General features: G+C 35.9%; 3 protein-coding genes across 4 annotated transcripts; 2 read left to right on the top strand and 1 right to left on the bottom strand.

The window, feature by feature from the left end:
- Window positions 1–4,326: 4,326 nt before the first annotated feature.
- On the top strand, window positions 4,327–33,400 carry LOC144434512 (lysine-specific demethylase 5A-like). Its single transcript, XM_078122976.1, has 29 exons — window positions 4,327–4,585; window positions 6,760–6,837; window positions 7,960–8,019; window positions 8,479–8,541; window positions 9,035–9,103; window positions 10,621–10,731; window positions 11,281–11,415; window positions 11,954–12,062; window positions 12,308–12,492; window positions 13,185–13,343; window positions 13,911–14,030; window positions 14,558–14,713; window positions 15,049–15,230; window positions 15,967–16,129; window positions 16,459–16,578; window positions 19,737–19,931; window positions 21,653–21,834; window positions 22,871–22,995; window positions 23,968–24,118; window positions 24,571–24,694; window positions 25,109–25,255; window positions 25,680–25,888; window positions 26,205–26,343; window positions 27,384–27,563; window positions 27,871–28,020; window positions 28,914–30,023; window positions 30,433–30,573; window positions 30,604–30,706; window positions 31,652–33,400. Exons 1-29 carry the CDS (start codon window positions 4,436–4,438, stop codon window positions 32,266–32,268), a joined length of 5,433 nt encoding a protein of 1,810 aa, XP_077979102.1. The 5' UTR covers window positions 4,327–4,435; the 3' UTR covers window positions 32,269–33,400.
- An 8,286-nt stretch (window positions 33,401–41,686) lies between these two features.
- Window positions 41,687–115,288, bottom strand: LOC144432754 (uncharacterized). Of its 2 annotated transcripts, XM_078121029.1 has the most exons (12): window positions 115,084–115,288; window positions 114,889–114,972; window positions 113,873–113,977; window positions 52,449–52,741; window positions 51,745–52,057; window positions 51,224–51,306; window positions 50,384–50,658; window positions 49,630–49,819; window positions 48,688–48,809; window positions 47,286–48,270; window positions 45,790–46,029; window positions 41,687–45,249 (listed from the first exon to the last, which is right to left on the bottom strand). In XM_078121029.1, the coding sequence occupies exons 1-12, from the start codon at window positions 115,169–115,171 to the stop codon at window positions 44,917–44,919; spliced, it is 3,111 nt and encodes a 1,036-aa protein (XP_077977155.1). In that variant the 5' UTR covers window positions 115,172–115,288; the 3' UTR covers window positions 41,687–44,916. The 2 variants fall into 2 exon arrangements, with proteins under 2 accessions (XP_077977155.1, XP_077977163.1); XM_078121037.1 differs by lacking the exons at window positions 113,873–113,977; window positions 114,889–114,972; window positions 115,084–115,288 and adding an exon at window positions 56,471–56,557 and having other exon boundaries at window positions 41,687–45,254; window positions 45,801–46,029.
- Window positions 77,552–80,101, top strand: LOC144442642 (uncharacterized). Its single transcript, XM_078132024.1, has 2 exons — window positions 77,552–77,824; window positions 78,819–80,101. Exons 1-2 carry the CDS (start codon window positions 77,650–77,652, stop codon window positions 80,099–80,101), a joined length of 1,458 nt encoding a protein of 485 aa, XP_077988150.1. The 5' UTR covers window positions 77,552–77,649.
- Window positions 115,289–125,850: the final 10,562 nt, after the last annotated feature.

Raw genomic sequence — 125,850 nt, 5'->3', positions numbered from 1 at the left:
AGTGCCAAAACATATGGAAACGATTTTTGAGAAATCTGGAAAGAATTTAATACGATTTCTCAACCTCCAAATTCGAATGAAACAAATATTTATGATGCCTCCATGATTGTACTTGTAGTCTTGTCAGTTCGCGTTACGTTCATCTCCACAACATGCACAGAGCTAGAGATCGTAGAGAACAGTCGACAGGTATAGGAACTAGATTAGGCAGTGATGTATGATCTATGTGTACAACATATACAGTTGTCCTTGAAATTTGATGATCATTACAGAAATAAAAGAGTTGCCAACGTTAGATTTGTTTATGAATTATATCACTCGTTTATCAGTATCAAATGTCGCACTAAATGTTTCAAACATGTCTTGCTTCGGGGTCATCAGAAAATTTAACTGAAAGTATGGGAATTCTTGATCGAAATATATTCAGTCATAAAATCCTCAGGTTTCTGACAATTTCCAATACTTGTTACAAGAAAGGCTGCATTCCAAGAATATTTGGTTAGCTACATGTATTACATCTGATGTCATATACGTGCCACGCACGATCATTGTCCAGTTTGCACCACATGGTGTGCCTCGCCTCCTGTACACGTACCGTACGTCTATCTTGTCTGTCAGTGCTACATTTTGCTTCCTCTCTTCATTTTTCTCAGATGTTTTAAGAATTTGAAAATAGTCAGTGTCCGATCGACAAAATTTCTTTCCGCTGAAGTTTAGAAAACATTTAGTTCTACTCTACGTAAACGTCGTGTTGTTGTATCATACATCATGAGACGTCACATATTGACCTCACACTTCGCTTTGCCCTTCCTTCAACGTCCGGTCCCTATGAAACTAGTTCGAAGCCTACGAAGGCTTTCGCTAGCGATAGCGTGGCCAGTCTTGTTTTACTGCGTAATCCTCAAATGTTTTCCAAATAATTATGAATTTATTTCTGTCTTTTTTTTTACACTTTGGGTATTTTACTTGCTATTAGTACTTCTGGGAAACTCATATTTAATTTTCCGACCTTAGATTTGTTTACAATGGTCGTCAGGTTTTAGTAATTTCCTTAGCCGGTCCCACAACTAAACTGTTGTACGTGGTTATACTTATAAGCACAGGGGCGTGTAATATTGCATAGATTGTTGTTTTCCAGGTCTACAGACTAAATATAACAACCTTTTGAATATATATTCCTACCTGTATATTCCTACCTGTATATTTATAGTATACGTAGTACTATAGATCGATACATTTGTAGCAGCAAGATTCGTATGATATTTTCCTAAGAAAACGGAAATCTAAGCAATAATACACGCCCCTGTGCTTATAAGTTATGGCTGGGCGTTGTGACCGGTAGGTAACCGGCTATTATCTACATCACTGCCTACTAGGTATAGGTACGTCAACGACACAACTACTTCACAGAAAACACTTGTCGCGCGCACAAAAAGTTATATGAAATTGTGATTTTACTAAGGAGTGTAGCAACCCAGAACGTACGTCGATCAAACTGAGAAACATTTTGGTTTCATTTTATGTCATTCTATTTCAGTAACAATGTATCATTTTCACGTACCGTTCGCACATGTGAGCTTGATTTTAGGCAAAATATCGGACTAACAGAGTGCACACAGACTCTTTTGTTCGCTTGTATTGTTTGCATTCGGTATTTGGCATTTCACACGTTGTTTATTTGCACCATTCACAGTGTCTTATCATGCTTTGTGTAACTTGTAAGCCTAATTGACAACTGGCCAACGGTTTTTACTAGACAAATTTGAAACAAATTTTGGGTCAGTTTGACGGTAAACCTGCTATACTGTCTACCAAACTTAGTTAACGTCAGTTATTTCTACTCATGTTGCATCACTATATATTTACAAACAGTATATATGAAATATGAGAGCCATGTGAAACTTTTTCAGTGCAAAATGGGATGAAGACACGAGGGCAAAGTCAGTGCTCCTTACAGCAGTTTGAATTTCCCGCATATGCATACATTACCCATAATCCTCTTTATATAGTGGACCTTGGCCTTTAACACTTCCATCCTCCTATCTTTTATTGCTTTTAGCTTGCCCAAGCTTATCTTAAAGCAAGCGTGTCCGAAAAGCTGAAGCCAAAGTCACAAGTCACAGACAGTTACTTGTCTGTGGTCAAGTCTATAGTCCTCCCAGCCATAGACAGTCTAAGGTTGCCTTGTATATCTCCACTGTCTACACTCATATTCATACTGTCATCTTTGCAGGGCGCGACGACAGGAATGTGTAAACTACTTCAAATTGTTAACTACTCGTAAATGAGAATCTTACTCGTCATTGCTCTGAAAGATACTTACTTGCTTGGTTGGTTGTGGTTGGTTGGTTGGTTGGAAGTTTTTGATGAATTTATAAATCTGCATACTTGTCATAAATAAACATGAAAATGAGCATGCATTGCAGCACAGACAAGTTCCTTGATTTTGTTTGTTTCAATATAAATTCTACCGTGCTTTGTTCTATTCAGTATGTAGATGTCAACAAAGAGGACGTTGGCATACTAGTATATAAGCACAGACACGGTTTGTTACTTGTATGTGATATAATTAACTATCTACTACCGGGATGCAAAACCATACCGGAGTTCTCTTTTGTTTCAAGAAAATGAATTGTTCTATTGAAAATGTTTCTATATAATTACGGTAACAGTTGTTCTCTTGTCATGTACCTGGCTAAATCACAATAGTCACGGTGACAATGGTTTGTAACAATATACCTTTGTTATACTTTGTGTAATATACGGAGGAACCATGGCGGAGTTTATCAAAAGGTGACAACTCACTTTTTTGAAAACAAATCTATTTGCAAAAGTTTTTGTACATATAAATTGACATTTGGCACCTCTTCTTCCTTACTTCACAACTTTTCCTATAGCGAATTTTTCTGAGTCACGTGCTTAGTAAACGTATTCTCGATCGCAAATTTTCATTCTGATAAAGCATATTGTTACTTTTCTTGGGGTATTAGTAGCCGCGTTCAGTAATCAAAATATAATTCTATCACAAATTACATTGTAATTGTAAATGATGGCCATCGTTTATGAGGTTTAGTATAGACGGATCTCGAAGTTGCGATTGGCAATATAGAAACGAGAGAGGGAGATAAACATTTGTACAGATCGATGCTATAAAGCGTAAGATAAATCGACCGTAGGGTATTGTGACTGTTTCCAAGGAAACAGTTGACTTACCCTGAATTCGCTGGTAAATACTGAAAACTACGGAAAATTATCCATTGCTAAACATTTCAACAAGGAGAATATTTTATAATATTTCATGAAATACATAGCGTTCAGATGGCTTTATTCATAATCTAGTGATGATGATGATGTTGTTGTTGTTGTTGTTGTTGTTGTTGTTGTTGTTGTTGTTTTCAAAATTAGTTGGGAGTGACGTCGACAAGACTAAAGACTTAGACGACTTCGTGTTTAAAAAGTCAAAGAAAAAACATTTATCGTAACTTTCTAAAATCAAAATCGTATATTGGCTTAAAATGAACCATGTGTTACTATTTAATAGGTAGTTTAGCATAACTACAAACGTTCCGGCATCGAAAAAAGAAAACAAGTGTAAACAGAAAACAAATGTCTGTTTTGAGGCATATAACTTCAGATGTGATAACAACGTGTGAAGTGTTTTATTAAATAACACAATGCATTTCGAGTTTTTGTGTGGTGACTCCAACTTTTCGGTATTTTTCAGGGTAAGTTACTGTTTTATTAGTGTATTTACTATTATAAAGCATTATATAAGAGTTTTACATAACATTAACAACAAAGCATATAATTTATTGATATGCACGTGCATGTTTGTATTTTTATATGCGTCATGTTGTGGGTCGCGAGACTGAAAGGTTAGACTTGGTTTATGGACGAACTCATACAGGGGGAGTCCTCCTTTACCGAAGAACTGCCGAGAGTTCCCGGAAATCTGCGCAAGTGTTACGACTGGTATGTTTGTTTTCTTTCCGGCTGCCATTGCCCACAATTCCTTGCAAATGTAAGGCAGTCGAATCACGTGACCGTACTTTAAAAATCTATCTGCAGTTGACCTTTGTCGACTCACAAATAGAGAGGGGAAAATATTCATTCGCAAAAGTATATTTTCATAGAATTTGTACAGAACATGGGACACTTTAACAATTTATGCCTGAATAATTTTACTAAATTAATAATATCTTAAGCAGGGGACGGAAACTCTGTAATATATATATCCTGCTAGACAAATTTAAGGTTCTATTTCTTTCAGCGATATTTCATTGTAGGAGGTGTGACCAGGCTGTACATGCAGACTGAGAATTACACAAAATGGCGTCGTTGTCTGCGGAAAGGATATGTAACGTCAGGTTTGTTGTGGGATTCTAGAAGTTTTTAATAGCAAGTGGCACGATATTGGATATTCAAGTCTGGGGACATGGCGGAATACTGCAATGATTTTCTACCCCCTCCAGAAGCGCCTGTTTTCGAGCCGACGGAAGAAGAGTTTGCGGACCCTTTGGGATACATCGCTAAAATCAGACCTGTCGCAGAGAAGGCCGGTATCTGCAAAATAATCCCACCTCCTGTAAGTAAAAGTTGGTTTCCTGAATCATGCAAGACATGTACATATATAGCAAAATGTCGTTTGGCATGTAAGAGCTGTTGTTTTCGAGACTGCTGTTACGGCACATGGTAGACGTGTCGTTAGGGTAAGACCATCATGGCGATCTATTGTCTATAGTTTAACTGTCTGTTTTGCATGGCCAGGTTACTTATCTGCAGAGCGCGTAGCCTTGAGACTCTTGACGAACTTTACTCAAACCATAACAAGAACGCCTTTGGTTCATTGAAGTCATTTCTCTCCTTATTTTTGTCCGTAAGTTGCGTAAAAATCAGTGACCAACGCCCAAAGGTAGTGTTAGCCTAGGTTGTCAGCTCGTACCCAGGAACTCTTCGGATGGATGACTAATATAATAAGATGCATGGATGCCACACGGTCAGTGCTCTGACGTTTCAGTCTATTTTCACAATCAAATCAACATTATGATGTGTTTCAAACCCAAGAGTAGACTCAGGTTTAGCATTTTCCAACCTGGATTTTCAACGCAAACATATGTCTATATTTTTTACATTGTGAATCCACGATAAAATACGATATAAAACGTTGGAAAAAATTTACATTCTAAACCTCGAATACCGAGGTAGGAATTTCGTTACGAAATATTTGAGTCCACAGATGCAGGGTGTATTTTAATCAATTGTCAATCTAAGATAAAATGTCGACATTTCACGACTTCCTAGTCGCACAGATTATGTAAAATTCAACCAGCCATTACTGTACAGTAAAACATAGACCACAAAAATATGGCATGGCAAACAACGATAGTGATTTGGGAAATTACTGAATACTCAAATTTACATTGTTTGAAACCGCCCAGGAAAAATGTGGAATTTTCAGCTTATAAATACTAAAAGCCATACAGTGTGGTTTATTGTTATTCTCAAATGTGAACTCTCTATATGGTGTTGTTTTCAGCCTTCATTGTCAGTTTGACTTTTTTTGGAAAAATTCTTATCTAAATTTTACCCTAGCTTCTTCCTAAGCACAGAGACCCCTTTTATGTTTCAAAAGCAAGTTCGAAATGTTCTTGTTTTTTCCTGATTATTTAGTGTACATAATTTAACAAACTGAAATATTTTTTTGGATCTAGTATAAATGAGATAAGAACACAGACCTAGTGTGAAGTGTGTTGTACAAAACTTGACTAAAAATCAAGTCAAAAGTGGAAAAGGATCCAACCATAAGATATTTTTAAAAAAACTGATTAAATGCACCATCTGTTTTCTATTTTTTTGAAACTCCTTGATCCTTCTCATCTCATTTAAGCTCACTGCTAAATTTAAGTATTTGCAATATCTCATGATTATTATTTTTAACATGTAAGTTGTTTATTTTTATGAAATGAAAATGTGAGTGAAAGCCTTTTTTTTTTGAAGTGGTACTAGTTTACCTTGGGAAATTAGTTTTGCTGGCAAATGAATGCTATCCAGAATATTTTTATGACGTAAGATTAACATCAAGAAGATTACATTGGTCCATTATTTTTTAACAGAAAGTGCCTCCAATGTCTTACTAATTGACCATAACTGTTTGGCCAGAGACAGAACTAATTATACATTATGAATGAATTTTAACTGTGATAATGCTGTTTTGTCTTTTGCTTTGGTGATTTATATTTATGCTCTCCCCTTGCAGATATATTTGATTAGTTTGTCTGACAATTCATTACATTATTGCCAGAGCCTTCCTGACTAGCTTTAGACCCAAATTGTTGCATACTGTGTTACTCCTAATCTGTGTGTGGTTCATTGAGCCCATTGCCCTTGAGATGGAGGGGCAGATACTGTTCAGACCTGATGAAATATGGCAGCCATTTTGATTGTAGGCAATATTATGGGATGCATTTCCTGGCTGTAGCTAGCAAGCCAGCAATGTCTGGAATGATCAGAATATTAGATAAATGGCTGTATTCATGAAATATCGAAACCTTTGTGTTGTTTATAATAATAATGTACAGTGCTTTTTCATTTGGTTGATATTTGATCATCAGATTTATCCATGTAAGGAACTCATTCTCAGTGTTTTGGAACCAATATTTCATTCTTATTTCCTTTGGTGGCAAATGTAGACAATAGAAATAGAGTAGGGTGTCATAAAAAAATGAAATGAATTGTTTTGATGTCTTACCTTTTCAATAGGATTGGCAACCTCCATTTGCTGTAGATGTCGAAAGCTTTAAATTTACCCCAAGAATCCAAAGATTGAATGAATTAGAGGTGAGTCATTGTGGTTTTATTTCCCTGTACATTGTATGGATAATGTTCATGAATGTATTGTTTTATGAATAATGAGAAAAAAAGGGAACATTTATTTAGCTATACTGTAACTACATGTACTCTAAATAGTACAGAATTATATACCACGAATGACCCAGTTCAAGTGAATCTCAATTTTGCCGTCTTTTTCATAGAGGTATTTTTGTGTGAATGAATTACCAAACTGTATGTCCTATAAATAGGTTGTAACCGTTCTTCAACTTCAAGTGTCCGTTACATTGAAATGGCCATTTGTTGTTTTAACTGCAAGAGCGAATAGAAAATAGGCAACTGTTGAAAGTGGATATGTCAGTTTACATTTATGTTTTGGGGTTTCCTAGAGTGATATTAGCATACAGCTGGTTAGTCATAACAAAGTAGAGGTTAACATGGTATGACCTTTGACATAAATACCCAAGTACTCGTGCAATTGTGCACGTTGACAGTGCAATATTATGTGTGCTGTGGTGTGTTCTATGGGTTACCATGATACTGGAAAGCCGGGTTGCCCACAGCATGTATCTGGTTAAAACAAATTGGATTTTTGTTTGTACACAGTGTACAGGTGCCTTCACAGCCAATTGTGATGCGCCAGTGTCTCAAAACTTGGTGTCCATCTTTTCTTAATATGTGGTAACTTGCAAGAAATTGTAGTTTTTAACACAACTGAATTTGTGATGAAAACAAGTTGCTTTTCGTCAGAGGGCACACTAATAATGTGTACGCGTCAAGTATTTTATTGACACCTCACTGACATATTTGTGAAGTTTTTTACCCATGAATAATATTTAGCTGTTTGGGGAAATTCATTTAAAGTTTGGAGGATGTAATTTTCAAGATGAACTGTACGGTCTGTGTTGAAACACAGCAGCAGTGTCAGAATTGTAGGTAAATAAATGACACTCAGCATTTAAGGGTCTTCAGACAGTTAATTGTTTGGTTCAGACATATGGATTCTGAATGTAATCAGGCCTAGGGGACATACTTACTTAAAATAGCCGTTGACACTTTTATGCTGTTTTTCATGTTATGTAAAAGAGTGACACAACTAGTGACTACATATATTATGATGTTTACTTACAGGCTAAAACTAGGATTAAGTTCAACTTTCTGGACCAGATAGCCAAGTTCTGGGAATTACAGGTAAATCATATTGATGTATTTTATTAAAAACAAAAGCATTTAAACAGCAACTTGTTTTATTCTTTATGAAACCAAATGTCCATGTTAGTTTTATTGTTAAAGCAGAATCTCAAAGATTCGCAAGGAGCAATGTTTAATGTCATCCTGTGTGTTTGTTTTGTATGTGTGTGTGTGTGTGTGTGTGTGTGTGTGTGTGTGTGTGTGTGTCTGACAGACAGAATTTGGTCTGTCTTTCTATTGTGATTCTTTTTGTTCAATTTGTCACCCATATTTGTTCCACATGTGTCAACCCCCTACCCCAAAACAGTTTGACCTCGTGTATTATTATTCGTGTGAATGGAATAGGGTGGAAGCTGTTACTATGAGGTTGGTCATAATATTATAATTTGAAATTCATGAAAGGTACATGTAACAAGAAGGATGTAAGTTTCTAAAAATGTATGTTTCATTTGATTCCAGGGATACAAGTTGAAAATACCAACAGTAGAACGAAAGGCCTTAGATCTGTATATGCTGAGTAAGGTACGTAAGCCATAGCTAATTAACTCTGTATGCAGACTCACTTCTACTAGAGCATTTTGTATACATGGTTCTGTTGTTATATGTTTAGTGTAATATACAACTGTAGACATCAGACCATAGAGACTTGTATCAAATTTGTGGTTTGATAAGAACAGTTTTATGGCCTCTTTGCATGTACATGAATTGTCAGGGGAACTTCAGATTTGTTTGTGAACATGAACTTTCATGTAAAGTGGCCATACAACTGTTCTTGTAATACTTGTCTCTCTGTATTCCAACATGCTATGGCAAGAGTTGTTATTCCATTTTACTTGTCCTGTTTGTAACAGGCTCTGTTTGTCAAAGGTCTGATGTCAGTGATTGTATTATGGTATGCAAATTGCACAAAAACTAAGAACAACTGAAATTTACACTACTTGATTCCCCGTTTGTTCATGCTATCTCAGTACATGTAGGGTTTGTGAAATGATAAATGTGTTTGTCTCGTACACAGACTGTTAATGAAGAAGGTGGCTTTGAAGTAATCACTAAAGAAAGGAGATGGTCTAAAGTGGCACATAGAGTAAGTATAAAAACTAACAAATCTTATTCAAATGAATGTTTTGTGAACTTTATGTTGGGGATAACATCACATTATGTTGTCAAGTTTTGACGTCCAATCAGCTATTATCGTAGTCAAGTATTCTGTGCAGTCTCAGTACTATGGGTTACTGGAGATCTTGTTCCCCAGCCTGTTGTATGTGACCAAGTCCAAGTCTCATTATTTTATGAGAACATAAAACAATGGAATTTCATTATCTTATCATAACATACCTTTATTGCCTTTCAAAAACATAAGTTCATTCATTCAACATAACTGATCATAAATATGTCACATTTTAATGTACTTTTATGGAATGATAAACGATATTTGCAGAACAGTTGCTACAATTTGTATTTGTATTCATTTATATGCATATTGAGTTGGATTCACTGATAGTGAAATGCATGATAATGTATCCATGGATATCCACTGAGTCGCCAATTTGTCAGTTCAAAGTTGTCAAAATGAAACAGGATTGAATCTGTATGCATCACATCATACCTAAAGTGGAACTGTCAATTTCTCACAGTACAATTGAATTTATATGTCTATACCATTAATGTATGCCACCAAGTATGTCTCTACATGTCGTTTAGATTTTGTTACAAATTGCTGAATGCAGTCAGCATCTGTAATGTTTGCTAGTCGGTAGATTTTAATCTTCAGCATGGTAAAAAAAAATATGCTGATGTTAGAATATACAGTCATTTGACCTTTGTCTATTACGTTACTTCCATGTATCTTCCATTACTATGCAAATGCCAAAGGCTTTTTTACTACTTTGTATTTTTTTAAATGCTCGTCCATCAACCTATATTAAGCGATATTGATATTACAAGCGATAAAGTCAGAAATTCAATACATCATTTTATAACATGGTTCCAAGTGAGTGGTACAGATACCCTAGCTAGTTTAGTGGGATTCATGTTACAGTGATAGATAGAAGGCAGATAGGTAACCGTAATGATTCTGACAATTTCAATATTTTCACAGCATTATGAGAGAGAATTTCTGAAAAGGTCACATAGAATTGGTTTCATTGGATTCACAGACAGTATTACATTGTAAATTGTAGGCATGTATGATAGGTGAATGAATATTCATAGAACAACTCTAGGTAGTAGTAGTGTAAAACAATGGCCCCAACTATACATGTACTCTCTGTGTTCATTTAAACTGAAGCTAGGGGGTTTAGAGGAGGGATAGCAATATGGGTTAAACTCCCTAGTTTATTTAAACATGATTTGTATTGTCCACAGTGAGCAGAGTGACTGATGTTTAGCTCCAGCTAATTCCCTGATTGTACTTTTTCTCCGATTTACCACTCATAACCATATTTCAGTAACAGCTTTCATCTATATGTCTGGCACTTTCATTGTCCAGGCAATGCCTCACTTATTTATCTGTCTGTCTCTTATACTAAGAACATTCCACAATGTTGATTGCCAGGCACTGCTTTTTTACTGAGGCCTAAATTGTTGTTTTATATTCCACAGCTTGGATATCCTCCAGGTAAAGGAGCTGGGTCATTGATCCGTGGCCACTATGAACGGATACTCTATCCTTATGATATATTCCAGTCAGGAGCACCTTTGGAAGCACCTCCTGTAAGTTTTGTAATGCAGTTATTAATTTCAAAACACAGATAATAAGTCCTGTTCCAAACTGTCTACAAAGAGTGTGGGGGTGAATTTGAAATGACAGTTACCATGTGGGATGAATGTTTCATTCCAAACATATGCTATGGTTAAATCAATCAACAAAATCAAACTTGAGCACATTGTACTCGATACCAGCAACTTGTGGACAAAGTATATTTTACATCGGGTTCTGCCCTTGCATGCATGTGTCCACCTTCACATCTCTGGCATGCACCAACCGATTTCAACCAAACCTAGCACAAAGGTAACATGCTACATGTATGCGAGACATGTGCACCTCACTTTGTTTTACTGCATCAAATATCACTGGATGGTGGCCATATTTGTTGGTAAATTTCACAATATGCATCATAACTTTGGCAATGTAATATGATTGAAGGCCTGTTTTACTTTAGTGTACATACCTTTCGATATCCACTGATTAGTACTACCAAGGTGTGAACATAAGAATAGTAATGTCTGACTCTCTACATCGTATCTACCCATTCCATCTAGCCTCCCATGGAAACCATGGAAGGGGAGACCAAAGGAAAGGACTATGTTCCTCACGGAATTGTGTCAAGACAAGCCATCAAACCAAGTAGTAATGTTGGTTATGGTCGAAGGGCTAAAAGACAGCAGCCTGCAGAGGCAAGTCAATAATTTGTAGTTAAATTTTGCATGTACTTTTAACAAAAATACCTTTGATCAAAGCCATCTGGAGAAAGTTTCCAGTGGAAATTTGTGTTAAACCCCAATGTTTGATTACCACAGTCTGGGATTACTGCTATCTATTCAATGGAACCATAGGAATCAAAGAGAATCATTCTTTAATTCAGGACTAAGTTTTGCTAGAGTTCTGCCTGGCAACTGTGTTGCAAATCCAAATTTTTGAATCTTAATCTCACATTGGCCTTACAAAGATGTCATGGATGTGATATGAATGTTGAAGATGATGATGATGAAGATGGTATAATTCATAGTTTATTTGCTAATGTATATTTAAAAAACACATCAGAAATCCTGTTGGCTCTTATGCTAAAAAAATAGCAGTTAAATACAACATCCAACAACAGTTACCAGTCAAATACAAACACTCACAAATTTAGCAATATTGATAGATTATCAGTCATCAGAGACAATATTGTGATAGTTAATGTTTATCATTATTTCAACTTTTTTCCCACAGGACATGAATATTGATATCAGCTCTAATCCAGAACTGAAGAAACTGCAACTGTATGGTGCTGGTCCAAAATTCCAAGGACTGGGATTGGTTGCAAATCAGAAAAGAGAAGGTGATGATATGTTACACTTTGTGTTAATAGTAATGGTAGGCCGACAGTTAGCTCTTTGCATATCAGGAGTAATTATAGATTATGCAAATATTGTTGTTCTGTTGAGACGCAATATGGAAAATTTAACAAAATCAACTCTGACTTTTTCGACGTAGTGTTGAGATATTGGACAGATTTGTATATGTATCATGTATATATATAGCTATCTCTTCTTTCTCATTGACTTACTTTCTGTCTGTGTTCAGGGGAAGATATACCCGATATAAAGATGGAAGAGAAACCCAAGATCAAGCAAGAGAGAGATATTGATCCGGATTATGTAGAACCCAAATTTAAAGGCAAGTCACCAAGAAAGGATGATACGGCAGGAACCAAAATGAAGATGAGAGACAGAACTGGCGCTCTTAGTTCCCAGTTTGTAAGTATTGTTGTAAGTATTGCAGTCAAAACCCACCCTGTCTATTCTAGTTGTGGTCATGTTGAGAGTGTGAGATGTTTGTGGTTGGACCTTTGGTATACATGAAAAATTGTCATGGTTGCGTAGAGACAAAATAGAAATTGAACTCACAGCTACCAAACACGGCGCTCGGTCATCATAATAGTTTTGACACCTGGAGACGTGTATGTATGTGCACTCTGATGGAATGAAAGTCAGAATGATGAGGATCCACACTATTATGTAGAAGATGATTTAGGCTATTTGGCTTGAATACAAAACTATTTCACTGTATACAAGTTGAACCTTATGAAAGTTACAGTTCAGATTCAGATACTTTATTGCCTTAGGGTCTTATGTATAAAAAAAAATTGGAATGTGACTATTCCGGAGCATTCCTAAATACAGGGTAAAAAAAAAAAGAAGATAAAAGTGAAAATCAAGACTCGTTTAAAAATTGAATTGCAGACAGGTAAAAGCCTTTCCTAAGATGTTCAGTGGATGACTTTATACTATGATAATTCCGACCAGACTGTAAAAGATTTAAGTGTCACTGGAATATTTTTTCCGTGAGGAAGCAAACTGACTAAAGCCCAAATTGTTTGAATACTCTGTTTGGACTTCAGCTGAATTAATTTACAATTTGTTTATGATTAATAGTTGTATCTTTGTTGTGACTTTTACAGATTGATATGTATGTATGTCATACCTGTGGTAAAGGAGATGCAGAGGATTCATTACTGCTATGTGATGGCTGTGATGATAGCTATCATACATTCTGTCTTATTCCACCATTGTCAGCAGTACCGAGAGGAGATTGGAGATGTCCAAGATGTGTAGCAGAGGTGAGTTATACACAAGTTGTTATTCTGTTTACCAAAGTGCACATCTCCAAGTTTTTGTCCATCCACTCGTTGACAGCATGACGTCGAGTATGAAAATGATGTTGGCGGCTGTACCTTTCATATTTGATATGGTACCTTGATTGTGATCAAACTTTACCCTCCCTGCCCCCTCAATAAGGGAATGTATACTTTGTATGACTGTATACTTCAAGACCATGGCATTTGAAATAGGCCAATGTAAAAAAAAAAGACGATACATACTGAATCAGATGTTAATCGATTATGAAGAGATATGCAAAAAAACAAGAAGCTCAATGAAATTGAAGTGTGTGTGTGTGTGTGTGTGTGTGTGTGTGTGTGTGTGTGTGTGTGTGTGTGTGTGTGTGTGTGTGTGTGTGTGTGTGTACCTGCATATCTTCCAATGTTTGTGTCTGTATAAACAAGTTTATACAAAGGCTGGAGAGTAATTTGTATAGCAGTTTAGGATGCCAGTAAAATGCTAAGAATAGCGATACAGAAGTGTATGTTGTTACCATTCAACTTACTGTCTTTTATTTTATTTTACAGGAATGTAGCAAACCCCAGGATCCATTTGGATTTGAACAAGCCACCAAGGAATATACTTTGCAGTCATTTGGTGAGATGGCAGACATGTTTAAAGCTAATTACTTCAACATGCCAGTACATGTAAGTATACATATACGACTTCAGTCATGTCGCACTAAAAAGCAAAAATTATAATTTCTTCAGGTTGTTAATGAATATGATTCACCTGTGGAGCATTGACAAAACATTCATTCTTGCAGCATGTCAAGATATCAGTTTTAGTAATGATGACAAAAAACCTGAAAAAAATATGAAAATATCGTTTTCAAAAAAGGGACTTTGGATAAACGTTCGGCATGTCATAGCTGAGCTTTATTACTAATATTAGTCAGTGTGGCATAGGGATAGGTTTACACAGTTTGCTCAGAGTACCGATAATCTGATCTAAATTCATAAATTTAACTTCAGTTTGCACCAAGAAACACTAGTAGCTTACCATATCTTCATTGGGTATCCACCATAGCTTTGTCATTGTTTTCTGAAGTCCTGATGATTGCGTGACTTCAGATAATTAGGCTGGTTGTGTTTTTATATTGGAATGTCCTCATTATCTCGTTGATGACTTGATGTCACACGTCTGATGGATTTACAATTTCTTAATGTTTTAGATGGTTCCGTGTGAAACTGTTGAGAAGGAGTTTTGGCGTTTGGTGAGTTCTCTGGAAGAAGATGTAGCAGTGGAGTATGGTGCTGATATTCATTCCATGGAGTATGGCAGTGGTTTCCCAATGAAAAAGACGGCATCGGCAACGGGTGAAGATGATGTAAGGAAACACCATATCTTGACCGTTTCATTTTGTGTTCTAGGAATATAACTTGTATCATAGCAAGAATATTGTCGACACCATCTTAGTGATGAAAATGAACCTTGCCTTAAAAAATCCTCTTCATGTAAAGTCCATGTAATAAGACGGTGGTCATGGCAGGATTAGGGTTTTAATCCACTCACATGATTTGCAAAAGCTACCTTATCAGCTAAGCTGAGTTTATATACTTTGCATATGTTTGTTGTATTACACCAAAACCCCCAAAAAGTTTTGCTAATCTATCTTGACACACAGAGCTTTAATTTGAATATTCATAATTTTTTTATTCTCAGGCGTATGTGAACTCGGGTTGGAATTTAAACAACCTACCAGTGTTGGAGAAGTCTGTACTGTGTCATATTAGTGCAGATATATCAGGAATGAAGATACCATGGTGTTATGTCGGCATGTGTTTCTCCGCTTTCTGTTGGCACAATGAAGATCACTGGAGTTATTCCATTAACTATATGCATTGGTAAGTGTCCCCTTTCTTGTTTTGTCCATTCCAAACCTTGCGCCACAGACCCTTCTATCCAGTTTAAATGAAATCAGTAAAGCTAAAAGGGAGTAGCCAAGTGATAACCACGTTTACCATTAACCTTTGTGGTTGATATTGCCTGAATCATCATACTGGGAACATGTTTATTCTATGTCAGATTTTGGCATTGGGTTGGCATAGTCATGCAACCGTGAAATCTCAAACGAAACCTGCATACGGTAACAGTAGACTCAGTCTAGGGCTATCTGTGGCATTGAATCTTAAGATCTCTCTGTATATCTAACTCAATGAAGTCCTGAGATGAAATTTCAAAAACAACGAAGCCACCCATGCAGTCATTAACATCATCATTGTTAATCAATCAAAGAATTCTGCCCAATGAATAATGAACCCAAAGTTGACTTCGCCATGAATTGGATGGAGTGAAGAGATACCATAGGTAGCATCTCTAGACTACAGCAGACTCGCATCTCTAATGATAGCATATATGGATAAAACATTTGCTCACTTTATAATTGTGCTTTCAAAATAGCTGAATGCTTTCAAACTAACATAAATTGAACCTCAGTGTGAGAAATAGAGTTTGTGGCTCTTAGGTCTCCTTGCATTAATTGCAATGATAGAGTATGCCTGACACGTCCTAAAACATGCCCTCCTCCCACCCCAAAATAAAAAATGTTCACAGTAAATGATTGTTGTGTTATTTTTACAGGGGAGAACCAAAGACCTGGTATGGTGTACCGGGACCAAAAGCAGAAGAGTTTGAAGAAGTAATGAAAAGAGCTGCACCGGAATTATTCCATGCTCAGCCAGACTTGCTGCATCAGTTGGTTACTATTATAAACCCCAATGTCCTGATGAACGCAGGCGTACCAGTAAGTCACAGTGTTGAAAAGGCAGATTGTTTCATTCTCTAAACATGTATGAAATCATGAAGTGCAATGAAAGGGTTACAGTACAGTAGTAGAACAGTACACCCGTGTCTTGTTTTCATTCCTAATTTTCAGTCAGTTTGCTGTAAACAGTGTCTAGATATTTATGTAATGTGTATTATTTTCAATCCCTTTTTTGCTGGCCGCATACACATTTACATTTTTGGGGGGATGATCATTTACGTAATGTATGTCATTGATACTGGTGAGAATATCCCTGTAATACCACAGGTTACATTGACCTAATATATTACAAATGTATGTTTATATAGATTGTGAGAACTAACCAGTGTGCTGGTGAGTTTGTCATCACCTTTCCACGGTCCTACCATGCTGGATTTAATCAGGGATATAACTTTGCCGAAGCTGTCAACTTTTGTCCAGTTGACTGGGTAAGTACACCTTGTATAAGTCTAGTTACAGCAATAAGAACACAACTAGATGAATTTGGATTGTTTGCCGCATTCACCCATTTCTCAGTGTGTCATTTATAAGGAGATATTATGTGGTGTGTAAGTAGTTTTGTTAAATCAGGTTTCTCGATAAAAAACTCAGATTATACACTCATAAAGGAACCAATGTGGTCATTTAAAACAAGAGCAAAGCCACCAATTTACAAATATCCAGATATTATTGATTTCAAATTGAGAATCACAGAAAGTGTATGAAAGAATTTGTGCCATGCCAGCTTAATTCTTCCATGAAAAGAGATGTTCTATCCTCGCCACCCGGGGTCCCCTCTCCCAAATATTCAAATTTTTACTTTGCAATCCATAAACACCATCAATAAAACAAAAATCAAAAATCATCTCTGTCATTTGTGGACGAACTTGTGAATATGAATAGAGTCTGTGTGCAACTGACATCAAACCATGGACAAACGGAATCTGTTACAAACAGAGAAAGTAAACAAATTGATTGGATTTAATAACACTTGGCATAGCATATTAGGAGTACTGAGATTTATTACATTCCAACAGTTTTGTGTCCACTTTACTATTATAATAGGTCACGTTTCACAAACAAATTTCCAGTTCCCCTGGCATTTCAAGTACATATTCATCCACTGTCTAATGTCAGCAGTTGTATGTCCTCAGCTCAGTTGAGTTTATTCAGTTACTCTAGTCTGTTTACTGTAAACGCACTAATTAAGGGCGGGTATTTAATTTAGCGGATTACGCGGACAAGAAGAAGTCGCGAAATTAAACCCCCGTTAAAAATAAAACCTAGACGTCAGAACATCCGGTCACATTGCATCACCTCTACACTCATCCCATCCACACGTAGTACACACATGCAAACGGGAAAATATACGCAACGAACACAATCAACTCAGTGGACATGACGAGTTTATCTTTGCACTGTACAACGTTTTAATCAACCATCAATAAAAAAAACCTACATTTCTTTCAGGAAAATAATCTCAATTCTTGTTAAATCAAATCAAATCTCGCCAAAAAGCCACGGGAATAAATTCAAAAACAAAGTGTAGAGTTCATCAAAAGTGACATGGTAAATAAAACAACGTACTGCACTACTGATAACGTTCTGTGTGAGTTTATTATCAAATACTAGTAACAGCCAGCTTACGTGAAACAGGACAGTATACCGGCCTCCCTAAATCCACTACACAATTGTTCATTATGATGAGACAGTTCTTGAACTGCTGACACTAACCACTTCGCATGGATTGGCTTCAGGTACGAGAGTTTCATATCAAAAGTTGGGTCGCCACTTTCCTCTGTCAAAGACGCACACACTTTGTCGGCATACCACTTCTGAAACTCGCTCTTCAGTAGGTCCTTGAACACTTTGTTTACTGACAAATCTAGAGGCTGGAGTCTATCTGTACATGATGCAGGAACAAAAACGGGAGAAATGTTCAGATCGCGAAGTTTCTGAAGCAATGAGTCCGTACGATGAGCTTTGTATACGTCGAATATTGCCACTGCTTGTTGATCGGCGGGAAGCTCGAGGCTTGCTCGTGTCTCTTCTATGTAGGGGGCGATGACCTTTTCAACGTACCGTAGCATTGATGCTTCCGTTGACCAATGACTCTCGGTGTGGTGGATGTCCCAACTAGCGGGAAATGTGTATGACGGGTGACAACGATCTGTTTTGCCTTGATAAAGCAGTTGTGGTGGAAGGAAGTGGCCATCGGATGAACATGCGAAGACAGCGGTGATCTGGCGTTTGTCATCGAGACCCGAGATCGGAACTTGATGTGACCCCTCTAACTCCATCGTCCATTCACCAGCAGGAATTATGGAAACGCCCGTTTGATCCCAGTTGACGACGAGGGGTGGTGGAATGTTGTATTCTGCAACTGCCGTCTCAATTCTCGTAAGAAATCCTGCTTTGAGTTCATCGAAGTCATCGCCAACGATTTTCTTACATGCTTTGGTGCCTTTACGTTTGACGTACCCCATACGACGTAGCAACGATCGCGCCCACTCTGTATTCAGCGTGATATGACCACCAAATTCAGACAGCAGACTTCGTTTTTCACTGAGAATCAGGCCTTTAGCAATACCAAGGACAATCGATGTGTTGACTACACCACCCTTTAGACGTAGTTGCTTGATGTAGGACTGTACTTTAGAATCGAGTTCTCTACCAAGTAAAAGAGGGCGGCCACGGGTGGTTGGAGTGGTGTTTTCAGTGTTATTGACGATGTTTTTTGTGTACCATTTCTTCATTCCACGGATCGTACTTTCATTGATAGGTTTTTCGAGTTGCTTGTTGAAATGTCGTACTGCATTAGCGTAACCATTTAGGATAGCGTATCTGGCAATTTTCGTTTTATGTTCATCATCGTAGTGTTGGTAGGTACCACGCTTTCGTTTTCTAGTTGTAGCAGTCACTTCATCGTTGATGATAACCATCGCCTCTGGGGAAATGCCACAGCTATCTACGTCATCTTGGTTGTTTGGATCAGGCTGAAACGGTTCTGATGGCGGCTGATAACTTTTCTGTACGAAGTAACGTCTGATACCGAAGGAAGACATGCTTACACTTCACTAGTAATCAGGAGTAATGATAGAAATGACTAAAACACAGACTGTATTTATAGAAGAATATCTTTTAATGTTCCGGCTGTGAAATAGGTATTCCTTTTCGGCATCATGTCGGTTTATGTTTGTTTACAGAAAAATATTCTTTCAACATGCGGCTGTGAAAATATTTAATTGTTACAAGGTAACACTCTCATACATACAATAATGATCAGTTACAGAGGTGTTAACGCAGTTTTTATTCAAAGGTGATCGCGGCGTGTCACACACAGCATACAACAATGAGCTTTACAATTCATACTCTTTGTACTCTCTTTTGAGAATCCGCCTATTTAAATCCCGCCTATTGTTTCAAGAGAGTGAAACCGCGAAAAAAAATACGCGCCCTAATAAGTGCGTTTACAGTATATTGTGAAGAGCCTGACATAAACTACAGACAAGGTTATATAGAGAAGTCAGACTGGTACGTGGATGTCTTCTAAGTTGCTACTGCGTGGGCTATAAATCCACTATTCTTGTGTTTACCTCCCTAACAGCTTCCATTGGGTCGAGACTGCATTGATCACTACAGATACCTACATAGATTCTGTGTGTTCTCACATGAAGAACTGGTGTGTAAGATGGCAGCAGACCCAGATAGCTTAGATCTACAGATGGCTGCTGCAGTGCACAAAGAAATGTTAGCCATGGTAGATCAAGAAAAGAAACTTAGAAAGATAATGCTTGAAAGGGTAAGGAAATGGTTTTTAGCACAACTGAACTGATAGCAATGTACTTGGTTGGATAGGCAACTGGATAGCCATTCAGCAAATGAACACCTATTGTTAGCATGGACTAGCATATGGATAAACATTTTTAAAAACTGTACAGTTGTGGTACAATGCCATTGGCAGTATTTTTGGTGCATGAAGTATGGTGTAGTGTATTAGGGGTCAGATGAGGGACGTCTATGCAGAGTATGATTGTTATGTTTATATGTACAGTATAATAGTTTCATCATATTGGGGTCAGGAGGTCCCAGGTAGTACATCATGAAATTAGCCATGTTTGAGGATAGTGTAGTGCTATCCTTCATCAAATCTCAAGATCTCTCTTTAGCAAGACAGGGTTAGAGATACTGCTGAGATCGATTGCTAATATTTGGGTACTGGGTATGTAATTCTTTTGTAATTGGTGCAAAAGCTGGTGCACTTGAAATAGGCTTGTTACATTGGTTTTCACAGGATGGTGTTAAGTGAAACTGTGTCGTCTATAAGCAGGACTAGGTTAGAGAGGATATGATACCACGTTGTCATCCAGAATAAGAAATGATTCGATACCACAGTGACATCCAGACTATGTTTGAGAGTGAATGGATGATAATAATAATCTTTAGTTATACTGGATAGTTCTTTAAGCATATAAAAACTTGTCTCCCAAGAAGTCCAGTGAGGGCCATCCCTGAAATCACCATTGCAATGTTTGTTACTTATTTGCTTATTATAAAAGACTATTACAATCTGTTTGATCAAATCAGTATCAGTAAAGTTTAATTAGAAGGCAGTTTCATCACGTGTGAAGAATCTGACATTCTATGTTCTGTGAACTCTTTAAGAAAAAAATGGTAAAAAAAAGCATACTCAATACTCTGGAAAAAGTACTATAAGCCAGGAAAATAATCAGTGATAATGATAATGATAAGTCATTTCCTAAGAAATACCATGGTGGACTATCAAACTCTATCCCTCATCACCACTATGCTCTTCCTGTTTACTTGCACCTTACACATTGCCATAAATTGACAGGCCTTGACCCAGTGTACACAGAACTCTTTGTCAACACTGGCATGACAGTAACAGTTTACAATCAAATGTTTATACAGATGGCTGGTAATTGTGTATTTGGCATTGATGCTGTTTATCCATGTCTAGCCTACATTGATTGTACTTCCTGGAATCGCTGTACTTGCACTGATAATTATTATTGTATGACCTACCCAGTTGTTTGAAATATGTAGGCAAGGAACTTTTGGTTAGACTGAGAGCATGGTGTACATGTTGTCCTTGAAATGCAAACAACTGAATCTTGATAGGGTATGATCCCAGGGTATGGCAATCTGACCTGACACTCGACATACTGGAGAATGACATTGTCAAGCTTAGATAGCCAAGTCTCTTGGGCTGATTTGGTCAAGTAGATGCCTACTATACAAACAGTATATCAGAGTGGCTTGGTGGAAAGGGAAATAAGTAAAAGCAACACAAGCTGAGTTAATACACCCTTTTTTTGCCAGGATGAAAAAAAAAATGATAGAAAACCTCGAACTATTGTAGAGTAATGTTTATGTGGATAGTAGCCTTGGGAGATACACCATTTCAAGACTCTAAATCTACAGACGAGGTTAGCCACAAAGCAATGTTAATACATGCCTTCAGCCCCCTTTATTCATGTATTTTGTTTTGTTGACATGCAGGGAACTTCTGAAGCTGAAAGAGAAGCGTTTGAATTACTGCCAGATGATGAGAGACAGTGTGACTTCTGTAAAACAACCTGTTTCCTGTCAGCAGTGACATGTCCTTGTAGTCCTAACAAGCTTGTATGTATTCATCATGTAGATTATCTCTGTGCTTGCCATCCGTCAAAACACTGCCTCAGGTGAGTGCACTTAATTGGAGTCTCGTCTCTTTATGTAAATCTTTTTATGGGTTCTTGCTATGGTTTGGGAACCACAGTAATATGGGGGAGGGAGGAGGGGGGGGGGAGGTGTTGCAGTCAGATAAAACTTGCATAGATTTCCATCCTGGTATCATCATTTTGGTTAAAACACTGCTTCGGGTAACATGATTTTCCAAAACACTTTGCATATAAAACTTGCATAGATTTTAACCAGTATCGTAATTTTGGTGCTAGACCCTGGTAAAACACTTTGGGAATCACAGGTAGAGTTTACCTACTTTATATTGTCCTTTAATTAATGAAAACTCACTGATTTCTTTATTAAATGAAAAATAGCTACTACCATTAATAGAAGCCTGTACTCTTAAAATCATCAAGCAGTGGAGGAAAGATATCACCAAGAATGAATGGTCTTATTAAAAATTGCAATGTTATTCACACATTCGTAGATATGATAGAAATGTTTTCTTGTCTATAACATTGAATACTCACATTGATTCACTGCCTAGGTGTAACCTATTCATGCAAGTTTTCTACTTTTCTGTGTTATGCTGAATGTCTTTGATTTTGAACTTGACTATTCATCTTGCAAACAATGAGAAGTGCAATGTTTATAAAACATGACTGATTCAATAAATTGAAGGTCATTTTACATGTCTTGGCACCATAATCAAATTGAGGTGTTATACATTCATTATATCCCAAAACACTGCCACTATGGAACTCACTACCTCAAGAAGCTCGCTGTGCACCTAACGTACAAGCCTTCAAAAACTGCACTGAATGCTATCAACACTAGGTCCTAGGGCTCCTTTAGTACTTTGATGGTATTGCCCCACATGTGTCCCTCGACTAGTACGGGACAACCAGTAGTGGTGCTTGTACGTCTATGATACAGATACAGTGACATGATGTGCATGCTTGAAGTGTCGATGTGCATTGCTATCTCCTGTTACATAAATCTCTGTAGGTATTAATGCATGATGTAACACGATATGTTGATTTATCATTGTAGGTATCGCTACACTCTTGATGAGCTTCCAGCTATGTTACATAGATTGAAGATCAGAGCCGAGTCATTTGATAATTGGGCAAATAGAGCCAGACACGCTTTAGAAGCATCACAAGACTCCAAACTGGGTAAGAATAGTTGTAATCTGATATTCTAAACTTCTCTACAAGCTATATTGATGTTATTTGCCATGATTTGTTAGAAAAAAGAGAGTGACACATAATTATGTAACAACGATATGATGTGATATGGTAGTCTAGAGGCTGTCCATTTTGTCTGAATCTGAAGATCTCTTTATCCAATGATGGGGTTAGAGATGATTCGATAACCACGTTGGTATCCAGACGAGTGATATGGATATTCAGTCTATAAAGTTGTCCAGAGAGTATTTAAAGTGTCAGGGTTGTACAAGTCTATAGCCAAGTTCCAAGTTTTGGGGAAATACATGATTAATTATAGTTTAGTCCATGAACTTTAACCTGCATGTATCTATATGTTTTGTGACCTAAAGATGTAGTTGCATTGAAATGATGCAGATTCTAGGTACAACTGCTGACATTAGACTGTTGATGACCAAAACCTGTTACAAACAAGGAAAGTAAACAAAAGAATTGGATCAATAACACTTAGCAGAACAGAGCAGGTTTGAACAGCAGAGGCTTGTATTACATTTCATGGTTTGATAAGAGCAGTGTTATGGCCTCTTTATATGTGTACATGAAATGCCAGGGGAACTAGACATCTGTTTGTGAATGTGAAGTATGTAAAGTGACCATAAAACTGTTCTTATCAAATGATTAAGTGTAATACTGTATAAGTCTGTGTACTTCCAATATGCTGTGCCAGGTGTTATTAATCCAATTCATTTGTTTACTTTCCCTGTTTGTAACAGGTTCTGTTCGTCAATGGTCTAATGTTGGCTGTTGTATTTTAGAATAATTGCTGTTTATTTAAAATGAGACGTGACAGTGACCAGTATGTAAACATTTCTTACCTGAAGTAAAGGGAATTATTGTTCTATGGTCCTTTGATTAAATAGCATTTGATGGACACTTGCATGGATTAAAAACATTGCAATGATATTTTTGTTTGATTTGTAGACGTGACAGATTTTAAGTTGATGATACAAGAGGCAGAAGAGAACAAGTTTCCTGACAATGATATGTCACAGAATCTTGTATCAGCTGTAGGAGAAGCAGAGAGGTGTGCTAGTGTAGCTGTACAGTTAGTCAGTAAAAAGGTCAAACCAAGGTGAGTGTTTTATTTGGTGTCTGTATCATAATATATGTATGCATGTATTCATTGTGTATGGTTTGATGAACAGAGATTGAACATTTGCTTTGTGTATCATGTCTAGGAAAGCCAAATTTGGTTTGAGTGAAGTACATTTGGAAATAATATACAACTGAACAAAATTACAGTACAAATTGTGTATGAATAAGTTTGTGTTTGGCATTTATTGTGCTTTTTCCCAAATATACAAATAAAAGTGTATTTGACAGTTTTGACCCTGTTTAGTGTGTTTTTCTCTAACTTGATATAATGTCAAAAAAACTGGTGGTGAGTCCTTGGAAGTATGCAACAAAGCTGTGTTTTGAGTTCTTGAGACATTTAACGTTAAAATCATTATAAAAATGTATTTGACCCCCTTGTGTGTATTTCTCTAACTTACTATATATATGTATCATTATTTTGATACTTAGTCGGACTAAACCTGCTGGTGAGGCCTCTAAGTATGCTGCAAAGCTGACATTAGAAGAATTGCAATGCTTCATGCAACAAGTGATGGACCTGCCATGTGAAATCAAGGAAGCTGAATTGATCAGGGTAAAGCTACATATCAAAGTTGTCTGTGTTGTGTAGTTTAGAGTTGATATCATGTCTGTTGTGGTATTGCTTCATAACAAGGTAGCTATTTTGAGGCATATTTCAAATCTGTGTTTTAGGTCGATAAGCTTTCATTTTAGGGTAATGTACTTGTCTGTTTGATGATGCTTTTAGTAGTTTTAGTTTCAGTAGTTTGAAAAATTCCAGGGAGAACACTACTTGTTTAGTTTTGCTAGAACGTAATGTTTGGTGTCCTAAATTTGGGTGAAAACACAGTTTTCAGGCACAAGTAATATGTAGAATGCAACTAAGAAACATTGTTTCCTTGTTCTGGAATCATATTTTGCAGTATTAGAACTCATAAGTTCTATGTATGATGTGTGTATTTAAACAATGGTATGTCTTTCTATATAGGATTTGTTGAACCGAGTGGAAAGTTTCCAAATGGATGCCAAAGATGCATTGGAGGATGCCACACCAGATTCTGAAAAACTGAAGAGACTGTTAGACATTGGTGTTAGCTTGGATGTAGAATTACCAGAGATACCTAAACTAAAACAGGTATGTAGGGGTCATTTTGAAAGTATCTCAACTGGCAGTGTTTATACAGATCCAGATAGATTATTGGTATAGGTTTCCATGTTTGTTTTCACATTTACTGAAACACAAATGGACAGTAACATTCTTAAAGTTATGCTATCATTTGATACAATAATTTCTACCTGTTAAAGAACGTATTTCAAAATGGTAATGACGGCCCAATACAATTTTTCTTTGAGCTGTTACAACATAGAGTCAACCTGAAATAATTTAAATAAGATGTCTGTTCGCCAAATTTGTTGTTGAATTTACTTATTAGTTTTGCTTTCTTTGGTAGCCTCTTGAAAGAAATTCCAAAGCGAGTATTGTAAAGTTTACAATTTACCCCTCTCATGAACTGTAGCTAAATAAAAAACTCAACACTTTCATAATTTCTCCATTTCAGGAACTGCAACAAGCGAGATGGTTGGATGAAGTGAGGAGTACTCTATCCATTCCCAACCAAGTGACACTAGATGCATTACGTAAACTGATAGATTCTGGTGTGAGTCTGGCACCTCATACTGCTGTAGAGAAAGCTATGGCCGAGTTACAGGAGTTGCTCACTGTCAGTGAGAAATGGGAAGAGAAAGCCAAGATATGTCTCCAAGCCAAGTAAGTTGTTACTTCATGTCTCTTACCAGTAGACTGTCCTGTACATGTCTGCAGTTGTCAGTCTTGAAGTATATAGTCTGTCTTATCTGATCTTCAAAAACCTGTTCTGATTTTGAAAAAAAAAAATTCTACATGTTGCTACGCATAGCCATAAGTAACAAAAAGTAGTAGTTGAAGTATCAACACTTTGATCACAGATAATAAAAAATATTAATATTGACAAATCTGAATTTGACAATAGTACTATTTGATTTTAAAAGAAGTGACTTCATATTTATGAAAGTATGTTAAAATTTGTTTTTTTGTTTAATAACAGGCCTCGCTATGTGATTGCTACTCTTGAAGCAATCATCCATGAAGCCAAGAGTATTCCTGCATATTTACCCAACACACTAGCTTTGAAAGAAGCCTTGAAGAAAGCTAAAGACTGGACGGCTAAGGTGGAAACTATCCAGGTTTGTACCATGTAGATCATGTATTTCACTGTTAGTTAGAATGATACCCGTAACTAGAATGAATCGCCACTTCGTTTGTATACGCCATTGCTAGTGAGAGCTATACACCCAACTAGAATGATTCAATGGATATTGAGAAAGGCCAATATAAACCTTCCTGTAGTAAAACAGATGAATTGCTATTGCCTTAAATAATGTATTGGCACTTATGGATAGATTATGGTGGCCATCTTGGAAAATGGTGGCCATCTTGGATTTCCAAATGTCCAATGAGATAGATGAAAGAAGAATAATCCATTTGAAATATTCAGGCAAAGTTTCATGCTTGCATCGTAATGTGAATGATTCCACCATAAATCTGTTATCTGCTCCACTGTTTTATCATCAACATGTTGATGTGAACTTTGAGAGCTTTATACATTTGGAACATTATTCTAGTGTGCATGCAAATGAATATGTTTCATATTCTGTGCTAGATGTGTTCATTTCATACAAGTATCACATACTAGAACATAGAAGTCACATGCTGAAGTTTAAGAGAAAGACCGTTCTGTGCTATGTAGCTCCACATTTTCACAAATCTATTGTGCTGATGTGTATTGAATAAATAGCTAGATGAAACCTAGAGCAACTAACATAAGCACGACCAGATTGTAGTTTTCATGACTGTCTGGTTCTCAACGGTTGCAACATTTATTAGCATAGTATAGTTGTTGAAATGACCTTTGACATAAAGATAAGTAATGGTGAACTGTTGATGTGAGATATTCAAATTGTTGTCGTTTAACCAGTATGGCTCTATCTACTATGGATTTAGCTGCACTTAGTCCATGAAAGTAAGTGGTTTTACAACTTTGTAATGTGTGTATCAATACACAGTCCTGCAGTGTTATTTCCTCAGATGAATTAATACAGAGGATAAAAGAGGCGGTGCAATGTGTATACACCATGAAAATTGTGGAACAAATGTAACCCATCTTGTCACCACATTAATTAAATATTGAATTTTGTAATGTATAATTTGTGTGCTTATCTTACAGAATGCTGAACACTACCCGTACCTAGATGTCTTGGAAAACTTGGTCATGAAAGGGAGGCCCATTCCTGTCAGACTTGAACAATTGCCACAGGTTGAGTCCCAGGTAGCAGCAGCAAGATCATGGAGAGAAAGAACTGCCAGGACTTTCCTAAAGAAGAACTCACAGTTCACTCTGCTAGAGGTGTGTAATCTTGTTTGTCTTTGATATAGTCTTGATTGTCTGCTTTGTGTCAAGTACAGTGTGTATGTATATATATATGTGTGTATGTGTGAATGTGTGTATGTTTCACCCACAGCCAATGTAAATAGCATTCAAATACGCATTCTACCTCTTGTAAAATTATAAATGAGAAATGATGGAAGTGACCCTGTTTCGATGAAAATCCTAACTTCAGTTTTGAGAGGAGACTGTGCTGTCACACATCCTCAGCAATTCTGTCGACTGGTATGATTATCACACCCACATTGTGTTTATACATTAACACTAGGTTCTGTCACCAAGGAGTGACATCGGTGTGTATGCTGCCAGTAAGAATAGAAGAAAGAAGATGAAAGAAACAGGTGACAGGGAAAAAGAAAAGGAAACTAGTAATGGAGTGGATGCAAAACCAGATGAATGTAGAGATCCTGCCGCCATAGTGAGTAGAAATGATGTTGTGTATCAGCATACAGACACAAGCTAACGTTCATATGTATTTGTGGGTATTTTTTGTTGCATGCACTAGCTGTAACTGATGACGTATTACATGTATATTTTTAGTCAGACACCCAACAATATATTGACTGGAAATTGGTACACATTGCACATGTCAATTAGAGGTCAGTTTTATCCATAAAGTAATACAATAACAGGTCAAAATCGTGATTCATTGGGGCACTGATCTGTTGGTGTGTACCCAAAAACCAGTTCGATTGGATATATTGGCCCATACTATATGTGTACTGCTGTACAAATACATTTACTTACAGGTGATTCATGTATGTACACAGTGTACAATATTATGATTACATCATTATATCTAACAAAACAGTTTCAGAACACGTTCCAGTTGTAGCTAATGTAGCACTCTACTCACTCTATACTTACCTTTGTCAGAGCTCAAATCTGATATTTAGGCATAATACACACCTAATTTGATGACAACATTTAGTATATATAATGAGACGTACAAAGTTGTTGAGGAGAAACACCTGTTATGCCATCGACCAATGCCAGAATTGTTAACATATCTCACCAATGTTAGCATTTGTATTAGAATAGTTTAATCAATGTTTTATGCAAGTATTTTCACTTGAGTGAATTTGTTGGTGCACGTACCTCAAAGCCTATTCTATTTGTGTCATTTTTAATCTTAGAAAAACATATTGTCACTGAACATAGACTACAGGGTGACGTCACCCACATATCAGTAGTTTCTATAAGAATTCGAATGATGTACAGTTCAATGGGTAAATTACAGCAAAAAAATGTTCTTTTGTCAAAGTTGTATGCCTTCAAGATATTTGATGTATGGATATTGTTCCTTTACAGGTGGCATCATTCAAGGAAGCTGAACGCAAGGAAATTGATGCAATGAGAATGCTGCGTGATAAAAACCTATCTAAACAACAACTTGAAGAGGAAGACGTTGAACAGGGCAAATATTGTATCTGTCGCAAAGGTATCTATACTCCCATGTTACAATGTGAACTGTGCAAAGACTGGTTCCACAGCACATGTGTGACATTACCTAAATCTAACAGCAGTAAAAACAAGAATGGCCAAGCTGGATCTATGCCAATGCAAACTGCTAGGGATCTCAAGTTCCTGTGTCCGTTGTGTTTGCGGTCACGTCGACCTAGACTCGAAACAATCTTATCTCTCCTTGTGTCGCTACAAAAGTTGCCAGTTAGGCTGCCAGAAGGGGAAGCACTTCAGTGTCTCACGGAGAGGGCCATGAGTTGGCAGGACAGGGCAAGGCAGGCTCTAGCAACCGATGAACTAGCATCAGCATTAGCGAAATTATCAGTGTTAAGTCAGAAAATGGTGGAACAAGCTGCACGCGAAAAGACTGAGAAAATTATCACTGCTGAGCTGAAAAAGGCAGCCAGTAACCCTGAGCTTCAGGAACACTTGCAGACTGTAACACACAATGCATTTAGCGGGGGTGACTCCCCAGTACATCCCTCATCCATATTACATGGCATGCCTCCAGTTCCTACAAACCCTGAAGCTCTGCAGAGTACAAACAACAGTGAAGAAAAAGCAGTAGTGAAAATGAGTAGCGTCGTCATAGAGAACACAGAGCAGCAGTCGCCACTCCAACAAACTATTGTCATCAAGCAAGAAGAACTTACAGGAGATATGTCGCAACAGTCGCCCATTGTATTCAGCTCAGAACATGCCTATAGCTCGGCATCCAAGACGCCGCAAAGTACCACCCCTCGTAAACAGTCACGTAAGACTCCCCACGTGCCCAAGTCGTTGGATCCACCAGTGTTAGAATTGTCAGAAATGGCAAAGGCACAGTTGGAAGATTTGATGATGGAAGGTGATTTGCTGGAAGTCTCACTGGATGAAACTCAGCACATCTGGCGAATATTACAAGCCTGTCAGCCTCAACATGATGAGAAGTTCTTGGAACAGTTTGCTACAGGAGAGGTAAGACAAATGAGGACAGTGTAATGGTTTGAAAATATGTGAAATTTAGTTTATCTCATAATTGCTAACAAACGCTAAAACTCTAGACAACACTTCAAAAGGTATACATGTTCTTTGCAAAGTGATTTAAGCTGTACATTTTTAGGATACACAAAGTTAAACCCAAAACATCAAGGAATAAGTTATCACCAATATCATATGTAAGTTGATTGTAGTAATCAATACAAGTGTACTAAAGTAAATGCTGAAATACAAGTGCCGACATCAGACTAGACGAATCAAACCTATTACAAACGGGGAAAGTAAACAAATGAACTGTAACAGGATTCGTTATGTAAAGGTTGCGTTGTTACCTGAAAGTAGAAAAGTGTTGATTTGAAGTGTAACACGTTTGTTTTGTCTACATCAGCCAACTGATGAAGGTGAATGCAAAGTACCGAGAGTGAAGACGAGTGAGAAGGAGAAGAAGAAAAAGAGAAAGAAGGAGAATGCAGGTGAAAGTGATAGTGGAGATACTGGCTCTGACAAGGGTAGTGGTAGTGGAGGAGGTGGTGGTGGTGGTGGTGGTGGTGGTGGTGGACCGGACAAGAAGAAAAAGAAGAAAATAAAAAAGGAGGACAAAGATAAGAAAGAAGTAGATGAGAAGAAGGATGTCAAGGAAAAGAAGAAAAAGAAGAAGAAAAGTAAGATATATTTATATTAAAAGATTGCTTGTCTGTTTGTTAGTTTGTTTTGCTTGTTTGTTTGTTTTGTTTGTTTGTAAAAGAATGTATGCTGACCAAAATACAAGGTTTTTATAGTGCCCAGAATATGAAACCATTTCCTGTTCAAGTTATGATGTTGTCTGTAATGGGCTTGTGCTGTCAGCTATGATACAGCATACATTGACCTTTGACATTGTTTTCAGTTGAGTAACCGTGACGCTGAGCACATAAAGTTCATCAATTGTATTTTCTAAATAGTGGTATTTTTTAAAGTTATCCTGCTTAAAGATGGTGTAAATTTAAAAATGACAACATTCTTGGCTGTAATTTTATAATATTGTTAGTAGATAAAGGTAAAAAAGAGAAGCGCAAGATTCGGGGGGGAAAAAAAGTTGTTAATCTAACCACGGTTATCAGTTACCCAGCACACCTACGCAATTAACAAACAATAATGACTGTGGACAAACAGAAGCTGTTACAAACAGGGAAAGTAAACAAAAGAATTGGATTATTATAGCACTTGAAACAGCAAGAGGGTTGTATTACATTTCATGGTTTGATATGAATAGTTGTATGACCTCTTTATGCATGCATGAAATGCCAGGGGAACTGGAACTTTGTGTGTGAATGTGAACTATTATATAACAAGGCGATATAGCTGTTCTTGTCGAATGATGAAATGTAATGCAAGTCTCTGTACTTCTGTGTGCCAAGTGTTGTTAATCCAATTCAATTGTTTACTTTTCCTGTTTGTAACACTACGTTCTGTTTGTCCACGGTCTGATGTCTGCAGTTAATTGTATTATGTCAGTTGTAATTTTGAAAGTATCTGTGTATTGTTATTGTTGTTATTTTGTTTGGAGTTTGTCTTAATGTAGATGGTATAAGCTAAATGTGTGTTAATTTCTGTTCTGTAACCAACAGTAATGCCATTAGATCAAGATAACAAAGAGAAGATAAAAACAGACAAAGAGAAGACGGTCAAAGAAGATGATGATGATGACGAAGAAGAAGATGAGAAATGTTCAGCTAAAACCTGTAAACAGCCTACCGGTGATGACATCAATTGGGTACAGTGTGATGATTGTGAACAGTGGTTTCATCTCCTGTGTATTGGCCTGTCTACTGAGTTAGCTGAAAACGAGGAATTCATCTGCTCAACATGTACTCGACGAAAAAGCAGACAAGTCGCTAGAGAAAAGGCCCGAGCCATGATTGCCGAGAAGAACGGTAAAGAAATGGAGGAGCACATGGAACATAGAGAAGAGGAGAAAGAAAACCAGAAAAAAGCTGAGAATATTCCACAGAAAGTTGACGTGGAAGAGATCATATCGGTGACATCCACACCAGTTGAAAACAATTCACCAGAACCTATGAACATTGATGACATTGCAAGCACAGTAAATACAGTTACAGTACAAGAGAAAACACTGAAGGAGACGTTGCTTGAACCAATGGAAGTAGTAGAAATTACTGACAAACCTGTTGAGCCGATGATGGTTACAGAGTCGGCTAAAGTGAACGGGCAGGTTCAGTCGTAACATTACACCACAGTGGATGATTTACTGAATGTGTGATGCTTCAGTTTTTTTTCTCCAATAGTTGTCTTTGATTCAATGTCACCGTATCAACTTTGTATTATAGTTCCATCTCTACTACTCTTTCTGTACATTTCATCCAGTGTCTAAGAATCCTATGGTCAAATGATAACACTTTCTTCACAATACCTCATCTTCATTTCCAAATGTACAGCTTTTTTTTCTTCTTTTTTTTGTGCCGCACAAAATACAGGATGGTGACATGAAAAGAAAAAACATGATTTTGATAGCATGTAGATGTACGAACAAAGATAAAGGGAGAAAAATTACAAAAAATAGTTGAAAAATAGCAAAATGAAAAAAAAAATGGAATGAAATGCAAATCGCAAAGAAAAAGGAAAAGATACAAAAACAAAAACAGTAGATGTTTAGACTAGTAATTTAAAGAGAATACTGGCGTAAAGTTTGAATAGTGTTTTTGTTAGTCGCTGGTTTTAGTTATTTGTGTTTTTTGGTCATTTTGTAGAAAGCGTATTTTCCAAAAAACAGAACGGACATACAGTTTGACATGCATGTCATAAGGAGAAGAGACGTTACTCCCATACCCTTAAATACTTCAGTCCTAGGCTAGGCATTATTGCATGAATGGGGAAAAGTTAATGTTTAAGGAGAGTTGTGAAATGAGAGAGAACAATGCTGCTAGAGTCTAGCGGGATACTGAAATCTGTGTGCACAGAGACAAGATTTGTGACTCGCACAATGGCAACAAAAACAAACCACTCCAAAAAAAAATATAAAGCAAACCTATTTATCATGGCTAAATGCAGCCTGTGCGTTATTGTACATTGCAAGTTGTGCAGTGTGTGACTTTGATAAGATGGTGTTATTTTTTCCACCTCAGTAAAAAAATGATTTGTTATCAGCTTACCATTTAGTTTTATGTATTGTTATTTTATTTCAACGTGTCATCGCTATACTTGGTGACATGATGTGTTTCGTGAAATTTAGTCTTTTTTTTTTCTTCTTGGAAGTCAACAAATCGTTGCAAGGATATCTACAAGGGGAGGTATCTATACAATATGTGTGCATCTTTCTGAGTATGTTCATTATTCTAAAAATAAATAAATACCCTTACATCACATTTATGATTGCATGTGTGTTTTAGTATCGTGTGTTTGAAGAATTCTGTGTCTGTTTGTATGGTATTAACTAGATATGAACATGTTAACTGGAATTTTTAACTCGGAGAGTATTCAGCATATATGGAATTGGTGTGGAGATCTGCATACTTGCAGTGTTTTTTCTTATTGGCAGAAAAATCAAAAGTAAAAAAAAAGAAGTTTACTCAACTGTTTAGGACACCTGTTTCCTGTTGGGTGTGAAAAGTAATTGACATTTGCTTTTCAATGTAGAGAATGGGTAGCCAATTCAGTTTATTGAAGAACCAGCTGAAGACCTTTATTCCAATGCTTTTGTTATTTGAACAGTTGCATTGCAGCGTGTTTGAAGACATGCCTCGTGTTTGGTCGTTTTTATATCATCGCAATCAAAACAAATAGCGCCCCCAGTGGCAGTATTTGTAAGGCCATTACACGACAGATTACACGATGATTCCATGATGATCGTAGCAGTCAATACCTATTAGCGCCCTCAAGTGATAGTACACCAGTTGCAAACAGTTGAAATATCTCACTGACAAAAATGGCAAATTTACGTGCTCAGTAAACCTGGTACGGATAAACACACCAACCTACAGAGCGTATATCATGTATATTGGAAAGTAGTTGAATTTCAACCAACACCTTAATATAAACTTAATAGGACCAGCGTGAAATATACTGGCAAGTCAGTGCTGATAATATATTAGTTATTTGGGCCATCATGTAATACATGTACAACAAGCTTCCCGTTATGACAGAGACTGTAGTCATTTCCATATATATGTTGAATGTCTTTTACCCTTTACATGTAAAAGCCAGTATTCATAAAGGATCACTAAACTATAGCTATTACTTTAACTGTCGCTACTTTATAAACTTATTGACACTATAGATAATTCACTTATCCTCATCATGGAAGTAGAACCATGGGGTTCTACTTCCATGTCCTCATATACAAAGAATTTTACAGTAAAACAAAAACACTTCTTACAAATGACTTCAAATTTCAATAAGTTTATTTTAAAAAAGAAAGAAAAGAGAACTAGCACTTCGTTACATGTAATTGGATTTAGGTAATACATATGGATACATCTTCTTGAGTTTCAGACGATTGGTTGCAATTGCATGTATTATGTTATCATTGTCATAACATTCCTTCAAGCTGAATTGTTCAAGTGAATGGGTCCTACTCTATGTCTTAATCTGTCTCTTCCGAATCCTCTTTCACTCTATCAGACGTAGTATGTCGCCATTTCTTACGTTCCTCCTCGATGCATCTGTGTGTCATCTTTGATTTCAAGCGTGTTGATGTCTTTGCAGTTTTCTGTTTTCTCATCTGGACTGCTCTCTTTTACAGCAATTATATCTCCTATACTATTTGTGTCAGTTTATCTGCCCTTAGCACTTTAGCATTTACTAGACATTTTCTTATATACACCTCTTTTTCCCTTCGCTAGATTTCGTCTTCTTTATTTACCAAAAACACTCTTTCATTAATGATTTGTCGTTCCTGTTCCATAATTTTTTTAAAATCAAATTCCTTGTCTAACTTCAATTTCTTGCTAAGATAATCGTACAGAAGTCCAGCTATAAGCTAACGCGTTCAACCGTCTCAACGATTTAAGTTATAATGGTCGAGTTGAAAATGGATTCGAGCTCGTTCTTTGTCCTCATAAGTTTCTTGCAGATACATGTATTGGGGTGTGTTTGAACTTGTGACCTTCCATATCACATCGACGAGAATGTGTACGTCATTGTCAAAAATTTGTTGTTCAGGTCACGTAGGCCCCTTTCCTGTACTGCAATATTCAGTCTAGTTCCTATACAGTATCGTTACCATTTACACCTCCACTCACATAGTCTAGTTCCTATACAGTGTCGTTACCATTTACACCTCCACTCACATAGTCTAGTTCCTATACAGTGTCGTTACCATTTACACCTCCACTCACATAGTCTAGTTCCTATACAGTGTCGTTACCATTTACACCTCCACTCACAGTCTAGTTCCTATACAGCGTCGTTACCATTTACACCTCCACTCACATAGTCTAGTTCCTATACAGCATCGTTACCATTTACACCTCCACTCACATAGTCTAGTTCCTATACAGCATCGTTACCATTTACACCTCCACTCACATAGTCTAGTTCCTATACAGCATCGTTACCATTTACACCTCCACGCACATAGTCTAGTTCCTATACAGCATCGTTACCATTTACACCTCCACTCACATAGTCTAGTTCCTATACAGCATCGTTACCATTTACACCTCCACTCACATAGTCTAGTTCCTATACAGTATCGTTACCATTTACACCTCCACTCACATAGTCTAGTTCCTATACAGTATCGTTACCATTTACACCTCCACTCACATAGTCTAGTTCCTATACAGTATCGTTACCATTTACACCTCCACTCACATAGTCTAGTTCCTATACAGTATCGTTACCATTTACACTTCCACTCACAGTCTAGTTCCTATACAGTATCGTTACCATTTACACCTCCACTCACATAGTCTAGTTCCTATACAGTATCGTTACCATTTACACCTCCACTCAGTCTAGTTCCTATACAGTATCGTTACCATTTACACCTCCACTCACAGTCTAGTTCCTATACAGTATCGTTACCATTTACACCTCCACTCACATAGTCTAGTTCCTATACAGTATCGTTACCATTCCCACCTCCACTCACAGTCGAGTTCCTATACAGTATCGTTACCATTTACACCTCCACTCACAGTCTAGTTCCTATACGGTATCATTACCATTTACACCTCCACTCACATAGTCTAGTTCCTATACAGTATCGTTACCATTTACACCTCCACTCACATAGTCTAGTTCCTATACAGTATCGTTACCATTTACACCTCCACTCACGTGGTTTAGTTAGACACCACGTTGGCATCCAGACTACGGTATCCACTTCTCTCATTAACAGTTCATGCTACATCTTTATTGCGATATTTTCTTTTGATGCAAAAGTTCCTTCTCACCGTCATCTCACTCATAGATTCCTTTTTTTTCTAATTCATTCTGTGTAACTATCGTAGTTCTTTTTTATGCTTAGCGAATAGTGTACCCCGTTTAGGACAATCTAGACTTGTATTACATGTGTTATTACATATTATAATAATTATTGTTCCTTTATAATAGACAGTATATAGTTCGTTTGGTGTCCAGAGGAGATTTATATCTTGTAGTTGTAATTTGTCAGGAAAGCATATACTTGTGACGTTCATGGTCATCATAATTACTAGTACACAATCATATTTACCCCCCATTTTTCTGGGGTACGACAATCACACAGTTTAATACAATCACTATACCTGAGACAGTGGTTCTTGGAACACCTTGAAAACGAGTTACATGACCTATTAGACGTAAATACAAAAACCTGTAATATTACCATATACAAACAAATCAGAATATTTGACATAGAGATCTATTGGCTATTTTGACATATTTTTGTGACTTCTTCTTTTTAATATTGCGTCATGATAATTGTCATCCATGACGAAAATAGTCCATGTTGTAAATCACAGACGTTAGAGAGAAACGTCTTAAAGATGGTTAAATGCATCTCCATGCAATGTTTCTCAAGAAAATGTCTGCAAAGTGGGTAGCTGTCATAAAGTGATGACGTCAGTCAAGCAGGAAGTGGCAACTGGAAAAAAACACGTACACAGGAAATACTAGTATATCTTACCTTTTAATATATAGTTTAGAGTACTATGACCTTGACAATGTCCTTCGTCCTAGACACCATTGATTTACCGTGGCCTTGTCGTTTAAACCTGCACTAGCTGCAACTGGTACATTTTTTTCATTAAATAACCAAAGATATTATTCACTAAAAATTGGTAACTTGCTTATAAAAAGACACTGTGTATGTTACTTTATATAATAGTGGTCAATATTATCTGTAGGTAGTGTAGTGTAGTATAGTGTAGTGTAGTGTAGTGTAGTGTAGTGTAGTGGCAAGTTTGGGTCTTGGGCGAGGGCTCGGTTTGATTGTCACTAAATATTACATTTGTAAACTGTTGTACTAGTTGTAACTGGAGTATCATTTTTCGATCAAACAACCACTAAAAATTTACTGAAAATCGTTAAAATACCAATAAGGGGAGAACCATTTGATTTCGGGGGGGGGGTAGGGGTATGGAGGAAGGTAGGTATGGGAGCAAATTTTTTTTCCAGTCAGAGTGACAGCAATTTTTTTTCTACTGTCAGTCCTGCATCAATTTTTTTTTTCAAATGGAGTAGCAGTGCAAATTTTTTTTTAATTAGTCATTAAGTTTGTAATGCGTTGTTCATACCTATACCACGTCACAATGGTTCACAACTGTACCTCTAAATAACTTGTTCTGTGCAAGTAGAAGAATTAGCAGTTAGTATGAAAGACGTCTGTCTACCAACCATACTTCTGCTACTTAAATTTGCATGTACAAAAGATGACTGGTAAAATATCCCTGAGGAGCTGACTGAACTGGGGAGTGCTGTACTCCTGACCCCTGTGAATTGCTTTCCTTTAAGCCATCATAGTAGTACCAGGAACCAGAAGAAAAATATATTGATTTTAACACTAGTTTATTGACTCCTGTCTTGTTTTTTAAATTGTCTTAATTTACAGAAGCCAAATAGTCCCCTTTAGATATTGACTGTGTCATTGAGATATTGCAACAAAAATCCTGAAATATGTTTTCTTGGGTCAGAAAAGGAAAGGAAAACTTTGTGTGCACTTGGGTTTAAAGCAGAGCTATATAGTACATGCTTTAATGATAAGTGCTGGAAAAAAACAGGAATTTATACTTGTATTAAAAACATTTGCACCGAATTTTTTTTCTCAAAATCCTCCATACCCCCCCCCGAAATCAAATGGTTCTCCCCTAATTAGACATTGTACATTGTTGATAATATCAACCAGTGTATCCATAATCCGTATAGTCTTGGTTAAACAGCCTCTTGCCGTTGAGGGCTACATCCCTTTGCTGGGGTTGTAACCCTCACAGAGGGGTGTAGCCCTCAACGGCAAGAGGCTATGCAACCAGGACTATAATCAGTACAGAAACAGATTGAAATAGTGATCGCCGTTGAGAGCGCTGAGTTTTGGAAAGTTTAAAACCAAAAGAACCCAAAAGAACCCACCATCACAGTCGCAGCTAGAATAGTTTTTAAGCTGAGATTATTTTCGATGCATATTAGAATGTAATTGTACCGTTCTTTATAAAAAAAAATACTGACACATCACATGCTGTTCGGTAGAACTCAAATCTGACATTAAAGCGTTAGGTATGTAATGACTTACTGATAAATATCGTATATGTTGAAAAGTATTGAATCACCTATGAGTATTTGTGTAGCTGTACACATAGTATGGTTATGGTGGTGTTATAAATCCCATTAAGTAGATTTTTGGTTCTACATCCTAAAATCATCTCTCTCAATGCGATCACGATTTCAAACTGTTGCTGTACTACACCTCTACATCAGCGTCCAATTATCGGTATTTGGACAATTTTCAGTGAACACATTGCTGGTTTATATCCGATCGTAAAAATTGTACTCAAGTTACGGCTAGTGTAGCTTTAAGGTCTAACATCTAAATGATTTAATGATGTAATTTAGTACATGTAGAATGTTTAACGAAACTCATTATGACATTACATCCAATTACGTTAACAATGTATGCCTGGAGACAATTTTTGATGCCATGGAAAGTATGCATCAACAGTGAAATTACACTAGATCATTTTTTTCATCATTGTACCGTGATTCTATTGTGGGAAATAAAGTTTTGTAAATCACTTGAAAATAAAATAAAATAAGTTAATAACTTAGCTTGTCACTTTAGTGTGAAGATATGAGTCAAATGATAACGGGTGGGATGGGGGGGGGGGGGGTGTTGGGGTGTTGGGGGGAGATGACCGGAATTGGGATTGACAACTGCAGTGTTTGCAATAGAAGTTTGGTAAACAGCATTACCAGTAATATCCCACATGTATTACAAACTTATAATTGCACACACGCACGCACACGCACACACACACACAACAATATATATCACAATTTTTTTGTATTAAAGTTGTATCGGAAATACTGAAACATTTACCTATAACAAACAAACAAACAAACAAACAAACATACAGAAAAACAAAGACACACCATTTCCTTTAAATGTATAAATTAATTACTTTATTTACAAGAGGCTTTTTTGGTTACAAAAAATGCCATTTTGTGTTAAAATACCTGCTGACATTGGACAAAAAGTGGTAATGAATTGTGGTGGCAGGAGAGATTGGAATCCATTTCCTTTTACATCCTAAAACCCATGGCACACTTGCACTATGTGTTCATGTCAGCTGTCTACACACACTGTCACAGCCTCAGTTTTAATCAATCAGTAATCACTTTGACTGTGACCATGGTGACTTTCTTTTTTTTAGCACAAATATCATTCTAACCGCGACCTTGACCTTATCAGTTCCACTATTCTACACTTTGATAACATCAGCTACCATCAAGGTGACAGACTTCACTGTCAGTGCCACCCAAGTAACCAATACTGACTACCAGGACCACTCAAGTCACTCAAAATTCAAAAAAAAAATGACACTCAGTACCCATTTTTAATAAGTCAGTTTACATCTGAACTTTACAAACAGTACCACCTAAGTCAATTCAAATTTAAACTTAAAACTCAGTACCACCTAAGTCGGGTTCAAATTTTGACTTGACAGGTGACTCCAGCACCCTTCTGAAAAAATAAAAAAAAATCTTGGCACCATGGAAAACAAAATGTTGACTTTACACATGACTAAAAAAAACCGAAGGGATACCATGGATTAGGATACTAAATGGGTTTGAAGACACAAACCAACCTAAACTGACACATGCTACAAATACCGACATAAAAATGGAGAAAATTACAGAATAGAGACAAAGTTACTATTTATACAATGCATCCAATATTTGATTATGACGTCGTGAAAGCCTCTCAACTGATTTGCATATTTGCTTTGCATGGTCACTGCTTCTTTGTATAATGTATTGTAGGAATCTACTAGTAGTATACGGTAAAAAATATCAAACAAGTAGTCGTCAGTATTAAAACTCGGACAAATTCCTAGGAAATGGAAACTTGGTTACTTTTTTAGGCAACGTATATATTTTGAAGGAAACTGTGTAAATGTTTGAATTAAAAAAGTAAAGAGAGAGTTGAGACACAGGACTGGGTGAGTTTTCACATGTATGTAAACAAATATATTCTGCATAGTTCTATTCTATTTTGTGTGTGTGTGTGTGTGTGTGTGTGTATTGGTCTGTAAGGCTATCTGGTGCTTTAGGGGTTTAAACTGCGGGTAATACACAGTCAAACAGTAAAAACCTGACATGGCATTACCTAGACTGTAAGATACATCACGTCATTCCACCCTCCTCTCACTCATGGGAGGGGTTGACCGATGTGTGAGAGTGCCCCGTCACGGTGTACCTCACAGACGAGGCCTTACAAATATCTCTACACTATCTTCATTACAACTTAACTCTCCATTATGTTACTTTTCTTGTAACAGGCCTGAAAACAAGTCTTCAATTTGTTCATTAAAATATGGTTCAGTACAGTGAACACTTTGATATTCTGGACTTAGCGCTATCCCTTGTCGGACTGTTCATTATACCACAGTAGCAGCATAGTTTAACCTGATACTCTTGGAATACAATGTTTCCACATGAATTATAAAACCAGCTGTTTTGTTGTATTAACATGCGACCTATAAATATCCTTAGCCTGGGAACGTCTAACACAATTTGATTTCATGACTAGTTAGCAACTGTATTAAATGTATATTTCAGGTTTGTTCAATGTTCAGTACTTTACGATTTGTTTGTACGACAAAACAAGAGAACATTTGATGAAACACAGAACAAACAATACTGTAATGTGAGATACAAATATATCACATTATTAACTTTTGTATATTTGACTGGTTCTGAGGGGCTTTATACCTCGGCAGTGTTATGGGGGGTACAAATAACTCCCTCCCATTGAGCCTCGTTTTTTCTAAACAAGTCCCGATGATATCCCCTCTGACTGGTAAATAAAGAATAATAGAAAAAGATATGTTAGTTAAGTCTGAACTAGGAGTTGTGTATGTGTGTGTGTGTGTGTGTGTGTGTGTGTGTGTGTGTGTGTGTACATGTGCCATGGGGTATTAACAAGTACTAACTTAGACAAATCGGTAGATGTTTTTTTTTGCACAGTCTGATTTCAGCACTTGGCATGACATACAACATTTTCAACTGCTCTGAGCATATACAAAGTAAACATTGGGAAGTATTGGTAGTCTGTTATCAAATCAGATCAATGAGTGAATTCACACAGAGTTGAGTACCTAGTCTGTCACCATATATTTTGTACAAAACCACAGCGTACCCCTGTCAACCAATGAGCAGCATCACCATTAGGTTGTTTTCCTATAAACATTTCAACAGTGATAACATTTCAAATAACTACCCTTCACAAGACTCAGATAGATGCAAAACATTGTTTTCAGTACATTAGTTTTTTGTGATTAAGAGTTATCAATAGAGCTACTCTGTATCTACAAGCCTCACATTCTCTGACCAATTGCAAGCCTTGATCTATAGAGATACCATTCTCTGACCAATCACTAGTCTTTATCTACATCCCTCCAATTCTTTGACCAATTACAAGCCTTGATATGAACACCATGAAATGTACGATCAACTGACCTGTAGGAAATTGCAGGAACTATTACAATGGGTCTAGCCTCCCTGGCCTCTCAGACTATCATTTCAAACATCACATTACACCGAAAGTATGGTGTATGCAGATTTTAAGTTTGAAACCTTGATTCACTCCTAAACAGATTTCACCCTTGTATTCACACCCTGATCTGATTTGACAACAGCCAATAAGATAAATCCTAATCCTGAAAGACGATGTCAAAGGTTATAGGTCAAAGAAAGGTCAATCCTGTCTCTCAAAACCATCACTGAAGCAGACCAACATGTCAATCAACACTTGTCATTTTTTTGAAATGTGTAAATTTTACAAAACAACCCAAAAAACAAATTCCAACCAGTTTGCAGTTTGGACATCAAAAAAAAATGTTTTAGTCTTTCTTGTCAATACTATTTAAGTCTCGGTCGGCACAGAATTTAGTAAAATATCTAGACATGTACGTAGGAAAATGTTGGTTTTTTGGTTAATATTTTCTTGTCACAATCAGGATATGAGATATCCTTCATTCTTCAGAGTTTAAGCATCTGAGTTTTAATTTCAAATATTTTTTTTTTTGGTGTCACTTTTCTGATAAAATCAAAGGGTGTCTTCCTGTCTCTCCTGGTAGTAATTATTGCATGCAGGCAATTTGGAAACTATTGGTTCTAAATATATGTGGTTTTTTTTGATATTGTAAACAGTGTACAGCTCTTTGTTTCAACTTCTAAAATAAATACAATAAACTTAAAAAGTTCACTCCAATAGTTTACCCAGCCACAATTTTGACAACAAAAACTTTTGTGTTTCCTGCAAAAAAAAATAATACATATGAGTATGTACATTATTGTTGACCTGAAAAGGGTCAAAGAAAAAAAAATAACAACAAAAATAAGACAAATATCCTCTTAGCTCAGCTACATATAATCTTGGAAAAGTTCCTTCAAAACACAATTGATTACATGAATATTCATGTTGAGAAGAAAATATAGAACATTTTTTGCCTTTTTTTTTTTGAACAACTTTTTTTTGTTTTGTAACAGTACAAGAGTTTTTGGTAAGAATGAGTTGTTGTAAGACTCACTGAATGTCACATTTTTAAGGCTGTTCTCTGCTTGCAAATATAAATACTATTGACTTGTATGTGTATACTTCTTGGTATAAAATTCTAAGGAAGCCATTGTGTTTGTATCTATCTATCTGTCTGTCTGTCGGTGTGCTGTTTTTGTCGGTCTGGCTGTCGGTGTGCAGTGGTACCTTTCTACATGGCATGCATATGTGCACAAATACAAAAAAAACTTGTGCATTCACACACGTCCAGAAATGTTTCATATATATATCATACAACAGTGGCAAGTTAAATTTTGTACAGCAGAAATCGTCAACAATTGAATTTTAAAAATCTGTAAAAAGTTGAGAGTCAGACAAGCAGTGGCTTGACTATAATCCATCAACAAATATCTGTGGCAGTCATGACCATATACACAGTTCAAATGATTGGTTCACAGTGGTCACATGATTATGACACAGTGACCAATAAAGTATAAACATGTAACCTTTGAACTGTCATTGATTGCAAACTCCATTGAACACACTGATCCTCTAACTTACTACATACACAATTTAGAATACTTTTTTAAACAGAAACTCTCTATCGCCATACATGAAAATTCTCAGTAAATATCCCCTTGTAAAGGAATATATCATTTTTTGCTTGATTTTTTTAATTTTTTTTTTTAATTTTTAGGAGACACAAAATAATAATATATTAGATTTTTTTTTTTAAGTGTCCCTTTTGAATAGTCTTGTAGCAGTACTCTACACAATGAAAACATGAATAAAGACATGAACATCTTGTGAAAAAAAAATTGTGTGTTTTTTTTTTTCAAGTGATAAAGCTTTAGGGTAAATAAGTACGACAAACGATCATTTGTAATGTTGTTGTTTTTTTGTGTCACTAAAAAAAATCCAAAATGATGCCAGTATTTTGATATTTGGAGTTCAAGTCCTTCAAGCAGTGTACGGAATTCCATACAGCAGCTGATGATCACTGCTGGCTTGTTCATTTCAGACACGTGGAAGTCAGCATTTCGACCCAATCTTTGTCTGCCATGGATTGGGAACATTACGTATATTTCAAAAAATGGCAAATATCTTGTGAAAACATGATAGCCGTTTAGCATATATGTTTTTTATTATTTTATATATATAAATTCACGTAGCCTCATCTTGATTTAACGTTGTTGCGCATCTTTCGTAGTTTTCCCTGAGATAGAAAAGCTTTCTATCAACATGAACATTGGCCCTGTGGGGGGAGATATACACTTTATCCCCCACTAGCCTCTATCTGATTGAGCATTGACAATAACAAGTCCTTCATCAGAGGTCAATAACATCTATTACATCACTACAATTTACATAATACTAGGTCAGAGGTCAATTACAACTATTACCTACTTTGATGTACAGATTACCTTATCAGAGGTCAATAACTTCTATGATTTCGCTCTAATTTACATAACATTAGGTCAGAAGTCAATAACATGTATGACATCACTCCAATTTACATAACACCAGGTCAATAAATAGGCATCTGAGGTATTATATTAAAATATATTCAATTCAAGCTTCTTCAGTTTTTTTAATATTCACAAAATGCAGCAAAAAAGTTAAACGATGTTATTTCATGGTAAAATAGATTATACTCCATAGAAGGCCTATAAAAAAAAGCTACATGGGTTCGTCAGTCTGTCCGAGTAATGTTTGTTTCTGTTCTAATGTCTTCTGTGGCGCTGTCTGTTGTTGAAGCGCCAAGGTTTGCTGGATTGGCAACCGTATTGTCTGCAGCGGTTGCATGTTGAACAGTTGTTGGCTGTTGGATATCAAAGCATTGTTGAGATGTAGTGGTTTGCCCGTAGTCACAATGTTTGCAGTGATCTGAGGTGACTGCTGCTGTAGCTGTACATGTTGTTGTATTGGGGAAGGCTGTGTTACTACTGACGACTGCTTCTGGACTTGTTTCTGGAAGTTGGTGTTGACCCTAGCTGCCGCTGCTGACATGGTCTTATCTAGAGGGGAGGGGAGGGTAAAGTACACCAAAGTTATAATGGTTACATATTGTGCAACAATACAAGTTTGATGTCTACTAGTAATTATCCACCTATTGACTTGTTTTGTCTGTTCCTGTCACAAAAATCATATAAATGGTGAGACGGTTCGACTATTTCTCCCTATAATTGGCTGTACATACATATGCTGCCCTGAGTGTGTTTACTAGCCCTTTGGTCTACACTGGGGTGTTAATTTTCAAGCTGAAGTTTAAAATGAGGTCCACTCTACACCACTTTTTATTTTGTTTGGTCTAAAATGAGGTCCCAGAAAGAGATTTAACATCCATACACAGCATTAATTCTTAGCTAAACCCCCCCCCCTCCCCCCAAAAAAAAATTAAGAAAAATGCTTGTTTTATGCATGTGCAGAACTGCAAGATCACTGTTGACATGGAAAGGCACAGACGGTATGGTCTAAAATGGGGTATTGGGGTATCTCAAATATCCCCCCCTCCCCAAGCAAACCCCCAAAACACTCTCATCATTATCATGCATATAACTTACTTGTAGCTGTGAACATATTTGAGGTGAACTGTCCACTATTGTTAGGTGACGCCTCTGTAGAACTGGTAATGGTAATGGGTGATGGAGTACTATTTCTACTTGGACTAATGCTATGAAAATGATTGATAGTTGATACTGGAAAACCTTTAAGATTGACTGCTGCCGATGGAGACGGTATAATACCATTGGGTAAGGGTGACTGCACTGGCATTTGTGGACTTATTGAACCCTGTATACAAACAAGACAATTCAGGGGTTAAAATCTTTACAAGTACACAGAGTAGTATGGTATTCTGTATCAATTGCCACAGTAAGTACTGGTCCACTTTTTCATACTATCTATTTGCATTCAATTTGACTATAATTTGTAACTTTTTTGGTTTTGGGTGATAACTTTTATTCCATGGTTATTATCCTTATTTTTATTCCTACTGCTAAACCATGTTGAACCAACCAGTGAAAGTATGACTGTATGACCGTCATTGCAATAGTGCTCGAGATTATTTTGTTTTGAAACACAGAATACAACCAATATATCTCTACATATGATAAGGTATGTATAAGTACTTTCACTAGATCATGTGCCACACGCTATTGCGAACACACCTGATTACAACAAAACAAAAGTGGATGCGATATACACAGAGTATGCGTGTATGTCTATGTGTCACCAGCGGCAAAACATTTTGAAATAACACCATTGGAAGAGCTTTCACTGTTTCATGTCACTTGGATATTAATTTACTCATTATCAGTTGTAATATGTAAATTCATGTTGTCAGTGACTTTAGCTGACAATGTTTTTAAATCAAAATTGTTCTTCCTCCCCTTTGACACTGTTACCAGTGTATATGAGGAGGGGGGGGGGGGAGCTTAGTAACTTGGAAATGAACTAACTAACACTATTTCACAGGTCACCAAGTTGCTGGCATTACATTGCTCAGTCAATGTGGCACAACATTACATTACATTACATTACATTACATTGCAATTCTCTGTCCACCTGGCACCAAAGGTAGTTAGTTAGTGCTATTATACTCAAGGAGTGTAACACAACACAGATAGAGACAAACATATGGAGATCAACATCTAATAATTTAAAATTGGAAGTACATGTACAAACATATCCTAAATTACATCCTGGTACTTTGAGTGCTTTTTTTTATCTTTCCAATGGAAATTGAATATAAACTGCTTGATACAAGTTGATGTTATGTTATAATCATGCCCACTAACAATTTCATTCTAAAGTCTAATCTAGTCTGGCGCCCTCTGGTGCCACATCTAATATCTTAATAGACAGGTGCCCTCAAGTTGTATGTCTTAATATTCTTTTCTTTTTTGTTCATCATAAATCCCACCACAATTTGCTTACTTTTTAGGGAAAGCAACAGAGGGGCTGGGGAGGTAACAACAAAACAAGTAAATACTATTTCTTGACAACCACACAAAAACTATTTGCTTGACTAATTTCATCCCACTTACCGGCCTAAAATGTGGACTTGGTGTTGTTGATATTGAGCTAGGGCTAGGCTGAGCTGATGATGGTCCATTACTATTTGCATCGTAAGATATAGTATTTTCAGTCCTAGACACATTAGCACTAGTTGTTGGACTTTGCCATACATTATGGACACGTGTCATGTTGCTTTGTTTATTGGTGGAGCTCTTACTCCGAGACTTTGCATTGCTTTTGCTGCTGACTTTGCCCGTGGCAACGTTTGTTAATTTTTTCTCTCCACTGACAGTGTTTATTACACTTCCTTGCATACTGGTGGCAATGTTGATATTAGTGATGGGGACGCCAGCTGGCAGTTGTTGTCCCGTTTGAGAAATCTGATAAGTTTGTCCCGCTGCCGTAAAGTGTGGATTAGCCACGGTGGCAAGATGTCCTGACATGTTAGAAGTGACCAGTTGACCTGTACTGGTAGTAAGCACTGGTGGATTTGTAGTGGTGCCGCCGCCAACACCGTTGATGACTTGTCCTGGCGTTAGACCACTGTTGACGTTTGCATCAATATTTGTCACAACAATACTTAGATCCTTGATTAGATTGCCTGTACTGGCTGACAGGATGTTCGGAGTCATATCCGTGTACGTGGCTGGATTAATACTAAATCCGGTAGCATTTCCAGCGGATAGTGGAATTGCAACTGGTCCTGCATTTAAACTAGGCATCACATTAGCCGGACAGATTCCACCGCCGCCGCTACCACCACCACTCTTTCTCCGTGCTTTGGATTTAGAAGTCGGATGAGTGTCTTTGGCCTTGGCTTGCTTATTACTCGGTTTACATTTCTTGCTATTGTTCTGTGACTTGTTCAGTGGTCCGTTTGCCATTGACGGCATTATTTTCCCACTTATGGCACTTGAGGCAGCAGAAATACTTGTTGCGTTTGCGTATTCAACAGGTACAGCATGTGTTCCAAGCCCACCACTCAGGGGAGATTTAGTAGCGACACACAGTTTCCTGAAAAAAGCAAAAGTTTTTGTAGATCATGCTGAACAAGAAAAAAACAAAGTTCAACCTGTTTCCATAGCAACAGCTATCTATTTACCAACCTAATATAGTGACATCATCATTTTAATTAGCATATTCAAATACACATATTTTATCAGTATGCCCCTACCAATGGTGAGCTAAGTAAGTTCAATCCTAACAGCCACAATAAAAATCTGGTATAGTTCTAGCCCATGAATACCAGTATAGATTTTTCACACTATTTTTTAGCTTGATAATACAACCCAACAGTCTTTCACTACTCTGAGATTTGTCAGCTCACAATCTTTTTTTTTTTAAAAAAAAGGAAAATTTCAATTAAAATCATATTCTGCTTTAGTAGAAAGACAACATTTTGCTGTGTAGTTTTATTACTGCGATACTTACTTGAATGGTGGTGGATGGAGATGTCTTTCCACCAATGACATAAATGCTGACCTAACGTGATCCGTCTTTCTATTGAACACATAGCACCCTCTTCCCATTAGTCTGGCACCAAAACTACACATCTGAAATAACAAACATCAACATTTTTACTCATTTTTTTCAAAAAACAATACACAAAACATGCAATGATGTTCCAGACCTGTACACTTCAAAGTACATTAGTTGTACAACACTGCACATAACGGGGTGGGGTAGCACTGTGAGAAAGGGAACAGCGAAGGAGAGTGTTTATATACCAACAACTGTGTATAAACAAATATAACTAATCACTGCAAGTCTGATGGTCAACATTTTTGGAAGATTTTTCTGTTTCTAGTAATTCTACTCAAAATATCTGCAAAGGGGAAAGTTACAGTAGATTTGTTATGACACATACAAGCACTCCACAAGGGACCCACAATAAATGAAGTATTGACTTCCATTATCACTTGTTCACTTTCAATTGCAACAGGATACCACTGAGCATTTGCTGTATTAGCCTCATTTTCCAAGTCTCCCCTCCCACTTAATGTCTCCACCAAACCTCTCACTCAATGCACCCCCCCCCCCCCCCCCCCCCCCTTCAATGCCGCCACCTCTCATCCTTGCCTTCAGAAGCCTTGGATAAGGTTGAGACACTTATAGTAAAAAGACTATATTGACTTTCAACCATCACTTTTTATATTTGAAGTATGCCCTCTATTCACCCAATTTGACGTCCCCACTGATGCACAGTAATTTCTTGTGACCAACCAAAATTTGGTGTTCCCCTATCTTTCTTACTCTGAGACTATGTGGTGACTCACAAGAAAACCTAGTTGTCATCATTTTGACCCACTACAAAAACTTACAGTTTGTCTTTTTACTAGACGACACCCTGATAACATGATATTGGCTACTTACTGCAGCAGGTTTTGGTTGATGAGTGACATATGGACAGAAATTATCCAAGTCATCGGCTGCATCATATTCTCCATCACTTGATCTAGTATCTGTTGCTGTGTTTGATTGATGTTGTAATGTGCCCACTGCAGCACTACTCAATGATTGCCTTTCTGCTGTCCCAACACCAGATGTAGAATGTAATGGCCTCCTGCAACATGACAACAACACAGAGATTGATGATGACAACACAGAGATTGATGATGACAACACAGAGATTGATGATGACAACACAGAGATTGATGATGACAACACAGAGATTGATGACAACACAGAGATTGATGATGACAACAGAGAGATTCATGATGGCAGCACACATAGTGATGAGAACAAAGATTCATGATGACAACAGAGATTGTTGACAACATACATACTGATGACAGCACACAGAGATTGATGACAACATACATACTGATGACAACATAGAGATTGATGACAACATGCATACTGATGACAACATAGAGATTGATGACAACAACACACATACTGATGACAATGCAGATTAGAGATTGATGACAATGACATCATCAGATGATCACACAAGGATTGATATTGATTACAACACAGAGGTTGATGACACAATGCAATAACAGAGTTGATGACAAGAAACAGAATCTCAGTTTACAATAACATAACTATTATTTATCAACCAGAACAGATGTGAAAAACATTACCATGTGATGAAGTAACACATATGTGTTTCTGTAACACTTACTTGTGAGGGTGAGATGTTAAACTAGAAGTCTTTGGTGGTGATGGTGTTTTTGTCACACTAGCCGATGAACTCTTTCCAGTCTGATTATCTTGATGTTGCTGCTGCTGTTGTTTCTGTTTCTGCAGCTGTTGTTGTTTATGTTGCTGTTGTAATTTAGCCTGACTCAAGCCCTTTTCCTGAAGCTCCTTCTCTCTCCTGGCCCTGTGTTCTGCTAAGAGTTCATCAAACGGTTTCCTCCTGCCTTGTACTGCTCTCCTCAGTGACAGTGCATGAGTCTGTCATCAAAACAGAAAAAAGAATTTGTGTATAAAAATAATCCATGTTTTCAATGTACTGGGACAAGGTGACAATGAAGGTACATCCATTATTTTTTAGACATTACAGTGAATATGAAGTGGACTACTTTATGTCCCTCACTATCCAATTTCTCCTAAAGCCCTTCTTCTAAAATTGGATTTAATAAACAATTCAGAAATTTAGTTTTTGACTGGTTTGAAGTGGGCAAAGACGGTTAAAGGGCAACACCACTCCAGGAAATAAAGACATTTTCATAAAGTATTGGTTCTGGAGAATCATTTCATGATTTTACATCACCTACAATTACTTGTGATTTCAGAGAAACATCAAGTTGATCTTGTGCCTTTTTATGGGGTATCTTTGTTATGGGTTATTGTATGATGGGAGTCAGCAGAAATAATTATTCATGGTTGCACAATGAATATTCATGAGTGACATTTTACATAGAAGATCTTAGAAAATGCTACACGGCGTAGTCCACACAACCCCTGAACTACTTTTTAATAGTGAGTAGTTGAATGTATGAAGATAACTTTGACTTACCTTGCATGTTAGTGATCTTGTACAATGTTTTTGTATGTCTTTCAGCCAAACTCCACAATGTTTATTGGCATCAAATTCTCTATCTGTATTGGTGGAAAAAAATACATAAATTATCTCAGTGTTACCTGCAACATTGAACGTACAAAAAATCTAACATAACCATTTCATAGTTTGTTACATATTTATTGCAATCAATATCATATGATTTACTTCAAAATATCTCACAAATAAATCAGCACTAAGTATTTCACATAACTTTACATTTACTTGTCAAATTACAAACGCTTGCAATACAAAGGTTGCACATTCTACAATGTGTACCCACACACCAGCAGTAACAACTGATTCATGCAAACCCTAAACCAGTTTCAACTGGTTTAATCTGGAATAAGTTGGCTAGAACCACTTCTAGAAAGGGTTGACCACACCCAAGATTGCAATACTTATTTGGTGACTTTGTGTGTCAAAATAGTATGATACAAGGCTAATGCAGCTAACATACTGGTCAGAGATGTACCTACCTTTACAAGGTAGTAACTTCCTAGGAGAAGAGGACTTCTTTGAGCTTGTACTGCTACCACCACCACTACTACCGCCGCCGCCACTCTTACCAGCAGAACTTTTGGCATTGCTTGTGGTAACACTAGTCAACTTGTCACTGTTAATGTTGCTGTTGGCATTGCTATTGACGTTACTGTTAGAGTTCGTGTTGCCATTCTTCTCAGCTACACTCAGTGTTTTCTTTATGCTGGCTAACTCGGCCTGCGCCTGTGGACTTTGTTCCATTCTCACAAAGGGAGCTGTGTGATTTTTCTTGATTTGTGGTGGCATCGTCTGTGAAAATTCAATTGAACCAGGACATTCTCTTTAGAGAAAAATTATATGCAAATCAAACAATTTTGTGAGTTTGCTGCATTAATGACAGAATGTCTAAAAATACACTTTTAAAGGACAAGTCTTTGATGGCGACACAGCTCCCCACCACCCACTCAACCCCTTTAATGAATTACTCTTAGTCTGCTGGATGAAAAACAGATATGGTTTGTTTTTTAAATTATGTCTCTAAACGTCAAGACCACGGTCAAAATTAACGATACAAACAGAACCAAAAAGGTACTATTTGATTCTATAGGTGTAGGAAATTCATATATTATTATTATTATTATCAATTGCCTGCCCCTTTATATTGTGAAAAATGGTGGATTTTAACAATAAATGTACGAACCTTTGGTGTGCTGGGTGGAGTACTGCTTAGTTTAGTAGTTAGTGGTGATGGTGTTCGGACTGACGGAGATGAAGCACGCACAGTGGCTGCTTTGGCAGTGGAGATCATCTTGGTGACATTTTTAAGTTTTACATTGTTGGACTGTGTCTGTACTCTGCTGGTGGTACTTGTGGTGGTACCACTGGAGCTGCTACAACTATCATTGGAGCCAGTCGGAGACGATGCTGGTGGTGGGTAACAAATGGGTGAGGCGGTAGGTGTAGGTAGGCTGGGTGCATGGGCATGTCTTACTTCTGTAAAAAAAAAAAAAAAAGTGAAAAAAAAATGTAAGTTAACATATGAGAAATGTCACATTTCTTGTTACGTGGGTATTAAAACCTTTGTAAGTACTCCTCCCTTAGGAAGCAGTTTGGAGGATTTCATGTCCACACAAATACCAACTATCAACCTTCACTTGAGACATCTAGGCTACAGGAAGTCTCCTGAAACCATCACGACCTTTTTTGTAGAAGTTCCAACCTGAAAGCTAGATATATCACCTAGTAATCTACACTCAAAGTTCAGAAGTACTTGTAACATTTAACTACAAAATATGGTTCCTTAGTGAGGAAACAATTTTTTTTTTTTTGATATCATCATGAACTAGTTCTACAACATACGATGATACACTTATGATGTGAAGCGTGTACCATCCTATGGGTATTAAAACACAATACATCCAACCATAAGGTAGGTGCCAAGAGTGCCTGTACATGTAATTAGGTGTGAACAAGGCTTCAATGTATGTACTACATACATGTACTATAAATAGACATTTTTTTCCCTACAAGAAAATTTTGCGATTTTACAGTCTTCAGCTAATTCTTAAAGACTGATTTTCACAAATAACAAGACTAGTAAACTGTGTTCATCATTTTCATGTACAAAAAATAATTTTTGCTGCTACATATTTTTGTGTTTTTGTTTTCGAGCGAAATTAGCACCAATAAGTCTTAAGCGAAAATTTCCAAGTTTACGGTACTTACTAAATACATGTGTGACACAAGTGCCTTTTGCTATTAACCCTTTCATTCTTAGAGACGACATTGGAATAAATAGAAACTTGATTGTAAGAACATTTTCTAAAATTTAAGAATATTACTTCATTGGGAAGTAATATTTCTTGAATTCTGGTCTAAAATAAAGTTGATCTTTTTCTAAAAATTACAGAGAAACAAGAATTTTTGTAATTTTGGCGGGAAAGTTTCTAGTCCTGAAAGGGTTAAAGGATTCAGAAATCACACAACAGGTGGGAAAATCTGGTAAAACTGAATGCAGAGATTCCCATACGAGGAACCCCAGTGAACTCAGGTAGATATAATCTACTTAATGGCCTGACAGTGACAGTGACACAAAACACATAATAACGATGACACACAAATCTCAAATGTCTGATGTTTACTTCAAGAGCTACTACTCAATGTAACATGTAGAACTTGCCATAATGCCAATGACCAACTATATATCATACAAGAATTGACTTGCACCTAGGGGCTGAGTGGGAGATGACATTTCACGACATACGACACACAATACCTTACGGCTGAAGACTTTGTCAAGTCATTTATTTAAGGTTTTAGAAGCTTACATGTATTTTAATACCAAGACATGAAACTTGGTTGGCTGTACATGTAGAGGAAATACAACGAGGCACCTTAGGGCTGAGTTACATCTCCTACTCATATCACACCTCTCTGTGGTGATGACTTGACAATAGTCATTATACAACTGCATTCCCATCTCTTATTTTCCCTGACCCAACTATTTAAAACATTTTAAAAATCACATTAATTCAAGCACTGTGTTACTTAAAAGTAGCACCAATGATATTGCAGCACAGCTGACGATATTGAATTCATTTAAAGTTGTGATTTTATGAATGTTCATTCACTTGACTATCCATCAGTATTGTGCACAAATCTAATCCAATGTTATATACATACATACACACACACACACACACACACACACACACACACACACACACATACTGAAAACGTCAAGATCATAAGTCCCCCCACTAAAGCTTACAAACATCAAGTTTTAACCATCTACACTTTTTTTTTAACCCTTTCATTCCTTCCTTGCAGGGAATCATTAATTTGAAAAGAAACATCACTAACGAAGGTAATAATAAAGACTTACTAATTGACATGTGTATAATTTGGATTTGTAGACAACATCAAATATCATGAATAAAAACTCTCATCGCTCTCTCTCTCTCTCTCTCTTCTAGTAAAATACTGTTGTCACCATGGTAACTTGATGTAAATCATCATAAATTAGACAAAAGCCATCATTTGATAGACTGACTTTGTGCACAATTACTACATAGTAAACTACATAGTAGTACTACTACAACCTAACATCTGTACATGTGTATCAGTGCTTCATCATTAAGGGTTGTAAGCAGATAAAGCCTACCTGGGTTCCCCAGTAATTTTACCAAGGTTTCCAACCAAACAAAACTATTGTACATTGTATGGGAAACTATGCAACTTTTCCCTCTCTTTCTCCTTTGCTGTTACTATGGTTTCCCAACAGTAGCAAAAACACTGTGTGTGTCATATCATTACGCTACGCTTATTACTTTTAGATTATAAGGAAAAGATATGTTTTTACACCAGTAACAGGCTAGGGTTGGTATGGTGTTTCACTGATAGGACACACTACAATGTTATACAAACAGACAACTTGCAACCCAAGGTGACCCATGTCACACAGATGGCATGTACTACACTAGAAGCAGACAAAGCAAGCCCATTGCTAATCAGTAAACAATTCAAACCATCAAGTCCATGTGCAATTTATTTCACTAGAACTTAGTAACTGTTTCCACTGTAAAAGAATAACTGTTTCCACTGTAAAATAATAAATTTTTATCTCTTGTCAATGTGATTAGGTACAGGATCCTTCTAAAAAAAAAATACAGCTTTTGTACGACTGAAATAAAGACGACATTCTGGTCTCTTATGTTAGTTTGTATGTATTTATCTGTATGTACGAAACTGTTATGTCCAATCGTTGAAACACCACACTACCTCTATTTCTGCAGTATATTTGGCACACTTCAACTGTCTATACACTGAACGAATGACAAAAGACAAACGTGACGCTATTCATGTTTCTTAAATTAGACATATTCATGTTTCCAATGTAGATTGGATTAGCCACTATACACTTTAGCAAATATTAGGTAAAGAGCCATTCATGCTATTTGCATTTTTTTCTTTTATACGAGGGGAAACTCGTCAAATAACCTACTACGTTGAAAATACAGCTTTTGTGCGACTGAAATAAAGAAGGTATTGTTTAATCACAACCTAACAGTGGTTCAATGATCAGTATAAGAAGTTAAAAATAACTAGGGTACTATTACTTATACACAGACCTCGATACATGTAATTTACCCTACTAGCCGTGCACTTTATTACCCTAGCCATACACTGTATAATGTTTATGTACATGCAGTGTACCATAAACAATTCATGTAAAACACACCTCACTAGACTGATCGAGATATATGAATAATGGGATAGCTGGACTAGTGAAAATGTATCCTTTGGGTTGTTTTTTTCCGACGATGAAGATTTACACTGAGTATACTTACAGAGAGGTCAACCTCATAAACTAGGACGTACAGGCATCGACCATATTAGATTATTTAGAAAAAAAAAGCCATGTTTGAACATTATCACGTATCTGTGTGTCGCCATGTGTGTGTGTGTGTGTATTTTGTGTAAACTAACTTAATATTCAGTAAATGCTGTAAGGGTTTGCTAAATACTATAATATCAACACGTTATATACTTCTCATCGTTATAATCTGAATATCTACTCACAGAATTGATAGTAGTAGTTGTAGAAGTAGTATACACTAACCATTGTACATGTACGTTAAAGCCATTCAATGTATGTATGCAGTAATTACTCTATATACATGACTTCAAGCTTAGTGGAGCAGAACATACGCCACTACTCACGGTTATTGTGGTGAGCATAGCTGACTGACTGTTCATGTCCCTTCTGGTGTGATTTTCCACTTGAGATCTACTTGCAGTGTAGTGATTTCATCGATACCGAAAATAACACTCATCATCACGTGTACCACAAATCGTAAACTCTCACCCCCATGTGCTTTTACGCTATTGTGACACATTGACCCTTGACATGCCAATTATATTTGAGAGAAAGCTATCTTGGAAGATGTGTGGCAGGCGTTTTAATACCATTGTTTACCTTGTAAGTAAGGCAACAAAGCAGAGTAAATAACTATAATAATATTATGCTTGACAGAAATGTAAAACTAAAATATGGCCGCCACTGAGTACAGGAATACCATTTCTATATAAATGCCAATGTGGACCGAGTTTCACTTTCTATGACTAACATTATTTTCACAACTATTTAAAACTTAGAAAAGATTAAATTGTCAAACACATGTTTTTAAAGATGACTGATTTTTTAATCGACAATCACACTTTCTGGACAAAACACTGCAATCACATACACTTTCATGTTATACATGTACAATGTATTGTACCCCAACTAAACAGAAACCCTCACCAATTTTTCAAGCAGAATGCACCTTAACGACAAATATCCCTGACAATCAAAATTAATTAAATCTCTCCAACTTTGTCATACATGTATGTTCCCTGGTCCTTCTGAAACAATAAAAAGACATTTTGGGGTTCATCGTCTTAATTTCAAGGAAATCGACAATCTTTAAATTTTCCTACTGAGTTAATGTTTGGCGGCCATATTGGATTCTAAAATTACTAAATTTTCATATCTTTTTTGACCTATGTAAAAAAATTTGTATGCTGACCTTAGATTTTTTCTCTTGATTTTTAATTAAGGACAAGTTGAACTTTTATCGATCAAAGTTACAGCAAAAGTTTCAAGAGATGTTCTGAGATCTGTGCATTTTACTTTGATGTTATCAAAACAGCACAATGCTACCACATGCAGAATAAATATATCAATGAATATCTAGGCCAGGTGATGGAATAAAGTATCTTGACTCTCCTCATATCAGGGTCATTAATCATCTTACATAGATCACTCAAAATGCTTACTTTATACACATTATAATTACATTAGCAGTGAAAAACAAACAGTTGGGAGATTTCGAAGAAAATCTAAACTTCCACAAAGTCAATATTATGAGCTTTATTAGCTCTTACAGAATGAAAGAGGTTCTATATATTCTACATTGCGCTTATAAAATATTCTGTTTCATAGTGTCATATTATATCTAATACTAGAACCATATACATGTAATGTATGAATAGTGGCAAAAAATGGCAGCTTTACTCAGTATGTGAAACTAGAGATGATTAGATTAGCTAATTACCATTGATAACAATATATTTGTAATCCATCCTACTAGTACTACATACATGTAGTTGTTCTCCAAAGGGGTGACTGCACTTCTATCATGGTTTATGGTTTCACTGACATAAATATTGACATCTGTGGCATTCATTTGCATTAAAAAGATTTTCTCACATGCATACATACATACATACATACATACATACATACATACACACACACATACATACATACACACACACACATACACACACATACATACATACACATACATACATACACATATACATACATACATACACACACACATACACACACACATACATACATACATACATACATACATACACACACATACACACATACATACACACATACATACATACACACATACATACATACAGACAGACAGACAGACAGACATGCAAACACACTGCATACACACACACACACACACACACACAAATACTATCACTGATAGTGCAGTAAGTAGCAGAGGTAGAAAACTCAAATTCTACCATTCTATATTATATACACACATATGAATTGTTGTTGTATTAGAAGCCTTCACCTTTCACTTAAGTACAGAACTGGTCATAGTTACATTAATGTCTTTCACTCCCTTTAAAGTTAATAGCAGTACAACACAACAGTGCTGACTAGAGATTACCCTGGTTTCAAACCACTGATCTTAATACATACAAAAAAACAGCAAACGTCTGTTTCACCTATTCTACATAATCACCCAGGAGAGTGGAAATGTTGTCAGATATATATGTAATTACACTTGGATAATGGATTTCCCCTCGTAACACAGCAACATAGCTTATACTACCAATAAACTGAAATTGATCATGTTGTACATTTCCAACCTCAGTTTCAGTGGTAATCTGATAAAAAAAAATACCGCCAATGGCGTTGTAGCACAACTGTAGTTTTTAAAAATGTTTATCCATATGCTAGTCTATGCTAACAATAGGTGTTTATTTGCTGAATAACTATCCAGTTGCCTATCCAACCATGTTGCTATCTTTCTGATAAATGCTATCATTTGGCTGTTGCTATGGGCGTGGTCATGTTGTTAGATATATTTGCATACATTTGTGTATGTTTCTGTTCACTTGTGTATGAATTCCTGATATTGTCTTTGCAATATACGTGATCATTTGGCTGTTACTATGGGCGTGGTCTTGTTGCTAGGAAAATTTACATACATTTTTTGAATGTTTATTCAATTGTCTATTAAACCATGTTGTTATCTTTGTGAAATACACCACCGTTTGGCTGTTGCTATGGGCGTGGTCATGGTTACTAGGATATTTGCATACATTTTTTAAATGTTAATTCATCTGTCTTTCTATTCCTGTTGTTATCTTTGCAATATACGTGATTATTTGGCTGTTGTTATGGGCGTGGTCTTGTTGCTATGCAAATTTACATACATTTTTTGGATGTTTATTCAATTAGCTATTAAACCCTGTTGTTATCTTTGTGAAATACACCACCGTTTGGCTGTTGCTATGGGCGTGGTCATGGTTGCTAGGGTATTTGCATACATTTTTTGAACGTTTACTCACTTGCTTACCAGATGATGTTGTTATTTGACCAAAATATACTGCCATTTGGTTGTTGCTAAGGGCGTGGTCATGGTCGCTAGGGCCAATTTTGTCAAAATGTTTTTAAGAAAATCTGCAGAATAACAGTTTCAGAAACATCTCGCCAAGTTTCAGACTAATTGACCAAGTACTTTTTGAGATATAAGTTTTTGACCAAAAATGAACATTTTTACACCTAATTTGCATATCACTCATGGAATCATGGTAAGCTTAATATTTCTTCGTCCATGCATCCCTAGATACATTCCCATTAAATTTCAGCCCAATCTGCTCAGTAGTTTTAGAATTATAGATTTTTAACCAAAAAGACACATTTTTAGCCCTAATTTGCATATCACTGATGGAATCATCCCGTCATGAACAAATCTTACTTTACACCACCTTAAGAATGTTCCCACCAAATTTCGCACCAATCTGCCCAGTAGTTTCTGAGTTTAAGTTTTTTGACCAAAAATCACATTTTTTGACCCAAATCACACACCTGTCATGCGATCATTTTGATTTGAACAATTTCCCAACTAGACACCCAAAGTAATGGACCCACCAAATATCGTGGCAATCGGTTCAGCGGTTTTTGACTTTAAGTTGTTTACACACACACACACACACACACACACAGACAGACAGACAGACGCCGGGCGATCCCTATACCACTACTGAACAAGTTCAGTTGTGCTAAAAATTATCAGAAATATTCATATCTAATCATAAATGTAGTCGTTCTAGATTCATGTCATTAACCCTTTCATATCTGAAAATGATACTACTGCTATTAAGTCAGTGTTATGAAAGCAACTTTTAAATTTTCATGGTTTTTGTGAAAGAATATGTGACCTGACGACCTCTGTAGCTATATAATCTATAATATCATTGCCTTCAGGAAACCTAGCCTGTATGTCTGCACACAATAATGAGCTTTTGTGTGTTTTCATCATTATTCCAATAAAAGTGAGTAAAAGCCATATGAGACTTAGATTACAGTAATAAATGGAGAGTACATTGTAAAGGAGATCAGTTATGGATAGAAAAACACACTAGCTGTGACTTAGCATGACACTGTGATCAGCCACAGATAGGAACACATTAGAATGACCTGGCATGACACTGTGATCAGCCATGGATAGGAACAAGCTAGTGTGACACTGTGATCAGCCATGGATAGGAACACATTAGAATGACCTGGCATGACACTGTGATCAGCCATAGATAGGAACACACTAGCATGACACTGTGATCAGCTACGGATAGGAACAAGCTAGCATGACACTTATGATTAGGTATGGATAGAACACACTTGCATGACACTGTGATCAGCTATGAATATGAATAAGCTAGCATGACACTGTGATCAGCCATGGATAGGAACACACTAGCATGACACTGTGATCAGCCATGGATAGGAACACACTAGCATGACACTGTGATCAGCCATGGATAGGAACACACTAGCATGACACTGTGATCAGCCATAGATAGGAACACACTAGCATGACACTGTGATCAGCCATGGATAGGAACACACTAGCATGACACTGTGATCAGCCATGGATAGGAACACACTTGCATGACACTGTGATCAGCTACGGATAGGAACACACTAGCATGACACTGTGATCAGCCATGGATAGGAACAAGCTAGCATGACACTTATGATTAGGTATGGATAGGAACAAGCTAGCATGACTGATCAGCTATGATACAAATGTAGGTACATACTAGGATTAGATACAAAGTGTGATCAGGCATGATGCAAGGTGCAAAAATCTATGCAAATTTTAACATCCCCCTTCCTTCCATTATAGATGTTCCCTAACCTTAGCAAAAACACTGATGTTACACGATTTTTACAGACTAATTAATCAGGCAACACTCCAACAGTGGATGTAACTATACTAGATGTCATAATAATTGGTTCAGTTCAAAGCAATCTCTCTACATATCCATTTCCATATCAATTACATTTAGTGTACAGGTACTGTTTTTATTTCCCACTACTACTAGTAACCATTACAGATATCCTGTAGACATGGAAACCAACCACCCAGAAGGCTAAAGCTAAGCTGTCTTTAGCACTTAAATCAATGTGTTTTTTTATACATACAATTACTTACAGCTTACATTCCTGGAAAACAACATGTTTTTTTTTTTTTTACATAAGAAAGCATATAGCCGTACAGCCTTGTCATGCAAATACTTGCCTATGTCTTGTCATGTAAATACTTGCCTATGTCTTGTCATGTACATACTAGCCTATGTCTTGCCATGTAAATACTAGCCTATGTCTTGCCATGTAAATACTAGCCTATGTCTTGCCATGTACATACTAGCCTATGTCTTGCCATGTAAATACTAGCCTATGTCTTGCCATGTAAATACTAGCCTATGTCTTGCCATGTAAATACTAGCCTATGTCTTGTCATGTAAATACTAACCTATGTCTTGCCATGTAAATACTAACCTATGTCTTGCCATGTAAATATTGGCCTATGTCTTGCCATGTAAATACTGGCCTATGTCTTGTCATGTAAATACTAACCTATGTCTTGCCATGTAAATACTAGCCTATGTCTTGCCATGTAAATACTAACCTATGTCTTGCCATGTAAATACTAGCCTATGTCTTGCCATGTAAATACTAGCCTATGTCTTGTCATGTAAATACTGGCCTATGTCTTGCAATGTAAATACTGCCAATGTCTTGCAATGTAAATACTAACCTATGTCTTGCCATGTAAATACTAACCTATGTCTTGCCATGTAAATACTAACCTATGTCTTGCCATGTAAATACTAGCCTATGTCTTGCCATGTAAATACTAACCTATGTCTTGTCATGTAAATACTGGCCTATGTCTTGCCATGTAAATACTAGCCCATGTCTTGTCATGTAAATACTAACCTATGTCTTGTCATGTAAATACTAACCTATGTCTTGCCATGTAAATACTAACCTATGTCTTGCCATGTAAATACTGGCCTATGTCTTGCCATGTAAATACTGGCCTATGTCTTGCCATGTAAATACTAACCTATGTCTTGTCATGTAAATACTGGCCTATGTCTTGCCATGTAAATACTAGCCTATGTCTTGCCATGTAAATACTAACCTATGTCTTGTCATGTAAATACTAACCTATGTCTTGCCATGTAAATACTAACCTATGTCTTGTCATGTAAATACTAACCTATGTCTTGCCATGTGTAAATACTAGCCTATGTCTTGCCATGTAAATACTAACCTATGTCTTGCCATGTAAATACTAACCTATGTCTTGCCATGTAAATACTGGCCTATGTCTTGTCATGTAAATACTGGCCTATGTCTTGCCATGTAAATACTAACCTATGTCTTGCCATGTAAATACTAACCTATGTCTTACCATGTAAATACTAACCTATGTCTTGCCATGTAAATACTAACCTATGTCTTGTCATGTAAATACTAGCCTATGTCTTGCCATGTAAATACTAACCTATGTCTTGCCATGTAAATATTGGCCTATGTCTTGCCATGTAAATACTAACCTATGTCTTGTCATGTAAATACTAGCCTATGTCTTGCCATGTAAATACTGACCTATGTCTTGCCATGTAAATAATGGCCTATGTCTTGCCATGTAAATACTAACCTATGTCTTGCCATGTAAATACTGGCCTATGTCTTGCCATGTAAATACTATCCTATGTCTTGTCATGTAAATACTAACCTATGTCTTGCCATGTAAATACTATCCTATGTCTTGCCATGTAAATACTATCCTATGTCTTGCCATGTAAATACTAACCTATGTCTTGTCATGTAAATACTAACCTATGTCTTGTCATGTAAATACTAGCCTATGTCTTGTCATGTAAATACTTGCCTATGTCTTGTCATGTAAATACTAGCCTATGTCTTGCCATGTAAATACTAACCTATGTCTTGTCATGTAAATACTAACCTATGTCTTGTCATGTAAATACTAGCCTATGTCTTGTCATGTAAATACTTGCCTATGTCTTGTCATGTAAATACTAGCCTATGTCTTGCCATGTAAATACTAGCCTATGTCTTGCCATGTAAATACTGGCCTATGTCTAGCCATGTAAATACTGGCCTATGTCTTGCCATGTAAATACTGGCCTATGTCTTGCCATGTAAATACTAACCTATGTCTTGCCATGTAAATACTAACCTATGTCTTGTCATGTAAATACTGGCCTATGTCTTGCCATGTAAATACTAGCCTATGTCTTGCCATGTAAATACTAGCCTATGTCTTGCCATGTAAATACTGGCCTATGTCTTGTCATGTAAATACTAGCCTATGTCTTGCCATGTAAATACTGGCCTATGTCTTGCCATGTAAATACTAGCCTATGTCTTGCCATGTAAATACTGGCCTATGTCTTGTCATGTAAATACTAGCCTATGTCTTGATATGTAAATACTAACCTATGTCTTGCCATGTAAATACTAACCTATGTCTTGCCATGTAAATACTGGCCTATGTCTTGCCATGTAAATACTAACCTATGTCTTGCCATGTGTAAATACTAACCTATGTCTTGTCATGTAAATACTGGCCTATGTCTTGCCATGTAAATACTGGCCTATGTCTTGCCATGTAAATACTGGCCTATGTCTTGCCATGTAAATACTAACCTATGTCTTGCCATGTAAATACTGGCCTATGTCTTGCCATGTAAATACTAACCTATGTCTTGCCATGTAAATACTAACCTATGTCTTGCCATGTAAATACTGGCCTATGTCTTGCCATGTAAATACTGGCCTATGTCTTGCCATGTAAATACTAGCCTTGAGCCATATCACGTTATGGCTAGTATCAGTCACATTATTTCAACTAATTATTACATATGTACCAGAGATTACTTGCACCGACGCATGCGTATACTAGTGCTATTTGCACTGCAGTGCAATACCGAAAACATTATCGCATACCTGCATGCAAATGATATGCAAATGAGGATGCAGTAACAGACTCCCATGCGGCATGAGTGCTAGTGTTGGTACTCAAGAGGTATTTGCACTCATGCCTGCAGTGTTTTCTGCTGCACTTTCTCTCATATACACTGTAAGTACTTGTACAAATACCCTAAGTACACCACACTTGCACTCGTGCATCATTATTTGTTATTTCATTATTTATGACATAATTTAATAAAGATTTGGAGAAACCAAACACACTGTAATTTCACCTGATTGTTTATTTAATTCATGGCTATATTTTTTTGTATCCAAATTCATTCTAAATTCCATTAGTTTCCCATTTTTACCAAGCTCCAAGCAAATGGGAAATCAGGCATCATTACTTATCTACATAAATCTCACAATTGAACATTCTTACGACATTGTTAGACCTAGTACTGGCATTTTATACATAGATGATTTGCTTTCATTTCTACGTATTAACAAATAACACGAAAGAACGCTATGTGAGGATAAGAGTGATCACTGTTGCTATAACGACTAATTTCCATTCAAGTGATAAGGAAAATGTCATCTGATGAAACAGTTCATCAACTTCACTTCATAGCTCAGGGGTAATTTATTTCACTTATGTTGCTGAGTTTAATAGAGATAATATTGCAGCAGACAGACTGTATGATGTGTTGTGAAATGTGACTCTTCTCCCCTATGATACCACACACACACATAGTATATATGTCCATACACACAGTGTATGCCATCCATACACACACTGTACATGTATGCCATCCACCACACATACATCACACGATATACACAATATATGCCACCCATCCATAGCATGTGTATGCCACACATGATACACAGTATACGCCAGCTATCCATTGTATGCCACATGCTGATACACACAGCATACATCATACAGTGTATGCTACATGGCATACACCACCCATCCACACTTACCTGTCACACATGATGATGGAGTACGTTGCAGTGTATGCCCCACAGGATACAAGTTGTATACGCCACCCATTCATAGCAAACATCCCACATGACGACATTGATACCCACAGCATACATCATACAATTTATGCCACACATGATACACAGTGTATGTCCCACACAGCACACCGTCATGTCATACAGTTTATGCCACACGATATACATACATGTACACACAGTGTATTAAGCCACACATCGGCAGCACATGTCGTACATGATAATACACACAGCCTATGTCATATGGGTATGTACTATAACTTGTATCTCTTATCATTACTTGACAAGCTGAGACATTCACAGGTAACTTATCAGTTATTGATAACACTGTCAAATATTGACAAATTAATATGAGATAGCAGATAATGAGATATGGATATGTTTTTTAATTTTCAATATGACTGTAGTGCTCCTTAGTCAGTCCTACGTAAATGTCAACTATAATATTAATATCATATTCATTATACCATACTCAAGCCATGTTATTGTCTTTGAACAGAAAATATGGATTATATAACCTGGTCGTAGTACGTCACTGGTTTTGCGTTGCTCGAAATATGAGTAAAAACTTTCCAAATCACTATTATTCTCCCCTTACGCTTGAGGATGTATAATTTCATTATTCCCCAATATTTTACCTCATTCAGCGGGAAATACTCGAGGCATAAAGGGTTTGTGACAAGACCCCTTAGGTCACTCATATTTTCCTTGGCTGAACAAAAGAAAAATATTGGGGAATAACATTTAAGAATATATTTCTATTTTTATACATTTACTGACATGAAATAAATAAATCAATCAAGTTCAATATATACAACTATTTGACTCTTGAAGTCTTGATATTATGAAGGCTATGGTGATCAATATAGTGAATGACCTTACTACATGAACTCAGGATATGCTGTCAACTAAAATTACATACACTGATGCATATCAAAGAAAACATTCATACATTACTAATTTTACCCTTGGAATCCAATATTGTGAAGGTCAGTGTCACCTACCTGGAAGTCAATTTCCTTATTATACCATAGAGGGTGGGGGTGGGGGTGGGGGGAATGCACACAATATGTTGTTGATATTATTGCACCATCTACAATGTATCTAATGCTGTTTACTTGACTGTTTTATAAATTGTTTCTATCAGATTAAATTAAACTGTTAGAGTTACAGAACAAACATCCAACATATTACACTACCAGTATCTATACAAAGGGTTATACTGGAAGTAATCTGACAATAATTTAGCTATATTCGTTGCTAATATTTCATCATTTAACAACACATGCTTGTCATCCATATGTCATGTTTTTTTTGAAATTTTTTCTTTCTTTTTTGTTATGACTGTTTTCTGTGAAACCAAGAGAAAATATTCCATGCAAATACTCAAATTGCGTTCAATTCCAGTGTTTTAATTTTTGCTAAGGTTTCCAACACATTTTACCATTATCATTTTGGTAGTTGGAACCCCTAGAAATGATAGCTGGGTACTCAGGTAGATTTTACCTGCTTACCTCCCTTAATAAAAACATCCAACTATTTAGACATCTAGTTTTTTCTACATTACATCAATTCAAGCACTGTGTTACTTAAAGTAGCACCAATTTTGTTGCAGCACAGCTGGCAATATTGAATTCAAATGTTATGTGATTTTATGAATGCTCATTCACTTGACTATCCATCAGTGTTGTGTACGAATCTAATCCAGTTATTCACATACATACATACATACATACATACATACATACATACATACATACATACATACACACACATACATACATATACACATACATACATACATACCTACCTACCTACATACACCTACCTACCTACCTACCTACCTACCTACCTACATACATACATACATACATACATACATACATACATACATACATACATACATACATACACACATACATACATACATACACACATACCTACATACACACACACACACATTCATGATACATGCATGTACATACATACACATATACTTACATATGTACATACATGTCTATATACATACATACACCGACAGACAGACAGACAGACAGACAGACAGATGACTATGGCACTTCTGACTGTATTTTCAGTAGTGTTAAAAACCATGAATTAAACACCACACTGTCACTTAAAAAATTAAATATATCTATTTGAGTGACCAGTCCCTGACACCAACTGTATTATATATATCTGACCGTCAGTCAATAAAACAATGTAATACATATATCATGGCCTTATAATATAGGCTACGCACAAACCATGTGGACATTACATGTAGTCATATGTAAAACATTGTCCCACAGGTACACAATTCATGTCCCTCAAGTCAATAAAATAAATCTCATATTTGACAACAACTACTCACTAAATTGATAAATAAGGACTGCATGTTCACACAAAATCAATTTGCCATTTCATTTTCAGACACTTCAATGTATAACATGATAGCAAGAGTACTACAAGTAAATATCAGTTCTAAATCGTTAAGTAAACATATAGTCTAGATCTACTCACAGATCAAGACTATCTGTACAATGGTTGGCAATTCATCTATCATTCATAAAGCCTTTCCATACCACAAAATCTGATCCGGATCCAATTTGATTTACATGTCCATACTTATGGTTAATTCGTGTCTAATTTGAATTAACTGATCCGGATCAAAGCCTACTCTAGGTGGTGGTTTCGATCCAGATCAAAGTAATTCGAATCAGATCGCGATCAGTTAGGCCTGGTGTGGACAGGCACATACTCAAGTGAAGTGGTTTGACAATAAGTAATATGAATTGAAGCTAGTATATGTGTGGACAGGTACACTAATGTAATTCAAATAAAATCCATTTCCTCAATTTTTTTGGTGTAGACGGAAAGTGGATTCGATGTGGATTAAAGTGATCTGGGATCAGTTTAATTTAGATTGGATCCGGATCAGATATTGACAGGGATATAGACAGTTATTGACATTTACCCGAGGTTATAAGTGTCAACTGTTTGGTTGCACTATTATCGAAATACATTTTTTTAGAATCGGAATGCCACTACACTCCAGAAATATAATAAAGGACTTAAGCCTCTTAAGATATTTTCTTAAACTTTGGGTTCTGGAGAATCATTTCATAATTTCACATAAATTTTGCCCGAATACCAAGAAACCCCAAATTGAATCTTTTTTCACCTTCATTGTTCTAGCAATGGTCCAGTGTTGCCTCATTGGAGTCATGTGATGTCCATATGTATGAGATGAACAATGAATATTCATGACTCCTACGTGCTTATTACCTTCAGATAAATACTCATGAGTATTGATTGTGGAGTGGTGTTCCCCTTTAATGTCTACTTTCAGTATCCTTCTTTCTATATTGGGTAGCGCTACGGTAGTAGTAGTAGTAGCAGTAGTTGTAGAAGTTTTTTTTCCTCTAAACTTGATAGATTTTGAAATCAACGAACTTGGTGATTGCAAGTGGGTGCCTGATATGACTGAACCCAGAGTATACACAGCCTTATCACTGGTTGTTGTGATGTGGCAATATATCAAAACTGTCAGTCTGACTGTGATATCAGCTGTATCACTATGGTAACAATTCTGTGAAGACCTATCTGCCAATAATCATCTCACAGATTCCAAAGACAACATATTCACCTTCTCCTAATCTATTTTACATACTTGTAATTATTTTTTTTTTTCAAATGAAATATTAATATACTTCTGTTACCTTACATATACAATGTACCTTTAAAACGTGAATCATACAATTTGCCAACAACAACAAAAATATCGAAGAGTACTATATGTACATTTGCTTCTCTTGGTGTGTTAAAATTTGACAAGTTTCCAAGGCAGTTGACAGGATTTGACAATCATGAGTAAAATAAAGGTGATTGGATTACTGGAAACGAAGTCAATTTTACTGTGTTTTCCCTTTCAATCACTAACTTTGGAAAAACACTGGTGTGCCCTCGAGTCAACTTCATGTGCCACTGAGTCATAACAAAACTATTTCTTGAGATGCCTCAAAATGAGGGGGTTTCCTTATGATGTGATGACTCGCAAGAAAACCCACTTTTTACCATTTTGATCAATAAAACTAAAATTTATTCAACTGAAGGGTATTAAATATTGCTTTATCCATATCACTGAACTCAAGGTCAGGCTAGGTGAAGAATTTCAACAGGACAATATGGAGTCCAACTTAACATTTTCTTCCTATAGGAGTTTAAACGACCAGAAATGTTAAAAGTGTTGTTATAGTGTTATAATATGTTAGGATGGGTTCATTAACCACCAAGCAGTGTTGATTCCGAGAATATGTTCAGGACATGACCCTTGACCCCAAATGTTTGGATATTGGTTTCTACTCAACTTAGGAATGTAATGGTGTCTGCAGAAGAGGTCGCGACCTCGAAATACACCTGGAAACTAATACTGTGTATTAAAGGCATGTACATGTACGTCCTAGAACAAGACATACATATTATATAAGGAGTGTGCAATCTGATTAAAATCGATGTTGGGAATTTGGCCCGTGATTTTTTTAATTTACCTCCTACGTTTGTCACTTGTTCTATATTTTGTTCTGTGAGCGCCTCGTATCTACATATAGCACAATAATACCATAGAAGTTCTTGTACCGAATCTTGTGCTTATGTGTAGCCAACCAAAATCCGTTTTGCAATATAAAACTCGAAGTTTGAAATTGAATCAAAGGGAACCACCAACAATAACAATATTGTCTGCGCTCTGTGCTCGAGCTCTTTTCGAACAGAGCAATTGTTTCGGTGCATTACACGTTATCATTCGTTGAGTAAATCCACTCAGCACTCTCGTTTGATACAGGAACTTCTATGGTGTCACAGAACAAAAAAAGAACAAATGACAATAAAAGTAGGTAAATATAGAAATCCGCCAAGTTCCCTACATCAGATTTTAATCCCATTGAAAGATTGTGCTGCAAATATCAACGTGTTCACATTCATGTCATTCTCAACCAAAATAAGTTCAGATTCTACCTGTTGTTTCCCCTAGAGGGCTCTATTTCTAATATTTTCTATTGTTGTTAGTTGCATGGTACATACCATTGCAGACACATGTGATGAACTGCATGAAATCTTAAAACACTATCATACATAGACATCTGATCAAAGTGTACCTGCACATGTGACTGTTGATAAATTTTTGGTAGGGGGAAGGTACAGTAGTTTGAAGAGCCACATTGACCAATACACGAATACTATTCTGAAGTGGTGCAAATATACCAAAATCATGGCGCTATTTGTATTTTCCATCAATTTTGTTTTATGACGGGATACATTTCGTAACATCTGACAGTTCCTCAGTCCTCGTCATTTAATTCAACAAATGTCAGCGTTACATTTCTAATAAATATACAAAACTGATAAATTCAAACATCAAATTCTTCACTCTTCTCTTTCCGTACAGAAAATTCCGATTAGGCAATTTCAATGACAATATATAAGTGTGTCCTTCAGTTTGAAGTGGGTGAGACAGCTGACATGTGTACATCAGAATCGGTGAAACAACTGTACTTTGCGACGACGCCATTGGAACAAATAATTGAATCCAGACAGCCATTTTTAAATATGAATAATTCACACATTCAGTGGGTCACTTGGGAGGAATGAGTCGATTCCTAGACTCGTTAATTTGTACTCCTGAATAATATCAAAATTATAACTTATTACCCAGACAGAGAGGTTAATCACGGTTAAAATACAAAATTTATTTGTCATTATATCAGGAAAACATAAATCATGCTCCGAATCAGATAAATCGTTTGGAATTTACAACACACCATGATATCGATAAATAAAGTATTGTGGAATTAGCTATTTTAATTATTATCTCACTTTCCTTCTACCTACAGCACACTTTGCTTTTAACTCCACTTTGCGTCCTTTTTTGTCTAAAAATAAAACTGTTACACAACTCGGCTATCCTGTCTTTTCTATAATTTCTTCTTTCTGCTAAATAAAACAACAACCCTTCCACAAGTTATCTAGTCTTTGTTTCTATCTGTACAACAATTTAGTTTGACAGTTTCTTTGAAAGACAGTACCACGACATGTAGTTTTATCAAATCCGCACAAAAAAACCATCAGTTTTCCATATTTAGTAATGAAATTTTCTTAGAAGCGAATACCAAATTTGTGCCGACGTCTTATCCGCATCGTACCACAATGGACTATTTGTGAGACACGTGAAATCAGTTTTTCCAATAGACAATGACATTACAGTGGGTACACACGGTATAACTATGTTTACCAAGGGACACATTATGTATCATAAAATATCATAAATTATTTTTCAATGGAGTGAAAAGGTAAACACTGCCTAGCGTCATCACAGCAAGTTTCAATTGCTAGCCGCTGGTAGACATGCAATGGTTGTGAAATAAAAAATAAAATAAATATTTGACGAAAGACTTTTTAATGACCTTTTTTTTTGTTTATTAGTGAAAAGAAATTCCTCATTAAGTCAGACAGCACCTGTTTTCAGGCTAAATAAAGTTCCAAGTAAATGCACTAACATTATTGCTTTTGTGCATTCCTGGAAAACATTACTTCCTTTTTTCCTTTCACTTTGGTAGTGTTCTGTTAAGATTTTAGTTACATCGAGTAAACATACCCAATTCAGATTTTATACCTAGTACACATACCCAATTCATATTTTACACCTAGTACACACATACCTAATTCAGATTTTATACCTAGTATGCTTACCCAATTCAGATTTTACACCTAGTACACACATACCCAATTCAGATTTTATACCTAGTACACATACCCAATTCAGATTTTACACCTAGTACACACATAACTAATTCAGATTTTATACCTAGTACACATACCCAATTCAGATTTTACACCTAGTACACACATACCCAATTCAGATTTTACACCTAGTACACACATACCCAATTCAGATTTTACACCTAGTACACACATACCCAATTCAGATTTTACACCTAGTACACACATACCCAATTCAGATTTTACACCTAGTACACACATACCCAATTCAGATTTTACACCTAGTACACACATACCCAATTCAGATTTTACACCTAGTACACACATACATGTATACCCAATTCACATTTTATACCTAGTACGTATACCCAATTCACATTTTATACCTAGCACACATACATGTATACCCAATTCACATTTTATACCTAACACACATACATGTATACCCAATTCACATTTTATACCTAGCACACATACATGTATACCCAATTCACATTTTATACCTAACACACATACATGTATACCTAATTCAGATTTTATACTTAGTACACATACATGTATACCCAATTCACATTTTATACCTAGTACGTATACCCAATTCACATTTTATACCTAGTACGTATACCCAATTCACATTTTATACCTAGCACACATACCCAATTCAGATTCATGCCCACTACACCATTTAGATTTTACACCTAGTACATGTACCCCATTCAGATTTACAATATAAAACCCTAGGATTTTGTACTTCATTTAGATTGTATACCCACTATTCCTTCCAGATTGAATACCCAGTATCCCCTTCAGATTTTACACCCAGTATCCCATTCAGATTTTATACCCATTATCCTATTTAGATTGCATACCCAGTATCCTCCTATTCAGGTTGTATATCCAATACCCCATCAATATTTTATACCCATTATTCCCTTCAGATTGCATTCCCAGTATCCTATTCAGATTGTACACCCAATATCCTATTCAGATTGTACACCCAATATCCTATTCAGATTGTATACCCAATATCCTATTCAGATTGTATACCCAGTATCCTATTTAGATTGCATACCCAATATCCTATTCAGATTGTATACCCAATATCCTATTCAGATTGCATACCCAATATCCTATTCAGATTGTACACCCAATATCATATTCAGATTGTATACCCAATATCCTATTCAGATTGTATACCCAATATCCTATTCAGATTGTATACCCAATATCCTATTCAGATTGTATACCCAATATCCTATTCAGATTGTATACCCAGTATCCTATTCAGATTGTATACCCAATATCCTATTTAGATTGCATACCCAGTATCCTATTCAGATTGTATACCCAATATCCTATTCAGATTGTATACCCAATATCCTATTCAGATTGTATACCCAATATCCTATTCAGATTGTATACCCAGTATCCTATTTAGATTGCATACCCAATATCCTATTCAGATTGTAACCCAATATCCTATTCAGATTGCATACCCAATATCCTATTTAGATTGCATACCCAATATCCTATTCAGATTGCATACCCAATATCCTATTCAGATTGCATACCCAATATCCTATTCAGATAGTATACCCAATATCCTATTCAGATTGTATACCCAATATCCTATTCAGATTGCATACCCAATATCCTATTCAGATTGTATACTCAATATCCTATTCAGATTGTACATGTATACCCAATATCCTATTCAGATTGTATACCCAATATCCTATTCAGATTGCATACCCAATATCCTATTTAGATTGCATACCCAATATCCTATTCAGATTGTATACCCAATATCCTATTCAGATTGTATACCCAGTATCCTATTTAGATTGCATACCCAATATCCTATTCAGATTGTAACCCAATATCCTATTCAGATTGCATACCCAATATCCTATTTAGATTGCATACCCAATATCCTATTCAGATTGTAACCCAATATCCTATTCAGATTGCATACCCAATATCCTATTCAGATAGTATACCCAATATCCTATTCAGATTGTATACCCAATATCCTATTCAGATTGCATACCCAATATCCTATTCAGATTGTATACTCAATATCCTATTCAGATTGTACATGTATACCCAATATCCTATTCAGATTGTATACCCAATATCCTATTCAGATTGCATACCCAATATCCTATTTAGATTGCATACCCAATATCCTATTCAGATTGCATACCCAATATCCTATTCAGATTGCATACCCAATATCCTATTCAGATTGCATACCCAATATCCTATTTAGATTGCATACCCAATATCCTATTCAGATTGCATACCCAATATCCTATTCAGATAGTATACCCAATATCCTATTCAGATTGTATACCCAATATCCTATTCAGATTGCATACCCAATATCCTATTCAGATTGTATACTCAATATCCTATTCAGCTTGTACATGTATACCCAATATCCTATTCAGATTGTACACCCAATATCCTATTCAGATTGTATACCCAATATCCCATTCAGATTGCATACCCAATATCCTATTCAGATTGTATACCCAATATCCTATTCAGATAGTATACCCAATATCCTATTCAGATTGTATACCCAATATCCTATTCAGATTGCATACCCAATATCCTATTCAGATTGTATACCCAATATCCTATTCAGATTGCATACCCAATATCCTATTCAGATTGTATACCCAATATCCTATTCAGATTGTATACCCAATATCCTATTCAGATTGCATACCCAATATCCTATTCAGATTGTATACCCAATATCCTATTCAGATTGCATACCCAATATCCTATTCAGATTGCATACCCAATATCCTATTCAGATTGTATACCCAGTATCCTATTCAGATTGCATACCCAGTATCCTATTCAGATTGTATACCCAATATCCTATTCAGATTGTATACCCAATATCCTATTCAGATTGCATACCCAATATCCTATTCAGATTGCATACCCAATATCCTATTCAGATTGTATACCCAATATCCTATTCAGATTGCATACCCAGTATCCTATTCAGATTGCATACCCAATATCCTATTCAGATTGCATACCCAATATCCTATTCAGATTGCATACCCAATATCCTATTCAGATTGCATACCCAATATCCTATTCAGATTGCATACCCAATATCCTATTCAGATTGCATACCCAATATCCTATTCAGATTGTATACCCAATATCCTATTCAGATTGTATACCCAATATCCTATTCAGATTGCATACCCAATATCCTATTCAGATTGCATACCCAATATCCTATTCAGATAGCATACCCAATATCCTATTCAGATTGCATACCCAGTATCCTATTCAGATTGCATACCCAGTATCCTATTCAGATTGTATACCCAATATCCTATTCAGATTGTATACCCAATATCCTATTCAGATTGCATACCCAGTATCCTATTCAGATTGTATACCCAATATCCTATTCAGCTTGTATACCCAATATGCTATTCAGATTGTATACCCAATATCCTATTCAGATTGCATACCCAGTATCCTATTCAGATTGTATACCCAATATCCTATTCAGCTTGTATACCCAATATCCTATTCAGATTGTATACCCAATATCCTATTCAGATTGCATACCCAATATCCTATTCAGATTGCATACCCAATATCCTATTCAGATTGTATACCCAATATCCTATTCAGATTGTATACCCAATATCCTATTCAGATTGTATACCCAATATCCTATTCAGATTGTATACCCAATATCCTATTCAGCTTGTATACCCAATATCCTATTCAGATTGTATACCCAATATCCTATTCAGATTGCATACCCAATATCCTATTCAGCTTGTATACCCAATATCCTATTCAGATTGCATACCCAATATCCTATTCAGATTGTATACCCAATATCCTATTCAGATTGCATACCCAGTATCCTATTTAGATTGTATACCCAATATCCTATTCAGATTGTATACCCAATATCCTATTCAGATTGTATACCCAATATCCTATTCAGATTGCATACCCAATATCCTATTCAGCTTGTATACCCAATATCCTATTCAGATTGTATACCCAATATCCTATTCAGATTGCATACCCAGTATCCTATTCAGATAGTATACCCAATATCCTATTCAGATAGCATACCCAATATCCTATTCAGATTGCATACCCAATATCCTATTCAGATTGTATACCCAATATCCTATTCAGATAGCATACCCAATATCCTATTCAGATTGCATACCCAATATCCTATTCAGATAGCATACCCAATATCCTATTCAGATTGCATACCCAATATCCTATTCAGATTGTATACCCAATATCCTATTCAGATTGTATACCCAATATCCTATTCAGATTGTATACCCAATATCCTATTCAGATTGTATACCCAATATCCTATTCAGATTGTATACCCAATATCCTATTCAGATTGCATACCCAATATCCTATTCAGATTGTATACCCAGTATCCTATTCAGATTGCATACCCAATATCATATTCAGATTGTATCCTATTCAGATTGCATACCCAATATATTATTCAGATTGTATACCCAATATCCTATTCAGATTGTATACCCAATATCCTATTCAGATTGCATACCCAATATATTATTCAGATTGTATACCCAATATCCTATTCAGATTGCATACCCAATATCCTATTCAGATTTTACACCCAATATCCTATTCAGATTTTACAGCCAGTATGATCCATTCACCTTTTATACCCAGTACCCTGTACAAATACATAATCAGTAGCCAATTCAGATTTCATAATCACTACTCTCCAGATGTTGCATTTAGACATCTAGTTCAGATTTCATAACCACGAAAATTTTGTTTATACAACATAGAGATGACAACCCTATCACTGTCTTGTATCTGTGATAGTAACTGTAATTGGCAATGTTATAATTTACAGTAGTTAAAACATACTTTCTTGAACATGGTGACCTCAAAGTGACCTTTGTGTTGTTACAATTCAGACTAAATCATGAAATGTAAAGCCACTTTTACTGATCACTAATTTATGACAAACATCACGTCCTGCTTGACCTGGTGACATTAAGTTATGATTGTAAACTCATAAATTTATAACACATCATGGATAGTGATATTCCAACGTATAACAACATAATATTTACAATAGGTGTGAAACAGTTCGACAGTTCAATTCAGTACAATACACGTACTTCACATTTATCATATTTCCATACACTTCAAACCACACAATTTACAATACTTCATATACACAATTTTTCCACACAGTTCAAATCACACAATTTAAATTTACAATCCTTCACATACACATTTCCATAGTTCAAATCATAACATTTACAATACTTCATATAGATGATATGCATATGACGTCATCCGTCACGGGAACGAGGCTAATTCACGACGGCCGCCATATTGAGTGGCAAAAGCGAGTGGCATGCACTGTAAGCAAATGCGTGTCTTCTGCTTCCACTAGCGCCTAATTTGAAATTTCAGTACCATGGGAAAGAGTTGCTGTGCCTTTGGATGTACAAACCGTCATAAAAAAGGATGTGATTTTTCCTTTTACCGAATTCCAAAGGATTTAGATCGACGGCGACAGTGGCTTTCGGCAATAAATCGGAAGAATCTAGAACCAAAACATGCATGGCTGTGTAGCAAGCATTTCATTACCGGTAAGTAGAAAAATAAAGTTGTCTTTGAAACGCCTCCCCCAAATATTTTTAAGTTTCAAGATGATTGATTATCCAAGTACCACACCTGATATTTTCGAAGTTCAAATTCATGCATTAGTTCTTTTTGCTATTGACAGAAATGCTACGATTATGAAAATGTAGTCCTGCTTGTACGGGTCGACATGATGATATGACCCTCACCACCGCGTTGTCCGAATTCCGAAGGTACAACTCACTCCGTATGCAAGCAGGACTAATGAAAATATGGCGCGTTCGCTCAGTGAACTAGTACAAAATAGCTAGTACGAGTGTAGTCCTACTTCCTTCTGGTGTTGAGGGTCCTGTCAGTAATGAAGACCCGTGCACCGTCTGCAAGCAGGACTAGTACGAGTGTTGACAGCGCGTTGTACACCATTGCCTGTGAACAGAACTTCGCATTGTAACAGTTGTGGGCGATGAAAAATGCCTTTGATGGTGCCGAAAAAAGTCTACTTCTTATCACTGTCAAACTTGATACAAAAACAACACACGGTCCCTCTTATGTTGGTTCAAGCGACTCTTATCAGTTTGTTTATTTCTGTAAAAGTTAGCCGTGATGCAAGTTTTTGCTTCAGACACGATTGTTTCTTTTCGACATGCAAGTATAGGGGATTTGTATAGCTCATTGGTTTTGAGTATCAGTAGTAGTGGTTCTTGAAAGAAAGAAAAATGAAGAAATAGAAATATAAATGGTAATGATATTTTATACAAATTATAGGAACTAGACTAAGAAATGAAGTATCACACATATGGGTGATATTTCCATGACTAGACCTTGAATATACTCGAAAATTATTACTATTGTACATCTGACATTCTATAAATGAAATTCTTTTTAATTATCCTGAGGAAAATGACTACAGCCAATAAACCTTGTTTTGCAGTATCACTTTTTGTATAATTATTCCCATGTATGAATATTGCTGTAACCTAGATATTTTGTCGTTCATTCAAGGTGCCAAGAATGACGACCCCAATCATCCAGACTATGTACCATCAGTGTTTTCGTTCATCACACAACAAAGAAAAAGAAAGGCGGAAACTGATCTTCAGAGGTTTGAACGGAGAAGCAGTAAATTTAAAGCTTGTATGGTGCCTGATGAGGAATCCAATGAAACTGAGCAGGAAACCAAATTTGGAAAACAGGAAGAGATGTTAACCAAGGACCTGACTCAAGAGAATAATGATGCGAGTATAAAACTGAGATCAGAAGTTGCAGAGCTAAAGGAAATGAATAGTCGGCTGATTATTGAAAACAAACAGTTAAGAGATGACAATCAGAATTTGAAAATTGAAAGGGACAGGTTGAAAGAAAGACTAGATAGCATATCTTTTTCTGAAGAAACTTTTAGTTTGAATGAAAAGAAATGTAGTTTTTATACAGGATTACCTAACTTTGTTATAGTTAAAATGGTTTTTAATTTAGTTGCTTCACACATTAAGACATATTCACAAAACAAATTGACACAATTCCAGGAGTTTTTATCTGTTCTTATGAAACTTAGGTTAAATTTACTTGATGAAGATTTATCATATCGATTTGGAGTTGACCAGTCCACAATCAGCAGAATTTTTAACAGGTGGGTCCCAGTAATGTCCTCAAGGTTGTCATCATTTATTATATGGCCTGACAGAGAAGTTTTACGTTCAACCATGCCATTATGTTTTAGAGATCATTTCAAAAATTGTGTTGTTATTTTAGATTGTTTCGAAGTTTTTAGTGAAAGACCAACAGATCTAGTAGCCAGGGCGCAGACATGGTCCAATTATAAACATCATAACACTGCAAAATTTTTAATTGGAATATCACCACAAGGTACAATAATATATATATCCAAAGCATGGGGAGGGAGGGTCTCAGATGTTTACTTGACCGAAAGTTGTGGAATCCTGAAAAAATTGTTACCCGGGGATGAAGTTCTAGCAGATAGAGGATTTACTATTGAAGCTTCTGTTAGTGCTTATAGGGCAGTATTAAAAATTCCTGCATTTACCAAAGGGAAACTGCAACTTGAAAGGAAGGATATTGATTGGTCCAGGGAATTAGCTCATGTGAGAATCCATGTTGAAAGAGTGATTGGCCTTCTAAGAAATAAATATAGAATATTACAAGGAACCCTCCCCATTAAAATGATCATGAATAAAACGTGTGGTGGTAATACTGTAGTGGATGATATAGCCATAGTTTGTTCAGCTTTGTGCAATCTTTGTGAATCTGTTGTTCCCCTAGATACTTAAAAAAAAAAAAATGAATCACAATCTGCTTCCAGGATGTGTGCATTCTGTAAATCACCTCACTAGAGACACCCAGGTTCACTCTAGTATTTATATTAGCTCTCACAAACACTGAAAAAAGTTGTATCCATATAGCCTTTACAACTGTATACATGGCATGCTATACATGAAACGACAAAGTCTGATCCACAATTGATTTAATAGTATTCTAGAACATAGTGCTAAGGCCTTGGTATATGAATGTGTATTGTTCTTGTTAACAAAACAAAAAGAAAGGAACCATGTCAGTGTCTTAGGTCAAACAAAATAATTGTTTAGTTCGGGTTACATATTTGAGCAAAAAAAATGCTAAAATCGCAACAAATTTGAAGTCTAGGAAGTAATGATGGATGTGGAAACCTACATCATCTAATAAACAAACACAACATAAAATTCTTCCAATCTGTAATGACCATATGTGATGAGAAGAAATCAATGACATGGGTACAATATGGAAAACAACAGAAAACATAACTACCTGAACTAGAGACTAGGAAATGAAAAAAAAAATTGCCCTATCCCACCTATTCTCAAATTGAATGTAATCAGAAGTTCAGAACCTCACAATTTTTTTTTTATTACGCCTAACTCAAAGTCAATAGTAAGAGTTTATCTTATCAGTAGTTAGAATTGAGAAGATTGCAAAGAATTATTCTTCTGTGCTTGGTGAGACAATTGCTATTAAAACCTACATTTTGTAACTTGTAATCTGAGGTCAGTGTACTGTAGAGTGCATTTTAACAATGTATGAAGTTTCAAACTGTGATTTTGATTTGGTCCCTTGTATTTATTGTTTGTTTACAAATAATTTCCTGTACATGCAATAACAAACAGCTGTCAAATGAATTGTAAAGACAATGTTGAATAGTGTCAGTAATTTATTGTAAGTTTATATTTTACCTCGAATTACATTCATTATAGATATAAATGTGTAATAGTATTACTGTTGTACTTCTTATAGCTTTACTACACAAATTATACAGAACTGATATTGATTTTTTTATGTCCTAATGAAATATTTACAACAACAGGGAGAGATTTAATGAAATGTACTAATTCATTTTGAACTTTTTCAGAATTAAAAAAACTATATTCTTTGTATTACTTGTTTCTCCATTTCTTCTCTTAATTATTGTCCTGTGCAGGTACACACTACTGTTCAATGAGGCAAGTTCAAATATTAAACTTATGGATTTTAAAAATATAAAGGGGTCACCTGACTAGCCTCCTGTAATTTCAAATAATACACAAGTATATTAGTGCAGTAAATATATTTTATTTACATGAATGCTACTAATTACAGACCTTTCTACTGGTGTTACCCATTGTCTTACCTAGGACCTAGTCATCATCAACAGTGGTGTGTTACTGTGCAGGACAGTCTATTTTTTTCCTGTCCTTTTCTTTGAACAACTTGGACAAAGCCACTTCCCCTTCTTAGCATGCTTAATTTTCAAACAATCCAAGTGATAGTATTTCACTTCACAATCTTTGCTACTGCAAACAATCATGTCCCTCCCAAAACTCTCACCACGGCAATAACAAACAGACGTATCTGAATGTGTATCACATGACAACTGACTTTCTGGCTGGTTCTCTGTGCTCCCCAGTTGTAGATATTTTCTAGAGTACCACTTGGCTAGTATTTCAGGGAGAATGCAATGCCTGAAGAATTTATCAGCTTTCTTTATCATCTGCTCCATGAAGATTTCATCAAAATATACTTGCTGAATTACTTCACCCTCAGGTGACCAAATAACAAAATAGCTGGATGAAATGCCAACTAAAAACATTTGTAACTGAACTTGATAAAAATATTGATGAGTTCGCTTTAAAACATACTTTCCATCAATGTTCTGCATACAAAATGATGCATCTAATTCTGTTTGCATTTGTGGATTCCTATGTTTACATTTGAGGGGACACTTTACTTCAACTGTAAAAATCCCATGACACTCACATCTAATTAAAGCATCAGGGGAACCTGCAAGAAAGGGATACTTGGTGCTTCTGTACAGTCCACACTGTAAAATTTGAACTCCTACATGCCCTTCATTTATCATACGTATTTTCAATCTTTCAATGGCATCTTTTTCATGCACACAACCATAACATGTAGCTTCTGTTGAAAATTTGTGTTTAAGAGGGTGACATATGCTGAGAATTAGACTCTGGGAGGGCATACTTGGATCTGTACAACATACTGATTTAAATCTACTTGCAGTAATCAAGCCTGCACGTTGTCTAAACCAAATATTGGAAGTGGCCTGTTTGCGTGTAGCAATTTCTATGTCCTCAGCCTCAGATTTTGATAAGGTCATGTTTTCATAAACATTGTCACACTTTAGCAACAGTTCATTGTACGCGAGGTCATGGAAGGACGGGTTGTAGAGTTCAGTGAGCGGCTTGACCAGCTTTGTTGATGTGGGTACAAATTGCTTGTATGTGTCAGGATGTACACGTAACACGGCACTTTTTACACCTGTTTGCTCGAGTTTAACCACGAAGTCTTTTAATTCGCCCTGTGTTAACGATGGTGCAGACTTTCTAGTCGGGGCTTTCCCTGTAGATTTGTCACTACCGGTAATCACACGTTCCGTGGCACTGGCGTTGCAAAGCAGTTTGTATTTCTTGTTTGGTCTGGCGAAGTTTATGTTCGAGATTTCTTCAAATGTAACCTTTTTCAGAGTCGGTGGTAGCCATGAACAGACTTTTGAGGTGCATGCTGACATGTCAGTTCTTCTTTTGAATTGTGTCACTGCATCAATGTAGAATAGGATCGCTCCTACATGAGAACAGGCTTCACCAAGCCCAGCCATACAGATACAATGAGCGGTAGTCACTGTACCGTCTGCTGTGAGTGCAACCCATACGCGGTTCGGGGGCGAAGTGAAGATGCTCTGTGAATGCCGTACTTTCCCTACAAACAGAAATCCAGTGTTGGGGTCGTCATAGATTTTGATTTTTTTGCACATTACATCAAAAGTTTGTCCGGTAACAACGAATTGGTATGCATCTAAACTTTTGTACGATTTCAGTTGTGAGTGAGTGTACAAACTCGGCTTGCTAATAAAGTATGCATAAATATCAGCGTAGGTTACCTCCGGCCACAACTTTGGCTCATTGCAGTCGAATTCGGACTTCAAAAATGTGTACGGGTCCGATTTTAGTCCACAAATATGTAACTTTTGAAGGTAGCGTTGTTTTGCATCGGTGGTTAAGTTTTCCACGTACTTTGAGGAACGTAGAGGTTGAACTCCGCCCAGAGGCGCGGCTAACGACGTACTTTGTTTACCCGCCATTGTTCGTTCTTGCCACTCAATATGGCGCCGCCTGGGTTGCTAGGTAACGGATGACGTACGTGCATATCATCTATACACCATATTTTCACACAGTTCAAACACCATATTTCTACACTTCACACCACACAATTTACAATACTACATTTCACATACACATTTCCACACAGTTCAAACCACACAATTTACAATACTTCACATACACCATATTTCCATACACCTCAAATCACACAATTTACAATGTTTCACATTTATCATATTTCCACACAGTTCAAACCACACAATTTACAATACTTCACATACATCATATTTCCACACACTTCAAATCACACAATTTACAATACTTCACATGTACATCATATTTGCACACAGTCATCTGAAATCAATAAATCTTCACCTGAATTCTGTTACTAAATAGTATCACTGTAATATTCTTAATGAATCCTGACCGACATCACACTTGCTACATCATTAATCATAGACTCATTTTAACTTTAAAGTCATGTAGATAACAGTATAAAGTAGTGATAGACAATCATAGATTTGAATATCAATCAATTTAGGTCATCCCGATAACACACTATATATACCGTCTGATGGATGCTTTGAAAAATAATGAACAATGTTTAAAAAGCTACAGTGTCTGACGCAACACTCAACTACACACACACACACATTGTGTCCATTTTTTACTTTGTTTAAATTCCCTCCCCGACACACCACCAGCACGCATAGTGTTCCTAAAAACCAACATAATCTACTAAATGATGAACATTAAAATTGATGACTGCCTTACCTTGTGTCTCAGTAGCGTATTCAACCCAGGCTTGTTTACAGGAAAGCGCTATAAATAGACACGTCGGGGTGTCAGACAAACGAGCCAGACGAGAGCCTTACAAATCCAATCACAGGTACAAAATAAGTATTTGATCAAAAGTGACACTTTGCAGAAAACAGTAGCTTGCCTCTGATGAGAGATGTGTGTGCCATGTTGCTGTCAACACAAACCAGATACATGATTGACCCCCACAGCTTGGGGTCATCTGTAGTAATAATTCAGAGCCGTATGCTAAGTTGAGAGGTTACACCACTTTGTGTTTACTACCATTAACTGGCCAATTTCTAAGAAATTTGATCCGTTTTTTTTCCCTTCAAAAGTACAGATCATATGCTTATAATGTTGTTAATAACATAATGATAGTCATGTATCTACTATTACAGGGTATGATTCATCTACTTTTCCATCAATTATGATAAATGGTTACAGGGGGTTATTCAACACTAAGTCTTTGAACTATAAGTAAAACCATTTTTGTTTGCTATCAATTCCGAACATTCTTTCAACAAATCCTGTACATTTTTCCAGACAGTGCCCCCCAAATACAGTCCTTCCCCATTCCCTACAAATATACTGAATACTCAATATGCATAAATTTATCTTAATATTATTTGACTTTCTATTAATTCATAACATAAGCAAATGTCTATGACAATCAAATTGAGTGATTCAATTGGTATTTGAAATTCATTTTCCGTCTGTATCAGTTGACTGGATAACTACAGAAAATGAGAAGTGAGACAAATATCATTTTACCTCTGGCTACTTTCCTAGACTGTAATATTTACGACATTATTAGTGAAAATTTCTGTAGTATTGGGTTTCTTTTCACTCATTACCATGGATACACAGAAAACAATTATGTTATTTCTAAATGTAACGCTATTCTTACTTGGTTTTACCAATTATCATGACTGCATATCAACTGAACCAGTCATACAAATATAAAATAGAATGAGAACTGATCCATTTGAAAGCCGAGTAGCAATAGATAAATGGAATGATATTTTCCATAATTTTTTGTTATTTTTGATTATTTATATTGTTGCACTCACTGACGCATGTATGATTGATTGAGTACATCAACCTCTATCGACATCCAATACATTTATAAATTGTTGACAAATAAATAATCTGGTCTGTACCTGAATCCAAACTGTTTACACATGGACATCAAGTCAGCATGCACATTACCAATAATGATTAGTAGCACATTACCAACAATGATTAGTAGACAGGTAATTCAGTTAACAAGAATGATTGAACGGTTTACACATGGACATCAAGTCAGTGTACACAGTACCATCAATGATTGGTAAAAAGGTCATTAAGCTATTCAGAATAATTGCACTGTTTTTAGTATATGTTTGAGGTAGAAAAAAAAAATTACAGAAAATATTGTAACATGATGTGATATGATATCTACCAGAACTGTAAGCATTTATCGTACTACTAGGCAATAATATATCAAGACGATTATCTGTTTTTATTTCTTTTTTTACAGCGATTACAATTGCTGGCATGTAGTAATTCAAAGTAGAATTGGGTGCACCTAGTAACCCTTAGTGTTTTCTATACAAGTATAGTAACACACCCAGTATAGTGTTTTCCCCATGATACAAGTATCACATCAGTTGTCCTGGTAGACAGGTGGAATGGCATACACTATCCTATTTAAGTTGAATCCATACTTGATAACAATTTGATACCATACACAGATCAACATCTATATTATATATATATATACTGATCCCTTTCAGCTCTCTACTAGTCAGTGATCTTTTAGTACACTGCAAGAAAGACGACACGCGATTGTAGATATCTCCATGCATACGAATAAAAAAATGTACTTTCCCTCTTCAAAAATATACAGCTTTCAAAATGTACCTAGAATTACGCTACAGAGGAGACATTCAATTGATTGTTATTACGGATACACATAACTAAATCTGACTTCATCCCCTGTAGAGCCGAAAGCAGTCACACGACGGTGCACATGGCAACAGACTGTAATTGTCATGTATAAGTAAGTAGTGTTAACTGTTTGTCAAGAAATCACAGGGTATATAGAACCTACTATTCTACAAGAGCCAAGGGAGATCCACAGAAATAATGTAGTCGGCTAGAAGCCATTACTGTATAATGGCCTGGGGAGAGCACTTTTTAAACTAAGATATTTATTTTATGAGTACATGATTTGAAAAGAGCTAAATGTCTGTAATCGTAACATTTTGATGAAATGTAAAACATGGCAATATGCTACGATCCCATTATTTGATTTTACTTGTACAGTAATATTGGAAATGCTGAACTATAAACCTACATTCTCATTACGTAGACTATAGTGGCAGAGTAAAAAAAAACAAACCAATGTTTTATTACTTACACTATATATAGTAGTCATATAGAGTGATATAAAAACATACATTGGCAATCACTGGATTTTGATTGGTTGAAGTGCCATATTGCACTGCTTGCATGATCAAAGACAATTAACCAATTAGAAATCAAATATGGCTACTACAACATGCAGTACTGTAAGTGTAAGTCTAAAGGGAACACCAGTCAGACTGATTTAAAAATATACAGGTACTTTATTTTATGTTTGAATAGGGACCCAGAAAAGTCACTTTCACTTTCGCCAATTCTGCATTGCACAACTTTTCTAAAATACAGCAGTTGGCAAATCTGGTATCTGACTTAGAAGAGGTCTTCTGTATACTCGGACAAGGAATTCTGGGAAACAACCAACACTAGGAGCTAGGAATTCTGGGAAACAACCAACACTAGGAGCTAGGAATTCTGGGAAACAACCAACACTAGGAGCTCCAGATCACTTCAATAAACACACTCCTTTCAGCATTGCATCAGAAATGTTATTTCAGATTCAGGTTACAAGATGCAGGGGTTGGTGAAAGTGACCCATCGCAACAAGAAGTACAGCTAGCAATAATAGCATAAAACCCAGCCTTGTCTTTAATAGTGAGTCAGGTATACAAAACTGTGTGGGATTTCAAAGATATCGAAATATGTGTATTGTTTACATCCTGGACAGCTGTATCATCAAGTATGCTAATTTGTCAACGTAACCTAGCAACAGTGCTAAAAAATACCAGAAGACATAGGCATTATATCATTAACCTATGGTTTAAAGTTTTAAAGTATTTTCACTTGAGTATAAAAAAACACTCTAAACTCGGCTTGTGCCACTCTATGAAGTTAATAGTACATAATGAAGTCTGTATTTTACAAATCTACACAGCTACCATGCCATGAGATTTACCTGGTAGTATCGAAGTAACTGTAGTATTAACTTAATAGAAATATTTTCTCATGTTTTACCAGATGAGGTCTAAAACTCGTCGATCCTTCACCAAAGTGTATGGCAAGTGTATCACAAACTTTGCAATTCATTTGATGCATGCCCAATTCAGGTATATTGTTTATGACTTGTTGGCAATATTACAGGGCTTGAAATTAGTAGTAGTCTAGGGCATATAGACTACCAAACATTGTATCTAGACTACCAAATTAGTAGTAGTCTAGGGCATATAGACTACCAAACATTGTATCTAGATGACCAAATTTATAATGTGGTACTCTGTTAGACCAATGGAAAATTGTAGGTGAAACTTGGGAGAAATTTGACTACCTAGCCTGAAAGTTAAATTTGAGCACTGTATTAGAAGCCAGAGAATGGTTAACATGCTGACGCAAGTACTCCTATCAAATGCACACTAGAAAGGTGTTTTAATTTCTCTTGTACGACTTTAAGTTTTCATTTGGGATTACTCTATTTCACACATAATCTGTTTTAGCCATCCTCTGGAGTCCAATTTGTTTTCATAATCACTTTCAACCTTTTATTCCATAGAATACAAAGTAAGAGAGGTTATTCACACGTTATTCTTGATAAATGTTAACGTTAAAATGCCACCTCCTGGATGCCCATCAGAGTCTTGAAGTATAGAATCTATGAAATTGTCATCTCTCATGTGAGCTTACCATAGTCTCTAGAAGAATAGAATCTGGTGAAAATTGCCATTTCCCCCCCAGACTACCATAGTTTGGAAGTACAGAATCTAAGAAAAATTCCATCCCCTGAGACCATAGTCTAGAAGTACAGTCTGTGGAAATTGCCATCTCCTGAGACTACCCATAGCCTGGAAGAACAGAATCTGTGGAAATTGCCATCTCCCATGACTACCATGGTTTGAAAGTATAGAATCTGTGAAAAATGCCACCCTTGAGACTACCCATAGTCTGGAAATACAGAATCTGTGAAAATTGCCATCTCCTGAGACTACCCATACATAGTCCACAAGAACAGAATCTGTGAAAAATGTCATCCCCGAGACTACCCATAGTCTGGAAATACAGAATCTGTGAAAATTGCCATCTCCTGAGACTACCCATAGTCCACAAGAACAGAATCTGTGAAAAATGTCATCCCTGAGACTACCCATAGTCTGGAAATACAGAATCTGTGAAAATTGCCATCTCCATGACTGTGACTTGAAGACTGTATTATCACTGATTACAGACTTAATGTTCCAGTTTTCCAGATCTGAATGATAATATATCCAAGTATTGAGAACCTGCACTGACATGTAGTTAGACAACAATAATGACATTTTTAGCCATGTTATGTCACAGCTTGCTGAACACTGCTACCAAAAATAGCAGTTATTCTTTCACCTGTACTATACATCCGGTACATGCCAGTTTAGACATACTCTTTGCTAGTGTCACAGGACACACATGCTATAAAAAAAGTATAATATAGTATGTTAGAAGTAATTCCTCTCCATAAAGAAATTGCACAGAAATTTAATAAACAAATATTACAGGGAGGGATGAATGAGTGAACAACTCAATAAATGAACAAACGAATGAAGTTGAGTTTCATCTTTCCTTTCTTCCAAATCTTGAGGATAAGGTGGGAACTATTTCAGTGATTCAAAATAATTTCTTTACGATTGCGGGTACAAACTGTATAGTCATTGGTGAGCACTCCTATAAAATATACAGTGTGGAGCAAAGATCACCCCCCCCCCCCCCCCCCTTACCCATAACTATATTATATCTTCAGCGTAGATACAAAATAAAATATCCTGGGTTATCAATATTACTATAGGATAACTAAACATTTGTCAATATCTGATCTTTATCATGGATATCTGATAATGATATCATATCCTTTACCTTATTATTCCCATCACACTGATTAAGCATTGCTACAGAAAAGTAACACTGTTTCCATGGAATAAAGGGGGTCTGATACAATATGAAATTTATTTAGCCCCGATTCTTTGGAGATCATGCAATTATTGATAAACTGTACATACACTTGGATCAACACTAGCTTTCAATGTTGAAGTACATGTAACTGAGGTTAAATACACACTCTCTCTTGTCACACTATACCTGTCAATTGAGATTACAAATTCACTCTAATTCTCAAAAAGTACTATCAACCTTATACAACACATGTACATATCGACCTGTCAATGGTAACTACCAACTTCTGCTATCTGAACTATCGACATCTCTGAGAATGTATACATGTTCTGACACTGCTACTACATACAGCATAGTCAAATGTCTGCACTTTATATTAAGTGATTCCATACACACATATGGAGAAGCCAGAGTATAAGAATGTTGTGTTTTCATCTGTGCAAGTGTTCTAAAGCCCTACTAAAACCTCCAAAGCCTTGTTATTACCATTGTACTGTTACAACTAACTCTGCAAGTTCAACTCACCTCAATTTACACCACTTTATAATCCAAAGGTTGATGCTTTGTGGAAAGCAATCTGACCTTAATACAAAAGCGAAACTAAATTATGTATGGAAACCCTAGACTGGGATCAATACTGGCTCTTTATACCAGATTAAATGATGTAAATTTTACACATGGCCATACAATACATGTAAACGATGACCTAGCTATGAGTATGTAGGTAGGTAGGTAGGTATATATCTCATTAGTGCTATTATACCGTTATACAAAGTGAGGCCAACAATGTATACTCATTCCACAGTGATTCATGATGAGTATTGAATCTGCTGATTGCACTTAGCCGTTATTAAGCCATGCAACATTCGGGATTCGGGATTCGGGGGGGAATTCATCATCTCCCTTAACCGTTGTCAATGTAATAAAGACATTTTCAAAATGCTGATTAACGAACCAGACCAGACATGCAGCAATTAGTGGTTTTGACCTATCTCTATAACCATCATCAATGTCATAGAAAAATTATTCAAATAATGTTAATGAGGTTATTGTGAGTGATTTGGTCAGTTTTCAGTTTTCCACATCACTGATTACGATAGATTCACCATTAATGTTATTTAACTTGGCCTTCTTCCCTTCTCAATGTCATCAAATATTTTTTCAAAATTACGTTTATGAAGTTTTCTCCGCCATGTCCCTTCAAAGTCAATGTCAAGATGATTACTCACAGTACATGCTTAATACGTGGTCAATGAAGCGACTGACAAAGTTTTCTGCATAATTTGCTTCTTAATTGACATACTTTCCCATATGTCCTATTTACACATGTATGCAAGAAAAGAACCACAGATGTGATGTATTATACCATAGTCAAGTCAAATTATTGTCTTTGAACAGAAAATATGGATTATATACCCTGGGCGTTCTACGTCACGACAACCCATGTCTATGTCACTGGTTTTGTGGTACTCAAAATACAAGTCGAAATGTGCCAAATTGCAATTAATTTTCCAGATTTTTCATAAATTATACTTGAGAAGGTATAATTGTATTATTCCCCAATATTCACTTCATTTAGCCAGAAATACTTGTGACCTAAGGGTTTGTCACTACTCATCTAGCAACTCGTAGTGACAAGGCCCCCTTAGGTCACTCGTATTTTCCATCATTGAACGAAGCAACAAATTGGGGAATAATATCTCATTATACCGTATATCAACAATTACCATAGAATATAGCTTAATTAATATTCAAAATGTCTGCCAGTGCCACAGCACACCTAGTTAATATTAGTATGATTTCATCACAGCAGTACAGTTGTTCATTTTTATATTCAACTTGATACAAATAACATATTTTTATTGTCCCTTTCCCACTTTTTGAAGATCAAGGAAAACATCCATCAATCGTGACAGACAGGTGATTTATTTATTGCAGTATAATTGGAAGCATCAAATATGTAAACATGAAATCAACTGATCCAAGTCATAAATACCATACATCAGTTAGCTTCCTGTAAATATTAACCTTTGACCTTCAAGTCAATGACAAAAAATTAGGTCACTTCCTTTTTGATGAACTAATGGAAGTCAAATGAATTCTTCAGAATTGTTTGGACATTCCTTGCACAAGTAGAATACATGACCCTGTTACAAAAATAATCACAAATTAATCAAACATACTGGTAGTATATATCACCATATCATTTCACAAAGTAACTCTTATACCAAGTTTTTTCTTGAATAGACTTTTCCAATAAATATCGCCCTCTAGTGGTAACATCAGGGTATTGATGAAACTAACTAGGACTGAATCACAACAAACTTATCGTTCATTATTACAACAGTTCAATAGTCAAGACAACTACCAGATCACAATCATATAGACACAAGATTCTGTTTTTTCCACATTTTATTTCTTTCTCACTGAACTATTTACCTTGTAATACAGGGAGTCGGGGATGAAATCGGCATACCACTGCTTGACAATACTTCTGTTAACATGAGATGAAATCTATCTAATACAGTACTCTTATTTCAACACTAGTTCATTGAAAACGAAGCCTACATTTCCTTGGAGAGGTTTTCCATGATCACAGCAGTCATCTAATTAAGTCACCTTTGGCATTTCACTGATGTTTTCAAAATTTGTGACCGTACAACATTTAGATACCCATAAAATCCATGTACGCAATTCTGTGAGTGCTGTTATACCCAAAGGCTATATCTATTCAAGTGTACAAACTAGTTACAACTGAAACACTCAAGTTCGACGACCATTAACTCTTTGTTAATGAATGAAATTAATTTGGTGTTTTTAACATACAATATACTTCAATACTCACAGATTTCTTGATGTTGATTATTTTAGAATTAATCTATTGTTGAGCTACACAGGCAATAAAACTCACAGTGTAGGTCATTCGACTACATTTGATAATTTGTTGTCACTTTTAGCTGGGGGGCTGACAAGCACTTTAAGACTCACCAAGTCTTTTTTTTTGTTGATACTTGAAAATCAATTTATGTTTTAGCTGGAAGGACAGCAAACAGCACACTAGATTTATTTCATATTTGTAAATTAGTTGTGATGTAGCTGGAGGTAACGTGTGTGTGTGTGTGTTAATTATGTGACACTTTACAGCATACAGAAAACCTCCATTATCCCACACAAAAGCCAGGCTCAACACATTCCAACAAAAAATTATGCATTTTCATTTTCCAGGTCATTCTAAATTCACAACAACTGGCTTCTATGTCATGATTCTGTGGTGATCGAAATACAAGTCAAAACATTCCAAACTGCCATTATTTTCCCCAATGTTTCATGAATTATGTTTTAGCCCTAGGTATAAATATAAATATGTAATTCCCGAACACTTTTTCCTCATTCAGCCGTAACAAAACTTGTGACCTAAGGGGTATTGTCACTACTGGTCTATCGACTTACAAGGCCCCTTAGGTCAGTCTAATTTTCCCAGGTTGACAGAAAATTATTGGAGAATAATGTCTAATTTACATCAGGGATGTAACTAATTTTTTGGAGCATATGGAATACTATACAAGTAGATGGAAGATACATCAACAGAGTATTCTGAAAACACAGTCTAGTAACTATACCTGTGGTTGTTTTCTACTATCTCTATCTCCGAGTATTATAGTCAAATGGACAAATTCTACTCAAAAAAATCCAGCTAAATCTCCTGCTGGGGAAAGGGTGAACATATCACAAACAGATGGTTGACTTGTAATTGGTTACTTTGTCAGTTTACTACAAACTCAGAGTAAGTAGCGTGAGTGCTCGATAACGTCATCATGTTTATATCAATGCTCCAATCACATAAAACTACACCGCTGATGGTAGTGAGAATGGAACGTGATGATAAAGAAAGCCATTTGACTATATATGGTGGAGGGAGATTGCAGAAAACGACCACACGTTACACTAGAAAGTAGTAGGCAACAAGTAGGTGGTTAGTGTTAGTTAGCTATGAGTTGTATATTCACTTCACTACCCACTGCTCTCTGTCAGTATCACACAATATCCTAGGTAATAAATTCATGTATATTCTATACATGAAACCATAGACTGTTGGTGGAGGGGGCTATGATAACACAACATTTTATACACACAGTACAAAAGAGCTTTACTTTCATGTGACATAGAGGGCGGTATCATAGTGTTTGTGATAGAGACACACTGTGCTGTTCATTGAAACCTGGTAAAGTATCTATACCACATAACCCAGCTAATATTTTCTGTAAATGTAGCACAACATACATGGTACTACACACCAAAATACAGAAAAACTTTACATCCACGTGGCATAGAGGGCGGTATCATAATGTTCTCAAGGTAACAAGGAGGCCATGCCCTGTTCACCCAAACCAAATAATCACTCAGGACTACAGTTCTCTGTATTGTAACAACCCCACTAATGTCCTTCGTAAAGGAACTCTAACATACATTTAGTACTATACACTGCCATGCAGTATTACAGTCTAATTTCCTGGAACAATGTAACAGGGATGCAACGTTCTTGTACTCCTTTCAACCTCTTTACGGCACTGTCTAAAATGAATCGCCAAGAACCCATGGTGTCTTTCAACAGCAGAAAGCCTTATTTAGGACAGTCACTTTGCATGTACACATTACAACCAATCAGATTGTCTCTTGTACCTTATTTAGGACTGTCACTTTGCATGTACACATTACAACCAATCTTGTACATAACTGGCGATATACTCAAAAGGACTTTGGGTTTTGATTGCCCAAATTAAACCTTCTTCTAAAAACTTTCCGGGAAGAACATCCCTTGACATGGTTATTTGTTGCGAACTACATAAATATAATTCAGTAAACAAATTACTTTCCAGAAGTTGTATGAATTAGGTAGATTACGGAATTAACCAGATAATAATTGTATACTTTCTACTTTCAACAATCAATCGTAGATTAAATGTACAACAGGAATAGCTATATTATTTCATCGCTTAGATTACATTGTAATTTTCTTTTATCTAACGTATATATTTTCATAATTTATTACATTTCTTGTAAACAATCTTTTACTTTACTGAACATAATTTTACTTAAGTCAACTGACATTTTTTTTTAAAAATGACAATTTCTTTATAGTGTGAATACACAACTATATATGTACAGACAGTGTTTTTGCTAAGGTTGGGAATCTTAGGTAACAGAAAGGGGTTAAAAATGGCAGTTTCCCCATAGAGTCTATGGTAATTTTGTTTGGGAACCCACATAAAAATGACATGGGAACTCCAGTAAATTTTATAAAGCCTACTTACTGCCCCCTTAGCAAAAACACTGAGAATGAGGTTTTTTTTTTTTTTTTTTTTTTTTTTTTTTTTTTTTTGTTTTGTTTGTTTGTTTGTTTGTTTTTTTTTTTGGGGGGGGGGGTGTAGGCTAGTAGTAGGGACTAAATTTGACCTTTCAATTTGATGACAGATTTAGAATAGAATTTTCCTTGCATCAGAAGCTCCATTTTAACAATTCACAGTTTACTGTACTGTACTGTACTGTACTGTACTGTACTGTACATTTACATAAGCCCCTAGCTAGTTTTTCATAATTATGTGAATAGAGGAGATAAAATTCAGACGAATAGATTCTATATTACATTCATGTAGCAATAGGGCTGGGATTTATACACTATTTCATTTTTTACAGGAATGGTTTAGTAATCCTTGGTGAGTAGAAACATACTCGTTGTGTTTACACCCGAGGCTATGAGTATTGAATTAGAAAGAAAGCCGACCAAATATGACTATCGTACTGACAACTAATACCATGCACTACAAACAAACCTTTAACTACATTTTATATCAACTCGAGACCACAAAGTCTTGCCAATGAATATATTCGGATTAAAATCAGATTTGATTATCACAAGCTTATATTTATATGGAAATGTTCATCGTTAATAATACATCTAATTTTTAACACTTACACCAGTTTATAACACATTTGACAATTTATACCATAGAGATTTGTACAATCATGATTTGAATTTGAAAGAACTGATAGTGATAAATATTACTGAGCTATTTGAAAGCTAGCTGTGATTCCCCCTGAGGACAATATGACATTTACATATACCCATTGACTGGAGAAGACAAAGTGATGACATTGATTGATTTTACACTGTTTTTCTTCGGCCATGTTATTTTGACATTATTACTGTGATAACTGTAACACCATCGAATTGTGGATAATTAGACAACTTAAATGTCCTAAAGCTATTCTCAATCTGTATTAATAATTTCACAAAAAATATTTCCAAATTACCACCAAATTACATTCTTTTTATATGATTACTTTTGACTTTTTTGTCTCCCCAGTTGATACAACAATCATAATCACAGAAAATGTCTAAAGCACTTACAAGTGTATTTCACATTACAATCAAATTACTTTCTTTCATGCGACTACTCATTTCTGTTTATTCTAAATTTGTTTAGTATTAAACTATGAGTTTAGCACACAGGATCAAGATACATATTCATATGCTTTGATGCTCTCAAATCTGCTGGATTATGCAAAAAAAAAAAGAAAAAAAAAAAAAGAAAAAAAAAAAAAATTCATTTCGTTTCCACAAACATTTTAAAAAACTAACCCAATGGGGACTATGTTGACCTTTATGTACTAGTACAAAAGAGTTGTTATTTCATTGAGTGCTTTTTATAAACTACCGCCACAAAGGATCCAAATATATCCATGAAACATTTACAAGTAGCAATAACAAATGCTAAAGTTGAGCCTCTAATGTGCACATAAACATTGACAACAACTAAATCTATTGGTTTTTTTTTTTTTTACTATCTACGGCTTATTCTCTAATATGAAACGACGGTGCCATCTATTGTATTCTCCTATACTATTGATAATTACGTGACGATTTGGGATTTCCAAAGTCCCTTGCGAGAATAATAAAATGATGTAGAAAATGACATCTTATAATACATTAATGTATTGTTCATAGCTACGTGCTCACTTTGTATGTGATGTTTTTGTGTGAACAGTCAGAGTACATCTGCCTGTAATTGATGGTCTAACCTGAAGTGACCTGTAATACCATGTAGCTTGCTTACTTTGTCAGTTAATTGACGGCAAAGATCTATAACATTTGTGTTCGCCACAGTGGCCTGTAAACTTGAATCATAGCGGCGTCACCATTTCATGCTATTTAGCACGACGACATACTTATTCCTGAGTGCTCTCTCCACAGACAAGATAATTATAATCAAATCTGATATCAAAAACGGCACAGTAATAAATACTCATATTAATTCACAGTAAAACAAGACACACAGGCCCCTGTGGTCACGATTTAATGTTCCTGTAAAGATATCTGATATGAAATTTAAGATGATTTGACACGCCAGTCTGGTTTTTTTTTAATACTTTCAGATGAGCTGTAATTAGAGTATGGAACTTGCATAGTACATGTACTACAAGCCTTGTCATCATAAACCCATTAAAATCAAGGGTTAGCCAGGGTACATCTGCTATTATTAATGCCTCGCAGCTTTTCTACATTACACAATACTGAACCCATGCACTTACTAATATTAGTTTTTAAAATTCAAAATCTGGCCTTAAGAATCTAATATGTCATAATACATACTATTTTCAGGTTAACGTTCACATGACTAATGCAGTGATTCTGACCCATAGAAAATATAGTACACATGGATCCGACTTGTAATAATATGTAAAGACAGTGTCTGCTGAACTAATTTGCATAAAGCTAACATGCCAACACACAGTATTAATTATAGTTTTTGAAATCTACATGATGTAAGTATCACAAACTATTCGTCTTGTCTGCGTAATAATGATGCAAGGCAACCCTAAATTTTCATCTTTTAAACGTCTCTTTCACACGTACCTGAGTTCCATTTTCCGCCATGCTTGAGTCACGTCATTTGGGGTCACATGAGGTCGAGTGAAAATTTAAAATGATAATTTTTAAAGTTTTCGATCCCAAAAACTACTCTACTGGACACTTCTCATGTTTTCCCTCTGACTGAATGCACATTTCCCAAATTTCCACTATTTTCCAAGTGTTTCTTTTTCCCTACCCCAGATGGAGAAGATGAAAAAACTTCACCACAAGAGGGCTCCATATACAAATTTGCCTTTTAAAGATCTACTAGTATTAAGAAGGTGAAAAGGAATATGTTTGAACGCCTTGTAGGTTTGCTTTTTTAAAAATATATCATGTGCAGAAAACAGATTTCACAAATTTGGTACCAGTAACTCCTGATGTTCATATTGGTGTATGAACCCAGAGAAAATAGACACAACTTACTAGTTTTCACAAGCTATTTCAAGGTATATGTTTACAGAGAAAGGGGAAATAACAAGTTCAAGTGCAAACAATTTCTCAGATTTATACTAGCAATAACAAGAATCTAATAAACTGCAACAAAACAAAAGACAGAGTGGGTGGGGGAGGAAGAGGGGGATGGTTTATGAATTTAAGAATTCAAGAAAAAAAACCATATGAGAAAATTTTACACTTATAAATCGACCTGATGTTATATCTATAATCATAGCAAAGAAGTGAACAGTGAAAATAACCACTGGACTAGTACTAGTAGTACTTTAGTAGTACAACACACACACACACATGCAAAGACGCACAAATACACACAAATACACACACACACACACACACACATGGACAATTTCACATTTTACATGTATATGAAAATCCCCACTATTTGATGTAATCTTAATAACTGACACGTAATGACACAAACAAGCCATGAATTCATACAACAGTGGATGAAGAATGTGAAGAAAACTGCATTAATACCGCACTGTACTTATTTTGATGGAATAATGAGTAATAGTAAATCTAACTACTACAGGTCAAGAACCATAAATCAAATCTGCAAGAATGTCACTAAGTAATAAATGCCAAGTCTGTGGGACTATTTCATTTCTAATTTAATAAGCCATGGTTTTATGACAAAAGTGAATCATATCACATCATAATTATGCCAATAACTTCTGTTATACATCACATACTGTTCCATATCATTTTTCATGATCTTTACCTTAAATGCATTCATGACAAGATTTACACCTCATTTTTAATTTCCAAACTGCTATCACGCTATGCTTCAAAGCTATGACCATACACATAGTGTAAAGAGTCTGAACAATTCAGTTCAACAATAATATAATAACATATTGAACGCTGATAAATAAGTATATGTTTTTTTGGTCAATTTGACATAACGCACTGGAGGAAATTATCAATTCACAACAGTGAAGATTGTATTTTGTGTTTTGTAACTGTTGCAAGCAATAGCACAGATTCTTTATACATACATACATACATACATACATACATACATACATACATACATACATACATACATACATACATACATACATACATACATACATACATACATACATACATACATACATACATACATACATACATACATACATACATACATACATACATACATACATACATACATACATACATACATACATACATACATACATACATACATACATACATACATACATACATACATACATACATACATACATACATACATTCTACAGTAACGGTTTTAGTGTTTGATACACTAACAGTGAGCCTCCTATGCATAACACCAGTAGCAAAAGTACAGACGAAGGAACTGATGAGATGAGTAGAGAGTATTTGATTGACATTTATATATCTGGCCTGTACACTTTGCACCAAATTACAGTTAAGTAAACCAATTGTAGAGACTATAGTGAACACGAAAAAAACAATCAAAGATTGGATAGCAGGTGACAGAAAAGAGATTACAAGTTGATATTTATTATGTAGACTGCCAAGCACTCTCATGACACCTTGCCCCAATGCTAGATAATTGAAATGATTGCAAGTGTACTACATGTCAGAGGTATATTAGATTTATGAAGTCTAGAAGGCAGGTAATGACAGACAAAACCTGAGGGACTCAAACTAGGTCAACCCGTCTATTTGTGATAGTACAGTATATAGATCAGATACAATAAATACAGCTGTTACTGCATCTATCTGCACATCGTACGTTAACACCATCATACACTGCTTTCAAAAAAAAATTGTCTACACTACTGGTGTTTCTTTGTTATGGTAAGACTTGATGTAATATTAATAGCAAATATGTTACTTTATTTTTACAGCCAAGGACTTAAATAATATGACCTGAGTGAGTGCAAGTATGGTGTACTTGTATTTGTATTTGGCCTTGTTGTGATTTCTCTAGCCGTTCTGTCGTGAGTGAAAGTGAGTGAAAGTGTAGCAGTGAAACACAGTGGGTACATGCCCGGAGTATGACCTCTGGCAACAAAATATCACGGGGTTCTGTTGATTTATCCGAAAATGCAAACTTCTGCAAAAATCATACTGTGCATTCACTCGATTTTGTGTATATATGAGGGACAAATGAACACTCATTTGCATAGAGCTATATGGATGCAATCATGTTCTCAGTAATGTACTGCAGTTCAAGTACAACTAAACACAAACACAGCTAAAGAACTCCACACACACACACACACACACACACACACAGCAGACAGACACAACACATACAACACAAAACAGACACAATACACAGACACACACACAACTAAAACAGACACAAACACACAGGCAGACACAAATTCACACACTGCTCTAAAAATCATCTTCTTTCCCCTCTTCCTGCCTCAACAACTTCCTATATACACATACTATAAGTCAGTACAAAAACTATGTCACACAATATATCATCCGTGCACAAATCCATTTGAACTCAATTATCCAATTTGTTCAGGAAGCTATCAAGTTGAGGATGTCTTATATATAGTTAGATGCAAAGGTCTACTACAACTTACAAGTCAAGCTTACATGTACTAGCAACAATTACAATGTCATCCTTCACTGCAGTATGGCCATTTAATGTCTATGATTGATAAACTGACAGTGGATTCTGACTTTGAACATGTAAATTGTAAAAGGGCAGAAGAGTAGAATGGACTAATGGGGTTGTGACCTTGATGTGTATGCTGGATATGTGAGGAATTACAAGTGAATTGTTTTCTTTCATCATATTGCAGTTTGTTTTACAACAAACATTTTTTCTTGTATCATAAATTAAGAAGTGACTTTTCTCTCTGATCAAAAGTAGTATATTGTAGAAGAAAATTTGCTGCCTAATGGATGTAAAGCAATAGTATATAAAGTTACTTAATATACTATGTGACAGCAGCCTCTGTTGAGGAACACCATATCATATCATATCAATATCATATTCATAATCTCAGTCTCCTGTATGGATTGTGACGCCTGTGGCTGTTACTGTTTCCTTGCATCAAACTAAGTTTCCTTGCATCAAACATGTGGTAGTCACAAAGTGATATTGTTTTCTCTCTCACCAAATATACATCATTGTAGTTTGTCATAATTGTAACAAAATTTTTCTTGTATCAGTCAAGAAGTATCTGTATATCAAGGGTAGACTTCCTCCTGCTTCTTCAACACTAGAGGGCACTGCTCTTGTGGTGACCATTCAACAAATTCTGAATTTCGTTGAATGAATGAATAATGATTATAATTTATTTATATTTTGCTGTTTGTTTACACAACAGAAACTTTTCTTGTATCATAATTGCATGGAATTCTCTTAGTCAGATCATGATAATCAGCGGTCTTGCTTGTTTGCATTCTAATTTTGTGATTACATCTTGCCTCCAATAATATCAAATATTTTTACATTTTATTAAACTTGATCAAGTCTGTCATGCCAAAAGGAAAATGACCACTGTATCGCTTTTTTTTTAATAGTGAGTTTTTGTATTGTAATGTAACTTATCGTGTAGTATTGTGTTGCATTGTATCATATTGTGTTGTGCTGTATCATACATACATTCAAAATGGAAGATAAAATTGCATTTTTACTCTTCCTTTCTCTAGTTCAAATGTAATCCCCATATTATGTTTTCACCTCTAGGCAATTTTTTTTCTCAAAATACCACATAATCGTGCTAGGATGTTTAGACAGCAAAGTGACATGACTCAAGGTTTAATTAAGAAGCCCTAAAGACGGATATAATATTACATTTTCAACCCGATACAATTTTTTTTTTCAATCGTGATAGGATGTTTATACAGTAGAGTGGCACGACTCAAGGTTTAAGAAATCCTACAGAAGGATACAGGCATGAATATAACATTATAAGCCTCAAAACAGGAAATCCATTAATACTGAGATCAAAGCACTTCCCACACACACACAGACACACACAGTCACAGTCCATGTTTGGATATCGTTTATTGTATATCTGACCATTTCAACTTTAGTTTAATTTCAAACAGAAAAGAATTCACTCAGACTCTTGATCTGGAATGTGGAGGTCATTAACCTGGATACCAACACAAATTAAATATCATTCCTAAATAATTATCAAAAGATTCGAAAGTACTAAAAAAACCCTTAGGTCATGAGTAGTTTTATTAACTAATAATTTTCTTCCGTCAGCTAAGCAATTTACAAGTGACCTAGGGGGTCTTGTGACTTGTCTTGTCACTCCTTGTCTTTGACTTGAAGTGACGAAACCCTATTGTCATGAGTACTTTTTGCTCCTCAATAATTTCCTTTGTTTGGCTAAGTAAAAGTCCAAGTGACCTAAGGGGCCTTGTCACTACAAGTTGAAAACCAACAGTGACAAAACCCTTTGGTGACAAGTATTTTCTGACTGAAAATATGAAGACAAAATATTGGGGACTCATATCATAACTGCATAAACGTAACTTGTTAAATGTTGGTAAAAAAAACCTGGCAATTTGCAATGTTTTTAATCTTATTTCGAGCACTGCAGAATCAATTATGTTGATACGTGTCTGCCATGATGTCAAAACGACCAAGGTACAAATCCCATACTTTTTGTTCCAAAGTGTTCAACTTGGCTTGCATGTGGTATACTAATATTGTACAATGTAAAAAGAGGGCAATAGCATTTAATAAGGTGACACTTTCCCTTGGATGATATATTTAATGAAAGCAATGATGTCAACTGATGTGGAGTCTAAGGCTTACACTTTTAATGTATAAAATAAAAGTCTGTATCAAAGGGCCACTTCAATCAAGATTAGCATTATCAAAATGTTTGGGGAATTCTTGTAGTTTTTTAAATCTACTATCAGAACACATTAGTGGAGTGAATGTTGAAATCACTTCATTTTGTATATAGTAGTATATACATGCAGTTTACACAGCACTCTCTTATACATTGAGACTTGGACAACTATTAGTTGCCTATTTTAGATTTTAAAATATCATTTTTGTTTCCTTTTGTCATACCATTGGTGATATTGGAAAGGAAGTTATAATCTGATACAAGTTCAATATGACTAATTAAATAAATTAAGAACAGCTTGTTGAAATTTTTCCCTATGAATATTTTTTATACAACAAAACAACATAAGGTCTCTCTCTCTCTCTCTCTCTCTCTCTCTCTCTCTCTCTCTCTCTCTCTCTCTCTCTCTCTCTCTCTCTCTCTCTCTCTCTCTCTCTCTCTCTCTCTCTCTCTCTCTCTCTCTCTGTTATACAACATCAGATAGGGAGGAAAACAAGTCAAAGAAAAGTAGTAGTATATTTTGTATTCATATCATGTCATGCTCTTTACACTCTTAAAAGATTTATGCAATCTGGTAAGTTTAATACGAAGTCCCGATATTTCATTTTGGAAACCGTAATATATCATATTGAAAACACACCATGATTTATGTAGCAATGAAATACAGTTTTGTGATACATCCATTCAAGTCACTAATTTATCTGATGGCAAGTGGTTAAATTCTACCTAAGTCCCCCTTTACGTTCTTTACCAGGAACAACTTTAAAATCATGGCACATATCACTGAAATGTACGCACATTTTTATCAGACCACCTCTTCCCCTCCCATTTCTAGAGTTTGAAATTATGGTACATGTGCGATGCTTGGTAATCTACGCAATTTCTTACCAGCTCACCTTCCCTCCCTCTCCCCCATTGCTGATGTTCCAAATATATGTTAGAAAGCTTAGAAATCTATGCAAGTTGGAACCCCCTCCCCCCATCCCATCCCCTCCCCCTCGTTTTGGAGTATCACACCCAAATTATGATATGAAGTAGGGAAATCTAAGTAAATTTTACCAGATTTCCCTCCTGTCACCATGGTTACCAAAAACATATAGCATGTATATGTTTGAAATTCTGGTTTAGTACTCAAGGTTAATAAACATAATTAGCCACCTTGGCAAAATATCAAGATTTATTGCCCCAAGGTGACTATTATTAATCACAAGGTTTCCTTGTTTTCACATCTAACCATATTTTTAGTTTCTTCAAAAAACCAACAGTACCATGGCCTAAAGCTGTATAATTCTATGAATGAAATACATCACATTATTTTTGGAAATGTTGATGACAATTTATCTTAAATCATGTCACTTGTGAGGGCATAGGGTTAATGTATAATATATAATATAGTGATGGAGATAAAATACAATTTGAACGTTGTGAACTTTTAGATATTTGTACTAAATGATGAAATGTAAACTTACATGTATAGTGTGAGTGTGAGTGTGTGTGTGTGTGTGTGTGTGTATGTGTCACTGTGTGTGTGTATGTGTGTGGGTGTGTTATATCATATGTTGATATTGCTAATAGATCAAAACATAATAATTAATTGATAAAATTATATTTTTGATTACTCATTAGAGCTGCAATGCACAAGAATTCTTAAAATTTCTGTGTGGTTGGATATTTAGGAGTACAGTGTGAATACTTGTTTGACAATGTGTCTTTTTGTATCCACATGTCATGAGTGTGTGTTTGTTTGTGTGTGTGTGTGTGTGTGTGTGTGTGAGTGTGTGTGTGTGTGTGTGTGCATGTTATGTATGTATGTATGTATGTATGTATGTATGTATGTATGTATGTATGTATGTATGTATGTATGTATGTATGTACAGGGTTTTACGCATAATTATGACCTTGGGACCCTGATAAAAATCAGAACTGCGTCCTATGGGACGCAGTAATTTCGGCGTACAATATTATAGCCCTTCCGTTTGAAGTGCTCGCATGAGATTCTGATTACATTAGAAACCCCCCAATTTGAAATGAAACGCTCCGGAACCTCATTATTTATTCATAAGGCCGTCACCATGTACACCAATAGCAAGATATATACTGCGTGTGCTTTGTTTTGATACTTTTTCAAACTGTTAACTTGTTTCTGGTTGGGTTAACGTTTCTCAACTTTTAAAAATGGCCACTGCACAATTTCATTCAAATGAACTTAATTCTGTTCTTGCTTATTTTGATCTCTCCAGTATACTATTTCCTTATTTCATAGACATTAATTTCTTGATTTTGTGAATGACCCCCAGATTTGCAGGTGGGACCCCCAAATTTTCAGACCCTGGGTCCCAAGGACCCCCATAACACAAAATTGATGTAAAACCCAGTATGTATGTATGTATGTATGTATGTATGTATGTATGTATGTATGTATGTATGTATGTATGTATGTATGTATGTATGTATGTATGTATGTATGTATGTATGTATGTATGTACGTACGTGTGCCTGTGTGCATACAAGGTACATAGTAATAGTATGTACGTATGTGTGCCTGTGTGCATACAAGGTACATAGTAATAGTATGTATGTACATATGTAGATACATATGTGTGTCCATGTCAATGTGTATGCCTGTCTTGTGTCTATATGTGTATGTATGAATGTGTATGTATATGTGCGTGTGTCTGTCTTGTCTGTGTGACTGCACGTATGTGACAATATGTGTATCTGTTGGATATGATATCAGAGTGCACATGTGTATGTGCCTGACAATGTGTGTGTACAAAATAAGTAACGTATAGTATACATTAGTAATAATGATGTACATGTATGTAGATATCCATTACAACATTAAAAGCATTAATTTAAATCTAATCTTGTTTTATAGATGGCAAAGAGTGGCTCATAATAGCACATTACACTTGCATTAAATCATTCCAACTCTGACAAACTTGGCCTTTGACCTTCTCTCCCTAACTATTAAACTCTCTCCTCAATAGTTCACTTACATATAGTACGTCATCACTGTACAAAAACACGACATGATACAAGAGACTAGACTAGAAGTTGAAATCAAATCAAGTGATGAGTATAATGACACTGTACTGATGTAAGGCATATAATGACTCTGAATCCATAACTACAAATCTATGATAACCATCATTTTTAATGTCATATTTCCCATATGTTGTTACTACTACTACTACTACTACTACTACTACTACTACTACTACTACTACTACTACTACTACTACTACCACTACCGCTACCACCACCACCACTACTACTACTACTACTACTACTACTACTTCTAGTCACTCCACATCTCAATGGCCTTGATCTACATTCCCTGCTGACCTATAAAATATTTCTGTCCATTTTTTTTCTTCTTTTAATTTGCAATTGATACTAAAAGCTACTTATGTCGGGAACCAAAATAGATGGATCTGTATTGGATACGAGAAATCAAAGAGATAGGTCACTTAAGGAAACAAAACAGTATTTCTATATCAAAGCTGTGACTTTGTATATGAATTATGTAGACGTGATGAAATAAATTTGACATTTTTGCAGTCTGTAATAAAAGTCTGATGTAAGAAATGATGTGCTATCTTCACTCTCTTAAGTTTATATTTCACTCTCTTAAGTTTATATCCATACATAACCGTCACTTTCTGTCTGCCTCATTCCTTCCACATATCAGTTATATCTCAACTCATCAACCAACAGTGAAATAAAATATCACAGTCTTCCAATATTTTGACTATTGACAGACATCTTCATCTCCGAATGAGGTCATGACATTCCCAAATTAAAGAAATTTCATTTGTCTATTAATAGTATTGTCTGCTGGTACTCCCCCCACCACCACATCACTTCATTCTCATGTGCATTCAATTCTTAATTTTTGTCTTTCCATCATGCCCTTTTTCTTCCCTTCCCATCATCCATATTGTCAGTGCTATTTTAACTCACCCCCCCCCCTCCCATTTCATATTAAATTTCTCATTATCCTATGACATCATCATATTCAGTGTAATGTCTTATCATAATAAAGCTACGACAATTTCAAATTGAGGGGTTCATGACCTCCAACCAGTGAGAGATATTCAATTATAACATAATCCCAATAACTTAATTATTCAATATTACTGCACTGATTGTTAGTTTTGCTATCTATTACAATGTCATTCTACATACTACTGATATAAGAAACCTGACATATTGCAATATACCAAGCATGAGGCAGGTTCAATACAAAATATGGAATATATACTCTGGTCGTTCTACGTCACGACAATACATGTCTCCATCTTTGTTTCTGCTGTGTTCGAAATATGAGTCAAAACGGTCAAAATTGTCATTACTTTCCCCGATTTTTCTTTGCTATTACTGGCGTTGGAGTTCCCCCAGGCATTTTACCGGGGTTTCGCATCAAAATTATGGTCCAGGACATGGAAAGCAATGCAAATTTTAGATCTGTTACGGGTTTCCAAGACCTAGCAAACACACGGTCTTTTAAATTTTCTTGAGAACCCTGTAATGAAAGTCATACTCCAAACTAGTACTTCATTTTATGCAATAATGATAACAAAAGTGCCACCACCACTCCCTAAATTCTCCCTTCCTGGTCTGAAAACTAGTTGTCTGTAAGGTATGCCATGACAGGGCGCCCTCACACATCGGTCAACCTCTTTAGAGCAGGCTGATGGGGGGGGGGGGGGGGGTGATGAGGCATCTTACAGTCTCTAACTACCAACTATTGGAAGTCTTACAGGTCTCAGCACCCTCGTGAAAAAAATTGTTGCGGAAACTGACTAACATCTGATGCAATATTTGAGGCAAGTTTAGTGGCAATACTCTACTCTGTAGAAGAGTTTATCAATTTTCATCTCAATAAAGCTGACATCAGTTTATCAGTTGTGATTTGCTTCATTATATGTTTCATTAGTGAAAGTTTGACTTGTAACTCACATGAAACATACTTCACTAAGTGAAAGTCTGACTTGTAACTCACATGAAACATACTTCACTCAGTGAAAGTTTGACTTGCAACTCACATGAAACATACTTCACTAAGGGAAAGTTTGACTTGTAACTCACATGAAACATATTTCACTAAGTGTAATTCAAGCGATAGTACTTCAGTGAGTGAAAATTTGACTTATAACTCATATGAAACATGACCTATCAAAAATTTTGAGTTCGCAAAATCATTAACACCTTTCTGTGAACAAAGCAGTTGTTGCAAAATGTAGATTAAAGCTGTCAATCAAAGCTAGTGACCAATCATGTGACAGTCAGTAAATCATAACATGATTGGTCACTAGCTTTTGATTGACAGGTTTAATTTACATTTCGTAACAACCAAATTTTGAGATATTACAATGTATCCAATAATTCATTCTCATCCATATGAAGTATTTTGATAAATGTATTCTAAAATTTCATAGAGTTTAAAAATTAATTCCATGACATTAATTTCAACTATACCTATCTTCTAGTAACAAAAAACCATCTAAATTATTTTGTTGATATATTTCTTTACATTTCGCACAAAAGGTGATAATTTACTGTGCGAGATCATTCCAAACTCTTCATAAAATATTGCTTGCAAGGGAATTACTCGTAATTGCAAACTGAATTATACGGTTTATATATTCCTAATTTGTGTGAAATCATGTTTTTTGGTATGCAGTCTCACGTACTTCTCCAATCTTTCTTTTCATGTGATTTCCTGCAGTATGTGTTGATTGACTGATTTACAACCCCTGTGAGGTAACAAGTTGTCTTTCCGGATCACTATTATTTGTCTTACACAGTTCAACTACCCATACTTAAGTAAATAGTAACTGTCAATTTGAAATGCCTTGAAAATAACTCACCACTGTTCACACTTATTGAATTCGTCAACATTCTGTTCAACACAAAATCTAAGTTTTGAGTGATCACAAGTGAGCCTCCAAAGTCTTATTTAGTAAACATTCCATCAGATCGGCAAACCCATCATGAGTAAACAACATGCAATCAACTACATTCAGAGTACATCTACATTCCTCTGGATTACAAATTCAGCCCATAATCCCTGATTAAAGGCCAATGTCAGATTAGGATTAAAATTGGGTGTGAAAAACATTAGGTCCATAACAAAAGAATGATCTACCTAATCCCTATGGTGCCATTGTTTAAAGATAGTACATGGGATGTACACATTGGGGTTTAAGTTACAGCATCTATGTTTAGCATTGATCATTATTCCTTGTGAATGCAAAACCCACCAAATGCCATTTTTTGACGATAAAGTTGAAACACCTAATCTCTGTACCAGTTCACATTTGTTATTATAGCCACCTCACAAATCTCTATGGTAACCATCAAACAAATCTCTATGGTAACCATGTCACAAATCTCTATGATTCGTAGACCCCTTGAAAGTCTTGTGTCTAAATTACATAATGCTTTACATGTAACAAATGACCATAAATATGTATCTTTCAATACAGACTCAATATTTTTTAGACTTTTAACAGTCTGTATCATAGTAGAGTTGAATACCTGTGATATGATATACAATAGTAGGTGTACCTAGAGTGAGTTCATTGGAGTTCATCTCAGTTGTAATTATTGTGTATGTGTAAATCATGAAAAGTATTCATTTGAGAGTTGTAGTACTTGACCGTATCAAGAGACTACTAGATTTGTAGTTGCATGGGGAATATGGATGTTGTTCAGCATGTTACACGTACCTCAACTAACATGTAACATGAAATACTTGGCATTGTCCCTATTTGTGTAGATATCTATTTGACATGAAGTTTGGCACAAACATGGCTTGTGGCAAGTGGTCATTCATGGTTGATGTTACAAATAGGTTGATATTAGAGTGTCTAAGTTGTATTCTAAGCCCTATAATAAAACTTTTAAAGCTAACTCCCTAGCTTTGATACAAATGTGCATCTTTTGTATTCTGATTGGGCATTACATTTCAATGAACAGTGACTAATGAGGCTGGCAACCAATCAGACGCAGTCAGTTCACTATTCTAAACTCTAGCTGTATCATTGGTCTATTGTAAGTTCTATAACAATGGAACAGTTGCCATGATTTGGGATAGAATGTCAACTATAGAGGTCTCACTTCTGCCACTAAAATTACTACATCCCATCACAGAACTGTTATTGTTCTCTTCAAAGGTTACACACACTACTTATCATATTTTTTCACTTCTTAATCTGCCCTATATTATACATTACTGCCCTCATATGGACCAGACGGTATCCTGCCCGATGTGAGGAGTTAGGATATCTTTTAAATTTGAAGTCACAAACATCCATATTGGCCTGTAATATCATTATCACATGCAAAGTAAAATATAAGACTCTCTTGCAAAATCAATTTTTTTTTTAATGAGGTACTATTATTTCTCTATGGGGCAACATAAGTTTCACCTACCCTGCACTCATCCTGAAGTGTACCTTTCTTTACATATACCAGAGATTACTTGCACCGATGTGCGCTTACTAGTGGTATTACCTACCACTGTAGTGCAATACCGAAAACATTATTGCATACCTGCATGCAAATTATATGCAAACGAGGAGGCAATCGTTAGTTTCACACAAAAGCATGTGATCGTATAGTGTCATTTTTACGGAAATTTGTTGTTTCAGGTAAACATATGTAATATGCCGTGTGAGTTCCGGCGTGGGTACTCATGGTATTTGCACTCGTGCTTGCAGTGTTTTCTGCTGCACTTTCACTTGCTAATGCTATGCTCATTGAGTACAGAGAACACAGCAAGTACTCGTGCAAATACCCCAAGTACGCCACTCTTGCACTTGCGCATCTTACGGTTCTGTCACATTCCATGTGGTAGGTAAGAAGCCAACTCATTTACCTTTAGCCTTTCAACCAACACACCAAATTGACTCACAGGACTCACACGGTTCATGTATACATCATTACATGTCACTAACTTAGGAAATCAATGAAGTGCAGGAAATCAACTGAAGACATAAAGTTTAACTTTTAACTGCGATGTCGCTAATTATATCTTGCATGTCATTTGGAACAGATCATTCATTGCGAATCACATAGGAATGGTACTCTAACACCCTGATAAACTTTCATCAAAATCCCTTTGAAGATTTTTATGTATTATTTATCATATTTTACTGCATAATTTACTGTGTATTTTACTAGTTGATGTGTACTATGTTCTGAGTCTGTTTTTATATCTGTTTTGTGGAAGGCATTTAAATTTCCAAGGTACTCAACAAAGTATTTATCTTATCTATCACTTTATAAATGTCTTGTAACAGTAATGTGTTAGAGACGATCGCATAATGTCACACAAGCTCAATAAGCGAACTTTGTTCATTTAGGGGGGGAGGGGGTCTGGTGTCAACGTGATTGCTGAACTTCATTTTTGCACTTCTAACCAAATTTCGACGGAAAACTTTCCTTCCTTTAATGTAACAGCTTTTGTATTTACTACTGAGATGTTGATAAATTGATAAAAAATTTCTTCTAACGTGAAATAAGGTGCTGGGTTTCTGGTAGTATTTTAATGTGTTTACAATCATGTTACATCAATCATAGTGGTGTGACCACTACAATTTTCATCATAGTTTACATCACATTTGATGTCGCACCTGTGAACGTTCATTTAGGGGAAGGGGGTTTTGACCTAAATGAGCGATGTTCATTTGTTGAGCTTGTGCGACATTGTGCTATCACCCCTTATGGGTACCTGTATTTGATATATGATTCCATCTTAGCTTGTCAAAATCTACCAGAAGTTATTTTGTGTTGTTTCTTTCATTTAGACCCATACAATAACTAGCCCAACAAACACAGTACATGCAGAAGTATTCATCCATTGAAAGCGATACAAATCAGGTCTATGCTAGGTCTACTCCTATTCCTAACCCTAACATAACTTTAATAGTAACTCCCTAGTTTGAACACAAGTGAGTGTCTGTAGCAGTCAGTCCAATGTACTGCATTCTTGCACAACACACATCTGTCAAAGATAACGGTTACAGCTTGGACAAGTTCACAAATGTGCAATATATATCAATGATATCATACCTGTATACGTGTCATTTTCAACAATACCCCACTGATGACATTTGTTAAACAGACTCATGTTTTGTGCAAGGCTGTTATTCACAGCTTTACCTGAATCACTCACCAAATTACAATGTACCCACCACCTTACCTGGGTTCTCTCTACCAAAGTTTGGACTGTCTATACAGGCAAAACTGAAGATGTTATGACAGTACATGTACACACAAAAACTGCATTACGTTAATATTGTGATCCAAGTTCAGTTGCTACGCTTGGAGTATAGAGAACACATTTTTGAACATCTCCCACTATTATGACAGACATGGAACCTTTTAAAACAAAGTGTCCATTCATTCATACAATTCAATAACTGATAACAAAACACTTGAGAGAATTTTACAAACTGTGTAAATGTAGTTGATTTGTGGCAGAGTGACACAAATCTAATACTCTCCTATAAATTAACCATCTTCTACCAAGTAACGATGGAGATATTCCAGAAAAAAATACCCCATCAATACTTTCATAGAATTTGACGATGGATTTTAACCATGCAATAAGTACTTAAGTCGACATACAACAGAATACATGATAAATGCTATGACCTCAACATCATCATGTCTTGTTCAAGTACTGAAAAGAGTACATTGTACATGATCAAGGTCAACATCCGAGTTGAGCACTGAGCATCATTCTCATTTGAAGTTGCTAGCCAAACCATACCCAAGAGATAAATTCAGGTGTGCTTTGGTTTGATTTGCATCTTCACCACGAAAATCTATTTTGGCAAAACTTAGGAAGAGCAGCGTGCTCTCTAAGTAAGCCAAGCTGACACACACACACACACATAGTAATTACATGTACTTGTGATACACCAAATTGATGTTCTGCTGTATCTTTGAAAATGACAAGAAAACCAAGTCTTTTATCATTTTGACCCACAACATAAATGTTATCTTTATTAGAGGGCATATTGGAGATAGTGGACACACATACTAGCTATAACTGATTCATGAAATTAGTGAACGATAGACTCCGTCATGTCATTAGCTCAGAAAACCAAAAACATCACAAAAAGAGACTTATCATTAGAGGTTCAGGTTACTCAGGGTCTGTTCTAGTCATGTGTGTCAACTAATCTTCAAATGCCCTCAATATTTATCTCATCAGCATCTTCACCATTTTATATGCCAAGGAATTGAAGAAATGAAGATAGAGAGACTGGTGGTCAACACACATCTATAATAAACAGATGTGGTTTGAACTCCTTCACTTGATATAATTCTCAGTACCTGCAATAGCATTTTACATCATACTACAGGATCAAAATAGAACAAGGTCGACTTAATCTCATACGCACCTGCATACAGTAAATGCATGTGTAGCATGTGTGGAACTGAAGTCATGGTGTCGATAAAAAGAAATCAAATGATTGATAAGTTTATGATATGCCTAGGAGATACAATTCCATTACAGGTACTGACAATGGGTCGTTGGTCAACAACTTATTTATTTTAATATTTATTGTGGAGTACTGTAGTTTCATAAGTAATATGAGTACATTAAACTGAAAAGATTGACTGCACACACTGTCGGCTTGTATTTTTACTAACCAGTTTCACATCTTTGCATGGATTTTGTGGCAGAAAAAAAAAGTTATTTGGATGTGCATGGTGCCAAAAAACGCTATTAGCAAAATTACACAGAAATAATTTTCAGAAGCATGAAAATTATTACATTCTAGCATTCCACTATAAATATTGAAATTATGTTGTTTTTATCACTGCTCTAAATATGGTGAGCCCATATTTAGATTCATGATTATAAGACAAATCACACACATTTGATAAAATACAAGTGTGGATCAACATTCTCATACTTGTAAAAACACAAAATACAGTCTCCAACCAATACTTTCCTTTATGCAGCCATGTGACACTGTTACGGTTGTCTAAACAACAACAACAACAACAGTAGTCACCATATGTAAATTTCCTACATGTCTGCATCATCAACGAAAGTCTGGTTGGATTACACAAAAAACAAAACATGAAGAATCTGATTTCCTGATCCTGGAATACAGGAAGAGAATCACAAATTTCAACATCACTTTTTTCACACACTGTGAAATCTATCTCACTTACCCATGTGTTTCTGTAATGCCTGTGGCTTGATCACGCAGCCGCAATACTCGCATACTGCCAAATAAAAGTCATCTTTGGATGGGCATATACCAAATAAACTCATGTCTGATGCAAGTTAAGGTAATATACATTAAAAGTTATCAAATAACGATACAAACTTTAAGTACAGTACAAGAGACATACATGTATAAAAAAAACTTGACATGACATTTCAAGGAGTGCAAGTAGAAAGTTAAAATGAGTATATCTACTTACCAGATTGTTAACAGTGAGTATGATCTGTATTCAATCACAACATACATATTTCAACGGTTCAATAAAATTCAACGATATACAGTATCATTGACTTTGGACTTACTATATATAGTCAAATAAGAAAGTGCTTTGTGATTTTTCTACCCTGCTGAAAGGTCTGGGCCATTCCTTGAACTGACAAACCAAGTGGTTGCTTTCATTTGTGTCAATCACAACATTATAACGTTACTAACCAACCTTACTGCAGTTACTTAGACACCAATCATATATATATTTCAATAATATTGTGTGTCAGTGGCTGTTATTTTTACATCGGGAAATTAGTGTTTTGTCGATGGACTTCCTCGACAGTAATAATAATTATTTTGTCATTAATTTTTGACAAGTGAATGAATACCTGTACACAGAAACATGTTTTTCCACTTTTCTAGTACCTGAAGTTGGCTACAGTTTACGGAAATTAATATCAACATTTTCCTGGTTCCACAGAAATCAGACTGGTTGTTGGTATCTGTACAAAACAACAATTATTGACAGATGTCGTACAAAACGTACGATCGCACTTCAAATACAGGTTGTATACATACGGTATACGGGTAACCCATGTGCTACTGACTATGTAGCGATCAAGTACACACGTACGTGTACGTGACATTCGAAAACAGTGATTCTTATACAAGACAGGTGCCGACACAACCGACATCAGAAAATAACATTAATCATATTTATCAAAATATATCATTAGAACGTGAAAAGGATGCCTTCTCTCCGTAAACGCATAACTCCTCGCGAGTGTTCCACCTCCTTCTCATTGACACTGCGACTGTGTTCGGCGCCATCTACAGCTGAAATGATAGTAATATACATCGGTCAAAACATATCCTTCTTACCCTCTCACACACGGTCAAAATCGGTAATCAGGCCCGCGAAATATAAGAAGGTTAACCGAACTTTACCTTCTCTGTCCTGGATCGGCAATCTGTCGGCCCATGCCGTCCATGGCTGTCCTAAAAACAGCGATGGACTGTTATCAAGGGTCGCCATTTCTACTCCTTGTTGCCTTTTCTATTTTTTTTTAATCCGAAGGTGACGTCATATTCGGCATGATATGGCGTTCGGCTCCATTCGGAAATTGTTCTTCTAACTTCAATTCGCCTGAAAAAGAGAAGTTTCGGTTGATGAAAACAACGGAAACGTGAAGCAGTTGATCAAGAAGCATCAGTGAAATTGTTATCGGCTCAATTCAACGCGTTGTTGTCACAATGGCGACTTCCTTCTGTGAACGAAAGGTCAAAACCTAATTTGCATAATAAAACTCACCCACACATCTCTGCTGTATACATATTTTGTTTTGAAATGTTTTCCATGAAAATATCAGATTGCCCTTTTGTCAAGATCAGCAATAAAATGAAATAAACCCTGTAAACTTCTAAATATTAGTTTTTAGACACCTATTTTAACAAAAGATGACATTTCACGTATGTCTGTAGCAAGGACATCACATCTCATTTTAAAGTACCAATCTCCTCTATAAGTTCAATTGATATCATTAATTGAAATATCTTCTGTAACTTGAAATTTGAATGAAACTTTAAAAGTACACTAAAATCCTATGTTTCAAAAAACAGGAGAGCGTGAAGCAATTTGTTCTCTTTTTCTCATGTCAGATAGTATAAATATTACATAGTAGTTAATTATACTCATGAAGGCCAAGTACTACACTGGGACTTTCATGAATGAAAAAAGCAAAGTTCATAATGTCTTTCATACAGAGCATATGATAAATTTACAAATTAGAGCTCAACATACAATCTATGCTTTACAAATTTATTGTTGCTTTGAAAAAAAAAATTTGCATTGAAAGTTTAAACTTAAATTCAGTCAAGGTCAATTAGTAACCCTCAATTATGAATCACAAATCAATAATAATAACACAACATAACTATAATTGTTATTTTGACGGTGACCCTTGACCCTTGACCCTTTGTTGTCCTACAAAGTTTCTACTTTACTGAATTCTGAGACTGGAAATATTGCAAAAATCTATTTATTTATTTATTTGTACAATGCATTAATACCATACAATATATATCTGAATTTATTAACAACAACTGATTTTTTTTCTTAATTTTTATTTCCATGATTGATATATTCATTTTGTTTTAAACATTTGGTATTAAAGGCAAAATGTCTTTGTTCAACAAAAAAGTTGATTTAGTTCATGTACTTGCTGAAATAAATATTAACGTCATGGTCAAATCCTATCCCTGTGGATCCCTACAAATTAATTATTTTTTTATGAACAAATGGCGAAATGGTTGAGGCTGTTTACTATCTTTTTTATATTAGTTCCAAACTCAGAGTGTAAATAATTTATGAGTATATTTCGGTGGCTATTAATGAGAAGTCTATGTCTATATAAAGCTGAAGAAGGCTGCATGATTGATCTAAAATATACTAAAATTTATGCTCTTGAGGGAGGAACTAATACATAATATGATTCCACAACAAAGAAACATAGTTTTTTTGGTTGTTTATTCTCTGTTTACACATGGACATCAATACTGTGTACATGATACCATCGACGTTTATTATTACATATCTACCAGAGATTACTCGGTGTGCACATACTGAAAACATTTTTGCATATACATGCATGCAAATGATATGCAAATGAGGATGTAATCATTCATTCTACAGAAAAGTGTATGATCGTTGTCATTTTTACGGAAATGTATTGTTTCGGATACACATATGTAGTAATAACAGAACCTCATGCTTGCAGTGTTATCTTCTGCACTTTCACTTGCTACGCTTACAGCCTCAGAGAACACTGCAAGCACTCGGACAAATACCCTGAGTATGCCACACTTGCACTTGCGTGTCATAGTATTTGTACACTGATCATTCAGTAGAGTGACAGATTTGTTGTGTTTCAATAAGAAATATAACCCAACAGTACAAAAAATAGCTTAAATCATCATTCCCCCCCCCCCCCCGTTTTTTGACATTGTTAATATTCCTATAAATCATTCACTAAACATGTTTGTAACAAGTGTTGAAAGAAATGAATCACAGACATTCTTGTTAACCTTACAATGTAAATAGAACTAAACCACTTTTGAATATCATGACAACAACAATAATCATTAAATTTCATATCCAACACTATCATTTATCACTTATCTAACATGTAAATAAATGTTCTAGGACAACTGCCCCCCCCCCCAGACAATTGCCTCTCAGACAACTGCCCCCACGACAACTGCCCCCCAGACAGTTGCCCCCGTAGGACTGCCTCTTGGATGACTACCCCCCCCCCCTCGATAAGACACCGACAATTTATTGAAATAGAGAATGAAGTAAGCGTAAAAAAATGTCCACCGAGATATATACAAATTAGATTTCATTTTTCTAAGATAAGAAAAGGTACATTTTCAAAATAGTGATTTCACATATTTCATTTATTGATAAAGATAAAGATATCATTATAGTTTAAATTGTGTGCTATTTCCTCCGAGAAAGTTGAACCGTGTACTATGGTCGATGTAGAATTCTCTTAAATTCTGCTAACACTGTCCTTATGCACAATATGCACTATGCACATATTATACAGATGAAATGTACAAATAAGTCAAATACAATTTCCGTTACAAATCAAATGTTTATTCATTTTAAAGAGGAGTGCTGTTTCAAAAGCTCTGTGAGGTAAGTTTATAGGAAACACTGCAAGTATTGCCGGCATCGGTGTGTACCTCTACAAAAAGAAAAGAAAATTTACAAACAACAAAATATACACTGTTCAGTGTCTGTGTGATTGGGCGCCAATTATCATAAACTGGTTGTGGTTTATTTGATAATCATCATGTCATTGTAGCAAAGGACCTCCTTATGCGTTAGACCTTGAAAGACACTCGACATCTTTGATGTTTTCATGACATGATTTACCGATAATATTATCACTACACCACTCTATGACATCAGGTTTTCTATTGGCCAATGGAATTACTTGTTACGTATGTTATTGGAGGATGTATAAGTGGCACTACAGAAGCAATCCAGGTTTACGATTACGAAGCTGGACACAAAGTGAAACTTTTGTTGTTCGATGTGATAGATAAGTGGGTGCTAGTGGTGTCTCTCATACAGGTACATGCATGCTTTATTGTGCATATCACCCTGTAAATCAATTAAGATAGCTGTCAACGCTGGAACTCATGGAAATCATCAGAAATGCCACCCTACTGTGAGTATAATTAAACCAACATCCATTCAATAGCTTATATCAACATTAAATATCACAACAAAAGTTTTAATTTGTGTCTAATCTTGATAAACTTACACCTTGACTGCCACTGTCAGAACTCTGAAAAAAAAAAGTTGCAGTGGATGCAAAGATATGAAAATCAAGAGAGGGTCGTCGGCTTGTGAATGACACTGTGCAAGTATAGGGGTGCATGGAGCATGCAATTGAAGTTGATGAATTATTTGTATAATTAAGTGTGATTTACTTGTCAGCACATAACAAAAGTTTCCCTACATACATACATGTTCCCTCAACAATCTTCAAAAGGGTGACCCTATTTTTCAAAATGTTTCTCTGGGTCAGTACTTTTTCATGGCAACTATGGGTCAGTCAGTTGTTCGATTTTTTTAAAATAAAAAAGTAAAAACAAAACAAATCATCTTTTTCATGTTTCTCTGTCTCCTTTTCCTCCTCTCTATCTTCTTTTTAGGTGTGTGTGGTTCCGATTCCATTCAATTTTAAAATAGGTGGGGTAGGTAGATTTTTTATCTTATTTTATTATATTTTTTTTTTCATGTGTGAGTGTCTAGTTCAGGTTTTCCATTGTTTTCCAAATGGTCTTTGTGTTATTTATTTCTTCCTATCAGATGTACAGCCATTACAGATTGGAAGAACAGTTTTATATAGTCTTTTTAAGTTGATGTCAGTTTCCACTATTTCTTGCAAGACTTCATGATTTTCGCGATTTTATTATCATTTTTCTTAAATACGTAAAAAAAAGCTTAGGGTCAGCATGAAAAATGAGGTGGGGTCGGGTAACCGGAACCAAACAGCTTTTTTTATTTGGCTTTATTGGATTCCTGGTAATAAGCCCTTTCCTAGACTGTAAGATACGTCGTGACGTTTCGCCCTCACCGGCCTCCTCTCACACTATGGCCCTTTAAAGTCAATACACTGTTTGTGTTATGGGGTTGGCCGATGGTTGAGGGCGCACCGTCACGGCGTACCTTACAGACTAGCCCTTTCCCAGCTTCTCTACACAATTGGCATGTACTCATCCCCCACCCCCTATATGAATAACTTGAAAGAAATGAAAGAAATGCTCTGTTAGTGAGCAAGTGTCGTTGTTGCCGCCATGACTGTTGATGACATTGACAGCCCAGACACTAGCTTAATTCTTGCCAGAGAGGGTGCTTTAGTGTAAAAAAAAATTTATTTTGATGTCGGAACTGAAAATTTGGGTTGGTCGGGTAATGAGAAACAGAAAGAAAAAATACGGTCACCAAAAGCAGTTTTCACCAATATTTTTTTCTGAGGTCAATGCCAACAATCATCAAACATCAAGTACAATATATATTTTTATTTTAGTATATTTTATTTTTTTATTTAGGAACAATAACTTGTTGTTCACTATTTGTTGATGAAAAAACCACCTAGCCTATGCAAGAAACTATGTGTAAAGACTTGTAGTGTTACAATCTCAAGCAGCTCTCTACACCTAGTCAAGGCCTCTTTGCCTTTGGAAGTACAGAAACTTGTTCTGAATTCAAGTTGAAATTACAACCAACACCTCTAATAAAGTGGGTCTTATATGTATACCTATGGCATAACCACGACCCAGCCACATGACTCAGCCACATGACTTTAATTGAGCTGGCAACCAATTACATCATAGTCTTAGTGCTATCCATGGTATCCAATATCTCTTCACCCATAAAACAGAGATCTTGAGATTTTATGCCAAGGATAGCACTATAGACTACCAATTACAAGTGCCTGGAGATCCACTTAGAATTAGCACAGCTGGTGGTGGTGGTAATGCCAAACAAGTCTCTGAATTGTAAAAACCTGTACAATGTACATGATCCTTCTAGTTAGAATTAAGTCTACTACTGATGATACAGTGTACATGTGTGTGACATAACTTGCAGTATTGAAGACAAAATAGTCTGGAACTTACAGTACTTTCTTAACAAACTGTTTATTTGTTGCACACACACTCATAGGTTTTTAGTTTGTGAGGGACGGGTGGACAGGTGCAGATCTCATACATTGCCAACCCTTTTCAGGCCAGCGAGGGTGGAGTGACACAACAGTCTAATAGGCTTAGCTAACTAGGCAAATTACATGTTTTACAGATTACAACAACATATATTAGTACATAGACCCTACAAGTTTCATAAAAATATGAAAAAATTAATTATCATAATAGTTAGAGCTACTAAGGTTTGTATGTATACTGTATGTATGTATGTATGTATGTATGTATGTATGTATGTATGTATGTATGTATGTATGTGTGTATGTATGTATGTATGTATGTGTGTATGTATGTATGTATGTATGTATGTATGTATGTATGTATGTATGTATGTATGTGTGTGTGCGTGTATGTATGTATGTATGTATGTATGTATGTATGTATGTGTGTATGTGTGTATGTGTGTATGTATGTATGTATGTATGTGTGTATGTGTGTATGTGTGTATGTGTGTATGTGTATGTATGTATGTATGTATGTATGTATGTATGTATGTATGTATGTATGTATGTATGTATGTATGTATGTATGTATCAATTACTAGTTTATAGCATTATGTATCTAATAGCCCAAAATAATCATGTCCTCAATGTTTAACCTTGACATTGAAAGTTAAGGTCATTGTCAGCGACTTCAAATGATATTCAAATTTTAGCATTCTAAAAAATGAACCCAGTTTTTTAAAACTGTTCAAGCTGTGTAACTGAGGTATTATTTTTCCGATCAGACAACCAACAATATATTTACTTCACATTGTTAAAATACCAAAAATTAGAGCTTGTACATGCAGATCCCAAAATCAATTGGATTTATTGTACCATATATTGTGTGTAAAGGCAGCTACACAAATACTGTATGTTTACCTACAGGTGATTCAATACTGTTCACAGTGTATGATATTATGAGTAATAAGTCACTATATATCTTAACAAAATAGCTTCAAATAGTTGCAGCTAGTGTAGTTTTAACAATCTATAGATAAAAAACATTAAACAATATATATGGTTTACATCACATTTATTTGTACCTAGCGTTAATAAATGGTAACAACAACAACAGACTTCACAACTAGCTCTTCCATTCATTTTATTCATAACATATACAATGATTCCTTTATATCACTTTCTCGTCGAATAATGAATGATGTAATGCTGCCATGGAAACACTCAACTGTCATTTGTCATTTAGATGTTTGGAATCTGTGGGTTTTTTTTAACTCCAACAATAATATTTGTATTTTATTGAGCTATGTATAAAATACACAATGTAACAAAAGTAATACTTGAAATAAAATAAACTATCCAGTACTGCAGCAGCTGTAACTTTAATAAACCTTTTTTCTTTCAATATTTTGGGGGTTTTTTGACTTCAGTATTTGTGATTGACAAAACATACATAATCACACTCTATACACCCCTCCTAAAGTACAACTATACAATTTGTTGACAAATGAGTTAAAATGGTCTGAATTGGTTATTTGTACTCAGTCGAAAAATGAGTTAAAATGGTCTGGACTGATTTATTTGTACTCAGTCTAGCGTTTTCATAAAAAAACGTCAAGCCAGTGTACACAGTACCTTTAATGGACAACAGAAACATTGTGTTATAAGTAAATTAGGTTTACTGAGAAAAAATGAACTGTGAAATATTGTGAAGTTACAACTGCATGTACAGTAACTTAGGCTATACTGGTAAGTATTTGAAACTCACAGTAGAATGTAAACTTAATGTAAATAAATCTAATTAAAATCTATTTGCTAAATATTTACAATATTTCATTTCTCCTGCACTTGTCCTTTATGTTCTCTTTTGTTTATACCACAAGAGGTATAGTAAACAAAAGTAGGGGACATGCATAGTAGAGGTATTAATGTTGGTTTTTATATAGCGCTTTCCCACTTTGTGCTCAAAGCGCTTTACAATAGGGAATTTGCAAACCCGCCATGTTGAATGTTGCATCATGGGACATGTGATATTAAATACTAATCAAATAGTATTGTAAACAATAATGTTACATTGTTTGTAACCACAAATGATCAATTCATAGTTGCCCTGATCATTGTGGGAGGTTTATTTTTTCAGCAGCTCCTGATTAGATATTACAATAACCACAGATAATAATCCCATACTCCTTTGCATCTGAGCATGCTCAGTTTGGGTTGCAAGTTCCCTATTATTGCCCCTGGCATGGCTCTATTGCGGCACAACTGCCCTTTATGCTTCCTCAACTCCTTGGGGAGCATACAATCCATTGCAGCCTTTATAAGTACATTGGATTAAAGCATTCACATTGCAACCTCTATCCCACCAGGTTCACAATTATACAGCTGGGTGGACTGAGGCACAGTCGTGGTTCAAATCTTGCCAAAGGACTTTAACCATTCGTTCAGAAACAAATGACAGTGATGGGGCTCAAACCTGCAACCTGCAGATTCCAAGCCGGGCACTCTAACCATTCGCTCATCATGGCTCCACTAAATACCCATAAATAAAACAAAGTGAGCCTTCTCCTTGATCAGATTTAATTACCGGTACACATAATGATGTATATTGGCCATCATTGGCCATAGACAACATGTCAAGATACCCTGGATTTGATTTGAATACAAGTATTTCATTTCACAATAGCAAACTGTGCATAGAATGATAGATACCAAAAATGTCTTATGGATAACAAGTTGAATTACTTCAACTCTCTACTCACTTGTTAATGTACATGTACTATTTATAGCTATCATTTCAGTAGTTGTAAAAATAATTCCTGATATGCTAAAAGAAGGGTATTAATATCTTGGTTTATTAAAGTGGCACAAGCTGAGTTTATACACTGTCAGGTTTTTAACGTGGTTTACAACTAGTACTTCACACATAAACAACAATTAACCTGGTCTAGCATAGTATATCCTAGTCTAGTTGCTACATGTTGGGCTCAATTTTCTACACTCTCTCTCTCCACTGTCTAGTCAAATGGCTTTCTTTAGCACAGCATTCCATTCTTACAACCGACAACGGTAGTTTAATGCTATTGGAGCGTTGATATATAAATGTGACGACGTTATCGCATCATCACGACTTACTTTAAGACTGGAATGAAGTAACCAATTACAACCACCTGTCAGTGTGTGATAGATTACTACTGACATGCGCTGTTCACCCTTTCCCCAGCAGGAGATTTAACTAAATTTTTGGTATTAAGTACATTTGTCAATGACTATACTTGGAGAGAGAGAGAGAGATTGTAGAAAATTGAGTCTAACATATAGCACTAGAATAGTATATCCTTAACGGTGATGCACACCATTTCAATATATGCATTAAAATTTGTCTTTTGGCATTGTTAGCTGAAGTTACTTACACAACATGGGTTTCCCCCAACTTTAACAAGTATCTATGAATGATAATTAATGTTCAAGTCAATGAATGTCTTCCAGTATTGTTTTACTTTTAATTTAGCACAGTTGATTGCATATCAAACAGGAGTTTCCTTGTTATTATTTTAGTATACCTATTGTAAATCAATTTGATCAAATCGTTAGGCCCAAGTACCAGGTATGAGTATTGCCCTCTTATGATAGCCAAATTTTGTTGTTGTGAGTCAAAATGAGAAAAACTGGAATTTCTTGTGAGTCACCACATAGTAAAAATAGATAGGGGAACACCAAATTTTGGTGCATCACTAGAAATTGTGCGTGTCAGTGGCACGTCAAATTGGCTTAGAGGGCACATTGAGTCCAGGTTTGAGTATATAGCATGTGATGTTTTGAACAGTAAGTTGCTGCAGTAAAGATTTTAATATGCAGCAACATATCAACTCAGCTTATATATTTCCAAGTAGTTAGAATGTATAGTTGCTCCTTTTTTTTTTTCTAACCGTGACCTCTGAACTGGTAATGTATCATTTTTTGTTGAAGGTGATGAGCTGGGAACTACATATGCTGTCGCAGTTATCGAATACTCAGTTTTTAGACAAATATCGACTCGTCACAATCATCAACACTTTCTCTGGGATGATTTTGTCAAGCTCAAGCAGTCTCATGAAAGATGATGTGATACTAAAGCTTTGGTTGAACATTAATTTTGCTGTGTCGGTTTTGAGAGCACTGATATCGGCGATTGTAAAGTGACGCATGTCACAACACTGCCGAAGTTGTCAATGTTTTCGCTAAAGCAAAGTACATTTGTACGTGGAAATGTTACAATATCACTAAGAATATGATTTCGCTGTCATTTAAATCTATAAATATCTTGTTAATCATTTTCTCTGAGTTTTCAGTTCAAACTTCAAATGTAGATGACATTTTCCATGAAATTTGGATGTTTTTAAAATGAAAATTAGAAACGTATCTGGAGCAAATAAGTGTCTCTGATATCGGACAGCGCTTATCTGTACACATCCAAACATACACTCCCAAGTGGCACCATGAACTGTGATCGAATCCAGGGGTTGAATTCGAAAGTAGAACAGCATTCATGATATTAAATTTCTTTGCAAAAACAACCAACTCTATTGTAACAGAGACTAAAACATCAAATAGCAGTACTTTTTGTCTTGTATTTAAATCACTGGAGTAGCATACAGTCATAATTTTCAAGAAAAATATGTAAATCATTGTGAATGTTGTTCGACTCTTGAGTCCTCGATGTAGGGTTATAAATTCAGTGACTATGTCATCCACAGAATTACTTCTGACTTTAAAGCTTGTTGAAAAAGACCCCAAGGAAAATGTCTAAACAACAACAATAATGCATGGGTGTTACTTTTTTGCAGTGTCTATCCAATACATGTAGTAATCATAGAATAACATGACCCCCCCCCCTCTGAAAACTGCGACAGCGAGTATACAATGTGCATGACATACCTCATGTCACTAGAATCTATCGCTACTAGGAGTACTTATCATGTATGGCCCTTTAAAGTCAACACATTGTTTGTAAAATGTTGACTTGGGGTTGCAAATCAGCCTTATGTATCATTTATAGCTCCTGTATTACTAGAAGGATGGTTATTGGTATCCCAGAGTTTAACATGCCCAGGACCCCCACCACCACCTATCCACAACCGCCTGCCTTCCACCACCACCATAACCACAACCACCTGACACATATACTCACAATTCATAATCAATGGTATAACATAAAGATGTTAACATAGCCTGTATGTGGAAGTGATCCGTGACGCTGATTGCTCTAGTACTCTCATGAGAGCAATTGGAGCACACATCAATGTTGTGGACAGATAATTAGTGTTGATAGCACATTATAAACAAAATTGCATTTATGAAAATACCAAGTTGTTGTGAAGTCTACACTGCAGGCAAAGATTTGGCATAGTGTAAAAGTGTTTTGTTAGTTAGTAGTTAGTGGTCTCTTTTATCTCACAAATCTGTACTCATGGTCTGGATTCAGCAATCCAGATTTTAATTCAAAGAGAAATCA

This window comes from Glandiceps talaboti, chromosome 1 (genome assembly GCF_964340395.1).
Source record: "Glandiceps talaboti chromosome 1, keGlaTala1.1, whole genome shotgun sequence".
In the NCBI taxonomy this organism is placed as follows: Eukaryota; Metazoa; Hemichordata; class Enteropneusta; family Spengelidae; genus Glandiceps; species Glandiceps talaboti.
This window is presented reverse-complemented; position numbering and strand designations above follow the sequence as displayed.

Coding starts and splice junctions, on each gene's coding strand:
- LOC144442642 (XM_078132024.1), top strand. CDS start 77,650: ATGGGAAAGAGTTGCTGTGCCTTTGGATGTACAAACCGTCATAAAAAA. Junction 77,825..78,818: donor TAGCAAGCATTTCATTACCG/GTAAGTAGAAAA, acceptor CGTTCATTCAAG/GTGCCAAGAATGACGACCCC.
- LOC144434512 (XM_078122976.1), top strand. CDS start 4,436: ATGGCGGAATACTGCAATGATTTTCTACCCCCTCCAGAAGCGCCTGTT. Junction 8,020..8,478: donor CCAAGTTCTGGGAATTACAG/GTAAATCATATT, acceptor ATTTGATTCCAG/GGATACAAGTTGAAAATACC. Junction 12,493..13,184: donor CCCAGTTTGTAAGTATTGTT/GTAAGTATTGCA, acceptor TGACTTTTACAG/ATTGATATGTATGTATGTCA.
- LOC144432754 (XM_078121029.1), bottom strand. CDS start 115,171: ATGGCGACCCTTGATAACAGTCCATCGCTGTTTTTAGGACAGCCATGG. Junction 52,742..113,872: donor GGCATTACAGAAACACATGG/GTAAGTGAGATA, acceptor TTTTTTTTACAG/AAGTAAGACATGCCCATGCA. Junction 45,250..45,789: donor CAGCTACAAGTAAGTTATAT/GCATGATAATGA, acceptor CCTCTAGATAAG/ACCATGTCAGCAGCGGCAGC.